Source organism: Equus quagga, chromosome 15, assembly GCF_021613505.1.
Source record: "Equus quagga isolate Etosha38 chromosome 15, UCLA_HA_Equagga_1.0, whole genome shotgun sequence".
NCBI lineage: Eukaryota > Metazoa > Chordata > Mammalia > Perissodactyla > Equidae > Equus > Equus quagga.
This window is the reverse complement of record NC_060281.1, coordinates 78,341,902-78,486,080: the sequence shown is the minus strand read 5'-3', so window position 1 is coordinate 78,486,080 and position 144,179 is coordinate 78,341,902.

The window sequence follows — 144,179 nt, the reverse complement described above, 5'->3', positions numbered from 1 at the left end:
GTGCCCTACGAGACCTGCAGCCTACCTTCCCAGCCTCATCTTACACTTGTCTTTACACCATACTAGAAATGCTGCCCCAGCGTGCAGCTCCTGCCTACTGTCCCTCTGCCTAGAATGCCCTCCCCTGTCCCTTCCCATCCTTTACTCTCACTAGGATGACCCTCGTCCTTCTCTAAGATGCTCCTCAGATGTCCCGTTTGCTGCCTTCCTCCCCCAGGCTGCGGTAGGTGCCGTATTAGCTTCCTGGGGCCAATTACCACAAACTGGTGGCTCAAAACAACACAGATTTATTCTCCCACGGTTCTGGAAGATAGAAGTCTCAAATCAAGGTGTCAGCAGGGCCATCCTCCCTCAAAGCCACTAGGGAAGAATCCTTGCTTGCCTCTTCCAGCTGCTGGTGGCTCCAGGCATTCCTTGGCTGGTGGCAGTGTCACCCCAACCTCCACCTCCATCTTCACGTGACCTTCTTCCCTCTGTGTCTCTTCTCCTCTTCTTATAAGGACCAGTCATTGGATTCTGGGCCCACTCCCACACAGTAGACCTTATCAGCTAATTATATCTGCAAAGACTCTATTTCAAAAAAAGGTCATATTCTGAGGTTTCCAGGTGGAAATGAAATGTACTATGCAACCCAGTACAACCACTTTGCAGATGAGACCAGTACCACAGGCTGAGAGGATCAAGGAAGGCTTCAAAGAGACACTGGGTCTCTGAGGCTATTACTTGCCCAGGCAGATACTCCATTTGGGGAAAATGCTAACCAAACAGCCAAGGTGAGGAGCCCGTGACCCCTTTAAACCTTCCCTGGTGGGTTCAAGCCTGCGCCTGATCACATCTTTCTCAAGGCCCTGATGGCCGCTCCCGTTTTCTTCCTGCTTAAAGTGATCTGGCAGCAGAGGAGAAATGCTCAACACCTTTAAACAGAACCCATCAGCCAATAAAACTGAAAGCAATAATCTGTCACTTTGAAAGTATGAGCCGATGTGGTTCCCAGGAAGCTTTCTATCCTAATAATAACATTGGGCTAGTAAACTGCTTGCTTCTCTCCCTCTCTCATCTGTGTATTTCCAAATAATGAATATCAAGGCATCTTTGGGAGTGTTAAATATCCAGGTGGTCTGTGCAGCAGGAGAGCAGGCACATTATTTATTCCAAAAGGCAAGGGGAAACCAGCATCAAGAAAGAGTGATGGAGTCAAGAGACTTGGGGGACCAAATACCGCCTCCATCACTTACTAACTTATGACTTTGTGACCTCTTGAGCCTCAATTTTCTCATCAGTAAAATGGGATAATAATCACACCTCTCTCCCTGACTTGTTTTGGGGTTAAGTGCCTGGCACACTTAAATGCTACCTGGTGATCTTTCTTAAATAAATTTTTTGGAGCAGTCATATTGTTCATTTGTTATCATAATTCTGAAACATGCTATATTTGTATTATAAAATAAAGCAAATAAGCAGCTAATTTCTCGTCATTGGAAGTCAAGGTTTTCAGTTTAAAAGAGACCCAAATATAAAATCGAAGTAAAAACAATGCATCCTCAGTTTGAATTAGAAATGTCAGTACGAACTCACGACGTAGTTTCTCCTAAAAAACATACACATTTCCTGTCTTCTTAAAATGCCTAGGACCAGTAACTAACCTAGGAGCAATGAGCGCTTCTAGCAGCCAGATTATGGTCTCACACACCATTTTCCACTCAAAGAAATCAGAGCTCCTTGGAGAAGTGGCTGATTTCTGGCCTTGGGCCTAAGATGAGCCTGAAAGTATTACCATATCAGGGGGTGAGAAGCTATGACATACTGGGGTCGTTTCCAAAGGACTCAAGGGCCAACTTTGACAGTGTCCTACCAGCCAAAGATGGGATAATCTGAGCATCAATAAGAATAATAATACAATGGAGTTAAGCACATCAAGTATGTTAACGAGCTATGAATTCATAATGGGATACACAACCAGTTCAGTTGTTTCACTTAATCTTCACTTCAGTGCTGTGAAGGAAGATCTAATTAGCCTCCATGTCACAGATGAAGAAAGGAAGGTTCAGAGAGGTGAGGTCTCTCACACAAAATCACACAGCTTATAAAAGGCAGAGCTGGAATGCCAAACTTGGTCTGTGACACTGCAGAACTGCAGAAAGTATTCAATAAAGTTCACCTTTCCCTCCACCACCTGCCCCGCAGCAGGGCTGTGGGAAGGCGGATAAAAAATGGTGACAATAAGGACTATTAAAGTTTCGTCGCGCTGTCTCTTATTCCCTGGTTACAAGCAACAGATGTTGGCAGTTGAGTGTGTAGCGTGATATATATGTAAAATGATAATGATGAAGCAATTATAACCACTCTTGTGAAAATCCATGAGAGCCATAAAATGGTCTTTGGTTTTAAAGTGGCAACTGGCAAGACATTTCTAAGGTCCTTCCTGATTCATGTCTGTGCCTTCCTGCCCCTTAGACCAAAGTTTCTCAAAGAGTGGTCTGGGGCTCAGCAAACGGTGGTGAATGGATCAAAGCTTCCTTTTCTGGATTCTGTCACACGCAGCTTCAGAACAGACTCGCCCCACCCTCCCGCCCACACGCATCCATCCTGCCCTCCACATCCACGCAGACAGATGACGAAAGCAAAGCCACAGGAGTGTCCTTCTGCAGTCCCATCCGTGTGATGGGAGTGAGCAAGGAGGGGGACATCGATAATGAAGCAGTGGCATGTGGATCTTCAGAGTGTCAGAGAAATTCTTCCTCCAGCTCCTCTCTTTTAACCTGCCGCACACGTGGCTATTTGCAGGGGAAGCAAATGCCTCTCACTTGGCCCTACTAGCTGGGCCCCCAGAGCCCCAGTTAATCCTTTAATGGCATGATGTAAACAGGTGCCAGGATTGTTCCCTAGCAGGATGAGGACCAGCCAACCTGCCATGACCTGGAAGGAGGAGAAAAAAAAAAAAAAAAGAGTGGTCTGGGAACCATTTTTACCCATCTCCTAGGGTACCACTCAAAAGAATGCAGATTCATGGGCCCATCTCAGACCTATTAAATCCATCTCTGGTGGGCGGGGCCCTGCAATGGTATTTTTAGCCACGTTCCCTGGGAGGTATGTTAGAATTTTAAAATTTGAGAGGCACTGCCCAACATCCCCCGACTCTCATCTGAAACACCCTCCTCCGAGACCTCCATCTTCCCCATTCGACCTACTCCGCACTACAGCCAGAGTGATCTTTCTAGAAGGCAAATCTGCAGCAGCATCCCTATTAAAACCTTCCAATGGCTTGAGTCTAAAAATTATAGCTCCTCATGATCTCCAGCCTTGTTTGTCCTTGCTCCCACCACCACCCCACACACTCCCTGCACCCCCAACATGGGAAATCTTAACCTTCTCCGTGTTCGCTCATGCGTCTAGGATTCTTCCAGAATGCCTCTGCCCACCACTCACCTAACCTCGTCTACCTCTCTGAATCCTACTCATCCTTCAAACGCCCCCTTGTGGATTCACCTGCACTTGTCCTTCCTTGGTGCTCATGGCTGAGTTAAGGCACCCCCTCTGATCCCATTATGTCTCTCTGACAGCACATTTCAAGCTATTTAGTAACCGGCAGTTATATGCCTGTCACTCAACCCCCTCTGCATCCTTGGAGAACAGAGGCCATGTCATTCTCACAGTTGTCTCTCCATCACCGGATACACTTCCTGGCACATCGCAGGTTCACGGGGCTTATTAAATGAGTGAGTAAATGAAATAATAAACGAAGGGCATTCCCCTCCTCATACTCACTCCATCATGGTACACACCTTGGCCCACCCATCCTCCGAACTCTTCCTACCTTCCTTTGCTCCCTTATCAATAACAATTTTCTTGCACACTGCCCCATTGGGTCAGGGCGTGATCTTGCCAAAGGAGGTGAGGGGTGGTGTTTTGTCTTGAAGATACCCCCTTTAACCTAAATAACAACTGGCCCTTTTGTGGTGCTTGATAGTTTGCAAACTCCTTCAATAAGTATGAGCTCCTTACAACAGCCCTGGAAAGCAGGCAAGCGTGATCTCGGTATCCCTATGGCGGAAGTGAGAGTGTTTATGTAGATAACTCGGGATGCCTGTCCTGTCTACACCCCCTGTTTTGGCAGCCATTACTGAAGAGTTGGCCACAAGTAATCAGTCACATTTTATGCAAGGAGCCTCTCCCCCCGGCCACAGTTGATTGGACCAGGACTGTACACTTGATTTAGGTGAGCCAATCAGGTTCTCTCTTGAGAATTTGAATTGAAAAAGAAAGAGGACTTCCTTGAAGGTCATTTTTGAATCCTGTGAGCTGAGCCAGTGTGCAGAGAAAAGCAGAGAGGAGCCTCTAGGTGGTCCCAGAAAGAGAGAAAGAAAAAGCACCGTCTTCTGGGCTTCTGATCTCAGTTCAGTGCCCCGATGGAGTCTCTTGTAAGAACCAGCTCTGAGTCCAGGCCTTGGGTCTCAGGAGTCCTTTCATTGTCCTTCCAATACATCCCCCATCTTACTAGAGTTCATTTGCGGAGGTTTCTGTTTCCTGTAAACAAACAAGTCTTGACCCAGATGGGGATATAAGCAGAAGGAAGAACAATGGGCTGGGAATCAGAAGACCTTAGTGACTTTGCCACTAAATGACTATGTGACCTCAGGCAAAGCACTTCATCCCTTGGGACCTTAGTTTCCCCTCCTATAAAGTAAGAGTAGTGACGATATCTACCATACAGGATCAAGTGAGTAACGTATGTGAAAGCATTTTGTAGCTATATAATTATTAAGTGAAGTAAGTGGTCCAAGGTCGCCATAATGGTGGGAGATTCAGGCACCATGGTGGGCAACCAGCGAGCGAACTATTAGGGAGACTGAATGCCATTCAACCAGGAGTCAGTTTGTGCGAACACCCTCCTGGGAGTGGAGCATGGACGCAGCCTGGAGACAGGAGGAAGGGTGCAATGGCCCTCTCCAGAGGTCACCAGCTTCCAAGAGACCCCAGCCTGGAGAGCAAGCCCCCATCACTCCAAGTGGGAAGGGAACATCTCCCTCTGGCTGCATCAAAGCATCAGATCCTGTCTCTGGATCGGTGAGCTCCAAGGGTAGGGATGGTGTCTTGGTAACAGCCCTATCTACAGAGGGTGCAGGGCCTGGCACACAGCAGGTGCTCATGGGTGAATGAACATCTTTGTGTTTCTCTATGTCTGTCTGTCTCTGTGTCTCTGTTGTCTCTTTCTCTGTTTTAACATCTCTTCTTCTCTATGTCCTTTTCTGTGTGTTGTGTCTCTCTCTGCCTCTCCCTTCCCTGTCCAACCTTGTCCCCTTCTTTGTCTCTCCTCTCTGTCTCCCTCTGTCCTCTGTGTCTGCCTGGGTCTCTCCCTCATCCGCTCTCTGTCTCCTCCCCACCTCACCCCACACACACTCACACCTGCCCCAAACCTCTCCCTCTCACCGGCTCCCTTTGTCTTGGTCCCTCTCCCGTTGCCTGGTAACCACACTCCCCACCAGCCCCATGGAAACCATAGCAACAAGCAGCTAGAAGACGCCGGCCATTCATCTCCCTTTTGTTCCTTGCCTTGCATGTGGACTCTCCAATTACAGGTACTCGCCAGCAATGCCTTTGTCTGAGGCCCATTCATAGCTGAGCGGGCTCCCCAGCCCAGAAGCTGTTGGGCGCTGCCCGCACAAAGCGCCTTTGTGCCTCCTCCCGGTGCCCCCCCCCCCCCACCGTGCTCAAGGACAAGGAGATCTACAAACTCAGTTCAGACATCCCGCATGGTGGGGAGAGGAGGGGGGAGCACCCGGTAGATGGACTGACAGACATACTGACCCAACAGCCCCTAGGAGAGAAACCACAGGCCAGGAGGCTGGGGAGGGGAGTGGCCCTGGCTCCCCGACTGCTGGCTGTATGCCCCTCTGGGCTCTGACCTTCTGTTCATTCCTCCAGCACATAGGTCATCCTCAAGCCACAGAAACTTCACATATGCTGTTCCCTCTAGCCCAGATCTTCCATCTCCTCTTTGCACACTTAACTCCTACCCCACCGTGAGAACCCAACTCCAGCACCCCTCCTGAATGAAGCCTTCCCTACCCACCCAGCCCCCTTCACTGGCTCCCACAGCTCCCACATGTGCAATTATATCTATTTCTTGAGTGGCATACTAGTTTCCTAAAGCTGCCGTAGCAAATTACCATAAACTGAACGGCTTAAAACGGCAGACGTTTATTGTCTCACAGTTCTAGAGGCTAGGAGCTTGAAATAAAGGTGTCGGCAGGACCGTGCTCCTTCTGAAGGCTCTAGGGGAGGAGCCTGCCTTGTTTCATCCTAGCTTCTGGTAGCTGCCAGCAATCCTTGGCAGTCCTTGACCCGTCCATGCGTCACTCCACTCTCTGCCTCAGTTGTCACAGGGCATTCTCCTGTATCCTTCTGTCCAAATTTCCCTCATAAGGACAGTGGTCATGGGATTAGGACCCACCCTAATCCAGTATGCCCTCATCACAACTTGATTATGTCTGCAAGAAATCTATTCCAAATAAGGTTACATTCTAAGGCTGGATGAACAGGAATTGGGAGGTGACACTATTGTGTTCAGTAAAGATGGTTATTCCTCCTCTGGACTTATAAACTCTGTGACCTCAGCAAAGGCATCTATCTTGTTCACCACTCTGGCCCCCTGCTGCCCAGTAGAGTGCCTGGTCAGTTAAGAGGCCAGTGAATATTTAGTGAACAAACGAATGAGCAAGAGTTGCTTCACTTCCGTGAGGCTCACTTCTCCTTATGCGTCAAATGGGAATGGCAGCATCACTTCAAAGGATTGTTGAGGAGGAATCCACAGCACGTAGAGAATGCGCAAAAATTGGTAACCATGTGTATTAATTTCCTGTGATTGCTGTAACAAATTACCATGAAGTTCATGGCTTAAAACCACAGAAATTTATTCTTTCACAGTTCTAGAGCCCAGAAATCCAAAATCAAGGTGTCAGCAGGGCCACCTCTGAAGGCTCCAGGGGAGGATCCTTCCTCTCCTCTTTCAGCTTCTGGTGGCAATAGATGTTCCTTGTCCTGTGGCCGTATCACTCTAATCTCTGCCTCCATCTTCACATGGCCTTCTCCCTGTTCTGTGTGTTCTTTTCTTATAAGGACACTTGCTGTTAGATTTAGGACCCACCCAGGAAACCTAGGCGATCTCATCTCGAGATCCTTAATTACACCTGCAAAGACCCCCTTTCCATATAAAGTCACATTCATTGGTTCCCAGGACTTGACGCAGATGGATCTTTTGGGGAGCTACCATTCAACCCACGACACCACGATTATTTTTTCTGTAATTAAGGTCCAAGCTCTGGTTGAGGACGACTTATATTTAATTAATATTTATGAGGACCAAGTAGTTATAGTTCTGAAACTTATTCATTTTTATTTAATTTTCATAATGACTCTGAGAAGGTAGAAGCTGTTATTCCCATTTTAGAGTTCAGGAAGTAAGGCAGGAGAGGTGAAGTGATTTTCCCCCAAGTCACAAACCTGGGAATAGGGCACAGTCCTCAAATGCACTCTGCTGTCCCTCCCGACCAATGTGCACATAAGCCGTTCCTCTGCCGAAGCCCTATCTTCTGACTTCACCGGCTGGGTCCGCTCATCCTCCAGTTTCCTCCTAGCTGGATGTCCCTTTTTTAGGAAGGCTTCTCTGACCCCCCCAAGGCTTTGTTAGAATTCCTCCTTGGGTTTCCAGTGCATCCCTATTTATCACTCAGTGTCTATGTTGTGTCTCCTTTCTCTGAACTGTGAATTCCTTGACAATAAGGACTGAGTCTAGTTCAAGGTTACATCATCACAGTTTACCATGGAGCCAGTCCTTGAGCAAGAGCTCCATAAATATTTAGTGAAGTGAAATTATATGTGTGATGGTATTGTCACAGATTTATGCAACCGAAACATATCAATATCAATTACACTATTATTATTACTTGTTTCATTGAAACCTTGGTCCCACAGAAATCCTGGTTTAGAGAAGGATAGGGGGTACTTATTCCTAAGACTCAAAGAATTGCAAAGTTTTAAGGCTGGGTACTTGGTAAAACGCTGGTGCCATTAATAGAAATGCAGGGAATCAACAGTGCAGACCGATGCTTATCAAACATTAATGTGCACACAGATCACCGGCGACTTGTTGAAAATGCACATCCTGATTCAGCTGATCTGTGGCAGGACCTGAGATTCTGCACCCACGAGCTCTCAAATGATGCCAATGCGGCTGGCCCTAGAGCGAACTTGAGAAGGAAGGATGCAGCTGACTTGAGCACGAGGTCAAAGCTGATGAGTTAGATCTGGAAATGCTGAGTCTGAGTTGCTTAAGTGATTCTCAAATGAGTATTTCAATGGGGCAGTTGTAAACACAGGGCCAGGAGTTGGAAGGAGAGATGGGGGCGACAGTTTCTGACATGGCACATCATACAGGAAGTTGGTGAGCTTGGGTATGGGCAAGGAAACAACAAAGACAATGGGGGATGCCTACACTGGGGGAAGAAAAAAGAGAGGAACAGAAAAGGAGCAGCTGGAGAGAGAGAAACCAGGATAGCGCAGGGCCACAAGACAGCCAACTGCTGTAGAGAATATGGACAATGAGCCAAGAACTTGCCAAAGGAATTTATGACCTTAAAGGTCACTGGTGACTTAAAATAAAGGTTCTACTGGAGTCCAGGGGTGTGTAGCAGACACTATTGATCCCTACCTCACATGCCCTTGGCCGACCTGAATTCACCTGCAGCTGCAGCCAATAATTCCCCATGTACAAGCTTTCCACCTCGAGCGCTGTTTCGGACCCAAGGACTTCCTCCAGCAACAGGGGAGCTGAAGGACTGGGCCTCAAATGGGCTCAACCCAGATGTGTAGGGGAGTTAACACCCAGGGGTGGAGAGGGCAACTCTTAACCAATCCAGTGTCGAAGTGGATAGATAAATACCCCAGATCCTCAGTTCCCTAGGCGGATGGTTCAGAGGTACCATTTCTCAGCAGAATGAAACTCCAGTTGCCCACAGCAGACATCTGCACAATAACACACCTTTTCTTGGCTTTTCTGCCATCCCCATCTCACTTTTCCATTCCCTCACTCATGCTTTCTGAGGTCACCTTCTGAATAAATTATTTGCACCTAAGTCCTTGTCTCACCGTCTGCTTTGGTGGGGAAAGAGCCCACTGTAAGACAGGTTAGTAGCCACATTGCAAGGGATTAAGTTCAGATGGCGAATACAAAGAACGAGTACATTAACTCAAGAAATGGAAGGAGTTTTAAGCCAGATTTGCAAATAGCCCCTCATCCACGAGCCCAGGCAAGTAATGAGCTGAACAGGGCAAGTTATCTAGTGATTAGACTCACTGATTTCTCATGGAGAAGGGAAAGCCTTTGGGGGCAGGTCCACAGGCGCACCCCCTGTCCCCAGCATCACCATCACCACCACTCCACTTTACCACTTGGCCGCACACAAAAGAGCAGACATTGCCCGTGATGGGGTTCAGGGCAGGCTGCCCCAAGATGTGCAACTCTGGTATGCGGATTATTCCGAACTGAAGACAATAAAGGCTCAGAAGACTCAGGAAGAACATTTGACCTTCTCTCAAACTGCCTAAAATAATTTAACATAGAAGGCACTAATGCCGTAAGATAGCTATAGTATAATGTAAAATAGGGGTGGTACAAAGACACCAACAGCCCATTTTTGGCCCAGCAAAACTCATTTAACAAATATTTCCATTTCCATCTCCATGCAAATTGTCTTCCTCCCCATGAAATCCCAAACCACTACCCCCAACATCCTCCTCTGTCTTTAGCTGAAGATGATATTTAAGGTGGCAGCTTTGGCAACATAGCTGAGTTACTCAGTTTTCCTGGGTTTCTCCCATGTGTACATGTGATTTTCTCCTGCTAACCTGCCTTTTTAATTATTTGAGCAGCCATAATAACCTTAGGGAAAAGGGCGGAGGAATTCCCCTTCTCCCTGACACCTGGAAAATGGGCAAAGCTTGCAGAAGAGGGTGAAGTTTGCTTGCTGTGTTCACTTCTCTGGCAAGAGTGTGTGGGAGCAGTTGAGGTTATCACTGTATATAACACACAAGCACAACGAATAAAACTGATTGTAAAGCATTCTGCAGATCCAAAGTGCCACATAAATGCTAAATAAGAAAATTAATCTTCGCTACAAAGAACTCACAGTGCAAGACTACAGTGGTTTTGAAACCATGCCAGGGTAGGGGAGTGTGTGCTGTCTCCCACTCCCACTCTCTGCCTACACGCCCCCTCAACAGCATGCAGGTGCTCCCATGTGTACCTCTGACACATACACACCAGTACATATACCCCACACACATACCACCCCATACACATATGCACACAGAGACAAATAGCCATGCTATACACCCAGATGCACCCTGACACTACACACACACCAATACATATACCTGTCACACATACTACCCCACATATATGCACCCAGAGACACCTTCATGGCCATGCATACACACCTAGATGCACACACACACACATATGTATACCCACAAGCATTCACACACATACAGTCTCGCACACACATTCCATCTTCTAAACGCCCCCCAGATGACTTCTTATGTATGTGGCCACAAAATAATCCCCTCACACATAGAACACCCTCTTAGAACCATATCATCATGCACACACAGTCTCACACATGGCCTTCATACATGTTGCAGTATCCCAAATCATTGCTTGAAATTCTTCACACGGTCCTTTGTCATGTAACTTATTCTCACTGTGGACTCAGTTTACTTCCCCACCCACTGACGGTGGACTTGACTACACGACTTGCTTTGGCCCATGGAATGTTCGTGGATGGGACACAAGGAGGGTTTAAATTTGCTTGTGAGCCTTGGATGGTTCTCTTGATCCCCAGTGATCTGCCAGGAGGAGAGCATGTCCCTTCAGCCTGCCCCAGGATGAGCATGGAGCAGATAACGAACTTCCTGTGCACTGGTAGCTCAACCCAGCTGGACCCAAGCCTAAAGTAACGCTACTCAGCTGAGCTCAGTCTAGATGAGCCGCAGCACGGTTGACCCACAGACCTGAAAATATGAGACTAAAGGTTGGAAAACAGCCCATGGGCCAAATCCAACCTACGCCTGTTTTTGTAAATAAAGGTTTATTAGAACAGAGCCATGCCTACTCATTTAAGTATTGTCTATGCTGCTTTCACCCCACAAGGGTAGAGTTGAATAGTCACAACAAACACTGTATAGTCAACAAAGCCAAAAATGGATACCATCCAGCCTTTTACAGAAAAAGTTTCCCAACCCCTGGAATGGACGCAAGTTATTGTAAGGCATTGAGTTTGGGGGTGGTGTGTTACATAGCATTACTGCAGCAGTGGCTGTTTCAAATGTATGAATACAAACACTTCAGACCCCTTCTCACATCCATATATTTTTCAGGCATCCATCTTTTATCTCATAAACTTACCCATAGACGTCCTCCTCAACAGACACTAATCCAGACACTCTCTCACGATTTGCATATATGCATGTGTCCACACACAGATCCACACACAGACTTACACATAAGTGCACATGCATAAACACACACATGCCTAATACATTCCCACACAAAGGCACACCCACAATATCCCCACAACCACTCACACCTTCATCCACATGCCACTCATGTATTCATACACCCATTGGCTCCCACACGAAAATGAACACATGAGTGCATGTGCATGCTTTTTGGTCCCACTTCAGCTTTCCTGTCTGTTCAAAACAGCTTGAACCATCCAATAAGTCCAGGGTCTTCCATAAATATCCTTTGGGGTGGGGTTGGCCCAGTAGCATAGTGGTTAAGTTCACACGCTCTGCTTTAGCAGCCCAGGAGTCGCAGGTTCGGATTTCAAGCATGGACCTAGTGCCACTCATCAAGCCACACTGTGGCAGCATCCCACATACGAAATAGAGAAAGATTGGCATGGATGTTAGCTCAGCGACAATCTTCCTCAAGCAAAAAGAGGAAGACTGGCAACAGATGTTAGCTCAGGGCCAATCTTCCTCACACCAAAAAGGTCTTTTGGGGTACCAAAATGTTTTCCTGCAAGCCTAGACCTCAAAAGACTAGGGCCTTGACTCTGATGGCCACAAGAACCCTCCCCAGGAAGGAGGAAGTAGGCCGTCTAAGGGTTTGTACACAGTGACTCCAGTTTCTGACGTTGTTGAGAGCAGAAAAAGATGCAAGACCACCAAATGGACAGAGAGGCTATCTATTCAACAGGCTGACTTCACCTCCTGCCCCAGCAGCACCTCTGTCCCCAGGTTTTCTTCCTCTGAGCATGCTTAGCTCACTCGTTATGCCCCTTGTCTGGTCCTCAATGCTGTACTGCCCTGTATAATATAGTAATATAGTCTTACACTGCAAGATAGTTGCCATGGACTAAACTGTGTTCCTCCAAAACTCCTAGGTTGAAATCTTAAACCCCAATGTAGGGGCCGGCCCTGTGGCTGAGTGGTTAAGTTCGTGCCCTCTGCTTTGGTGGCCCAGGGTTTCACCGGTTCAAATCCTGGGTGCGGACATGGCACCACTCATCAAGCCATGCTGAGCCGGTGTCCCACATGCCACAACTAGAAGGACCCACAACTAAAAATACATAACTATGTACCAGGGGGCTTTGGAGAAAAAGGAAAAAAAAACCCAAAAAACAAAAAACCCCCAATGTGATGGTATTTGGAGGAGGGGCCTTTGGGAGGTAATTAGGTTTAGATGAGGACATGAGGGTGGGGCCTCATGATGAGATCAGTGTCCTTATAAGAAGACGTGGTATTTTGTAATGGCAGCCAGAGCTAACCAAGACAATAGTATTTCCCACGGGTTTGTTCCACCAGGAAGGAACGTCCATGCGGGCAGAGATTTTAGTTTGCTTATTCCTGCAGCCCTAGCATGTAGAACGGTGTCTGGCACATAGTACGTGCTAAATTTAAAACTGTTGAATAAATGAATGCGTGAATGAATGAATGAAAGTATTGCTTCCGCAGCAGGACTAAAAACGTCTTGAGGACATGGGCTTTATCTAATACATGCTCATATTTCCCTCTGAACTTTTCCAGTCCACATAAGCACAGGAAGGACGGAAGAATGCGAGAAAGGAAAAGAGGAAAGGGAAAGAGAGAATTGAAGTGAAGAAAATGAGAAGAAGAAAGGAAAGGAGCAAGGAAGGGAAGAAGAAGGAAATGAAGAAGAAAGTGAATTCTTAGCCTCTGTCTGCCAGCTGTGTGACCCTGGACACATTACTTAACCTCTCTGAGGTCCAGTTATTTTCTTCAGCAAAATAGAGGTGATAATATTTGCTCACAGGGGACTTTCTGAGGATAAAATGAGATGATATGGGGCGGGCCCAGCGGTGTAGTAGTTAAGTTGTGTGCTCCACTTCAGCAGCCCAGGGTTCACAGGTTTGGATCCTGGGCACAGACCTATATACCTCTCATCAAGCCATGCTATGGCAGCGTCCCACATACAAAATAGAGGAAGATTGGCACAGATGTTAGCTCAGCGACAATCTTCCTCACCCATACAAAAAAGAGATGATATATTGAAAGCTCCACACAGTGGGTGGGATGTAGTAAGTGCCAAATAAATGGGAGAGCTGCTATGAGTGATCATGAAGACGACTGTGACAGTGACAGCAGTTAACAAAGGAAGGGGAAGAGAAAGGATGAAAAGCTGGCTAATTAAAACTCGCCCCTTCTGAAGACACTATTCCATGGCACCACCCACCTCTTTCCAGCCTCATTTCCCTTCTGTTTGTCTCATTCTCTTAGACTGGTGGGTCTCAACGTTGGGGGCTCGTTAGAATCTCCTGAGGAGTTTTTAAAATTCCTGATGCTCAAGCCACACCTGGACCGCAGTGCCTGGCCCCTGGGAAAGGCTCAATAAATACTAGCTGTTACCTTGCATGATCGCCACACGCACATGTTCTCGTCTCCTTTCCAACAGCTATAGAGGCAGAAGAGGCTTCTACCTGATGGGCCCCTCCACGCCCCACCCCCGCCCCTCAGAAACCCGCTGCTGGCTTCCCAGCATTCACAGGCTTAAATAAAATACAGCGCTCGAGTCTGCCCTATTTGTCGCGCACAAACAGAAAGTCAAACATCAGATTTCCCATGGATGGAGAGCACCCAGCTGAGCCCAGACAGGACCACGGAGGCTTCTCACAAAAGACCCTGAGATTTCACACCCCGCACAGGCAGGATGGCCTAGAGCCCGCAGGAATCAGAGCAGCTGGTGGGACCTCTGCCTGGGCTGGGGAGGGAGCAATTTAGGCTCTTGATCACCTTCAACTCCAATGTCTACTTTATGACAGACGCCGGATGGGAGGCTGGTTTAAGAGACGCACACCTGGAGCTCAGGGGAGCAGCCCGCAGGGCAGGTAAGCACATGGGGTTTCGGAGCCAGCCAGACAGGTTCAAATACCAGCACTGCCAGCTTTTAGCTGCAAGATCTTGGGTAAGTCATTTCGCCTCTCTGAACCTCCAGTTCCCAAGCGGTAAAACTGGCGTAATAAAATACCTCCCTTGTAGGATGGTTTTGAAGATTAAAACTGGCACAGAGGGTTGTTTTGTCAAGTGCTTGTCACTTAAGAAGCATGTGATAACTGGCCCCAATTCCTCACTGCATGAGTGTCAACATTTATGGGTTTTCTTTAAATACCTGGAGGACCTGGACTTTTTCTCTGTCACATGCACTATCCTATTTTCCCCCTGTTCCTTCTCTTTCATTATATAACATTTTTAAAACCACATGTCATTCAGCTGTTTCTCACCACTTCTGCCTTGTTCCTATATAAACACATATAAATAAAACAAATTTAATGAAAAGAGAATTTCTTCTCTTCCCTTTAAGTTTCTTTAGTGATGGAATTCATATAAAGCTCTGAACTATGAAAATGTATCCTATTTAATTTTTGTGCATGGACAATTTTTACACACACACACACACAAATGTGTGAACAACCTATACAGCTGTATTGCCCTCCATTCCTCGTTATAAGAACAATATTTAATACGTCACACCACATTTAACCCCCACAACCTCCTGATGAGACTTTGGGTCCCAGGGTTTTTTTTTTTCTTTTTGGGTAAATTATTTTATTGAAGTATAACATATATTAAGAAAAGTGCAGGTGCTGGCCCGGTGGTGCAGCAGTTAAGTGTGCACTTTCCGCTTTGGCAGCCCGGGGTTCGCTGGTTCGGATTCTGGGTGCGGACATGGCACCGCTTGGCAAGCCATGCTGTGGTAGGTGTCCCACATAGAAAGTAGAGGAAGATGGGCACAGATGTTAGCTCAGGACCAGTCTTCCTCAGCAAAAAGAGGAGGATTGGCGGCAGATGTTAGCTCAGGGATAATCTTCCTCAAAAAAAAAAAAAAGAAAAGAAAAGAAAAGTATACTTATCATTAGTGTACAAGTTGATGAATTATCCCAAAGTAAGCACAGCTGCGTAGCCAGCACCCAGATCAGAGGCCCCAGGTACACCCCTAAGGCCAACCACTATCTTGATTAGATTCTTGTAGCTCATTCTTAACTCTCTATAGATGGAATCATACAGTATTATTACAGGCAGAATAGTGACACCCCAAAGATGCCCACATCTTAATCCTCAGAAACTCTGAACATGTTGCCTTGCATGGCAAAAGGGACTTTGTGGATGTGACTAAGTTAAGGACGTTGAGATGGGGAGACTATCCTGGATTTGGATCCCAGTTTTAAAGACGCAGCCCAGATTGGTAAAATCTGAGGGCAAAAGTCACACATTAAGTGGTGAGGCTGGGATTCGAACCCAGGCAGCATCCGGAATCTATACTTTGAGCCACTACTCCAGGTGGGAGAAGGGGAGGCTCGAGAGATGAAGTGATTGGCCCACAATCATGCAGGTCAACTTGCAGAGCTGGGATCTGAACCGGGCCTCTGACTCCTGGGTCTCAGCACTTCCTCGCTGAGCTGACATGCCATGGACATTTCCAGCCTGGATCCATGATACTGGAAGCTTCTGCTGATAATATGCTCTTCCCAGCCTTGCACCAGCTCCAGGATGACAGCTGCATGAGCCACTCACCAGCCCTGGGATGGCTCCCTTGACTCCTACGTGTCATTTGCTGTCCCCAGCCGCCATGAGAGAAAGGAAATGCCACAGCTCTCTGCTGCTGTCTTAGGAAAGCTGTGGACTCTAGGCCGCCTCAGACTGGCCAGGCGGGAGGAAATGTCAGCTGGATTTTCTGCATGGCACGTAGACTGAGGAGCAGTTCAGCCGAGACAGGGCTGACTTTAGGGCTGCCTGGAAAAGTTCCCTCTGGAGCCAAACGGATATCAGCCAATCTGTCTCTTCCAGGGGAGCAATGAGATTTAAGCTGGCCACAGGACTGCAGGCCAAGCCAGGTCAGACAGGATTCATAGACCGTATACGCTGGAAGGACATTTTACAAATACCTTAATTCTCAAGATGAGGAAGCTTAACCCCTACAGCAATACGAGCTGGTCTTTATTGAGCCCCTGCTCTGCACAGGCCCTGTGCTGGGTGCTTTTGCCCTGTTGTCTCTATAATCCTCACCATAGTCTAGACACGCAGACCACTGTTAGGCCCCCTTTACTGAGAAAGAATGGAGGTCAGGAGGGCTTGCCCTGGGCCACACAGCCAGAATTGGGAACCAGAGCTTTCTGACCCCGGAGATACGGTGCCCACCCATTACAGTTTATACCCTCCAGAGAGGGAAAGCTTCTTGTCCCAGTTATTCTCCAAGTCAGCAACAGGCTGAGACCACAGCTCCAGCATCCTAACACCAGATTTAGCTTCACTGCCATGAAGCCTACTTTGCAACTAATAATGGACACAGAGAGAGGATGAGTGAAAGGCCAGAACTAACAGTGTAGTAGTCACAGCACTACTAGGAGGGAGAGGACAGATGGTTGCCCATCGTGGCCATTTCTCCCTCCCCTCTTGACTCAGAAATGAAGTCTGATTGGTCTAAGGCATTCCCATTCTCTTGCCAAGGATTGCTTTGGGAAGGGGACAGGGGACTTAGTTTTTGGCCAACAGCCTCTGGGAAATGTTTCCTTGCTCTTAAAGAGACATAATCAAGAGAAGGCCTGTCATCTTCCCTGGATGTTGTATCTGAATGTGATACCTGGAACCACAGCAGCCATTTTGTGACTTTGAGAGGAGCCAGACTGAAGGCAATTCCCATGAGCTTAGAGATGGAAAGAATCCAGGTTAGATGACCTTGTTGAAATGCTGACTAACTAACCACAGATGTCCTCCAGACTGCCTGTTAGGGACATTATGAAAGTCTTTCTTGTTTAAGGACATTGCGTCCAGGTTTTCTATTACTTGCAGCCAGAAGCACCCTCACTAATACAAATGAATCTTAAATTCCGGTGTCAAATGCAAGGGTTCGAAACCCCACTCCACCACCAATTAGCCATGTGACCTTGGGCAAATCTCTTGACCCTTCTGAACCTTGGTTTTCCTCTTCGGTACAACATGGTGAGTAATAATAACCCATGGTCATTGTGAGGATACAATGAAAGGATAAAAACCAAAGCATTTTGCAAATAGAAAAGCCTGAGATATTGCTCGATATTATTATTGTTGCTGATATTATAGACTCAGCAGGGCCAGAAGAAGCCTGGGGCATCCTGGGGGGCCCAGGGTCTGCCCTTGTTCCTGGCAATGGCCTCAAGGAAGGGAGCAGCTGCAGACACTCAGATAAGGCCACATTTGCATCCCCCGGCCCCGCCCACCGGGCACTCTGCAGGCTGAGCCAGACAGTAGCCCTTCCCAGGGGCCCAGCGCCAGCAGTGAGAATCTGACGGAGGGACGAAGCGGTGGGGGTTGAGAGAGGGCTGCACTCCAGCCATGGAAGCCCCACCAGGGAGTCAAATGCCGGTAAAGAATAATATTCTAGCTGTCATATCCTGACAGTCTCCTGGGTGGCCAGATCCTCTGCTTTCGTCCTCTCGTTCAACCCTCAAAACAACTCTATGAAGTCAATTTATTCCTGTTTTATGGATGAGGGAACCAAAACTCAGAGAAGTTGGCAAACATGTCCGAGTTTAAACAGCCAGGAGTGGAAGGGCCAGGTCTGTGAGACTCCAAAGCCACGCTCTTAACCACCACACCATAGCCAAGAAAATTAGACACCCCTCAAGCTGCTGGAAGGAAGAACGCAAGCACAGCTCTGGGAAGAGCTGGACTTCTGTGTGTGCTGGCCTTCCGTCATGGAGCCCACTGCCCAGCGTACAACTGAAGCGTTCAGACTGGGTCCTCCTACATTTTGCCTAGGACACCTGGCCTCTCCCAGAACCTTTCATTTCCTTCTGTATCAGCTCTCTCAGTAACGGTCATGGTCCCCAGGAGAGAGTCTTCGAGGGAGACAATGCTACTCTGAAAATGGCTCCAGGAAAGTGGAGATGACACCTTTCACCAATAGTCTGGGGGCCCCCTGGGGCAAGGAGAAGGTGCGTCTGAGAGTGGGCTGGTTATTCTCTGTTTGTGACACTCCCCGAACCAGATCCACTCTCTGCCCTTCTTGGTGCTGCTCTGTGCTTCAGGAGGCTGACCCATATGGATGGCATCAATTGGGTCCCTGTCATTTAGATCCCAGTGGGTTTGGTCAATGGGAGCACAGAAAGAGGTTAGAAAGCTACAAGAAAGAGTTGGAAGTATTTCTCCCATTCCTCCCTCACTCCTTTCCCGCCTCAGGGCTGTGGCCACTTCCTTCTACGACTACAGCTCCTTCTGGCTCTCCTTCCGTGTCTCACGGGGTTCTGATAGCCCTGCTCCTCTCCTTTATATTCAAGTGGAGGGGTGGTAACTGCTCCCAGCTCCTGCTAGTCTCTGGGTGTCTCAACATCCCTCATCAGTCCTCCTAACCTTCCTCGCTCCTCTGTGAGTAGTCCTCTCATTAAATGTTCTTCAAACTCCTAGCTTTTCATTTCCTCTTGGGGCCCTAAGTATAGAGCGGTGTGTGTTGGGGGGAGGCCAGATTGTAGTATGTTCTCAAGGAGTGGGAATGTCTTGGCTCAGCTACTCAAATTGCCAGGGGCGGAGCTTTAAGAAATCGCTGTTGGTGACGCTCCATGTGATGCTGTGAGAGGAGGGTGGAGCTTGGTAGCTAAAGCAGTCTTCTATTTCTGGAGGATTCCAGCTTTGAAAAGCCAAATTCCATCTGGCTAGTCCACCCGGTTCCAGTGAACTTCAGAATGGCAAAGAGGAAACAGCCTATGGCGGTGGGATGGCATCCAGCTCTCACACCCGATAGCTCCCCCGTTTCAGCTACATGGCACTTTTAAATGGACAAAGGATTTTCTCATGAATTCACCCATCTGAGCCTCCCAACCATCCTGTGAGGCAGATAAAGGCCACTTACCCCCATTTCACAGATGAGAAAATTAAAATTTAGAGAAAGAAAGGGACACATCTTAAGTGACACAGCCCCAGCAGGTCTCAACCCCCAGCCACGGTGATCCCAAGTCTGAGGCTCTTTCCAACACACCTCACACTTCTGGTCAATGTTCTCTCTGCCTCAGTGACTGCAGGATTGCTTGGCAAACCTAAGAAGTCTGTCCTTTCCTCAGACTCAAAAAACCAATAAATGAATAAGAGCTAGCATTTATTCATTGAGCATCTATTATATACCAGACACTGGGCAAAATACTTTACATACACTCTGTCCCTTTCAGTCCTCAACAATGCTGTGAGGTAGTTATGAATGTCTTCATTTAAATGTGGAGGAAGCTGAGGTTCAGAGAGGTTGAGTGATTTGCCCAAAGCCACACAGCTGGTAAGTGACAGACCTGAGATTTGAAACTAGACCCTTCTTATGCTGCCTGTGCTTAACCACTGCACTAAACTGTCTCTACTTCAAATGCTCCAAAAAGAGAGCATTGACATGATGGATGAAAGGCCTGCCCTTCCCTTCTGTCAATGCCTAGAGCTACGAGAGCGAGAGGAGTGAACTGCCTATAGAAACCTGATCATTCTGCAGGCAGAGCCCATAGCAAGGCAACCCCCTTCTGGCAACTTGTCTTAAGTTTTCTGATCCCACACAATGTTGCCCTGAACTTGGGGGACAAAGGAGTCAAGTTTCCACTGATGGAATAAATGATACCTCACACAGCTCAGTGTTTCACATCTTAGGATGGGTTTGGACCTTCACTGGGCCATTTCATCTTTCCAGTAAACCTGTTGGGCACACAGGACAAATATTCCCTATTCTCTTTCCTTAGAGAAAACTAAAGATGCAAAGAAGTAAAGAGATTTGCCCAAGGTCACAAAGCTGGTATGAGTGGAGCCAGGATTCCAACCTCCATAGATTGGGCTCCAAAGCTTATGCTTGTTCCGCTATAATGTCCTATTTGGCTTGGGACAAGATCGGAGAGGGTAAATGACTTGCCCACAGTCACACAGCAAGACAGTGTTGCTTGGATTAACCTTAACCAACACACTGTGCTGCATGCTAGCAGCTACCCAGACTTCCTCTTCATCTCCTTGTCCCTGCTGGCATCCTCCCCTCTTGGGGCTTCTCTCCCTCAAGTTCCTCCTCTAGAATCAGCTAGAAATAAGAGATGTCTCCCATCCCATAGCCTCCTTGGGGAGAAATAAAGAAGGAGAAAGGAAGACTAGTGAGAAGGGGGAAAGCTGCCGTGGGTCTTATCTGCACCAGCCAGTTACAGCATCATTTCCTGAACTCTTGGCATGCCCGCCTGCTCTCAGCCTTCAGGAAGGAGGTGGAACAGCTGTGTGCACATCTGCCAGAGGAGTTCTTTAAAGAGCAGAGATGACGCTATTTTTCTACCAACAGTAGCAACAGAAGGGAAGTGCTTGAGGCTCATTTTGGGTTCATTCTCTCTCTGTCTGAGGTTCATGTCTTTAGAACAGCTGTGCACACAGAGCAAAGTAAGACTGTAAGGCAAGGAGGCCTCTGAAGCAAGCTCAGGAACCCCCAGGTCAAGTTCATGTGAACAGACTATTGACAGAGGTTACTTACAAACAGAAAATAATAGCTAAGACTCACTGTGTGCCAGACACTCTTCTAAGCAACATGTACAGCTTATACATTTCACATATATTAATTTAATCCTAAAAATATATATATAACCCAAAAAAGCCTCTATGCCATAGCTACTATTATTGTCATCAGTGGTTCTCAGATTTTAGTGTGTACAAGAACACCAAGGGCAATGCTTAAAAATCGGATTCCTCGACTGCTGCCCCCTGAGATCAAGAGGGCTAGACAGCAAATTTTATAGGGTAAAAACTATATGCCAGCACCTGAGATAGGCACAGGGGAGATGAAGAGAAGTAATTATGATGCTGTAGAACTCCCAGACTAGTAGAAGAGTCATGTGGGGACCTAAGCAGTCACGGCCACACAGTGAAAAAGAACCAGAGCACTTTCGTGTGTTGTGAAGGTTGGTAGGGAAGATAGGTCACCTCCTGTCGAAGGATAACCACAGTAGCTTCCTCAGGGAGGTGATATTTATGTAGGGTCTTTTTTTAAAACGGTAGGATTTGAACACAGTTCAATGATGAGAGTTGGATGGCAGAGAATTCCAGGAAGAGGGAGCATCATAAGCAGAAGCACAGATGTGAGGAAAAAAACAGCAATTTAATGGGAAACATGAGAAATACCACTTCATTGGTGTGAAACCATAGGCAAATCTGAACAACTCACTCTCTCATCTCTCTCAAACATTTGTCATTTATTCAAATGCCTTCATCTCTGCGAGACCTTAGCTGACCGCCTTATTTACAGCTTTATGGAAATTCTGCCTTCTCTGTTCCATTAGCGTGCTTCCTCTCCCTGCCCGCCCCCCACTACCCACCGCCACAGCACTTTTAATCTTCTAATATATAATTTGCCTCTTTTGTTTTTTTTTTTACTTCTTGTCTGACTCCACCCACTAGAACATAAGCCTCAAGATGGCAGAGATTTTTGTCAGTTGTGCTCATTGTTGAATGCTAGGGTCTATAACAGCATCTAGGATGTGATAGGCGCTCAATAAATATTTGTTAAAATTTGAGTGAAGGAAGCAAGAAGGGGCATCAAGGAGAGACTGCTGGGAGTATACAGCACGTTGCACAGAGACTCACTGTTCAGCTCCAGGGAGTTTCATACCTGGCTGCCCAACAGATCGCAATTTGTTAGATGTGGGATAGAGGCCTAAACTAATTCCTTCCCCACTTCCTTCCTTCTTCCTTCCCTTCCTTCATTTCCCCATCCCTTCCTTCCTTCTTTCTGACTCTTCACTGATGAATCTAATGTACATCCAGGATGAGACACCGTGTTACATCCAGCTGTGGCAGCCTATACAAACCACTCCTACTGCAGACATCAGTAGAGTTCCCAGGATCCTGATAATCTGACCAGCCTCGTGACATAAACCATGTCCCAAGTCTGGGGGATGCAGGCAGAGTTCTCCCATTAAGGCAGGCTTAGCCCACTGGGGCAATTCCCAAATCAATCCCCCACCACAGACAACTTTCTGTACGTTCTTCTCCACCAAAACATCTTTGACAAATCCTATTCTCTTCCCTCCTCCTTTCCAATGAGTCCTCAGAGACTCCAACCAGTCTGTTCTGATTGATATTTATCAGCCTGGGGCTGTCTTCCCTTCCACCATAACCCCCAAGTTAATCAGGGCAGACGGATGGATGATGGAGCCCTTTGTAACCTAATTAAGATAAAAGCTTCCACTGATCTCCCTGCCAGGGAGACAAAAGATGTTGCCAGTAATAACTCCTGGTGCCGACACGTCTGATGTCTGCAGCCCCATGGAGGAGCCAAGGGTCTTTGCACCTGCCTTCAGAGCCAAAGGATCCCAGTTACACAAGCCCCCATCACCTAGGCAGCTGTGAAAGGTGGAGCAGATAAATCCTAAACCTCACGTTTGCTGAAACTCTTAGTCTCTGTATCCAAAATCTGGCTACTCCTCAGCACCTCCACCTGGTCCTAGCCCTGATCTTGTCTTCCCTGGATTATTGCAGCAGCCTCCTCACTGGTCTCCCTGATTCCATCCTCACCCCTCTGTAGCCCATTCTCAATACAATAACACTGTCATAGTCTTGTGTTCCTTTTGGAACAAATTGAATCAGGTAACTCCTCTTTTCAAAACCCTCCAATGGTTCCCCAAATCACTCAAAGTAACAGCCAGTCTCCACATGGCCTGATCTGTTTGGCCTCAGCTTTCTCTCTGATCACATCTCTTACTACTCTCCCTTTGCTTGCTCTGTTTCAATCATGCTTGTCTTGCTGCTCCCAGAGCACACTGAGCATGCTCTGGCCATCTGCTTTGTTCCCACTACCTGGAATGCTCTTCCCCCAGGTAGCCACATGGCTCAGCCCCTCACATCCTGAACATTTTATTTAAAAATGCAACACACAATGCCAAATCACCCTTATCCTGAGCTAATTTTTTCTAAAGCTCTTGTCACTTTCTAATATGCTGGGTAACTCATTTGTCCATTATTGGACAACCGGCGTGTGAACACCACAAAGACAGAGATTTTTGTCTGTTTCATTCCCTGCTGCTTCCCCAGCCCCTTAAATGGCACCTGGCACAGAGTAAGCACTCAATAAATATTTATTGAATAAATAAATAAATGAATCAGCAGGAATATAAAAATTTGCATCACTAAAGATGACTAGAAGAAACAAGGTAACTGTGGTAAAGACATGAAAACCAACATAAGATAACATTCTTTGAAGCGTAATTATCAAGTGCTTTGACAGTCTACCGGCGTGCAACCTGACTGTGTCAGTCCTGCATCTTGTAAGTATACCTGAGGTCACATTAACATTCTGGCTCTGCCACTCTCTGGCTGTGGGACCTTGGGCAAGTTACTTAACCACCACGAACTTTGGTTTCCTTATATATAATACGAGGATATTAATAGAAACCTACCTCATGAGGTGTAAATAATTTAATACACCTAAGGGGCTTAAAATAGCGTTATAAGCCTAGTGAGCAACTACTTAGAGCCTTCATGTACTGACATAGGTCCTGAGCCATTGACTGGAGGAGGGGCAGAGAGCAGAAAGTTGGGTCTCGTAGTCACCCAACGCTCTCTCTCCGACTCCTGCCCCCGGCTATATGCACTAGAGGCCACCATGAACCCTCAGGGGCCAGAGGGGCACTGAGGCCTCCAGTAGAGTTGTGGAGATGGAATTTTCCTTAAGTCAGGCTCCTGCTTCATCCTTAAAAATCCCTGGTTGGGTCCAAAATCTCACACATGTCTTGAATCTGACAGCTTTGACTTTTCACCTTAACTGCTAACTTCATTGGAGCTCAAAATTGGGCCATTAGCTATGTGGGTAAGAAGAGGGACAGAAACTCAGCTGCTCTTGTTTCTCTCTTCTTCCTCCCCCAGAGGCCCAAAATCTCCCTTTTTTTGTTTTGTTTGCTTGAGGAAGATTAGCCCTGAGCTAACATCTGTTGCCAATCTTCCTCTTTTTGCTGAGGAAGATTGCCCCTGAGCTAACATCTGTGCCAATCTTTCTCTATTTTATGTGGGATGCCACCACAGCGTGGCTTGACAAGCGGTGCTAGGTCCACGGCCAGGATCTGAACCTGCGAACCCTGGACCATCGAAGCAGAGCATGTGAATTTAACCACTAAATCACTGGGCTGTCCCCACTTCTCTCTTCTTTTTAACTACAAAGCAGCAGCCTCCAAGAATGTCAATGAAAGAAAGCAGACTCTAGCCAAGATTGTAAATTGTTATTTAAGTTGCTAAGTTTCAGGGTTATTTGCTATGCAGCAATCAATAAGTAATAGATCCAGAACGAGAACTGAAAATCTGCATTTCTAACAGCTTCCGGGTGGTGCCCATCCTTCCATGGACTACAATCTGAACAGCCAGAAGACTAGAAGATTTGCTCAAGAAAATCTAGCTAGTCATAAGGGGCAGAACATGACTTTGAACTCAGATCAACATGTCCATATCCCCTTGGCAACTGCTGCTCCAACATGCGCAATGGGGGTTCTCCTGTAAGCACACCCAGTCTCCTCCCGAGGGCCTTCTCCCTGCCCACTCAGGACACGCTGGAAGTTCTGGCAGTTACTGCCTCAACAGCAGCAATTACCCAATGATGGGTGGGAGCTGGAAGACAAATACCCCAGCATTTTTACCTCTTCAGTGGGATAACCCTGAGCTATGTTCTACGACATCTCCCAGAAGTCCCCAATGAGACTGCATTCCAGTTGCTCACAGTGTTAACTTGCTCAATAAAACCTTTTCTTGGCTTTTTCTCCTTTTCTATGTCACTTCCCCACTCTCCTACTAGTAGTTCTTGAGATGAGCTACCAAATAAATTACTTGCACTCAAATCCTTTTGTGGGATACCAGTGTGCCAGCCACTGTGCAAAGAGCTCTAAATATACCATCTCACTTAATCTCTACAACAAGTCATATGCCCAATTTATAGACACTTCAGGCACAGAGAGGGAGAGAGACTTACCAAAGGTTACACAGCTAGGAATTAGCAGAGCAGGATTTGAATAGAAGCGTCTCTGTCCTGGCAGGCTAGGTGCTTATACCTCCATCCACATGCCACCCTTTCCATCTGCCCTCAATCTAAAGCTATCCAGCTCCCAGGTCCTTCCCCTCCTATGAGAGACCTTCTGTGCCTCAGGCCCCATCCCAGTGTAGCCCCTTGCCCTGCAAGGGATGAGGCTAGTTCATTGGTATAAACATTCCCGAAATTATTATGAAGTCACTAAGTAACTGAGCCCTTCTCAAGACATGTCCCCAAAGAGTGATCCAGCAATAGGGAATACCATCAGGTTTTAAGGCACATCTTTGAGGATCCAAGCAGGAGAGAATCCACTGTGACAAGTGGATCCTAAATCAGTCCTCACATGTGACAATTGAATTCAGCAAACTTTGCCCTCGGAGTGGGAGCAGGAGTTTCACTTAGCACTCTCCGTTCCAACTCATTCCCACAAACGCTAAACAAATCTAGCCAGTGTCTGGCACTTGAGTAAATGTTTCTTGAATAAATGAATCGATCAGTGACTGGATTAATGAGCCAGGGAATGTCAGTGTACCACCTAGCTGGTCAGAGTCTCCAGCTCCCAGGATATCTCCTGTCCATTTGAAAAGGAGTTAAACGCTGAGCCATACTCACTAAGAATCATAGCTCGGCTCACATGGAGCACTTCCCCAAATTTTCAGGATTGTTCCCTACGTGATGTCTCATTTTATACGTCCCCTTTAACAAACTTTGTTCGCATGGGAATGGGAGGCAGTTGAGTCCAGATGAAAGAACTTTGGCCCCTAAATCCAAGGTCTAGCCCCATTTTGCCACCATTTGCCACTATCTTGTTATGTGACCTCAGGACAGTCCCTTTCCCATTTTGAGGGCTAATTCCTTGGTCTATAAAATGAAAGGGATTAAGCTGAATTTAAGACCAAAGATTCCCTTCTGGGACTAACATTTATGATTCCGATATCCATCCAGGTTAGGAAGGGAGGACAGAAGAGGGCCCAATTTTACATATCGCAAATTTCCCAATGCTTCCTCAAATCGCATCTGTGGATCTCTGGATACAGTTATTCCTGCTAATAATAAATGCTATTTTATTGTATGCTCAGTATTCTCTTGCCACCATGCAAACAACCCTTCCCTACATTATCTTATTTATTCCTCACAACAACCTGTGAGCCTGGGCTTGATCTATCATTTATACACGTTTTCAGGAATCCTGACTACCAATGGCTTAAGCCATAAGGACATTCTTAACAAATAAATTGGATGTCCCACTATTGGTTCAGCATCTCAATGACATCATCAAGGATCTAGGTACTTTCATCCTTCCTTTCCATCATCCTCAGAATGCTGGTTTTTCATTCAAAATGTGTTGCCTAATGGTCACAATATAGCTACCATGGCTCCAGACATCACAACCCCACACAACAGCATTCAAAGCAGAAAGGAGGAAAGGGAGAAAGAGATCTATCAGGTACTACTCTCTCATGTTTTTGTGTGTGTGTGTGTGAGGAAGATTGGCCCTGAGCTAACATCTGTACCAATCTTCCTCTATCATTTATGTAGGAAGCCACCACAGCATGGCTTGATGAGCAATGCTAGGTCCACACCCAACATATGAACCTGCAAACCCTGGGCCACCAAAGTGGAGCACGTGAACTCAACTACTATGACACCAGGCCAGCCCTTGCTCTCTTTTTTACTGGAGAAAAATCATTACCACAATTCTCTACATCAACTTCCCTTTTATCTCATTAGCCAAAACTCAGTCACATGGTCACCTTCAGCTGCAAGGGAGGCTGGGAAAATATCTGGCTTTTTCAACCTCTAGAGTGGGAAGTAGGCATGAGACAAAGAAATAAGGCACAGTTATTGGCTAGAGAACCAAGAGTGTCTACCACACTAATTATCCCTATTTGAAATTAAGAAAATTGAGACTTAGAGGTTAAATACCTTCTTCAAGGTCACACAGGCAATAAGTGGCAGAATCATAAGCATGGTTATGCCCATCCCCAAAGCTTGTGCTCTTAACTACTGTCAAATTCCATCCTGGGCCTCAATTAGACCTTAAAAAGTCAAAGAGTGGGCAATTTAAAGGGAGATGCATCTTCTAAAATAGAACAAGGATCTCAAGTCAGGCTTAAGGATCCTACGATGAGAGAGATAGAAAGTGGATCTCTTCTAGAAGGCAATAGGATTCTTCCCAGATACATGGCAGGCTGGTGGAAATGAAGCAGCACCATCCTAAGCCCTTGGCCCCTCCCCCAACTGCGAATTTGGCTTCCCAGGGCTTTGCTTTGCCCTCATCAGCATAAGCAGCTGAGTCAGAAGATCATCATCCAGGAGGGAGGCAGGAGCCCTGGGATGGGCTGGTCATTTCTGGGCCATGTGTCAAGGGGCTTTAATAGCATAATCACTCTCTCCCAAGAAGGCTAGTGGTGACAGGACTTTTAATGAAGGATAATGGTATTTTGCATTTAAATATACTCAGCTACTGACTCCTTACTGTAGTAGCCAACAGAAGGACAAGTCAATCAGGAGGGAGGAAGAATTTGTCAGGCTTGGGGAGAAACTAGGGCAAGATGTGCACCACCAGGGACCCTCACGGCTGCTGCAATGAGCACAGGCAGCAACTTGACCTTCTTTGGTGGAGAACGAGACTGTATGGAACATTTCCATCACCACAGAAAGTTCCATCAGACAGCCCTAACACGGAATGAGGGTGGAAGAGAGTTGGTTTCCCAAAGGAAAATCAAGATGCTGGGACCTGGAGAAGGGTGGCTGGATGTTGGGGAAGCAAAGCTGATGCCCACCGTGGGTCATTCTTAATTTGGGAGTTGCAGGCTTTGAGACTGAAGAAAACCATGGACCTTCTCCCCAGGGGGGCAAAACTGCAAACAATTCCATAAACACAGAATTCTGCTTAGAGTTTCAGAAAGATCTAGGCTCCTTGAAGCCAAACAATGAGGAACGACACGGGTTCAGAATGTCAGGTGTTCAGGGAATTTTCGCAAGACAGTGGGGGACGAAGGAAATAACGTCTAAAGGCTCTCCCGCTTGAGTGCCGTCTCCAGAGCCCTCTTTATTCTCCACCCCAATGCCCTTAGTCTGGGAACAAGAAGGATTTGTCTCTACTCCTAATTATCGGGTAAGACACAAACGATGCAAATATTATGCTAAATGAGGCCCCTTAAAATAGCAGAGAGCAAACCAGCGCAGAAGATGCCTTGTCATTGGCAATTTGCAAAGGAGTTTGATGCCTTTCTTCATCCTCTCCCCCCTCCCCACCCCTCTTGTTGATGTTAATCTGAATTCCCGAAGGAGTCACCTTGCCCCCAGATAGGTGTCCCTTGAGGGGAGGTGGGGAGGAAAACGGGGGATGGAAATGCAGCTTGATTGCCTACATCTGATTAGTAATTACATGCCAAGAGCTGCTCTGGAGAGAAACAGTGTCACCCTGTGATGATGGTGGGGTAGGAAGGTGACAAAAAGGGGAGGGAGGTAGCAATAGGCGCGCAGTTGGGGGGCTGCTGCAGGCTGGGCTCGGGGAAGGGCAGGCAGATTATTCCATCCTTTGCCAGCGTTCCGACTGGACTGTGCCCCAGCACAGGTGACCTTGAGCGTCGTGTGGCCTAAACCATGTACCTCAGCTGCCTTATCTGTAAAATGGGAGTCAAGTTGCTACCTGCTTCCGAGAGCTTTTGTGCAGACTGAACACAGCCTTATTACAGGGCAGGCATCCAAATAAGCTTCCATTCAGCCTCCAGTTGACAGGATATTGTGCTTGGGACTCTGTAAGACCTCAGGAAGGCCACCGTGGTCTCTGCCAGCAGAGCTGTAGACCCATCATCCTTTAAAAATGGAACATGACAGTCTATAACCAACTTACAACTGCTTGTGTCACCAGAAAGGATGGTGACTTGGGCAATCCTCGACAAAAGTAATCAAAATTAGCTTATTTGGTTTTAGCTGTGCTTATGAACTTCCTCACCATAGGTGAAGAATGAGAAAAAAGATTCAACTTACCTACCATTCTCAGTTATTCAAAATGCAGACAAGCATCTGGAAGGAAGGACTCCCATCGAGAACCCCCTCCAAGGGGGGCTGAATGGCACAATACCCAGTGAACGTCCCTCCCCATTACTCAAAAAGCAGAACATGTGACTCAGCCTAAAAATTTCTGGGCAACCTTGGGCAACTGACTTAACCTCTCTGGTCTTCCGTTTTTTCATGAGTAAAATGGAGATAATAAAACCAGGCTTCTGCACTGCTTTTTCTTCCCTCTGCATTTCCTTTTCTTCTCCAAATAACTTAGATCAGAACCCCTCTCCTCTCCCTTTCCAGAAAGCATACCCACCTCCCACCAGAGCATACAGGCCCCTTCCATGCCCCAAGATCTACCTGGCCTCACAGCACCCTGTTTTCTGCTGCAGGAAGAAAGAGGTCTAGTTTGGAGTTGGGTGTTCAGTAGACTGGAGTAGTGGTTAGATTTTGCGTTATTATTGATTTATATTGATTACCTCACTCCCTATGATGACCCTTCCCCTTCTGGGAAGAATGAGGCTAAAGCAGTGGTCCTCAGTGTGACTGCCCATTGCACTCATCAGGGGAGATTTTAAAATATTGATGGCCAGGTTCAACTCTCCCCGCCCCCACCAGAGATTATGATTTAATTGGCTTTGGGTGTGGCCTAGGCATTCGGATTTTTTTAAAGCCCAGGTGATCCTAACTTGCAGTGATGTTTGAGGACCACCAGACTAGAGGAACTAGGGTTAGAGAATCATCTACAGTGATAAAGTCTTAAATCCATATTTTTAAACTTTATCATAAGAAAAATAATCATATATTTAACCAGGATTAAGATAAAAACTTAAATCTTTTTGCTGCCCCCCAAATCATAAGCCAAACAATCAACTTCTTAAAAAGAAACTGTAATAAGTATGGAAGACCAAGGGGGAAATTATGCATTCCCCCAATTACCCCCAGACTAGTTTTAAAACTCTGTCATATATAAAGAGCTATTGCAAGTCAATAAGAACTATAAAAGAAAATTAAAATTTCAATAAAGTAAAATGAACAAAAGACATGAAAAACAACTCTCAGTAGAATAAATACATTTGTCTAATAAGCATATGAAATTTTTTTAAAATTCAGTCTTTTCAGTAATCAAAGAAATGTAAGTGGAAACAAGATACTGCCTTTTAAACCCACTAAATTAGAAAAGAGAAAAAGAAAAACCACTATGCTGGCCAGGGTGAAGAAAACACTCTCAAAGCCTGCTGGTGGGATTATAAATTAGTTCAACCTTTCTAGAAAGCAACTTGGCAGGACCACCCCAATTATGTTAAAAAATACATATGTACATTTTGGCATATAAAAAATACTGGAAAGATAGAAAACAAATGTTAATAGCAATTTTCTTTCTGTAATAAGATTAGGGTGATTTTTATTTTCTTCTTTATACTTTTCTCTATTTTCCAAATTTTCACAGTGAACATGAATTGCTTTCATAATGAGGATAAAAGGAAAACAATGAAGAGAAGCACATTTTTTAAAAACCTTATGTTCTTTTGAAACATATTTTTTACTGTTTCATTCCAGGATGCTCGGTTTTGCAACGCTAAGCTGTTTCTGGAGAGTTTTGTACTTCATCCTGAGAGAGTTGTTGAATAAAAGGAACTGGTTATTTTAGTCTGTCTAGCAAAAAAGAAAGCACACCTGCTCTGCCCTCGGCAGATCTGCGTAGCTATTTTGACTTTGCCCCTTCTTGGCTGTGTGACCTTGGGTGAGTTATTCAAACTCTCTGAGGTTGGATTCCATGTCTTTAAAGGAAGACTATAATCATTCCTACCTCATAGGATTGAATGAGGCAGCTTATGCCAAGTGCCTTGGACAATACCAGGTGCATAGTAGGTGCTCAATAAATGGAAATTAGCACAAACCAGATGGTGCAGAAAAAGCATGAAGTCCTCATCAATGGGAAGCAATCATCTGGAAGAAAAAGCCGTCCCACTTGGAGAAAATCAGCCTGACAAATACACCTCATGGCATCATTCCCATCTTACAGAGAGGACTCTGCAGGGTCTCAGAAAGGCAGAACGCTTTGCTCAAGACCCTCCCAGGACCTCAGGATTGGGCACTGCACAAGCAGCAAAGGGCAGCTTCCTTTACTCTTGGTATAATGTCCCCCCTGCTGTTTCTCTAGCCCGGAATAACATGTGGTCCATCTTCCCACATCTCCCCAGACCAACGGCAACATCTCCCACCTTCCACCACATCATCCTCTAGTATCCACGGCAGCACATTAATAACGGGAAACTTTTAAAGCTGCCTAAACGTCTGTGAGCTCCCTGAGGACAAGAACCATGTCCATTGTGCAATCCCCATTTTGTGTCTCTTTTGTTTGAGTCAGAGTTGAGCTAGAATTAGATATGAAAGAGGAGGATTCAAATGGCCCCTGGCCCGGGGCTTACTGGGCATTCCACAAAGGTGATGTACTTTCTCCTCCAGCTGCTATCAAGCAGAACTGAGAGTCAGCTACTGGATAAGCACCAGGAGCGCATGGTGTAGGGTCTTGTAGCTCACAGGGAGGACTTTCGACGAAAATAGCCCATAACCAATCTATAAATGAATATTTGGGTGAGTTTATTCTGAGCCAAAATGTGAGGACCATAGCCCGGGGCCTTTCTTCCCAAAGGAAGAAAGGGCACCAAAGAAGTGGGGTGTACACAGTGGTTATACACCCCCAAAGAGGATGTTTCACATATGGCTGAAATGTCCCTTTTACAACAGTCACGAGACTGCTCTGTCAGCACAGCGATTGATGGACACAGCAGGTAGGTCTGCTGTCTCGGTGGACACAGCAGGGTGGCAGGTCTGTTGTCTCGAGCTGGGTGGTCAAGGTGAGCTGGGTGGTCACAGGTGAACTGGGTGGTCACAGGTGAGCTGGATGGTCACAGGTGAGCACAGCAATCAGTTTCTAGCCTAGGAAGAGATGCTTATCCTTAAGGAAACGCCAATGTTGGGGGAAGTTGCACCTTTATCTTAAGGGCATTTGTTCTTGCCATAGGAAATGTTTGAAGCAGATATACGACGCATGCTCAATGGTCATGTCAGGCCCTTTTGGAAAAATAAAGTCAGGCCGAATTAGGTTTACACCAAACAGCTTCCTCATATACTCCAGTATATCCTATTGCTTGCCATTTCAATTTGTCAGGACTTTGGCTTTTAATTGGAAGCCAGGCATTTTTGCTTTTTCGTTTACTGTTGTATTCTGAACACCTACAACACTGCCTGGCACATAGTAGGCATTCAATAAACAGTTGTAAAAAGAAAGAAACAAATACTATGCAACCAACAAAAATTCTTGCCCTAGAAATATATCTATGATATATCGCTTAGTTGGGTTTTTTAAAGGCAGACTACAAAAGAGTATAACAGTGATCGAAAACTATTCACAGTGGTTGGTTTGCGGTAGTGAATTTGGGCTCCATTTTTTTCTGTTTGTCTAACTGAATATTTCCAAAAAAGAGCTTGTGATATTTGTGTAAGAAAGGAGAAAAATAAATGAATAAATTGGATGAAGGAGTGGGAAGGAAGAAAGGAGGGAGCTAGGAAGAGAAGAGGGTAATGGAGGCTGAGGAAATCCAGTCCATGTGCCCCCACCTCCATCTTCCATCTTCCTCTCCCTCTCTCTGTCTCCCTCTCTCTCTTTCACACACACGCACACACACACACACCTGGAAGCCTGCCCTGCCCTTAGCTGCGTTCCAGGCTCTCTCTGCTCTTGGCAGCTCCCTCGCATCCTCCCAGAGGCTGATGCCCGGCAGCCCCCTGCTGCCCCTGCCACAATGGAGGCCACGTTCAGATCCACAAAGGCAATTAGCAAGAGCCTGTCACCTGGCTCTTGCTAATTGCCCACACTCCTGAAGAGAAATAAACAACTGAAGAAAATAAAAACAACTCAGACATTCCCCCTACATGCATGCAGAGTAGGCCTCCCCTAGGAGGAGGAACACCCAGAATTGCCAGAGATGGGAGTCACATGACCAAAAGGCCACTGCCCCAGGAGGAATGAGCCCAGCTGCCCAGAACGGCCCTTTGACTGGCTCTCTGGGGACAGACCATTAACCCCCAATGTGAAATCAGGTCTCTTGAAAGAACTAGGGTCAAATCTCATCTCTACTATTCACTAGCTGGGTGGCCTTGAGCAAGTCACACTGCCTCTCTGAGCCTTGACTATAAAATGGGAGCCGAGATAGAACTAACCTCAAGGAGTTATTGTCAGGGCGAAGTGAGAAAGTGCCCAATAAGTGCTACTGACTGTTGTTATTTATAAGCATATTTTCCCCTCTGCCTCTGCACCCTTCCCCCACCCCCTTCTGTATCTTGCTAACTCCTATTCATCCTCCGAGATTCAGTTCAGTTGTTACCTCTCCCACTTTGCCTCCCTGACCTCTTCAGGCTGACCTGGGTGCCTTTGCCATGTGCTCTCAGTTTATATACTATCAACCTGTAGACGTCAGGGCTCACTGGTCGTAAGCAACAGAGAAGCCTCCGGCTGTCTTCACCAGCAAGGGAGTTTATTGGGAGGACATCAGAGCTCAAAAAATCGACATGAGGTTGGAGAAAGGAGCTTGGGAATGACCTAAGAATGCTCCAGGGAGCCAAAAAGTTGAATCTGGGCATGACAACACTGCTGGGATGAAAACAGAACCTTGACACTTTCAGAAGCCTCATCCCTCTGCTCAGAACCAAAGTCCAGGGAGGGGATGATGGACTGGTCTTGCTAAGGGCACAGGCCCACCCCTTGGCCAGGGTAGAGCAGAGCCTCCAATTATGGCCCCACCACACTGTCTCCAGTGGGGAGAGGTTATCCCAAAGAGGAAGTGATCTGTGAAATAAAAGTGGGTGTTGGTCAATGCATAAACAACAGAAATCTATCTCAAACACAGGCAGGGATTTTTGTCTCATTCATTCCTGTCTGAGCCTCCAGGACTTTACTCAGTGACTTGCAAAGTTTGTTGAATGAATGAATGAATGATGGGGAAACCATAGCCTTCAAAACAAGTAGTGTTAAAGGCCCAACTGAGGCACAAGGAATGACCGTGGGAGGCAGTGGGGGGTAGTGGTTAGCAACACAGACTTAGGAGTCAGACAGAGCTGAGTTCTCATGTCCTAACTTCGCCTCATTTGACTTCTCTCCAGCTTTGAGCAAAGCGTTTTCTGGGCTTCAGTTTCCTTACCTGTAAGGATATCTTCATAAGGCTGTTGTGAGGATCCAAGAAGATTTATGTACAGAATTTACACAATGGCTGGGACATAATAAGTGCTCAATAAACCATACTGTTCCTAATCCTTTGTTTTTATCATTGTTATTACCGTGAGAGGTGGCAGAGGGTATATCTGCTGACTGAAAATGAGACCCTTATGGAGGAGGAGTCATTGCGACACGTGTGGGCCCTGTGGGGACCCCTCGATGGACAAGGTGGGGACCCTTCATAGGGAAGCTCAGAGCTGAGTGAGGGAGATCAATGAATTCTCACCCGAGATAAAGTGTGAAACATATTTTTTAAAAAAGCACAAAAATGAAACTGACATATGATGAACAACTTACGCAGCCAGTAGAATCAGACGGAGGAAGAAGCAGAACAAAATGCAGTCAAAGAATGACTTATTCAACTCGCTAAATGCTGGGCGTGATGACGAAAAGCCAGGCACTGGGGAACAGAAGAGACTCTGCTCGAGAAGTCTTCCGAAGTCTGAACTGAGCTGAGGTTTAGGGTAAGTTTGGAGAGGTCAAGAAGAAGGAGGGTACTCCAGGCAGCAGATACGACACAGGCAAAGCCATGGAAGCTGGAACGTCCCGCCTTAGGTGACTCTCTCAGTCAGCTCGGGCTGCTATAACAAACACCACAGCCTGGGCGGCTCCAACAACAGACATTTACTTTGCATAGGTCTGAAGGCTGGAAGTCCAAGAGCGAGGTGCTGGCAGATTCAGTTCCCAGGGAGGACTCTGCCTGGCTTCCAGATGGCTGCCTTCTCACTGAGTCCTCACAAGGAGGGGAGAGAATGCGTCCTGTCTCCTCCTCTTCTTACAAGGACGCTAATCCCATCATGGGGGCCCCACCCTCACGACCTCATCGAAACCCAATTACCTCGCAAGGGCCCCTCCTCCAAATACCATCACATTCGGGGTATGGCTTCAACACATGAATTTGGGCGGGAAAGGAGCACAAACATTCAGTCCCTAACAGAGACCTAGGTGGTGGGCAGAGGGGGCAAAAGGGAGACAGACGATGGTTTTGCAGGTAGCTTACATTTTCGGCAGATCTTCCCTCTGGATCTTTATGGCTTTAATTCCAGCTTAAAGTCTAGAGTAATTCTTTAGTCTTGCATAAGGAGTAGCTGCTGAGGTTTCCTTTGACACTTCAGCATCCTGAGCTCTGCCGCAGACATGCTAAAGCGGGATCTCCCAGGACAGAACCAGGAAATCCCGGATTTTTCATTTTCTCAAGTGATTGTTTTCTACTGAGGTAAAAGTCACATAACATAAAATTAAGCATTTTCAAGTACACAACTCAGTGGCACTTAGTACATTCACAATGTTATGCAATCACTGCCTCTATCTAGTTTCAAAGCTTATTGATCATCCCAAAAGGAAACTCCTTACCCATTAAAGAAGCCCAGATCCCATTCCTGCTCTTTCTAGCCACCGGCAACCCCTAATCTGCTTTCTACAGATTTGCTTACCCTCAATGTTTCGCATCAATGGGATCATACAATATGTGTCCTTTTGTGTCTGGCTTCTTTCACTGAGCATAGTGTTTTCAAGGTTCATCCATGTTGCAGCGTCTATCAGAGCTTTATCTCCTTTTATGACTGAATAATATTGCATTGTGTGGGCAGACTATATTTTGCTTGCCCATCTTTTGTCAATTGTGAATAGTGCTGTCCCCAAGCCATTTCAACTTCACCTGATTTGAGAGTTGCCCTTCGGAAACCATACGGAAGTTACAATCACTTAAAAAACCAGAGGTTTCAGACTTCAGTCACCTCATTCAGAATCACCTTGAGAGCGTGCCAAAGATATGATGCCAGAGCCCCACCTCCAAATATGCTGATTCAGTAGACCCAGGGGGCACTTAGAAACCATTTTTAATAAGGCCCCTGACTCTCAGCCCAAGAATCCTGATGCAAATGATCTACGCACCATACTGTAAGAAACGGTGATTTAAAAGAAGGTGTTCAGCCACGATCATGCTTGAATTATGGGTAACAAAAATTTTTTCTATTTTGTAACACTTGCCAATATTTGTCAAATGTTCACTAGTGAGCATGCTTGACTTTTCTATTCACAATTATTATTTTAAGTCTTAATGAAGAAAGAAGAAAGGAAAAGCCCGGAATGCCTGCCTGATTCCTAGCCTCTCCAGCCCCCACTCCCCCCAGCTGAGACTTTATGAGCGGCCTCCTGCGCTGCCCGAAGCTCAGGCTGTTTCTGAAACACACACACACATTAAGAAATCCAGCGGGTGATTTCTATGCACGGGACACTTTCGCCCACGGCGTGTCATACGATTTGCTTACTTCCTGTGCGCTTTTTGGAGCATCTGAGGAAATCTAAACTGGGGCCTGGATCTCTGTTCTCCTACAGATAACGATACTCTCCCACCACCTAAGGGAATAGACGGAGGCTCGCAGGCACTTATGAGTGGTGTCTTTAATATGGTTGTGGAATATTTGCCCTATAAATTCTTAAGAACAGACTTATAGATTGCCTATTACCAGCATTATGGGCTATTAATAAATCGGTTACAGCCACGTAGTTTTCAAAAATTGCGTTTTCCCCATCGCGTTTGCATTCTAAGCAGCTAAAAATTGGTGAGAGACAGAACACCCGTGCTGGGTGAGGGCTGAGATTTCCTGCAGAGAGATGGCAGAGGAGGGGAGGGGACAGCTATGGCTGGAGAGGCAAACAGTTTGGAGCAAGGAAGCAAGACAAGGAAAAGACGTCAGCAGCTGGGTGTTGTTGCAAAGTTTCAGAGCCACAGGCCAGCTCCCGGTGTCTCCAGGCAGCAAGGCGTAGACGGCTGGGGTCCCTGTGACTCCTTTGCCATAAAACCACCTCCCCTTCCCCCCCCCCCCCCGCCCCCAATTTCTCAGCTCAGGCTGCTCTGTATTAACTTTGTTTTAAAGATATGCTGCTGGGTGTGGTCGGTCACCTGAGCGTTGCCAGACTCTCCATCTGGTGTGCACAAACACAGTCACGTGAGAGGGCAGACCTCAGGTTCTCCAGCTCTGCAGCCCTTCCTCTGGCAGGGGGAACACCTGGCCCCCTTCAAGGCTCCTGTCCCAATCTAGAACCTGGGGAGTCCCCAGGGGATGACATCTCATTCGTATTTGGCACTCCAGGCACCTGCTGTTTTTCTATCACCGCTGACCACAAAGTGTGCTTCCAGCTGTGGGACTCAGAGCTCCCGTGACCGGCACTGACCTCCCTGCTGCTGTGCACGAGGCACCGGCACCCTGGCCCACAGGAGGACCCCACAGTGCTGCAGCCCTGCACATCTTTGCACATACAGCTCTTTTCTCTCAATGGTGCCAAGTCCAGGACGATGAAAGTAAGAGATGCACTTTTTTTTCTTCAGAACTACTCTTTTCCTCTAGGACTCAGTCCTCCCAGAACTTCTTGCCAGGATGGAGTCACTGTGCCCACTGAATTTTTTCCCCACCATCAGATTCCTCTGAACAGACCCCTTCATCACTTTACAATCTCTTCACTGAGCTTCCTCTTCTCCCACCTCACTATTGTGAGCACATGCTTGTCGTGTCTGAACAGGTCACTGAGGCTGGTGGAATTTTTTTTCCAGAAGCCTCCAGTGAAAATCAGCAAGTTCACACAGAAAGAGGGAAGACCAGTTTTGGGCATCATACATCTTGTGTGATGTAAGAAGGCATTGCTGGCTGCTAGAAGAAACCCACTCCAGATCTCAGTGGCCTAAGACAATCAAGGTTTGTTTCCCACGGACCTCACAGTTGATGCTGTGGTTTTCCTCCAAGTGATGGCTCAGGGGTCCAGGCTCCTTCATCACCAGCCCCTGTAATCTTTAATATGATCTCCACTGTCTCTGCAGAAGTGAGAGGAGAGAGAGAGCATGCAGGAACCTTCAAAGAGACACACATTTCATTGGCTAAAACCCAGTCCTGTGGTTCCAACTTAATGGCAAGGAAGCTGGGAAATTTGGTTTTGCTGCGCGCTTAGGAAGAGGAAATGGATGGCTGAGCATCTAGCCAGTCTCTGCCATAAACCCAGTCTCCGCTTTGGCTCAGCCAGGAATCCAGACACACAAGGATTCTCAAAGATTTTGTTCTCCTAATGAGTTATAAACTCCCTGAGGGTAGGAATTATTATTCTCTTGAGTCTCCTCAAGCCCATGAGCAGTGTCTAGCATACAACTGACGTTCTTCAAGGGCCACAGAATTCTAGAAGTAAAGGAAATCTCCAGAGGTCATTTGGGCCAATCCCCTGCCTCCAATTCCTAAAAATATCTGGAGCCACAGGTCACTTTAAAAGATACCAAGCACCTTCATAAACAGCGTCTCGTTTACACCCCGTAACATCTCTGTGGGGTAGAGAGGATCAGAATTCTCATCCCCCTGATAGAGACCAGGAAACTGAAGGGCAGGCTAAAAAATAAAAATTGCAATATTGATTAACGGTTTTTGAACACTGTGATGGTTAATTTTATGTGTCAACTTGAGGGGCCACGGGGAGCCCTGACATTTGGTCAAACGACATTGTGGGTGTGTCTGTGAGGGGGTGTCGGTCTGAGATTAACACGTGAGTTGGTAAACTGGGTGAAGCACGTCACCCTCCCTGGTGTGGGTGCGCCCATCCGATCCACTGAGGCATGAAGAGAACTTAAAGGCTGACTCTCCCACGAGTAGGAGAGGATGTCCTCCTGCCTGGCGGCCTTCTGGCTGGGACACTGGGTTTTTCCCGCCTTCAGTCTAAAACACTGGCTTTTCCTGCACCTTAAGACTACCAGCCTTTGGACTGGAACTACGCCATCAGTTCTCCGGGGTCTCCAGCTTGATGACTGCCGATCTTGGGACTCCATCATAGGGTGGGACAATTCCTTGTAATAAATACACACACACTCACACACACACACACACACACACATGCACATCTCTCTCTCTCTCTCTCTGAAGAACCCTGACTAATACAACACCTAGCATGTGCTAAGTGCTAAAAGATATAATCTCACTGAAAACTCACAACAGGCATATGAGATTATTTTTATAATTGTCCCCAAGGCCACATAGTAAACGGTGTAAATGGGGTTAGAGCCAAGGCAGGCGATTCTAAAGGCCTTGCTGGTAACTGCTACACTAAGGAATACACAGGAAAAGTTGTCTTTCTTTAAAGATCCTGCTCCACCAAGTGTCCCCAATCCTCCTAACAGGACTCCCACTACAAGTGTCAGAGCCACCCGGGGTGGGCAGGTAACAAGCCTCCTATGTGCCAGCGGCAGGGGCACATTAAGGAAAGACTTCCTCTCATCCTGGGGTGCACATCCTCGTCAGTCCACACCTCAACCCCTCAACCCATCTGGGTGCTCAGTCTGGCCGCCTGCCTTCATCAGTGTCTCCCGGCTTCTTACCCACGGTTGTCATCATCTCTCCTTGGTTCCACACAGCCCTGGAGACTGTTCGAGGCAATATCTCTAGCTCAATCTTATCCCCAAGACCCCTGTTCAGATGGGGTGCCCCTCGGGGGCAGCCCCAACACATTCTCTCCCAACCCCCCAGCCAGAATAGGGCAACAAGTTGCCAGTTAACCGGCAGATGGGAGAGTCTGAGAACCCTTGGAAGCTTCCCGAAATATCCCCCACCCAGGCACCCGTGACTGGATCAGAACCTTCCCTGATGGGGTCTCACCTCAGATGAAGGGATTGTCTCCAGAAGGCCCCTGCGAAAATGCTCCTTCAGAGCAGAGGCCCTCGTACGGATTCGCAAAGTTTGCTCATCAAATGAGCTGCTTCATTGAGTCCCCGCTGGGGGACACCTTGTGACAAGAACGTCCCCTTGGAGAGCAGAAGGCAGAGTTTCACGGGATGAGGACACAGGATGAGAATGGATGACACCTGCTCTGCCCACGGGGCCCTAGCGTGGGGGGGTGGGGAGACAGTCTGAGGCATTAAGGAGGCACCACGGGCTCTGGGCATGAAAAACAGGAAGCTAGAGAGGGTTATTTAATGATTTTGCTCGAGGCCCGCACTGCCCCTGACATGACTTTGTCCTCCAGCCTCTGTCACATCCTCTGGCCTATTTCTTTGAAGATAAGGTCTGGGGTTTAAAACCAGAGGCTTTCAATTTATGTAAACATGAAATCCTCATTGGCAAGATTGCCCGACACAATGGAAAGGCCGGACTGGAAGTCAGAAAACTGGCTCTAGCTGTAACGTGTGATCCAGTGACAATGGGCCTGTCACCTCTCCTCTCGGGCCTCGGGTTCCCCATGTGCAACTGGGGCATACCAGAGACAATAAGAGGAGTGATGGGGTTGTGGTAGAGCCTGAAGCTTTGGCCTTAGTCAGAGCTGGGTTCAGATCCCAACTCAGACATATATTTAGCCCATGTGGCTAACACTATGGATTCACCCCTCAACAGCCATTCATGGCTCGTCCTCTCGCCTTCCTCCTCAACAGAGGCAAGAAAGCTAAATCCCCACCTTTCCAGAACCTCCTGCAGCTCAAGGTACCTATGGCCAGTGAAGAGGCACGAGTCTCTAGGGAAAGAGTCTCTTCCAGAATTAAGAGACAAAGTTTCAAGAGGAGAAAGGGCTTGCCACGTCCCCTTTCTATTGCCTGGATCATGGACAAGATGCTTGAAGGGGCAGCAGCAGCCATCATGCAACCATGAGGAAGAAAGCCACACTATGAGAAAGGAGAATGGTAGAGCAGGAAGATTAGAGGCAGCTGGGTCCCCGAGGATGTTCTTGTAGATGAAATCTTGAGCATCTGACAGCAAGCCCCTTGGTTCACGGACCAAATAAAACCCCTGACAAGTTTGTCAGGTCTTTAGTTACTTGCAGACACACACACTTCGAACTGACCTTGAGCCAGTCATTTCTTTTTAAAATTAATATTTATTGAGCACTCACCCTGTGACAAGCATGTACTAAGTACATTATATCTATTCTCTCCAGTTCCTCACAGCAACCCATTCTATAAATGTAAAAATTGAGGTTCAGAGAGGGTAAGTCATTTACTCAAGGTAAAACAGCACAAATTTGACCTCTAGAACCTGGGCTCTTAACTACAACTCATGCTTCACTTTCCTGAGCCTCAGTTTCCCTATCTGTAAAATGAGACAGCAGAGGACCGCGTTGTACAAGAGCTACGGCCACAGGCTTTGAATAATTCAGACTGACTTCAGTTCAAATCCTGCCTCCACCATTGGTGCTGTGTGACTTGAGCAAGTAACTAAACCTCTCTGAGCCCCAATTTCTTCTTCAGTAGCTAGTGACAGTAAAAGGACCTACCTCGTAGGATTGTCATAAGGATGAAACATCAGGGTAAGCTGTTATCAGGGAGCCCAGCACACAGCTGTGGCTGAGATGATCTCATCTGTCCCTTCCAGCACAGGATTCCCATGACACTGGTGACTGGCTGTATACCAGTGCTGAACCATCTAACGTCTTTCCCTCGGGAAGAAGTGCCACTATGGCTTTCTAGGTACAGAAGATAAACTGAACACAGACATTTTTCATCTGAAACCAAAGATTTTTTAAAACAACTGTTTACAACTTTGTTTACTGCGGGCAAGGGTTCGACCAGACACGCAGCCTCTCCCTGCCGTGGGCAGTGGAGGAGAGAGGGGGACGGTCTCCACCGGCCTCGCAGGACGCTATCGCGAAGCTAAAAACCTAAAACCCTGAAGATGGGAGGGAAAGGCAGAGATGCGAGAATAAGAAGCAGGTTCCAAGGAGGTTATAAAAAAAACAATGAAATCGTAATGTTTTCCACGCCAGCTTTCATCAGTGCCACCTGAGTGCATTCTATTAAACCTCATTTATTAAATTTTGAGGAACATAATTTAGGTATAAGATCCCGGACAAACAGGTTGCGAAATAGCTGATTCCCGACGCATCGACGGCCCCCCATGCGTGGAAAACAGGCCTGCGTTTTTCATTTTGATGGTCCCCCGGGTCTCCCTCCGCAGCTCCTGTCGGGGAAGGAGACGGCGAGATGGAGGGTTATTTGCAGTCTTTCTCCCCCGTCAGCAGCAGCTTGGAGGTGTTGCGCTTCGTGCCCTGTAGCATCCCCACCTCTGAGGTTGACCGGGCGTGCTCAGCTGTGTGCTGGAATTCACGGGCACAGAGGAAACAGGCGAGCAGGCACCACGAAGCAACACACACCCAGCGCAAGAGCTTATCCGTTTATCTCAGCGTCTCCCCGGAGCCTCCCAAGATGTCTCCCCACCCCAGAGACGCTCATCTCCTGGTGTTTACAGGTGTTGACCGGGGTCTTCCCGGTGGGTAACACAGACGATATTTTTATTCCGGGGTTTGCAGGCCATTGGGAAGTCTCCCCACCCCCATCAAACTCTCAGCCCCAAAACATTCCTCGGCACTGCTTCCTGATGCCTGAAATGGCCCTTTCTGAAAATGAGAGGCCGTTAACCCATGCCAGAGACGCTGTCTACATTTCATTTACTCCTCCCCTGGTCCACTCAAGGCATGGATTACTGACCCTGCTCCAGGGATGAAAACACCAAGACTCAGAGAGGGGAAGCAATTTTCCCAGGATCACTCAGTGATTAAGTGGCAGAACCAGAGGATGTTCTATGAGAGGTAAACATTCTTTTGATGGCAGGACATAACGTACTGACACTCAGCGAGATGACAGGAGGAAGCGTTTGTTACTTACAGCTCCAAGTGAAAGAAGGCCACCATGCAGGGCCACATAAGGGGCTCTACCCCGGGACAGGGGAACAGCTGTCACAGAGGCAGCTCACATAGGGCAAGCAGACTGGGCTTATCTAGGTCTCTCGGCTCCCTGTGGATTGGCTAATTTGAATAATTTGTGGTGGGCTCTGGGGCATAGCGGCTGTCCCTGGTTGTCTGGTCCCTGGCCCTGGCATGATTAGGGCAGGTGCATAGTGACCCTGGAGTGTGACAGCCTGATAAGGGATGTGGTTGGAGTGTGAACATAATTAGCTGCTCAAGAAGAGGAACTGACCAGGTCTAGTCAGGGCCTCAAAACTGGGTCAAGACAGCATTAAAAAAACAAACAGAACCCACTAATGTTACAGGTGGGTCTAATCCCACATCCTTTTCCCCTTTCTGTGCTGAAAATGCCTGTAGACCTTGGGGTCCCCATCCTGAGACCACATTTAGTTGGTCACCACGTCTTGTTGGCTCCATCTCTGAAAAGTCTGCTAAATCAGCCCCCTGCTCTAAAAAGTTATGTTCAGATCTCTCTAATGAACTCCAAGGCCCTTCAAGGGAACATGATTTCAGTTAAGAGTGAAAAAGTGGGCTCACGGGTCAGCCGATCTGGGTTCAAATTGTGGCAGTGCCACTTGTTAGCTGCAGGACCTCAGAAATCACAGCCTCCCACTGAGCCTCCCCTTCGGCATCTGCAGCGTGGGAATTAAAGGACAAGCTGCAGATGGGGATTACCCGAGGGATTAAGTGAGCTTGTTGGAAATCCTGGCGCCGCGTAAGTCCTCAGTCAATGTACTCAGTGCTTCCGCTGCTGCTCTTCTGTCCACACTGGCGCTAACCTGCGTTTCAACCTCACCTCTCTGTTCTTCCCAACTCCAGCCGTGCCCTGCTCCCCAAACACTGCCGTGCTCCTTCATAACTCTGCTGCTGTAAGACCGAACTCTACACCTTTCCCACCTCCCAGTCCGTCCTGCTCATCGTTCAGGGCCCAGCCCCATGGGCACCTCCTCAGAGCAGCGTCCTGGAGCCCCTACCCTGACCCCAGCAGAAGCCGACTCTTCCTGCCCAGTGCTCCCTCCCCCTCCATCAAAGTCTGAACACAACCATCTTGTAAGAAGGAGGTCGGGTTCCTTCCTCACTCTCCCACAATGAGCTCCTTGAGGGCACTGCAGGGTCTTATCACACAGCAGAGTGGTAGCCGGCTTGATGTATCCGTCGGGGTTTTCCAGAAAAACAGAACCAGGAGGATAGATATGGATGTAAATCAATCTATACTATATATATAATACATATACTGCATTGATGTGCATCTATATGAGGATATTTATTATAGGAATGGGTCCATGTGATTATGGAGGCTAAGTCCCTAGGTCTGCCACCTACAAGCTAAAGACCCAGGAAAGCCAGCGGTGTACTTCAGTCTGAGTCCAAACGTCAGAGACCCAGGAGCGCCCCTGTCTGCGAGCAGAAGTGGAGTGTGGCCCCTCAGGCAGAGAGAGAGCAAATCCACGCTTCCTCCACCCTTTTGTTCTCTTCAGGCTCTCAAGGGACTGGATGATGCCCACCCACATTGGTGGGCACATCTTTACTCAGTCTATGGATTCAAATGTTGATCTCTCTGGGAACGCCCTCATAGACACACCTAGAAATAATGTTTTACTCACATTCTGGGCATGCCTTAGCCTAGCCAAGTTGACACATAAAATTAACAACGATGCTTGGTAATGCACCTCTGCCTAGCTGCCTTCCCTTTCTGTCTCACTCCCCCACTCCCTCACCTTCCCTCCCCTATTTGCACTCAAATCCTTGTCTCAGGGGCTGCTTCCAGGGGAGTCCAAATTGACAGCTAACCCCTGCTAGCTGTGAGACCTGGAGCATGTTACTTAAGCTCTCTGTGCCTCGATTTCCTCCTCTGTAAATGGGAATAATTTTTCTTATGGAATTGCATTATGAGGATGAGATGAGCTAAGTTGAGCTTGGAAAAGTGTCTGATCTATAGAAAACACTATAAATATTAGGTCTTATTATTCTCAAGGTCTGGCAAAGGACTTGGCATATGCTAGGGCTTCAAAAAGGTGTTTGCTGGTTGAAGCGTATTGAATCTCTGGGGATGGAGGAAGTCTGTATGTTAAGCCTTTTTACTCCATGGGAGTTAGGTTCTGCCTGTTGCCAAGGGCTCACTGGAGCTAACACAAGCAAGGAAGCTTGTTTCAAGGATGTGCCTGCAGGAATAGAGACAGTCCTCTCTAGGGAACCGTACAACAACCAGCCAGGCAGACCACACCAAGGCAGGAGCATAACTGGGGAATACGAAGCCGGCTCAGACTCCGAGATCAGCCCCTGTGATTGGACTATCTTGTCACCTCCCCTGAGCTGCAGAGTGTTCTTGTATCTTCCCTCCAGAGATCTATCATCAGTATAACTCCTCCATTCTCTCTGTCTTGCCTCTCTTTGTACAACTTTCTGGTTCCATTGAGGTCTCTGAGTTTCCAGTCACATCTCTTCCCCCCGTGAGTTCTGCTCCAATTGAGAAATGGTCATAGGAGTCAAGCTGGATGAAGATATCAGCTTCAGAGGTGGTAAAGCTGAGCTGGAGAGCACAGTGTAGGCTTGCGATAAGAGGCAAGAATTCCCTTCCTTCTCCCCGTGTCTAGACCTTGGAATTTCCCTGAGCCAAGAGTATGGACTCCCCAGCCAGCCTGCCTGCCACCTGCTGAGCAAGAAGAGACCTGAGGAGGGATGGAGAACAGGTCATCTCACTACATAAAGCAGGGGCTGAGAATAGATGGTTCTCACAGCAGGGCAACTGTGAAACCAGAACTTGAAGAGGAGACTGAGCTGGCCACATTCAGACCAGTTCCAGCTCCACCAATAGATCGTCTGTTCACTCTCACTGGGTAGAGTGACAAAGGGAAGAGGAAGGATGGACTGGCACCCTCTCCAGCACTTCCAAAAGGGTGGAAGTTGTTATTTTAGTGGACCATAGTAGACTGGACAAAAGAGGGATGGAATGTTTTCTCCTACAGCAACTAACTGACCAACTTTCCTGTGTCTCTAGTTCAAATTCCCAAGAGAAGAGAACCCATTGGCCCAGAGACTCATCTTCATCTCTGTTTGAAGAGTCTCCATAAAAGGCCAGGTCATAGGTCATTGGCCAGCCCAACCGTTAGGGAAACCTGAAAGTACTCTGTTCATTTATTTGTTTATTGCTTGCCCCCCTCCTCCCTAGAATGTTCCTGAGGGACCAGAACCTTTTCTGTTATGGTCATAGTTTTATCCCCAACATCTAGAATGGTACATGGCTCAAGGTAGGAGCCAGATAGGGACTTAGTGAACACATGATTGAATGGTTGATTAGTACAATGAATCAATGAGTGGATGAACAAACCTAGCAGGCTTATAATAAGCCCCATCTAAATCACTGCAGCCTCTCACCCATTGTCCAGAGAACTCAGCTCTGGTCTCTAGCTTGCTTAGCCTACTGGGCAGAGTCCAGCAGGTAAGGAGACTTCACTTACTAGAAGGCAATTGAGTGAGTTTCTATTGTTATGGCAGCATGCCCCATCCCCATCAAAGCAACTTAGCCAAGAATTCCTTCCAAACACATACTGAAATCTTTCTGAGAGATGTTCTGGTCACCACAATTTTCTCCATCTTTTTTTTATTTCCAGTGATGTTTTAGCCCCTCTTGAAACTGGCCCACTGCCCTGATTACCTGCTTCTTAATCCAACTCTGTCTGCTCTAGCACCCTTGATTAACGCATTTTCCCGTAGGCAATAAAGTCTCCCTCCAACTTGCTCACCAGGGCATTATTTAACAGAAAACTAAACCCAGCATGCTAATGAAAAGAGCTCTTGCAAATAATCCTTTAAGGGGATTCTAAGTACCCAGTTCCTAATAAACTGATGCAAATTAATGACCTTTAGGAGGCTTCTAAAAACTCACAATGTCCCTGGCCTCGCTATTTTTTTCCCAGAATGGATTAAGGATGAGGTCTCGGATAATAGGAAGCACCAAGATGAATTGGTCCCAAGTTTCATCAGTGCGGAGCCCAACACAGTGTTAGAAGGGCCCAGTGCCCTGGAGAGCTCTGAAGAAGAAGGACTTCAGTGCAGCCAAGAGAGGTAGATGAAGATGCCCCAAATGAAGGGGCTTTGCCCCATTTTCTTCAGCATTGGTCAGAGATCTAAAAGGTGAACTGCATTATGAATAAATAAGACCCACAGGGCTGTTGTGCAGATCAGAGATAATATGTGAAGTGTGCCAGCGCGTAGTAGGTGCTCAATAAATGGTAAATGCTGTGATGACGCAAGTCACACATTGGCGCCTGTGGAGAAAGAGGCTTCTCAGCCCAGGACCGGGAATGTCTTGGCACCAAAGGGCTTTCTGCATTCAGCCAAAGTGGAGGCTTTGGAGCTATGAGCTTTGCAGCTCTTGAATTTGCTTTTAAGGGCCTCTAAGACCAATTGAGGTCTCAGCATCAATGTCACTTGATGGTGCAGAGCAGAGGCCTCCTCTCAAGGGAATGATGAGAGGGTGAGCCTCTCCAAGCCTGTGAGTCTATACTGGACCAGAAGGGTCTTCCCTTATATTCCTCTTCAAACTCAGCGTCCTCCCCACCTCTTTCCACCACCCCTGTCCTCTGATTTTCAGATTCAGGCTCACCTCCTCCAAGAAGCTTTCCCTCCTGTGCTTTTGCAAGCTACATACTCTTTTTCCCATCTCTGCATCCCTGTGAGAGTCTGCAACAATCCAGCCCCCTTTTCTTTACATTGCACTTTACTGGTTTCAGGTGGGTGAGATCTTGGAGCCCCTTTGAGGGTTGAGACTCTGGCTCATACGCCTCACGTATCCCCCACAGATATACCTCCTAGTCCAGCACATCTCACACTGTAATATGTCCATGAGTCCCCTGGAGATCTTGGGAGTTAGAGATTCTGATCCTGTAGGTCATGGGGAGGGTCTGAGACTCTGCATTTCCAACAAGCTCCCAAGTGACACTGACGCTACTTTGAGTAGCAAGGACCTAGAGTGTCTTACACAATCCTGTTTCTTCAAGCATTTGATGTGTTACATATCTAAAAAGATAGAGAAACAAGTTAACTCCAGGACTTCTCAGAGTCTTTAATGGACATCGTGAATCTCCAAGAGGGGTCTATGGTTGGCAGCACCCCCCAACAGAAACCTTTGTTCAAGAGACTATTCTATAGCATTTATCTCATTATCAGACACACAGCAGTTGTTAATAGGAGCAAATATTCATTGCATCCTTACTACGGGCCAAGGGTTTACATGCACCATCTCGTTTAATTATTCCACTCAACTCTATGAGGTAAGCACCAATGGGATCCTCATTTTAGAGAAGGAAACAGAAGCTAAGAGGAGTCAAGCCCAAATGCGTGTGGTAGACTCAGGACTTGAACCCCATTGTCTGATCCAGGGTTCCCCTTTTTAACCATCTCCCTTGACTGAGAGGCCAGGCTTGGCGAGGACACATCCCTGTCTCAACTGCAATCAGTTTTCGTCCAGGCGCTCTTTTTCACAGCTGTGGATTGCATTGTTGTTTTGTTTTTTTTTTTAATTTTTCTATGATGAGCATCTGTTAATCATATATAAGAATGAAAAAGAGGACACTTCTGTTTCAGTTCAGAATGTGTCCGGCTGCAAGTAACAGTGGATAAATAAGTGTTTGTTCTTATTGCATTACAAGAAGTCCAGAGGTAGACAGTGACTTTAGTTTAGCCATCAGGAACCCAGGCTCGTTCTTTCTTTCCAGGTGTTGTAGACAATAACAGAGAAAGTGTAGTCTTGGTTCTGGGAGAAGTTGGTGTAAGCACCTTTTTTATCCAACCTTTGATTTGAAAGATGTGTTAAGATTCTTCCATGTGCCTGACAGTGGGCTTTGAACAAAGATGTAAAAGACATGACCCAGTCTATGGGTCAGATAAGATTATATAGATAAGTAATCTCCCCATTATGAGACCCTACAATGACTATTATTCACTTCAATTTTAGCTTTCTACAGAAAGGATATGAGGTGCCAATGGACTGTGGTAGGTGTTATAAGAGAAGTGAGCGCAGGAGCTGTGGGAGGCTAGACAGAGGGCCTCTTGCCTCCCTGGGGGTGAAGAAGGTCAAGAGGGGTCATTAAAGGGATGGATATGAGTCTTGTATGGAAAACAGAAATTAGCTGGGCAAGAGAAGTTCAGGTAGGCAGGGCATGCCAAGCCAAAAATAAATAAATAAAAAGAGAAAGTGTGAATAGTCAGGATGCTTTCAGCTGCATCCTGTTTTGGCATAAAAAACAGGGTGGTGGTGGTTGTCTTTTTCTCAAAAAAAGTGGTGCAGGGGTAGATGGCTCGAGGGTTGGTTCAGTGGATCAGCCACATAAGGGCCCTGGATCAGGTTCTCTGCAACCATCTTGGCCCTCCTCTCATAATTGTAAGATGGCTGCAGTTGCTCTGGACATCACAAAAGGACAGAATAAGGGTCTCACCTCCTCTGTGTCTTCTTCCCTGACACCTTTGCCTTTCCAGGCAAAGTTTCTCGCTTTGTGGGGTAGCACAGTAGTTTGTGCACTTGGGCTAGGGGGTTAAACTAGGTAAGATTCACTGGAGACATATGAAGTTTTTAAGAGAATTATATTTGAAGAAACACTGTGACCTTGAAATGAAAGGGATAGAGAGAGTACTAAGTGAAAAGAAACATTCAGATCACGAAATTTCTACAAGCAGAAGCCAGACTGAGAAAACTATTCAGGGCAAATGCATACCACTTTTTATGTAAAAGGAAAGATGACTCAGGGTGAAACCAAGAGCCAAAAGATAGGAGCCAAGAGCCATGAAAAATTATTCCCAGGCCCTGAGTCTGAATCAAGGAACTGACAATTTGCGTCCCGCTAAATTTCAGATTTCTACAGTGACTCCAGTGTGCCTCACACTTTGCCCTTTATGAAAAAGAATGCCTATAGTAATTATCCTACACCTATCCCACCATTGTATCTAAAGATAGTTTGTCATTAAATACAGGCTCTGCTACTTGGTACCTTGGGTACCTCCAAACATAAGCCTCAATTTCATCATCTGTGGAATGGGGACACAATAGTGCCTGCCTGTCTTGTAGGCTGTTATGAATACTCAATAAGCTAATGCATATAATCCTTCCGCACAGTGCCTGGCACATAGTAAGCAGTGTTCAGTAAATGGCTACCATTATTATTTTCCATTATTCTCCCCTTCGTACCTTGAACATACCCTTACTATAGCTCCTGCCACTGCCATTGTGCACTGGAATTATGTTCATGCCTGTCTGTCCTGTTCAGCTCTGAGTGCTTGGAGGGAGGGGGTAGAGAAGATATCCTATATTTGTTTGTATCTTCAACAAACATAAACACCCAGGCATACGATGGATGCTCAGGAAGTGTTTGTTTAATTAACTAATGAATGAATAAATAGAATAGAATAAATGTACACCATGATTCTGCAATCTTCTCTGCTGGCTTTTGGTACTTGAATACCAGGGTTTTCTCTCCTGCCTGTTGCTATGGGAGATGATTTGAGGAAACCAGATGTCCTTCTTGTTAGTCATCATGACTGCACAATTCTGATCATTTGTGATGGTTAAGGACTTTAGAGGCAGTCCCTCCAGAAGGAAATCCCTACACAAAGAAAGCCCTGGAGAATGAAAAGCTCCTCCTAATTTGGAGGCGTCAGAGCTCCAAAAACACACAGGAAACCCAGCTCTCCTCAAGCCACTTCCCTTGCCCAAAGCACTCTGCGGACCACCCTTCTCCCAGCTCTGTGCTATGAGAGGATGAAGTTGAGTGACTTGGGATTTCTCTTGTGGCCCCAGACAGTTGAAGGCAAAATGAAATGCAAACACAAGCATGGATTTATTGACTATCCTCCAGTGCTCCAGGGAACACATTTGGCTAATGTAGGAAGAATATCAAAATAAGAGATACCCATCTCCATGGGCTCACTTAGGAACACAACTCTGAGAGAGTAAGGGGCTACGGTGACTAAGGGGACCTATGACCTCCTTCAGGGCTAGGATCCTTAACAAGCATCGACAACAGTCCTAGCGTAAATGCCAACAACTTCCTAGCATAAATGATGCACCTCGCTCATAGCGTACACCACTAATCAATTACAGCACCCTTTCAGCCCGGACATAGCTTCAGATGTTTCTCATCCCATTGATTGAAGAGTCACTCACTACTAAATGACTGGGGATGCCATGCAAGATTAAACCCACTTTCCAACTCTGCCCCAGATGTTCACACTACCTGTATAGTCTTCATGATCATAATAATCTCATCATCTAGTTCCTCTTTATGTCCCTAACAACATGATCTTAATAGCGTACTATGTCATCATGGAGCAGTCTTGCATCTTATCATGTTCATTACTTTACAGAGGGTCTTCTCTCTGAGGCTCCAGGAGAAAAAAAAACACCTTCCTGATCTTAGAATCAATAATCGGTGTGTCTCTCCAGAGCCACCAGATTCTTTTTGCCTTATGAACCGTAGGCATCCTGTAAGTGACAAATTTCCCTCTTTGCATTGGCTGCAGGCAGCTTACAGAACAGGAGAGCATGACTTGCCTGTAATTCAAGCATTAATCTCTTTCCTGAATCCATCTTATTTTTCTGGGCTGTTTCCCTCCTTTGTCTTACTTTCTATCTTAATATCTTAATTTTCATTTATTTTATTCTGCTGCTTTTTGTGCATCCTTGTAAGCCTCCTTGAATATTTTTGGGAGTAAGCTTGGTATAAATAAACAGATAGCTAGCTAATATCCTGATGAATGTGAAACAGTATTCAAGCTCTTTAATATCTAATTCATGTACAAATATTGGGGGTGCGGTGCACCAGACTAGGTTTATTGGGGGAGGGGAGTGCATAAGACCATGTTTCTCTTTAAGCATCTAGCCTGTTCTTCTTACTCTGAGGGACCTAAGAAAGGGGTATGGGTGTGTGTGTGCATGCGTGTGTGGGGGTGTGTGTGTGTGTGTGTGTCCTTGCTTCCCTGCCTTATATATGCTCTTATAGACCTAAGATCACCTTATAGCAAGCTAAATAAACTTGCCAAGAGGCACATGGTTAATCTTAAGTCCTCAGTGGTACCTAAAGCCTCGAGATGAAGGAACAGGTACGGTCATCATGCCCCACAGTCACAGCTCTCTATTGCCTAAACACCTTGTCCAAGCCACTTATGACTTGAAGTTAAACACATGGACTTTGAAGCTGTACACACTTGTATTTAAATCCCCATTCTGTCATTCAAAAATGTATTGATTTAACCTTTTTTCCTAAACCTCAGTTTCCTCTTCTGTAAAATGCCTCCTTTCTGGAGTCGATGAATGGCTTAAGTGAGATAATACATAAAAAGCATTTAGCACAATGCTTGGCACATGGTGAGTGCTTAATAAACGTTAGCCATTACTTTATAGCTTTTATTATCCTTGTCTCCTTTAACCTGATAAACTGTAGGCTCTGCTTTACTATACCTGGTAGAAGTAGAGAATAATTTGGTTTATTACATCCTTCCTAGCATCTAGCCCAGGGTGTTTAATACCTGGTTGCTGAATATCTGGAAGAATGTGCCCATGGAGACATTAACTGTCAATATATTTACCATGCAGTGCCATATTTCGTTATACTGTACTATTTCCTCCTTCCTAGAATGGTCACTCTTCAATTTGCACCAATTGCATTCATAGCGCCCTCTGCCAGCTGGCAGTAGCAACAAATAACCTCCCAAACTCAGCATGAAATTTGCTCGGAAGGAAAGGACAGGAAGAAAATGGACAGGCACTGAGTTGCCGCTGTGTGCCAGCCAATGTCCCGGACACGTCCATCATCTGAGCATGAAACCGTGTGGTCGCTGAGTGACCTCAGCCCCGATCAGGTCAATTCTCTCTGTGTGTAAATTCTATAGCCCGAGCACCTAACAATCTATATTCTTTTCCGGGTCAAATGAAATGACAAGAGGATTAAAAATGTGTCTCAGAAACCCGTAGACAGAGCCCAAGAAGCCAGCAACAGGGAGAGTCCTGGTTAATTTGAAGATGCCAAACAGCCAGCTTTCCATCAATTTCCAGGACCTCATTTCCCCCCTTTCATTCTCAGAATTGATGTTTATGTTTCCACCAGGATAGAGACCAATTCTCCTTGGCATCCTCCGTCAGAGAGAATCAGAAATTTTCCACCTGGGATGCTACAAATTGCATTTCTCAACACAGTTCTGGAAAACGGGATACGACCAGCATAGCTAATGCTGAGCGATCAAAACTCAGGTGCTCTAACTTTATAACAATCATCATCAAGCAGTCAGAGTTTCAGCAAGGGATGGAGCCTCTTGTCCTCCAAGATTCAAAGAGCAAGAGTACATCAATCTGGAAGCAGCCCCCAGGAAAACTGCTGCGGGATGAAGGCTCTGCTGGTTCCACCTATATGACTTTGGGTGCATTACTGCATTGCTCTGAGCCTCAGTTTCCCCATTTGTGAAATGAGGACAAAAGGAGGACCAAATTCAGGGGCTAGTGGGACAATTAAATAATAACACATGTGAAGTATAGTGCCCGGCTCATGGGAAGTGTGCAATAAATCTTAGCCAAGCTGTACTAGGCAACTTGTCTAGTTTTTGTCCTCTTTCTCTAAAAATATCCCTCACTCCACACCCCAGTTTAAACATTGGAAGCCATATTTATACTATCTGGAAGCCCAGCAACGTTTCCAGCCAATACTGGATGGACCATGGAGGAAAACTCGCCCAACCTGGACCAATCAGATTCTCCCTCCCAGGAACCTGGGATGGAACTAAAAGAACTAGTCAGACTCTGCTTGCTGTTTCAACTGAGGACATGTAAATTCAGGACCCCCGAGGATACCATCTTCCACTGTCTGACCAAGGAAGCAGAGTAGAGTGTGGAGGGAGAGGTCTCTCCAGGTCTGTGTCTACAAGGGGAAAGGGTGAGAGAGAATTTGCCTTGGTTCCGGATCTTCTCGGGCTCGTGGTTGCAGAGCCGTGGAAGGCCAGGCTGCATCTGTTCTTCCAGGGGCTTCCTGAGTCAGTGCTGTGGGCTTTTAACAAACCCCACTTTTTCCTTAAACCACTCTGAGGAGATTTCTCTTAGTTGGAGAAGAGAGTTTTGAGGCCAAATGAAAGAGATTTCAGGGTCCAAACTCTTTTCTTGGGCATATGCTATTCCCTAGGATTTAATGAGGGGTTCTATGAGGAAGGAAAAGAAAGGACAAAAAGAATACCATCTAATGAGCATCTGTTGGGTACAGCCCCTCTACTTGGGGCCCACTCACATCAACATCTGGATTGAGACCACCCTACGAGGTAGGGACAATCATCAAAATTTGATAGAGGGAGGACCTACAGCTCAGAGAGGTTAAGAGCCTGGCCCAAGGTCACACAGCTGAAGACTTGGTGGAGCTCATATTTGAAGCCAGGTCTGTCTGAACCCATGTAAGGGTTCTTCTCAAATCTGGTATTAAGTTGGGACTTAACTCAGTGTGTTTGCTGTATCATCATAATCATATCCACTGCCATTATCATCATCATATATCACCATCATTATCACCGACATCACTGTCACCATCACCACATCATCACCATCATCATCACTATCACCATCATTGTCACCATCATCATGGTCACCGTCACTATCACCATCACCATCATCACAGTCACTGTCACCATCATCACCATCCTTCTCAGCATCATCACCACCATCATTACCATCACAATCATCACCATCACTCTCATCATCACCATCATCACAGTCAACATCATCACCCTCCTTATCATCATCATCATCATCATCACCATTATTGCCATCACTATCATCCCCATCATCATCATCCTAGTGGCTAACACTGATTTCGCAATTCCATTCAATCAATCTTGTATTGAGCACGTATACACTTTAGCACATGCCAAGCCTCTGAAGAAGGTGTTGTTACTATTATTTTACACATGAGGAAATTGAGGTTTTGTAGGGTTATGTCACTCATCTGAAGTCACTAACTGTCAAAAATGGAGCTGGGACTCATACCAGGTCTATCTGAATCCGAAGCCCACACTGTAAGACTATACTCTCCTGGAGGGCAGGGGCTGCATCTCCCATTTCTTTTGCATTCTCCAGCATGCGTAGCATTGTGCTGCACATGCAGTAGCTGCCGAATAATTGCCTGCTGAGATAATTAAAAATGTGGGAAGGATGGCAGCAGTGCCAAAAGGAAAACTACTAAATTCCCTGCCCTAGGTCACCCATGGAGACAGTTGGAAAGCCGGGCTTTGAGCACCAAAGGGCCTCCTTCACGTTGGTAATAAAGATGTTTGTCAAAATGCCTTTTGATGCGGGGCCGAGAGGCTGACAGGAGCATGCCAAGCATCTCAAAGGTTGAGGTTCACTCCTCAGGCCTTTACTTTATCTCCTGGATGGAGCTAAGCCATGAATAAATGCAAAAAGGGAAGTCCTCTCTGATCCCCAGTTCAAGCCAAGGGGACAGTGAGAAGGAAGACCCCATTTAGTGAGTGATCATATGTGCCAGGCGGTGTTAAGTGATTTACTGGACAAGATGGGACATGCTGAGGTCACCTGAGAGTACAGCACGGGCTCAGGGTCACACTGCCTTATACACTGTACCTACCACTCACTGCCTGTGTGACCTTGGGCCTCAGTTTCCTCATCTGTAAAATGAGGACGATGTGATTAATAGTGCCCTCTTCATAGGGTCCCTCTAAGGGTGAGATGAGCACGTGGTTGTGCTCCATAAACGTCAGGCTGCGCTAATCCTCCCAATGACCCTGTGGAGCAGGTATCATCAGCCCATTCTACAGATGAGGACACTGAGGCTCACGGGCAGGAAATGACTTGCCCAACCCACACAGCTAACAAGTGCAGAGACTGGATTGGAATGCAGGCTGTTCACATCCCAGTGCTGGGCACTTCACCTTTCATACCGTCATATCATCATGGGGGACCTGGGCACTGTGCCCTCAGACTTGAGGAAAGGGGAAAGGTCAAGCTCTTTGTCCTCTGCAGACCTCCTGTCACTCTTCAAATGGCTTAATTTTGACACACACACACACATATGTGTGGGCCGCAGGCACAGAGAAGTCAAGAGTTGGGGTTTCTACCACTCATCTCTTCGTTCAGCACATGTTTATTGTGCCGTGCACTGAGGGGTGCTGGGAACAAAGTGGTGGACAAGACAGATTCGGCTTCTGACTTCACAGAGCTCAGTTTAGCAGAGGATGCAGATATTAATCTGAGTCATGCAAATGCATAACCGTGCCTGTACCATGTGCTTAGAAAGAGAGATGTTCGTGCTCAGAGGGCCTATAGCAGGAGGAAATAACCCAGGAAGGAGATCAGGGAAGGCTTCTCCGAGGAGGTGATGACTAGCTGGATATGTAGTAGTCATTATCCACATGAAGAAGGGAGGGAAAGCCATTTCAGGTACAGGGAACTACATGTGTAAAGGCCCTGTGGCAGGAGGGAGCATGGAAGTAGGAGAGACTGAAAGGAGACGTGGCTGGAGCAGAGAGAGCAAGGAAGAGCATGTTACGGGGTGCAGTTAGAGAGAGCAAGGAGGGGCATGTTACGGGGTGCAGTTAGAAATGTCCTCAGGAGTCAAGCTGAGAAGAGACTTGAGTGAGAGCAGGCGGCTTAGACCAGAGTAACAAATAGAGTTAGAGATGCCTCTGTTTATCTTCTAGTTCGTTTTGTGAGCTCCACGAGGGCAGGGATGTTGTCTGTTTGGTTTACTGCTGCATCCTGTGTCTAGAATGGTTCCTGGAACGCAGTAAATGTTAAATAAATATTTTTAAATGAATGTGTTTATTTATTCATTCCACAAATATTACACTGCTGTATGCCAGGCCCTGGCCTTGGTCCTGAATAAATGATGGGTGCTGCCCTTGAGTAGTTCACAATTAGTGAGAAAGGCTGACAGTCTACCAGACTGTGAACACCCCAAGGACGGGGCCCACATCCTTGGTCAACTCTGCACACTCTGCAAGAGCAAGTTTTCATCTTTATTGTGCCGATCCCCGGACCCTGGGCCCAGACTGTCTGACCTGGCAGTTCCAGTGTGGGCTCTGGGACTCCACATTTTAACAAGTGCTTGTTGATTGTGAGGCAGGCAGTTCTCCAAAAACACTCCTGAGAACGCTGTTCTAGAACCCTGGCTGCCACATCACAGGTGTTCAATAGAAAGCTGATAAATGAATAAACGAATGGACTGAGTCACTGACTGAAAACAACCTACAATGTAATGAGATTAACTGCCGTCACAACAAAGGCACGGAGAAAGGACCACAGAAGTGCTCACAGCAATGCACTCTCAGGCCTGGGAAGACTTCCAGGAGGAGGTGGCTTTGGAGCTGAGGCTTGGAGCCCACAAAGGCATTTTCCAGGTGGACAGGGGAAGGGGAAGCCCCCCCAGGCAGAATACACAGCACTGAGTATGAAGGAGTGAGGGACCAGGGCAAGTCAGGGGGAGCTGCTGGAAATGAAGCAGCAGGGGAGGCCTTCACGGTCCGGATGACCTGACCCACAGCAGAGGCCCAGGGGGTCCAGCTGGGTTCCATCAGGTCCCTGATCCTTACCCTTGGGATCCCTTTCCCTTGAATCTGTGCCAGAGCCCCCCGTGAGGGGCGCCAAGCTCCGTCCTACCTGCCTGCCACTGGACTGACTGAAAGGGAAGTGCCCTGATCAACTGCCTTCTGATTCGATGGGTATTAAATGACGACTGCTGAGCAGAACATCGCTGAACAAGACAAACCCCCTGGGAGGAAAGAGAGGGAGCGTTTCACCTGCAGGCAGATGTGAAGCCAAGTCTGTCACCTGGCCAAGGTCTGATGCCCCAGATGGATTGGACTCTACACATGATGAGGAGGTCCTAGGTGGACCTGAGAGACTGGAAAAATGACAAAAAAGGCAAAGTGGGCAGTCTCGTCTCCTGCTACGATGCCCACCACCACCATCACCAAGCCTTGCTGTGTTGCGTTAGTGCTCTGACAAAGTTGCATTTGAGCCAAGCTATCAATGACAAGGAAAGAGCCTTCCAGGCAGGGGAGCAGCAAGTGCGAAGGTCCTGTGGCAGAAACGTCTGGAGGTCCTAGTGGCAGAGGCCAAATGGACTAATGTGTAGTGAGGGAGGCAGAAAGCAGTGAGGCCAGGGACGGGGGCAGGGCGCAGGACATGCAGTGCTGTGCAGGGCAGGTAAGGAGGCTGGATTTTGATCTAAGGCTGATGGGAAGATAATGAAGCATTTTAAACATTGGAGTAACGTGATCTGATTTACATAAGGGATGACTCCGGCTGGCATGTACTGGATGATTCCCAGGCAAGCAGTAGAAGCAGAGACCAGTCAAGGAAGCTACCGAAATAGTCCCGGAAAGAAATGTTCATAGCTTGGACTGGAGTGATTGAGGTGAAGACAGAGAGAGGGAGCAGATTTGAGAGGTATTCTGGCACACTTTGAAGGCAGAACAGTCAAGCTCTCACCTTGTATTTGATGTCGAGCTGAGGGAGAGGCAGGAGTAATGTGGCTCCTGAGTTCATGATCGTATCATGTGTAATGGGTCAGTCTCTTGGTTTTGTTTTATTTTTACAGGTGTGGAAATAGGCCTAGAGGTCACATGTCATGCAGAGGGCATTACCACACAGCAAGCACCAGTCTGACCCAGGATTTGACCCCAGTGCCCATGTCCTGAACCACCCCAACAAGCTGCCACAATTAAACGAGGACGACGTGGGAGGCTGGAGACCAGGCTCAGCCACTGTGATTCGGGCAGACTCCTTTATACATCTGAGCCTCAGTTTCCCCAACTACACAGTGGGCATAATAACAGTTGCACCAAGAGGGCGATGTGAGAATTACATGAAATTTACTCATTCATCCCATAAATATTTATGGCTCATCTACCACGTGCCAGGCACCATTCCAGGCATGTGGGACATATCAACAAGCAAAGCAGTGAAAGAATCCTGTCCCTGAGTTGCTATCACACCAGGAAGGAGTCACACAAAAATCCTCATAAATGAGTACACGATCTAGGCGAGAAATGCTATCAAAAACCAATATGGTAGACCTGAGTTAGGGAGACACAGATAAATGTATCAAATCAACACACTGTGCACCTGAAACTTACACAATGTTACATTCAATTATACCTCAATAAAAATTCAAAAAGAAAGACAGCCATTGCCGCTATCATGATTCAATATTTCCTTAAGTAGATAATCACTCTTTTTAACAGATTTTTCTTTTTTGTTTGTTTGTTTGAGGAAGATTAGCCCCGAGCTAACTGCTGCCAATCCTCCTCTTTTTGCTGAGGAAGACTGGCCCTGAGCTAACATCTGTGCCCATCTTCCTCTACTGTCTATGTGGGACGCCTACCACAGCATGGAGTGCCAAGCGGTGCCATGTCTGCACCGGGATCGGAACTGGTGAACCCTGGGCCGCCGAAGCGGAACGTGAGCACTTAACCGCTGCACCACCGGCCGGCCTGCAGATCTTTCATTTTTATGGCTTTCCTTCTTTGAGATAATAAATCCCTGCTCCCTCAGTTGACTCCATGAGGACAAAAGAAGTTCTTCTCACCCAGAGAAATGCCTTTCACAGTTAAAAACAAAAGCAAAGACAAAAAGCGAAGAAACCCTACGGCAAGCACTTGCTAACTGGAAATGAAAGGTCTGGTGAAACAGTTCCCCGCTATGAAGTTCCCCCAAAGGACCCGAGCCCTCAGGCCCCCTTTGTCCTGAAGCGAAGTTCTCAGCAGGGGTGGTGCTGCCCCCTAGGGAGAGATCTGGAAATGGGGGGGAGGTCAGATTATCACCAGGCTCAGGCCGGTGCCGCACATTCACATAAATGTCCTGCCAGACACTTACATCCGTGAAAAATAAATTTATCGTAACCACCTGAGCCCAACCCTAACTCCTTTGTGCATCTAAACAAAAAATTCTTTCCTGCGGTTTAAGTATCCATGGAATTCTAAAGGAATATAACTACTGGGTCAACTGAGCAACAGCTGTTCTTTCATTTGTTCAGAACGTTGCCAAAAGTCGTGAACCCAGAAACCAGGTCGTTGCCGGCAGCGCTGAGCGTAGTATGTTTTGTAGGTGACACATCACATCTGTCCAAGTTTGCCTTCGCAGCTACGGTAGTCCCCGCGATTATATATAGAAGCAATTATCTGGCTCTATCATTATGTTTTATAGTAGAGTCATATCCAAGCATTTACATATTGAAATATATACTATCTTATTATAGACTACGTTCACTTTATTCTCTGTGATAATACTGTTAGGACATTTTATTGATTTTTTGAAGTTATGTGTATATATAGATTCTATTATCTGTGAAATTCATTTCTGGATAGTAAAGAGGGTGTTATAAATTTTTTTTTTCATTTATGAAAAGGGGCATTGAGTCTGACTGAGGACTGATGTCGTCTAAATGCCACTATTGAGTTGTAGAAAGGATGCCCTGTGGATTTTGGCACAATGATTTTGCCCGATCTCTCCATATTTCAGTAGAAACTGGGCATCCAGACATTTACCTGTAAGCTCCTGATTTTCAAAGAACTGGCAACTAATTTTAAAATGATATAAACACAGTGAAAAGATCAGAGGCTCTCAGGGGTCTAGGGGAGCGAGGAATGGCTAGGCGGAGCATAGGATTTTCTAGGGCAGTGAAACTATGTATGTACTGTAATGGTGGCTACGTGTTATGATACATTTGTCAATACCCATAGCACGTACACCACCAAGAGTGAACCCTAAGGTGAACTATGCTCTTGTCTTTGGGTGATAATGGTGTAGATTCATCGATTGTAGCAAATGTACCCTCTGGCGCAGGAGGATATCGATGGAGGGGTAGGCTGTGCCGGCAGGGAGTATATGAGAATTCTCTGTACTTTCCACTCAATCTTGTTGCAAACCCAAAACTCCTCTAAAAATAAAGTCTGCTAAATATATAGATTTCTAGAAACACTATTCAGGCCAAATAATCACATTTTTTGGTCAAATGTAGCCAGACTGGGATCTCAGCTTTAAAACTAGATGTATTTGATGGAGAAATCAGGAGAGAAGTGTGACCCTCTGCGGTGTGTGTGTGTGTAAGCATTCAAGTTCTCATTTATTAGACAGACACACTATGCGGTTTTATAGACCTTATCACACTTCATTTCACAAGAAGCCTCTAACATAAGCAGCGTCCATGTCACAGATAGGAAAACTGAGGCTCAGAGAGGTGAATGGATTTGGCTCGAGAGGGGAAGCCAGGATTCCCACCCAACTTGGGGGTCTTGTTATCAGTTACAGCAATTACTGCCGAAAGCATTTTAGTGCCCACCGTTTGCCTACCCCTGTGCACAGCGCATTTCAAATATTCTTCTGTCTAATCACTGCAATCACCGTGTTTTGAGGGACGTATTTTTATCCCCACTTTGTGGACCACGCAGTTGAGACTGAGACCAGCACACGCCCAGACCTCGCAGCCAGAAACTGCCAGAGGAATCTCAGAGGGTTCCCAGCCGGGTCCGGTTGATTCCAAAGATCATACAAACAACTGAAATTGCTGTATTTCCTCTCAAAAGAGATAAGTAATACTAACAGAGAGAGTCATTCACTGAACCCCTTCTATGACAAGCGCTTTATTCGTGTCTACACCAGAGACTGTCAACTCTGATTACACGTTAGAATCCCCTGGCACTTTGGAAACAATTATTCCTGCCTGGGCCTTGCTTCCTCGGTCTGAGATATGGCCTGGGCATCAGGATTTGTAAAGTTCTCCAGGTGATTTCAAAAATCGGCAGTAATTACTGCAATTAATAACAAGACCCCAGAGTTGGGTGGGATCCCGGCTTCACCGCTTGAGCCAAGTCAGTTCACCTCGCCAAACCTCGGTTTTCTCATCTGTGACATGGACACTGCTTATCTTAGAGGCTGCTTGTGAGATTAAGTATGACCAGGTGGCCCGCACACCTGGGCCAGGTCAACGGCTCTCAACTCTAACTGTGCAGTAGATTCATCTGGGGGATTTTCTTTCCTGGTTACAGATGCCCAGGCCTCATCCCCAAAGATTTTCTTTTTTCAGCTGGTCCATTCACTGGGTGCAGACCAAAGGCCCTCCCGGCGATTCTAACATGCTGCCAATGTTGAGAACCACGGAACCAGGTGTAACTAATGCCCTATTTTGTTTATGCAGAAACTGAGGCTCACAGAGGTGAAGTGACTTACATACCTGGTAAGCTGTGCTTTTAATCACTATTCTAGAACATCTTAAAAACTAAAAAACCTCTTTCCTTGCCACTAAATCCAGATTGTTGCTAGAACCTTCCTGTCGAGCCAGAGAATCATACGATCTCAGGGTGAGTGTGTCCATTAAAGGCCAGCATAGTCGGGGCTGGCATCAGATGCTAACCTCCCTCTCAGGCAGTTCCCTTGTTTCTCCTTGGTTCCTCCAGGAATGGGGAGATCAGTGGCTCGTAAGCAGCCGTCTCCGCCTTTGAGCAGTTCTGACTCTGAGGAAGAGCTGCCTTACTCACTACACAGCTGTTGAGAATTTTGAGATAGATCTGTTTGAACTGACACAGAAAAATCTCCAAGATGAATTATTAAAGGCAAAAAGCAAGTTGAAGGACTATATGCCTAGTATGATCTCCTTATTATGCAAAATACAAAACTTTCTGAGAGCGTATGTAATTGCACAGGAAGAAATCCAGAATCATAAGAACAAATCAGTAATGGTGGGTACCTTTAATAGGGAGAGGGAAATTTAGAGGGATAAGTGTGTATTTTTTTCTGAATTGTAATGACACATGCCTCCTAAGTTGTTGTGAGAATAAAATGAAATAAAGGAAGTAAAACTTAGCACAAGCTTGTCATAAAAACTCAGTAAATGTTAACTAAATGTTTCGTCATAGAAAAGTTTCAAAAAGAAGTCAATGATTATTTATGGATCTTTTTTTTTGCTTGCCTGTTTTTAAAATTTTTTTCTAGAATGAGCATTTATTAGTTGTCAACAAGAAAGAAAAAAAAGTCAGTTCATGTCAGCTCAGAATGCATTTGGTTGCAAGTAACGGAAAAATCTTAACAGTGACTTAGACAATAAAGGAGGGGGTTGTTTTTAACAAGACTTCCACAAGTAGGTGGCTGCTGTTAGTTCAGTTTTCAGGGACTTGGGGCCATGAGCCATTCCCAGCACACCAGTGTTTAGCCCTGTGCTTCTCACTTCATTGTTCCAAGGTGGCTATTGCATCTGTGGACGCCACACCCACTTTCCAAGCAGAAAAAGGGAAGAGAAATGGTGCCAGCTGTGTATTTCCCCTCTTATTAGGAGATACCCTTTTTCCCAGAAGCACTCACAGTACACCTCCATTTATGTCCCATTGACCTAATTTGTGTCACTTCTACCTGCAAGAGAGACTGGCAAAATAAGGAACAAGATTGTCATAATTGGCTTCAACTCATCATGACTCATAGCCTAGGACTGGGTATACTACCACCAGGAAAAAAAAAAAAGAAAAATGTTCTGCTATCAAGGAAGAAAGGGGTTTAGATAATGGGCACACAAGTGTCTGCCACAGCTTCCATTTAGAAGCCTAAATCTCTCCCCCAAATATCCACCATTGATCCTAGTTGTTATTTACAAAAATACATGCATTATTAATAAGTCCACTTGTAGGCCTCTTACAGCGTGACATAGAACTTATTAAACTCTCCTGGGGAGCCCAGCAGGGTCTGAGCAGGGGTTTACAGACTGCCACCTGTGGAGATGAGTAATGCTCCTTCCCCCAGGTATTTATTTATACCCAACTGAAATAAAAGACAGAGACAAAAAACTTGAATCCTATCCATAGTTGGGATTTACACATGTTCAAACATCATCTGAAAGAGAAATAGACAAGAGGGAGAAGCCAATGGAAGCCCAGGCATAGGGAGGGGTGGTTCAGGTCCCAAGAGAACTTTATCACAAAAGGATAAGGAGACGGGCACGGGGAAGACTGAACAGCAAAGTCTGCAGGGCAGAGGGAGGAAGGGGTCCAGGTAAAACACAACAGCTAGAACTTGCCATGACCCAAATGGAGGGATATATGTGTGTGAGTGTGTGTGCCCTGGGGAGAAAAAAGGCTCTGAGAAATAGTGCTGTGAAACCTCTACTTAAGTGTGGGAAGGACAGGGGATTTATCTTCTCACTTCACAACAGAATACTGAGCCACCATGGCACCATGAGAATCAAAGGTCCGGACAGCTGCTTAGAAGGGAGGTTGAGAACTCTGGGGCTAGAATCACACTTCTTAGGTGCACACCCCACTTCTACCATCTACCCATCTCTGTGACCTTGGGGAAGTTGCTTCACCTCTCTTTTATCAGTTTCTTCATCTTTAAAATGGAAATAATAATAATACCTACCTTGCAATATTGTCATGAACATTAACTAAGCCTAGAAAGTACCTGGCACTCAGTGAGCTCTTGCGATTTGTTAGCTATTGGTATTGTTGTGCAAAAGGGTCAAGACTACCAACAATTACAGGGAGATTTCAGAATGGTCAAGGCCAACAGTTATTAGAAGCCAGAAATGATCTGAGAGTACACATGTAACCCTAATTAAACTCAGGTGACCACGTGGCCACATCACATCTGGAGAACTGCAGAATTTAAAGAAACAGCCCAGCAACCAAAAGCCTGCCAGTCCGGTCTTTTTTGCATCTTTTGGTCAGCATTAAGGAGGGATAAAATTCATGATCTACAGTAACACTTCTTTAAAGGACCCTTTGTCTCACACACCAACTCTCCCCCATACCTGGTCAGTGCATTCCTCCCTCCCAACTCTGCCCCAAAACCTCCAAACCCCCCTACCTATGAGTGTCTCACATGGCCTCTCCCTCTCGTATAACACTGTTCTCTTTTCTCAGTGACAAGCCCATCTATGTCTTTTCAGAAGAAATTCCACTTTCTCTTCTCTGGTTCTTCATCCACTGAATAGCACATTCTGCATTTGAGCCTTGATACTAAATGGGCAATACCAGAAATCATCCCAAAAGAATGAGGGATGGGGAAAATGTTGTGGATAGTCATACATTCATAAATGTCGTCTCTGCTTTTCATGTAAGGCACCTTATCTTTGCTCATTTGGTCATTCAACAGATATTTGTTCACGCTGGCACAATTCTTGGCACAGAGATATGGGGATGGTAATACATGGTCCCTGCTCTTAGGAGCTCACCCCCATCTCCTCCTATCTTAGCCCCTTCCCAGGAGAGAGGATGCCCTGGATCACCCAGGACAGGAGAGGAGGCTCAGCTCACCAGAAAGTTCTCCTAAAGACCCCCGGTGGAGGATACGATTCCGGCCTGATGATTATTTCCAGCCTCTCCATAACGATCTGGGGAAATGAAGACACTGAGTTGACAGTGGCCTTGGCAGAGCCAAAGACAGATCTCAACACATTTATCACCAGCTGGGGAGCTGCTGTTCAGCCTCACTGACCTGTAAAATCCACACGAAGCTCAGGGCTGGCTCTTCAGCTTCTGAATTTGATTTAGACCCAGTAAAGGCCCCCAAGGCCTGAAACTGACAAATTGCCATTTCTCAGGACTGTTCTCTGTAATGTGGGTGTTTGAAGAGGGCTACAAGCCACTGGGGAGAGCCAGACTTGCCTCGCCTACTAGGCACAGGGGGCCACAAGTTTCCCTACCCCTCAAATGCCCCCGCAGTTTGGCACTTCTCCCCCATATGCTCATCACATTTGGAATATTAGACCAAAATCTGTCTCCACTGTTGGAATATAAGCTCCAGGAGGGCGGGGACCATATCCGACTTATTCCCGGCTGTACCCCCAGCATCAAGCCTTATGTGTGGTCCATAGTAGGTATTCAATAAGTATCTATTGATTTCATCATACATGATACCACTTTCATAACATACCTTGAAAAAAATCCCAAAAGAGTGATAATAATAATATACTCTATTATACATATATAATAATAATAATAACAACCTTGACTCAGCACCAAGTAGGGTGCTAAGGGATTTACATGCATTATCTTAAACAAAAAGTCAGAGACAGGATTTATACCTTGACTTAGCCATTTCCCAAATGCATAACTTTGGACAAGTGATTTTACCTCTCTGAGCCTCAGTTTCCTAATCTATAAAAGGAATAAACAATAATAAAACCAATATGTATGTGACGTGCATAGCATAGGAGCACCTTTTTTTTGAAGAGCCCAGCACCCTCCCGTTATCAAAATTTTAATCCCCAAATAATTCCCATAATTCCATTTCTGGGAGTTTCTCCAACAGAAGAGTTGGTGCTGCTGTAAAAGGACAAGGAGCAAGAATGTTCACGGCAACACTGTTTCGTGTAGAGAAAACTTGACCATAACCTAAATGTCCATCAACTGGGGATGGTCACATAAATTACCGTAAAGTGCACTAGTTTGCCAGGGCTACTGTAACAAATTACCGCCAACCCAGTGCCTAAAAACAACAGAAATTGATTCTCTCTCAGTTCTGGAAGTGAAGGCTGAAGTCAAGGTGTCAGGAGGGCCCTCTTCCTCCACAGAGTCTGGGGAAGAATCCATTCCTTGCCTCTTCCAGCTTCTGTGGCTGTTAGCATTTCCTTGGCTTGTGGACGTGTCTCTCTGCTTCATCTTCACATGCGCCTTCTCCTCTGTGCGTCTATCTGTGTTTAAAAGCTTCCCTGCCTCCTTCTTATAAGGATATGTATAATTTCTTTTAGGGTCCACAGGATAACTCAGGATGATCTCATTTCAAGATGCTTAATTTAATCACATCTGCAAAGACCAATTTTCCAAATAAGGTGACATTCACAGATTTGTTATGGACTGAATGTTTGCTCCCACAAAATTTCTATGTTGAAGCCCTAATCCTGAAATGTAACGATATTTGGGGGTCAGGCCTTTGGGAAGTAATTAGGTTTAGATGAGTGTAGTGCCCTCATGATGGAACAGTGCCCTTATATAAAGAGACACCAGACAGCACACTCACTCTCCCATGTGCTCACTAAGAAGAGGTCATGTGAGCACACAGCAAGATGGCAGCCGCCAACAAGCCAAGAGAAGAGGCCTCAGAATGAAACCTCCCTTGCTGGCACCTTGATCTTGAACTCCCCAGCCTTGAGAACTGTGAGAAACAAATTTATGTTATTTAAGCCACCAGTCTGTGGGGTTTTGTTATGGCACCCAGAACAGACTGAGACAAGATTCCAGGGATTGGGATATGGGCATATCTTTGGGGCCACCATTCTGCTCTCCATATATAGTACATGATGGAATACCATATGGTCATCAGAAAGTACAAAGCTATTTCATTGTCCAGGTGACAGATGACAATGACTTGCACTGAAGGGAAGTGAAGATCAAGCAAAGGGAACAAATTCTAGATGTTTCTGACAGTAGAGCTGACAAGACTTACTTATATTTTGAATGAGAGCATGAAGGAAAGAGAAGAACCTTGCTCCAAGTCACCACAGCAGGAAAACAGACCTGGAAGACCACCCCGCATGATTTAAGGGCTAAGCCTAGATTCTGAATACACACATTTACAGTAAAATAAACAAAGCTTCAGCGAACAGCTCAATAAATGTTTACCTTTGTATTCACCCATATAACAACCATGCAGAGTACCTTATATATCACTTTCAGCATCTCAGAATGTGCCCTCGCATCCCTCCCAAGTCAATGCCCAAACAAAGGTATAAGTTTTTGACTTCTATAAGTTTAGATGTTCTTACATCTTTATAGATGTTTTCATGTTTTGACTTCTATAAATTTTAGATGTTTTTGAACCTCCTTATAGATGGAACTCTTTCACATCTGACCTCTTTTACTCTTCATTATATCTCTGAGATCCACCTATGTTGTTGCATGTATTCAAAGCTTGTTCTTTTTCACTGCTGTGTGGTATTCCATTCTATCAAGATGGAAGCTATAGGATTTGCTGATGGGGTGTGAAAGAAAGAGAGGAGTCAGGGCTTCTGTTCCAAGCCACTGTAAGGGTGGAGTTGCCATTAACTGAGATGGATTACAGTGTGGCAGGAGTAGCTATGAAGTGGGTGGAGGATACAGATCAGGAGCTCATTTGGGACATGGTAAATTTGAACTGCTCATTAGACATCCAAGTGTTGATGGTGAGTAGGCCATTAAATCATCAATGGGGGGGAATGACAGAGGCAAAGGTGACTACAACAAGGTGGGGTAGTGGGGGATGGAGAGGTGACAGGAGATTAGAAGCTGGGAGGGGAAAGAAGGACTGGGAACTGGTAAGCATGAGCAAGGAGGACGCCTACCTCCCGTCCAGGAGTACTCCAAGAGCATGAGGCACGTGCAAGAAAACCAGCCACCACTTGAGAGAGGTCTAGGGAAGTGCGTCCTCAGGGGAAAGCCAAGTAAAAGCAACAAGGGAAAAAAGATATCTGCAAAAGAGGTGGTACTGTGCCAGACACCGAGATTTCCCAGGAGCCTCTCCTCCATTCTCATCCGAGCAGGCATCCTAACGCCCACCTGCTAAAGTGCATTAGCAGCACCAATTTTTTGGTTTAAGGCTGCTGCCCAGCATTAGCCATCCAATCAGTTTTCATTGTTGTTTATCCTCCTGTTATTCTTAACGTCTACAAAGTAATAAATGGAATTATGACGGCATGCACCATGGCCGCTCCCCACGCTTGCCAAGCAAATTAGCTCCTTGGTCTCCTGCACGACTCGGAGTGTAGCCTTGACTGAATAGCAGGACATCTGAGTCCCCAAACCACCTCTGCTGCTGAAGCAATGTGTGACTTTCAGAAAGGCCCTGCTCTTCTCTGACCTCAGCACTACCTCTATAAAAGGGACGAGAAGAGTGTAGATAAAGAAAGTGTGGGCTTTGGGATCAAACAGATCTCATACAATACATGACGCTTGGCTTCATTGTGGTCTGGCCTGCCCAGCATCCAGACTCTCTTCCAATAACACTACCCTGATTTTCTTTAAGGAAGCCCCCATGCATTCTCAGCCCTTGAGGTTCAGATGGAGCTGACGACCAAGCCCCCAGATCCAAGCCTGGCCAATCAGAATCACAATAATTTGTTTTGGGATGTGCACAAGACCTAATTAATGTCAACGGACATCAACCCTGGGACGTCTGTTGAAACCACTGGGAAATGATGTTCCCTTTCACTGTAGGGCTCGGCTAGTTGACTATAATCGTGAAGAGCTTTTACACTATGCTATGAAGTATGAAGGCTTCACTCTGAAGTCGAGGGCAGCTCCAATTTTTTCACCAAAGTGTCTATAAACAGCAGAGAAAGAATTTGGTAGCTGTCCATTCTGAGGTGCTGAACCATGACCTCAACTGCAATGTTTCCCCCAAAATTCTTGTCTTAGCTTGTATACACGTATATGTATTTTAATTATTTGTCCTAATGCTTAATAAACTCTACTCTCAAAAAAATCTTAAAGTTGTTAGTTCCAGGAAGTTCTTCCTGTTTATACTGTGGCTTTCTGTCTCTCCTGGCCCATTGTCATCCGTCTTCAGGGCTACAGGTGCCCCAGTTTGAGAAATATGGCTTTGAATAAGAGGCAGCCACCAAAGGGTTTTGTGGAATGGTGTGACCTGATCTTAAGTGTACATTTAGAAGATGGCTCTGGATCATGACACTCCTTGTCCATAATTTCCAGGGTCAAGTTTGCAGCAAATGTCCCTGAAGTCCCACACGAATCTTGACATGAGGTCAAGCCGGTGGTCTCATTCCAGAACATTCCAGTCACCCCACTCACTTGATTATCCTGCTGGCTCTTTCATGTATCAAAGTGAACTTTCCCAAGGACACCAGAGTCCTCGCTGCTCCCATCAAAATTTTATTCCCCGTGGGGCTGCCAGCTGCTGGGAGTTAGCTATGTCCGCTGCTAAATTACTTTGATAAAGTTGATCGTGGGCTTTAGATAGCTGAGCTTTTCTGGAAGTTACGTTAAGGCTTTGACCTGAAATCTGTCTTAGCACTGACCTACTCCTCAGGAGGACCGACTTCTACTTCTTCAGGGTCCCCCTGAAATATCTGGTAACAGGAACCCATTGAAGTTAGAATATTCCAGAGGAGTGATCCATAGCTGTTTGAAGGGAGTAGGCACAGATCCTTTTAAGAATCTGATGAAAAGACTGGACTCCTCTAGCCATGAGAAAACACTTCTGCACAAAATGTTAGATAAAATTTCAGGAGCAGAGGAGACATTCGAAAAACCCCATTCTGAGATGAGGTTAAAAGCCAGGATGAGAATGTTAGAACCAGAAGAAATCTTAGAAATTATCTGGCTCAGCTGTTCCACTGAATAATAAAGATAATAACAATAATTATGATTATAAAAACAACCATCTATTAAGTACTTGCTATGTACTAGGCACTCGGCCGAGAATTATGTACATCATCATAAATCCTTACAATAACCCACCCTATTTGGTACTATTTCATCCTCACTTTACAGATGAGGGAACTGAGGATCTTGGAGTCCAAGTCACTTGCCTGTGGATGGGGAACAATTGAGTGGCAAAAGCTGGCTGACTCCAAGATTCATGCTCATAACCACTGTGCACTGGCTCCCGTCATTCATAGTTCTCATTGTCACCCTTGGGAGAAAGTAAGAGGAACCCACTGAAGCTAGCTTAAGCACAAAGGGTGTTTGTTATAAGGAAGTATAGCAGAGTGTTTTACAGAATCCGTAGGCAAAGAATTAGCTGGACCACCGGAATCACCTGGAACTAGACATCGGTTTACTATAGGAACCAAAAAAAACAATCCATCTGTTATGGACTGAATGTTTGTGTTCCACCAAAATTCATATGATGAAGCCCTAAACTCCAGTATGACTGTATTTGAAGGTAGGGCCTGTGAGAAGATGATAAAGGTTAAATGGGGTCGCAAGGGTTGGGCCCTAATCTGATAGGGCCCTTAGAAGAAGAAGAAGAGAAAGAACAAGAAGGCAGCTGTCTGCTGGCCAAGAAGAGAGCTCTCACCGGGAACCAAACCCTGCCAGAGCCCTGATCTTGGACCTACCAGCCTCCAGAAATGTGAGAAAATAAATTTCTGTTGCTTAAGCCCCCCATTCTACAGTATTTTGTTATGGCAGCCCTAACAGACTGAGACACCATCTCCCTCCCTCTCACTCCTCCCAAGGAGAGAAAGAAAGAAAATCAGCAAAGGGAAAACTGAGGAGCGGAGTTTCCCGAGCATGAGGGCTAGGTCACCAGCCGGAGATGGCCTCTAAGAACAGGACACACCCAAAATGAGTGAAACACTGACACTGCAAAGGTTTCTAACTCCAATGCACAGAAGGGCCAGGAAAGAAACAAAAGTGAGTGAAGTGAGCTGATGAGCAAGAAGGGAGAGGTAGGGATCGAAAGTGCCATGTTTGAGACGCAAACACTTCTGAGCATCAGCCAGCTTTGCCGTGGATGCACAAGTCAAATGCTGGCAGATTGTGCCCTTTCATTTTCAAAAGAGAAACTCATCTGCATTTTCATGGAAAATCTCCAGATTTGTAAACGTGGCATACTTGTACAGTCCTAACTAAACACACGTACAGGCTATTTCTAGACGGAGGGCAGCCAGTTTGTGGGCTGGGTGTACAAAGACCAGATAGAAGGGAGGGAGGGAGGGGAGCAGAAAGACGACATGCTATGGAGTCAAGGACCTGATTTCAAACCCTGGGCCCGACACTCACTTGCTGTGCTACTTAACGGGTCACTTAACCTCTCTGATCACTCTGAGCTAATCTTTTAATCTTGTTGCTTCCAACATTTTGCCAATGCAAACAACACTGTTGTGAATCATGTTGTACATATGTCATTTCATATTGTGCAAGTACAGCTGGAGGATAAATTCCTAAAGGGAGGCTGCCAAATGTCACAGGTTGGATTCTCTGGAACAGACACTGAGATGCAGTTTGGGTTGCAAAATGTTTCTTAGGAACATATGTCCACGAAAAACTTGTACATGAATGTTCATAGCAGCATTATTCATAATAGCCAAAAAAGTGGAAACAACCCAAATGTCCATCAGCTGATGAACGGATGGATAAAATGTGGCATATCCACACTAAAATATCTGATAATAAAAAGGGATGAACTGATACACGCTATAACATGGATTAACATTGAGAACATTATGCTGAGTAAAATAAGCCAGACACAAGAGACCACATACTGTATAATTTTATTCCTCTAAAATGTCCAGAATCAGCAAATCTTTAGAGATGAAAAGTATATTCGTGCTTGCCTAGGGCTGGAAGTTCGGGGGGAAAAAAAGGAGGAGTGAATGCTGCTGGGTATGGGGTTTCTTTTTGGAGTGAAAATATCCTAAAATTCATTGTGATTCACAACTCTGCAAATATACTAAAAACTAATTGTACACTTTAAATAGGTGAATTATACGGTATGTGAATTACGTTTCAATAAAGCTGTGCAAAAGATGTTGAAGGAAAGGAGGAAGAAGCAGAATTGGGCAGACGAAAAGTCAAACTGCAATGCAGGTTCCACAAAGCCAGCCAATCAGGCAGAGAAGGGCTGAGTCCAAACAGCCACACCTTTGTACGCCTGTCTCGCTCAGTTACTGGATGTTGCTGCTCTGGAAGGTCATGGCCTTGGGTGAGGGAGCTCTCTGCAGCTGCTGAAGGAGCTGACGACCGGAAGCCATCTGCCGACCACACTTCCACAGCAAACCCTCCCTTGAAAAGAGGACCTGAGATGTGCGTCTCCTTGTCTACCTCACTGGGTCAAAACGCAAGGACCACTATGTGATCATCACTGTTATCGTGGTTATCCCAGAATTCCCCAACCAAACATTTTTATATCTGGCAGGTGGGATCCTATTGAACAACAGAAGGGGATAAATTTTAGAAGACTGCACTAAGCAATACCTGAAATGCCACGTGAAAGACTTTTTTCATTTTCTCCTGTTGGGATCGGAAGCCCCAGCACGGTTCTGCTGTTTTCCAAAAAGAGCTGACGTTATGTAAAGCTATGTTGTAGAATACTTACTCTAGTCCAGCATGCACTGGAAAGGGGAGACCTAGAGGACAGGGAGACTAATTAGTAGATTATTGAGACCCCCCAGCCATGGGTGGGGAGGGTAGGTGGTTGCCATAGAAAGGAAAGGAAGAAAAGTTTTAGTGCACCTGGAGACTGATGGGACCAGGTTGTAAGGGAGAAGGGAACCCCTTTAGTTCAAGCCCAGGGGCATTGGATGGATGCCCGGGCCCTGTCCTACCATGATATTGACCTTCTGAAAGTTTTCCCCATCCACCATACCCCTCCATCTCCATCGTCACCACTGCCATCTCTTGCTTGGCCAACTCCACAGGCTTCTTACTGATCTCAGAACATCCATTCAGGCTTCCTGCAATCTATATTCTTCTTAGAGAAGCCAGAGGGACCTTCTTAAAACTTAAGTTAGGCCCTGTCACTCCCAGACTCAAACTCCTTCAACGGCTCCTCACTGTCCTCAGGATAAAGCACTAGTCTACAAGGCCCTGCCTGCCTCCCTGGCCTCACTTCTTGCTACTCCCACTCCTTTCCTTGCTGAACTTCCTTTAATTCTCAGAAAGCTCCATGTTCCCTTTTGCCTCTGAGCCTTCACACATGCTGTTCCTCTGTTCAATATTCCATGGCCTCCAGCCTACTCCTATTTAAACTGTAGATGTCAGGTAGATGTTGCCTATTCCAGGAAGCCTTCCCCGGGCAAGTTGCTTAACATTTCCACACATCATTTCCCTTCTTCATCTGTAAAATGGGCGTAATGATGTTCTGAAAGCTAACATTTATGGAATACTTACTATATCCAGCACAGGTCCAAACCCATTATCTCATTTAATCCTCGTAGCCTACAAAGTGGCTACTATTAGCTACCCACATTTTATTCATCTATTCTTGTTGCCTATTTTTATGCCCAAAACTCACCCTAATTTTGTTTTGTTCTGAGCTTTGCAATTTAACCAGATTTCACAGCTGAGGAAACTAAAGTACAAAGTGATCAGTAACTTGCCCAAGATCACACAGTTTGTAAGTGGTTGAGTCAGGATTCGACCCAGGACTCTGCTAGCACATAGGGTGGTTATGAGCACTAAATGGGATGATGGACGTAAGGTGTCCAGCACAGGGCTCAGTATGTGTGGGTTGTTATTAGGAGTGAGGGATGGAAGGAAAACAGAGACAATATCAGATCTAGTCTCTCTAGTTTCTTTCTCGTGTCCTGTGTTTTGTACCTGTCTCCCCAGCTACATAGAATCAGACTCATTATTAGCTAATGATTAGCCCTTTTATTTTGTGTATTATTTTTTAAATAATATAACTAACACCATGAACTCACTGCTCAAATCAAGACCCTAAATATTAGCAATAATTTTATCCACCCACGTGCTCTTCCCATCTCATCTCTTGCCTTTCTCTTAAAGGTAACTACAATCCTAAATGTTGGATTAATCATTCCATTGATTTTTACTTTAGTTTATTCACATACATATCTAACAATAAATTTTTCTGGCTTTGTTTTTAACTTTGTAATTTCTAGGTCTTTCAGTTACAGGCTCTCGTTTCTTTGGTTGTGGTTGAATTTTACAAGTTCACTCAGGCCGCCATGTTTGGTTGTGTGGACTCTTTGGGGCACAGGATTCCCAGCCAAGGGTGTATGTGGGGGCTGAAATCCAACCTGCAGCTCCTCTGGACTTTTCCTAATCAATACAAAGGGGCCATTCTCCTGGCAAGCCATCCCCCGTGGGCTGCAGCCACTTGGGGAGGGCGCTTTTTTCTAATTTGCACAAAGGCACTGCAGGGGCTAACAGGGGCTCTGAATTCACCTCCCCTGGGTCTCCAGCAATCCCTCTCAGCCTCTCCACATTCAAGGTCAAGATCCAGCCCATTGGGGTTATGGACAGGAAATGACCAACAGTGACAACCTCAGCAGACGCTGTGTCATGAGGTTCACCATTCCTGCTAGAAGCTCATTGGCCTCGCTCCATCTGTCCATCCCTAACCCATCAGGAGGGATTTCCTAATCAGGTTGCAGGGGCTGTAAGATTTATGTCAAGGGGCCTCAATTTATTGAATTAACGCTGTGGAGCAGAAATGCAGCTGTTAAACAGTGTGGTGATCCGGATTTTACAGCAATGCAGCTAATAAGACTGTTAACACGAACTGGGCCTGCCGCTGGCATTTATAACGCCATAAATCTCTCTTTCCACTGGAAGTATTTATGAGATGGCATGCACTCACAGTCTACTGCCCTGTCTGTGCCCTGCTTTCCAGACTTGGCAGGGAGAAGGTGTCGCCCAACAAGGGGACTAGTCAGGAGGAAGGAGGGAGAGGCCCGAGCCTGGCTAATTCTCAGCTCCCATCCCTTCCAACAACTGGAAACACTGGCCGTTGCCATGAGCAGATGTAGGTTTTTTTAATGATTATTTAAGTATTTATTTTGCATTTGTGGAGCACTTACCATGTGCCAAGCCCTTTGCAAATGCAGTGATTACCAATTTCCCAGCACCTTCTCAGGAGTGAAAACACGTTAGCTTCTGTGTGTGTGTGTGTGTGTGTGTGTGTGTTCTCCCACTGAACTTAAATTCTATCTTGAGCCCCCCAAACTCTCTGAAGCAGAACATTTAATCTTGTCACTTCCAGAAGAACCCAATCATTTTAGTGATTTCTATTTTTCTCTTTGATTTCAGGGCAAGTCAGGTTTTGGATTTTTCTCTCCTTTCCTCTCAGTGGGAAAGATGCCAAGCTCCAGGGGGTGTACAAATGTCCCCATGCCATCAGTGGGCAGGGGTGGCCAGGTCTGTATTTCATCTGTCCATGTCCTCTACTGGGCATCCACTGAGATGTAACCCATGCCAGGGTCACCTTCCACATTGGCTGACTCCTGGGACGGGACACACCTCATCTGTTTCTCACACCCTTTGCTGTGGTACTGGCTTCCGGGCCAGGAGAAGCCTTGCAGAGCTGCCGTTTCACTCTCTCCCTCCTCCTTCCTAATCTCCAAGTCCCACTTGGGGGCTAGGACCCATGACACTCCAGGGACACTGGAAAGACACCCCCTGGACTTCACATGTCTTGTAATACCACCCACCATTGCTATGGTCTCTCCAGCTAGTACACTACAATGCCATGAGGGCATTGGGGACATCTCCAAGAGGCCTGCCATCTTCCTTGGCTTTCTTTCTTTCTTTTCTTTCTGTCTTTTCTTTCTTTCTTTCTTTCTTTCTTTCTTTCTCTCTTTCTCTCTCCCTCCCTCCCTCCCGCCCTTCCTTCCTTCCTTCCGTCCTTTCTTTCTTTCTCACCACATTAGCCTTTCTCAGGCACCATTCTCAGCTTCACAGGATGTTCACTTACTCCTGCCAACAGCTCTACAAGGTAAGATCCATTATTATCTCCCATCACAGAGGTAGAAACTGAGGTCCAAAAGCTTAAGTCCCCTGAGTAAGGTCACACGGCCATGAAAAGATGGGGCTGGATTTGAACCCAGACATTGCCGGGCTTTACCAGGGCAATGAGACACCTATGGAATGCAAAACTAAAAGCGGGGTCCTGCTCCCCACACCCCTCCAGAGCTTTGCTCCGAGAGAGGCACTGTTCAGAGGCCTACCTGCATTTAAGTGTTTAGCTCTCCTCCCTTCCACCTTCTGGAGTTTAGGGAGTTTGGGGGATAAACGGCTCCAAAGGAAATCTTCTAAACGCTTGTTCCTGCCAAGACCTCAGTGTTTGGACTTCCAAAGCTACGTATGTCACTGAAGTCCATTTTTCCCTTTGGGCAGTGGAGGCTAAGGCCTGATCTGAGTCTAGGATGACAGGTGAACTCGAATGTTTCAGGGACCAAAGAACCCCACAAAGGCGGAAGCGTCAGGCTTCCCCACGTCCATGTTATCACATTCAACCTCGCGGCAGCCCCGTTGAGGAAGGTAGAGTCCTCCCTTTTGTGCAAGGGAACAAGGCTCTAGAAACTCAATGGCTTCTCCGGAGAAGCAAAACTGACAAGTCGGGGGATGAGAATTTGGGCTTAGTTCTGTCTGAGTTTCTGGGGGATCGCTAGCCTCTTCTCTGGGGGCAGAAACTAGTCTTGATTGGTTTTTCTGTCGAGCCAAATGGTGGAGAAACCAGTCTGAGTACAGAACTGGCCGGAGTTTGAGACTGTCCACTGGGAGCTAGGCCACGCATGAGGAAGCGTGCCACAGAAAATGCTCAGCTGTGGATCCTGGCCAGGCACCTTCTGTTGAAGTAGGATTTGGAAGATCCACCTTACTGATGCTTTTTAGCTTTTATCCTTTTCCCCTTCCTCCTTCTTTGGCCCCCGTTGTTTTATTAAAAATATTTGTGAGCCCCTACTATGTGCTAGGCTCTGTTCCAGAAACTGGGAAGGGAGCAGGGAGCAAACCTGACCCCCTCTTTCCCTCAAGATCTTAAAACCTCAGAGGTACCAAGGTGAAGACTCTTAGTTCCCAGAGAGCAGGGCCTGTGTTTGTACCCCAGGACCCCACACAGGTCCTCGCAGAGCAGGTTCTTGGTAAATTATCAAGGGTTTTCAGTTCCCATCAACTACACAACTGAGAGATACAGGGTGAAGACCGCAGAGTGTCTCAAAGATTCAGACAGTTCTGTGCTCCCCAGATTCCCAGCAATACAGGGACATCCAAGAGGGGTCATTCACGAGCTTCAAGGATGGCTGATTTAAAGGACACAAAGTAGATGAGGATGTACCCAGACCAGGACAGGGACTCAGACACGAGTCACTGTGAGGGGAGGACAAGGGGCCTCACATTTTCTGAAAACCTACTCTGTGCCAGACCTGGCCTCACTGCTTAACCTACATCATCTTATTTAATCTCACAACAGACTACGAGGTGGGCACTCTCGCCAACCCTTCAACCATCCCTCATGTATAAAGCAGGGCTCTGCTATTGCTTGATTGACTGTGGATGATGGCCGTCCACCTCCCATGGGTGCTGAATTAATCTTCATGAATGAAACAAGGGCAGAATCCTACACCAAACCGAACCCAGGCAGTGTGACCCCGAGTGCAGCAATGATGTGATTGGCTGGTTTGCTTCATTTTATCAAACACATATTCCATTGAAATAATAACTTATATTGTTTTATGCCTTTTTAGTCAACACGTGTACATGGTGTGAAACTGAAAGAAATGCAAATTAGCAAAACACACAAAAGAAAAGCCACTCTTAATCTCATCATTAAGAAATATTTACCCTCACTATTCCAGCATTTACTTCCCAGGTGCTACACATATATGTATAATATACATATATCATATATATATCATATGCTATCGTAAGTATATGCATATCATGTGCATATATATACATATCCTATACATATGCATATCATATGCTATCATATACACATTTCTCATATACACATACATATATCATACATATATACATATCATATACTTTTTTAATAGGTAACTTTTTACATTATGATCTTGCTGTTTTAAAATTTTCTCATTTAACTTAAAAACATATCATAAATATATTCTCCCAACATTAAATGTTCTTCCATGACATCATTTTGAAGGTTCCAACAAAAGCCATTGTAAGTGTATGCCACATTTTGTTTACCCAGTCCTGATTGTTAAACACTTAGCTAGCTCAGTATTATAAAAAAATGCTGCCATGAACATCTTCATAGCTATATCTTTGAGCACATTTGTGATTATTTCCTCAGGATAGATTCCTAGAAGTGAAATTGTAGTGTTGGGGGCTATGCACATGTATACGGCTGTTGATGCATTTTATTTAATCCCTTTCTATAAAGCTTGTGTGCATTCGCCCTCCCACAATGCCTACTTCTTCACATTGGCACTCTCACTGGGTACTATCATTTTTTACATACCTTTCAATTTGAGAGATGAGAAATTATGTTTCAAGGATAGTTTAATTTGCAATTTTTATTACAAGTGAGATTAAATCAATCATCTCTTGAGTAACTACTCTGAGTTCAGCAAAGAGAAGGCGAGTTGGGAGGAGTAGTGAGTAACACACAAAGTTATTTATCCACACAATGACCGTGTCATAGAAGACAGCAACCCAGGAGGCAGCAGGAGTTGATAGAGAACTAGGTGCTGGAGGAAATCAAGGTTGAGTTCAGGGAAAGGGCTTATCAGAGGTCTAAGCCCCAGATCCATGAGCCCCTCCTCCCAGCTTCTAGGCCTTGACGAATGCATGCTTTTCCCTTTGTCCCTCCAGCTCCAGGGGCAGTAGCTACCTCCTCCAGTTGTTACATCTGGGCTATCTCTTTGTTCTGCTTTCACTTTTCTATGCTCCACAAGCTGTCTATCTAATTCCCTATATTAAACTCTCTCTGTTAAAATACCTAGTGTGGTTTCTGTCTTCCTCACTGGACCCTGATGATACAGTAGACATTCAATTAAAATGTCCTTGAAGCCATGTACCATTCTGTGGTTACAAAACGACACGAACAACTCAAATCAATGCTAAACGACTGAGCATCTACTAGGTGCCTGGCATCATGTGGGGTCCTGGAGGCCCAGAGATGAAACAGAAACAGAATGAGCCAGAAGTGCCCCAAACGCCTACAGACAAAGAGTAGAAGCCTCTTTCTCCCACCTCCAAACCTAGATTGGAAGCCTCTGAAAGGGAAGCAATTGAAGCTGAAGATCCCTCCCACTCTCTGCATTTTCCAGTGTTTTTCAGTGGGCCTCTATTGGCATATTGGGCAGAACAATTCTTCATTGTGCAGGACGGACTTTGCAAGAAGTTTTGCATTTTTGGCCCTCTCAGGTAGATGCTAACGCCCCTCCTCCAGTCATTTTGTCAGCCAAAATGCCCCCACACATTGACAAATGTCCCTTTGGCAGTGTCCACCCTCTCTGACCACTACGAGGTCACTCATGGAGGAGACAGCCCCAGGGGATGAAGAATTTGCTAATTATTTCTGATATTATCGGCCCCCGCAGAGAAACCTTTAATAAATGTAGAAGATGGTATAGTTCTGTGTGAGATCTGCAAATTAACCAAGACAACCAGCGGAATGAAATCCAACAGAGGGCATGACAGGGTGGCAGACTGGTAGGGTGTTGGGTAGAGGAAGAAGGAAGCCGGGAACCTAATTAGCCAGGACTGCTCATATCTGAGCTGCTCTGCTCCCAGCTGCCTCCTGACTCATGACATGTTGAAAATGAAATCGTCAGGAAGCGCTCGCACACAGCCCCTTGTTAGAAATGGGTCCCGAATAGGCTTAATTGGAAGAAGAGAAAGGAGGAGGACATGGGGCATGAAAGAAGAGAGAGATGGTGGGTGGCGGTTGCCTGCAAGTCCCCCACACATGTGGTACCATCCAAGATAAAGTATTTTTGAGGGAATTGAGGTTTTCCTACTTCTCCTCACTCCCTTCCTTCTACTCCACCCTCTGGGGACTTGCAGAGCACCAGTTCTCAACAAGGTAGGTTGGCACACTCTAATGTATGGAAATTGATAATGAAATGTGGTAAAAGGAACCCAGTGGTGGTTAAAAATTATTAACAACAGTTTAAAAAGATGCCAAAGGCTGACAATGATTTTCTCCCTTTCTTCCTTCTTATGCCTTTCTTCAATCCTTTAAAAAATTAATTAAAATAGATTTGAGTTGTCTCTCTAACATCATTCTCTGATAATTATATTCCAATATCCTGTGTTACATAGGAGAGGGGAAAATACAGAGTTCCGAGTGTGGCTCACAACCCCGACCAACCTCATCTTCTCAGTCCAATTATAAGTGATGTTTGCCCTTTACTTCCTAGACCCTTCACTTCCCACCAAAGAAAAAGGTTTTGACTTCTGAGATTAGTATAGTATAGCATGATAAAGGACACTGGTGTCAGAAAGAATGGAGTTCTAATCTTTTCTTGGACATTTAGTAGCTATGGGATCAATATCAAGTTACTAACTACTCAGAGCCCATTTTCCTCCCCACTGGATGCAGTCATTGACACCTCAGCCTCTGGACCCCGAATGCTGCTGAGAAATGTGGACCCTAATACCTGTTCTGCCAATGTCACAGGGTTGTTGTAGGGATCTAGGGAGACAAAGGGTAGGAGGGTTCTTTGTAACATTAAATCATATGCACAGATACTGTGGGACCTTATGCATTCCATCGATTATCTATGTCTGCCTCTCAGCTAATCCCAGATGGGAGATCTGGCCAGAGTGGGCTAGTGTAGCCCTCTTGACTGGCTCCCCAACAACCATTAACCCTCTCCTCCTTCCCAATAGAACTCCGATTTTAGTCACTGTTCTAACAAGCAAGTGCTTGAGATGGGGCTGTACCCCCCTTAGTCCCAACGGAGGGGTGATTCTTGACTGGTCAAAACCAATCATAGCAATGCTATTGCCTTTGCCAGTGATTGGTTGAAGCACAGACATGTGATGCAATTCTGACCAATGGATATGAAAGGAAGTCTGCCGGGGGCTTGGGAAATGCAATCCCTGCTCTTACAAAGTTGATGCCTTTGATGATCTTGGTATCTTAATGCTTGGAGCTATTGTAGCCATCTCTGAGCTCAAAGGGAAAAGTATAAGGACTAAAGCTAGCCACTGAGGCTTTGAGAGCCTCAATGTCTTTGATCTTTGGAATTAACTCTAGAGCTGCCCTGCCTGGAGATATCTTGATAGGTAGGATAAATCTGGTGATCACACATCTTTGTCTTACTCAGCTCGGGCTGATATAACAAATTGCCAAAGACTGAGTGGCTTAAACAATAAAATTTTATTTCTCACAGTTCTGGAGGCTGGAAGTCTGAAATCAGAGTGCCAGCATGGTCAGGTTCTGGTGAGGACCCTCTTTCAGGTTGCAGAAGGTCAACTTCTCCTTGTATCCTCACGTGGAAGAAAGAGAGGGCTGGCTAGCTCTCTGGCCTCTTCTTATAAGGGCACTAATTCCATTCATGAGGGCCCCACCCTCATGACTTAATTACCTCCCAAAAGCCCCACCTCCAAATACCATCACATTGAGGATTAGATTTCAACATATGGTTGTTGTCAGGACACATTCAGGCCATAACAGTCCTGGTTTTCTCAGAAATGTACCAGTTCACATTTGTGCCAGTGTACTGTTAGATTAGCATTTGTCCTGAACACAAGTTTCCTGGTTTAAATGATAGATTATATGGTCTCCCTACCAATAATGAATGTCCCTATTATTCAAGTCACTATGAGTCAGGTTTATTCTACGCAGCCAACACATTCTAATTAACAAAGGGCTAGAGAGAGGTACAAAGCATGTGTGTGCACGTATGTGTGCCTATTTTTGCACACACTCAAGCACATGCATGACCCTACTAAAGCTTGGAAAGAATGTTTTATAGTACTGCTACTTAAAATTTTCCATGCTTTCTCTTCCCTCCTTAGTAAACATCATTATTGTGGAAACAGAAAGAATGTGAGAGAGAAACAAATAATGACATCATAATCGGAGAATTCGTCTTCTCCCAAATGTCTCATGAATCTTTAAGGCAGAGCTGTGTGCCTCCCTTCTCCCCACACACTCTATTCTCACTATTGTCTCAAGCCACAAAACCCTGATCCCTTTCAATGGATGTAGCTTTCCCGAAAGTTATATATCCATTGTCAGAAAACGCATCTCCAAGTCCTTGCTGTCACTCTCTCCTTCATCTGTCCTTCCCCAGTCACTCTATTAATAGCTTCAGTTTGCCGGCTGCCCTCTCCTTTTACACTGAGATCAGCAGGGTGGGGCTGACTTGGCCACTACCACAAAGAAAACTGAGCAGTCCGCTGAAGGAGCACGTCAAACAAGTGCCCCATTAGTTTTTCTGTCATCTGGTGAGCTTCATCCATTAGCTTGGCTGAGTTGAGTCAATGGATTCAAGGTAAACCTGGCAGTCAGACACTCTAAATTAAGAGAAAAGCAAGTTTGAACACTCAATGCCTGCCCAGCCTGGAATGGCCTTTGCAGATAAATTCTCTCTACTTTTTATTCCTCACCTGATGCAAATCCAAGTGTCTGAACTCAACCTCTAGCCACCCAAGGTCAGGAGCATTCGGACTTGGAGACTGGAATTAAGGAACTTGGAAGACAGCCACAACCGCTACTTTCACTCTTTCCAAATCAATGAAACAGGCACTCTTCTATTCTGATGGTAGGAGTATAAATAGGTACAACATTTTAGAGGGCAATATAATAGCATGTATCAAAAACCTTAAGAGTATTCATATACTTTGATTCAGCAACCTGATTTCTACTCATTTATCCTAAAGAAATAAGGGGACAAATATATGTGTGTACAACAACATCGCTGTAACAGAAAAAATTAGAAGTACCCACTGGCAGGGGATTGATGGAATAACTTATGGTACACCCATGCAGTGAAGTATGGCAGAGTTATTAAAACAAGTCCTGGTCAGTTTAACAGGTGAGTGGGTAAACCAGCACAGCCATTCTGGAAGATAATCTGGCAATACACCCCAGAAGCCTTAAAAATGTTGACCCCACTAATACTGTTCCCAACGTTTCTGGCTCTCCACCTTCCAGACACATGGTAGAACTGAACTTCATGGCCTCTTAATTATTATCCCCCTAATTATTATCCAGGTGCCTGGTTCTGGCTAATGAGTTGTAAGAGGAAGTGATGAGTACCACTCCTAGGCCAGGGCATCAAATTGTCAATGTAACACCCAGAGAACTCTTTCCTTCTTCCATGGTGACTATCAATGTTTGAAATGGTGGCAGTTCCATCAGCCTTGATCCCACAGTGAGATATATAGATCCCAGCTGGGTATGTACAACAGGTGGGAAATAAGCCTTTGTTGTTTTAAGAATTTTAGGGTTGTTTGTTACTGCAGTATATCCTACCTATGCTGACTGACACATCCTTTGACCTCGTATGCCCATCTCTAGAGTTACATCATAAGGAAACACTTGGACACATAGATAAACATGTTAGAGGATATTTTGTATAGGTAGATACATGTTGAAGGATATTAATCGCAAAATTGCTCTTAACACACACATACAACAACACACAGAGATAAGTCCTGCAGAATACCCAGAGTGCCGAGACAGCTGGGTCAGAAGTCATGTCAACATCATCCATACACTACGACATTTCCTAAGAAGCCCTGGGCCCTGATGTAGAACCAAGTCATCATTCCAGCTTCCTCCCCACCCCACGCCCATCAAGAGTTCCCCTCAGAGTCCCAAGAGCCCAATCAGCTAACTTTAGTCCATTTTTCCCTAGTCCCTCAAAGATATTCTAAGAATATTAAACTCCAAAAGGTAGGGGATGGAACCTCAATCTCTTTTTCTCCCAAGAATCTTTGAGGTTCCTATGCAAATTTGTCCAACTCTTTCCCATAAATCATCAAGGTGCATATAAAAGGAATATGTAGAGAAAAAGCCTTTATCTATCCCAAAACACACATGCTATGTTCTTCCCCTGGAACAGTGGGTACATACTTGCTTTGCATCTACATAAGCCACTCAAGCAAAGCCTCTACCTCTAGAAATAAAAGCAGCTGGAAGTGTAGCAATTTCTCTCAACATTGTGGAAAATATTTTTTAGGTTTACCCATTCGTCACACTATTATTATGAAGAACTGTATTGACCATAAGGACAATGATGAAAAATAAAATGATAAGGATGGAGAGAGAAGTGACACATCTTTCACCATCCAGATTAGAATTTGCCTTGGGATCTCAAGACGCCTCTTTCAGCAACAGATCTTTAAAATTTAATGGCCCTACAGGGCCAATCCACCTTTTGAGCCCTAGAAACTAGTTGGCAAAGAGAATAAATAGAATGAAAAGTCCCTGAGGCTCCCAAATGGATGGTTTCTCAATCACTAGAAGATCTTATAAAGTTGCTGGTGGCAGCAATTTGTGGCAGTGGTAGCAGGAAGGGTGGTGGGGATGACGGCAGTGGTAGTAATGGGTAAATGAGATAGCCCCACTCATCAACCCAATCCTGACTTCTCAATTCACAGGGCTGAATTAATGTGACATTGATGGGGCATTAATATTTACTAGGATTTAATATTTTATAGCCAGTTGTTCACTCTAGAAATGGATTGAAAACAGAGAGGCCAGCTGTCATCAGGGAAAATAAGCAACTCAAAGCAAAAAGAGAGGTGAAGGGAAGCCGTAGGGGAGGGACCAGAGCAACGAGTAGAGGGGAGAACAGCCAATCCCACGAGGAGAGTCGAGGATCTTGGGGCACCTGCCTTCATAGGTTCTAAGCCTGTGAGACAGAAGTATCACCAGAACATCTGGTCAACCATTCTTCCCTTCCTATTTCTCTTCTTTCTAGAACATTCTGCCTCTGTTGACTCACCTATCTCTCCTTCCATGTGGGGCAGGAAGAGGAGAGAATGTCCCCTCTTATACTTGGAAAGCCAACAGGCAGACTTCAGGTAGCAAATCAAGCTGGGCTAAGGCTACCGTGCAAGGCCAGGACTAGAGTCTGGTCATCACTACCCTCGGGATGCATCCTCTCTAGGAACAGGTGAGCCCACCTAAGTATCAGAGTTTTCCTCAAAGAGCATTTGGAGAAGTCATCTGTAAGCTGGACTGCTGGCTCTTTGAGGACAAGGACCAGGTCTATCTTGATCAACGACGTTTCCTAAGAGCTGGAAAAATGCCTGCAACATGGTTGGAGCTCAACAATTTCTGTGAGATGAACAAATGAATGTAGAGTCCTATTGGATGCTGTATTTGAAAAGGTCTACAGTCAAATAATTGTGGGAAGCATGCAGATCCTAACCCTCTCTTGGGGAATGACAGTGTAATATCAGAGAAGCCTTTATTTGAACATGTTATCCCCCACATTTTTTTGGAATGCCTTAACTCTATTTCCAAGGGACATGTTTTGAAAACTGCTGATATCCATTACACATTACAGCATAATGGAAAGAGCAAGAAATCTAGAGTCAGACAAACCAAGATTCAAGTCCCAACTTTACCACTTTCCAGCTGGGTAACCTTAGACAGGATGCTTAATCTCTCTGACCCTCAGTTTCCCCATGTGTGATATGCCAACTATAACAATGCCTCCTTTATGTACCTCCTGGGAGTTGTTGTAAGAATCAAATGAGATAATACACATGGAAAGTAAACTGCTTGCACACTGCAGTTGTTGCCATTTCTAAAAGCCAGAATCATGTCAAGTTGACATTGCCCAAAGCAGTTTCCATTTCACTTTCAGATCCTGCTAAAGATGTGCCAAGGTCTGATCTCTGGGAGCTTCCCAGGCCTTGAAGATAAATTTCCAGGTACAGGCGAGTCTTACCATCATCAAAAGTTAATACCAGTTTTTATTAAAGGCCACATGAAACATTGTGGTAGACGCCGGTCATTCATGATACCTTTAGCCCTTGCCACCTCTCACTACTTAAAGGCTGGAAAGCCAAATCTTCAATTTCCAGACTCCCTTGAAGCCAGGAGAGTTATGACCTATGAAATATATATACAGACATCTTCAATGAGGCTTCTGGGGAAGGTTTTCATTTTCTGATTTCTAAAGAGTCAGACAAGACTAGCACAGCTTTCTCCCCACTCACTTCTTGAATTAAGCACAGATGAGAAAGCTGGAACAGCAACAGCCATCTTGCAACCTTGAGGGAAAATACAAGAGAATTACAGAGGCATCATTCTGGAATGATTGAGTCAGTGCACAAGAGTTAGAAACCCACCTTCCCTGAACTTCACGTTATTAAAAAAAAAATTAGATCACTATAGTCAGGTTTATGCTAATTACAGATGAATAAAATCCTGCCTGATAAAAATAGTGGGGAAAAGGGTTTGATTGGGATTTTATCTTTAAAATGAAACAAAATTATGAAAATATGATATCTCATTTAAAACAAATTTAAGTTGTAATTAAGTTGCTCTATAATTCCATGTTCTAATTCTTAAAGCTAAGAATGTATTATTGGTTTATTTGGCACAGGGCATAATTCTTCTAATCAAATTACATCCGAACATCTTGTGGAGATGCCTCACCTCAGATGTGACTTTCACAGCAAGTTCAATAAGATGAACTTCATCAATTTGCCTCTAGTCTCTTAATCTTCTGCTATTGTCATCCCTCCCCTTTGCGGCTCCCATTGTGGGGTCCCTCTTGTGGATTTTTCTCTTCTTTAATTGCCTAACTGTGCCAGGTACTCAGTTGCCAAGGGCTTTGCATGAGATTTGAGCAGTTCACCAAGCATCTTGTCATCAGCTTCATGAAATCCTGCATCTTATGCAAGATGTGCAGTCCCACTTTGCGGGCAGATTGCATTCTTTTTCCTTAACACTCTTGGTGTTTATAACCTCTGATAATTGAGGAAGAGGCTGACTGAGACACTGACTAGAGGGTGGGGAAAGACTAGTATTGTGTGAAAAGAAATATCTGTATGGGCATTGATTTTTTTAAGTGGATGGCTCATTAGTGAATATTTTCATGCATTGATGGCATTCAAACGTCTACAGTTGATGTCCACCTTGATAGAGCCATAAAGGCAATAGATTGGGAGTCAGAAAACCTGTGCTCCAGTTCCACCTCTGTCTCTGATTGGCTGCATAACATTGGGCAAGTCATTTCTCTTTCCTGGGAATCAGCTTCCTCAACCGCAAAATGACTGGACTGTGTACATTCTAAGATCCTTCAACTTCTAAAAATTCTATTATCCTTCAAACAATTGACAAGGACTAGGAGGTGGCAAGCTGGAGTCCAAAAGCTAAGAACCTTTGAAAAGGGTGACAGAAAACCCTGGAGAAGGAACTCTGCTAAATCTGACTCAGGCTACATATTTTCCTTTTCAGGATGCCCTCCATCTCTTAGCAGCAGAGAAACTAATTAGATTTAATAAGAGACAAGGCTGCTAAATGAAAGTACAAGAGAAATATCACATTGCTGAAGATTAACACATGTTCTGGTCTGTCCTCATAATAAAGCCAGGGCCCCCATTTATCCTGGAATCTGTGACCTGGACAGAGTTAACTTATTCATCAAGCATAAGCAAGGATTTCATACCAAAGGAAGAACAAGGAATACAAATGCCATTTAGAAGCAGAAAATATATAAGTGGGAACAGGTCAATCTTACTGCAGCACGTACTCTACTTGTTAATGCTCATGAAGTCCCGAGTGTTTAAAATTATTCAGTGGTTCCCCACTGAACCAACATATCCATCCAGCATGGTGTTCAAAGCCCTCCATGATCTGGCCCCTGCAAGTGTCTCCGTCCTTGTCACTCATTGTTTCACTGCTTTTACTTTGTTCTTCAGTATCAAGAAATTTAATATTTTAAATATTGGGGAACATTCCACTTACACTGAGCTCTTTCTCACTTCCATAGTTGTATTTCTTCTGCACTTCTCAGAATTCTCTTTCCTACCTTCCACTCTATCCTGCAGCCAAACTATTTAAGGTTCCCTGAGCATATTCGCTCCAGCCTCCTTATATGTTTGCAAATGCTGTGCCCTCTTCCAGGGACACTTTATCAATTACAATGTATTTGACTACAATTAGCAGGACATCCAACTGAAAACAGCTTAAACAATAAGGAATTAACAAGAGTTTGTTCAGTGGCTCAACATTCTCAGGCTTGACACTCCTCTTCGTCCCTCCCCCTCAAGATGGCAAAATGGCTGCCACAGCTCCAGGCATCACAACTCATAACATCATCCAAAGGCATTCAAAAGAGATCTTTATCTTCTCAACTCTCTTTTTATGAATGATAAAAACCTTTCCCAGAAACTCCTGCCCCCAGCAGAATTTCCCCAAAATTTCACTGGCCAGAAAATGTCTTAAACTTCCCAGGAGTAAAACTTAACAAGTATTTACCCTCAGCTCCATTTCTAGGTGTCACCAGATTTTCCCCTAGCCTCACTTCTGATTTTGTTGTTCATTTTAGCAGCATTTATGAATATTACTAAGTGCTAGGCATGCTGCTCAGCACTCTACAAACATCTTATTCATCCCGTAGAACAACTCTGCTAGGTAAGCATTGTTATCCCCATTTTAGAGTTGAGAAAACTGAGACCCAGAAAGGTTAAGCAATTTGCCTAAGGATGCACAGCTAGAAAGAGGTAGAGCCAGGATTAAAATCCAAGTACATCCAACTCCAAAGCACAAGCTCTCAGCCACTCTCGGTCCTTCTCACTCCCGTGTCCTCTTGACATTCTTTGCCCCTCAAATGGCTCCTTCTCCTACACAGTGGAAGTCTCTCTGTCTAATGGATCCTTTCCCTCTGCTTGGCAACACTATCAGATCGTCCCTATAATTAAAGAAAAATGAGGGCCATTTCCTTCCACCCTGTTCTCTCCTCAATCTATCAAACTTCTCAGAAGCACCTCTTCACACTTACTGATTCCACAGCCTCAGCACACATTTGCTCTTCGCTGCGTCTAGCAGCCTCCCCCACATCCCCACCGACAGCGCTCTGCCCAAGGTTATCAACAATAGCTAATCGAATGGTTCTCCCCATGCTCCCTCTTCCTGGACCTGATTAATTGGCAGGACGGCCAGGCAGCTGCCCAGGAATCCAGTCTATACGAGGCTCTAAGACATCGCTGGAAATGTAACAAATGAAGGAAACTGTGTTTACCAGAACTCCTCTCAGAGCAGGAGGGTACTGTGTGCAGTTGGAAAGCAAACTTTCATAAGTTACTTGGGGAAGAGCTGTAGATCTCCCCAAGAGCCATGCCTAAGTAACAGTAAATGCTTTCCCCTGCCCTCCTATGAGGGCTGGTCTTTTTAACCACAGGGCTTTTGTTTTGCTGAATATGGAACAAACCTGGAGCCAGAGCTAACTGCTTGGGTCAACAGAGAAGAGGGCTTTGCCCCAAGCAGTCTTCAGACTCTCCTCCAAATTAATGCCAAGAAAATATGTAAAAAACATCATTTTGAAGAGTGAAAAATTGTTAGCCTACCCTATGGACCCACATTTCTCAGTCCAGATCTATCTGCTGTATGTAATATGGCTGATCCACCACTTCCTCCACTCCTTGATGGTCTGGTCTGATTTCTTCTGGGCTCCAGCATCCCACTATTCATCCTGTCTCTCTCTTTCTCCCTCTCTCTCTCTCTTGCTCTCTCTTTCCTCTCTGTTTTATTGGTTCCTTTGCCTCTTCCTACCCTTACAATGGGGACATTTCCCCAGGCTCTGACTTCAGACTCCTCTATCTACTTCTCCCTCCTGATCTCAACCATTCCCGGTGTATTAGTTATCTACCGCTATATTACAAAGTACCCCAAAACTTAGCAGCTGAAAACAACAAATGTGTTATCTCACAGTTTCTTCCAGTCAAGAATCCAGGAGTGGCTTTAGCAGGTGATTCTGGCTCAAGGTCCCTCACGAGGCTATAATCAAGGTGTCGGCCAGGACCGAGTCATCTCAAGGCATGACTGGGGGAGAATCCACTTTGAAGCTCGCTGATGTGGCTGTTGGCAGACCTCCATTCCTTGCCACGTGTGCTTCTCATAGGGCTGCACCACAACATAGCACTTGGCTTCTGCAAGAGTGAGTGATCCAAGAGAAAGCCCCAAAGATGGAAGCCACAGTCTTTCTATAACCGAATCTCAGAAGTGCCATCCCATCACTTTTGCCCTATTCTATGCGTTAGAATCCAGCCAAAGTCCCATCCACACTCAGAAGGAAGGGATTACTCAAGGGCACGCACACCAGGAGGTGGGGATCACTGGGGCCATCTTGGGGGCTGCATAGCACGCAGGGCTCTCCCATCAACTCCAAGGAGCGTCACCATTTCTGTCGTGACCCTTTCATCTCTCCATGCCCACCTGCCTGCGAAGTCATTCCATGTGGACATGTGAGGTGGCTGATACCTCCTGTTCTACCTACATCAAACCAACATTTTTGTGTTCCCTTACAGCAGCCCAATTTTCCTTCTTCATGCTACGGATGGCATTGCTGTTCTCCCATTCCCTGAAGATTTATGTCTCCAAGTCATCCTTTTTTCTCTAATTCAACAAAAATCCTGAAGTTACCATTTATTGGTCCCTGCTATGTTCCAGGCTCTTTGAAAGACATTATCCTATTTAATTTTTGTAGCACTGTAAGGTGGATATTATCATCCCCATTTTGCAGGTGAATGAACTCATGTTTCTTTCAAAGGGAAGCAGATTTCCTAGAGTTTGGTCCTGTTCTATGTGCTGAGAAACAGCAATGAACAGGACAGCTTCAGTCCCTCGGGGAGCTTATAACCCAGCAGAGGAGAATTTTCCTGAACTAAGTAGCCATGGTTGAGATCATATGTTGTATATAGTTAACAACTGGAGCTTGGAATGAAACAAACCGAGGTTCAAGTCCCCGTTTAGCCATTTACCAGATAGGTGACAATTTATTGAACATTTCCAGGTCTCAATCACCTTCTGTATCAAAAGAATCATGCCTACCTCATGCAGCTGCTTTGAGTATTAAATGAGATAATTCAAGTAATCCACTTGGCATAGGGCCTAGCACACCAGGGGTCAACAAGAGGGAGATTTTGACGACGACAAATGACGACAACTATGGTGATATTTATCCAACTCACAGCAACAATAATCGCTCACATTGATGGACAGCCTCTGTGCACCAGACATTTTTCTAAGCACCATACATGCAATAACTCAATCCTCACAGCAACTCTATGAATTAGACATATTATTATGTCCATTTTATAAATGAGGAAACTGAGGCACAGAGAGGTTCAGTAAATTGACCAAGGATACAAAGCTAGCAAGGGGCAGAAACAGAATTTGAACTCAGGCAGACTAGCCTCAGGTCCAGGAACTCAATAGAATTTTAGAAGTAGAGATGCCTAAAAAACCTAATGCTCAAGGAATCACAGTGGTGTGTGTTTCTGTGTCTGTGTGTGTCTGTGCATGACTATGTGTAAGTGTCTGTGTGTAAGTGTGTGTGACTATGCACGTGGGATTATGTGTGTGGCTACACACATGTGTTAGATTATGTGAGTGTGTGTGTGTGTATCCATGCTCACACTGTATTGGGTATAGAGAAAGAAATTTATACTCTGGGTCACATTTTATATTCTCTTTGCATTGGGGCATGTAGCTTTTAAGTTGAGAAAATTCTGGCTTGTTTGTTTTTCTTAGAACTCCTCTCTTTTTCCTAAAGTATGATTCCCACTTGTGGTTCAAGGGAATGATGAAAAAGCCCTCATTGGCAAAGTGCAACCTGCCTCTTAAGGGCACATAAAAAGAACTACAAAACTCACTTAAACCTTTCCTACTGATAAATTATAGGGAGATTTCCTCAGTAAAGAAGACAAATGAATTATACAGTATTTCATTCCAACGCACTCTCCTCTTTCACTCTATATATTTCTAAGACATTATTGGAAGAAGACTAGTTCTATGGGAGACAGGCTCTACAGCTGGCCCGCCAGCGTCCCCCATCCCCCATCCCCATACTTGGTGTCTTCATCACAATGGCTGGACGATTTGCATCCTCCTCTCCCACTGAGAAGGTCTCCATTTGTAAATGACCAGTCCTGGCATCCAGAACACACCTGCCATGTCTCTCCTTCTTTCTTCCCTCTATATCTCACCTTCAGTTTTTCTCCTTTCCTCCCATGTCCACCCCTCCCCTGGTTCTTCTTTCTATTTCCTATCTCTACTCATAAAATTAGAAAGCAAGAGAGGTTAGCAGGTAGGAAATCAGTGTCAGACTCAGGTCTGCCATTTACTACCTATGTGACCTTGAGCGAGTGGTTTAACCTTTCAGGGCCTCAGGTCCCTCAGTGAAAAATGAAGGTTATGTGAGGATTAAGGGAAATGTGTAAGAAAGGTGCTTAGAATAATGCCTGACACGTGCTAAGCACTAGATATGTGTTAGAAGTAACTATTAAATTCATAATGAATCACAATGGGACTCAAAAGTTTCCTGGCTGAATGTTTATACATCTGTTAAGAATAGGCCTCTGGTCAAGAACGAATGGCATCTGGCATCGTGCAGCGGTCAAGAAGATAGAGCTGGGTTCAAATACAAGCTCTACGACATACCGGCTTTGTGACCTTAAGTGAAAGACAAGCTCTGTAGGCATCAGTTTCCTCAGCTGTCAAATGGAGACAATAACAGTCCCCACCTCCCAGGGAGGTCAAAGGGATTAGACTGAAGCCCTTAGCTCAGAGTCTGGTGCACAGCAAGTGCTCAGTAAGTGGCATCACTAGCATTGGGGTAAATCCTTCCCTTTGTAGCCCAGGAACCCCCCTCATCCCTTTTCAGCTGTCCTCGCTCTCTACTTGACCTTTTACCCTCCTCACTCTCCATTAACAAGCAAAACTAGGAAAGTTCTTGAGAGTGTTTATTCAACGCTGTATTTGCTGTCTGACAAAACACCCCAAAATTAGTGGCCTAAAACAACCACAATAATTTATTTTGCTCCTGAACCTGCGATCTGGGCAGGGCTTCGCAGAGATGCCTGATTTCTGCTCCAAGCAGCATCGGATGAGGCAGCTCAGCTGGGAGCTGCAGGACTCACTTTCAAGATGGCTCCTTTACATGGCCAGCAAGTTGGTGCCAGTTTTAGCCTGGGAACCCAGCCAGAGCTATGGGCTGGGGAGCTTGGTTGCTCTCTTCACGCTGCTTGGGCTTCCTCACAGCATGGTGTCTGTGTCCCAAAAGTGAGTGTCCTAAGAGAGCAAGAAGGAAGTGCATAGCATTTTTATGAACTAGACTGGGACATCACATGGCACCATTTCCATGATATTCTCCTGCTGAAGGCAACCACACAAGTCCACCCAGGTTCACAGGGAAATGACCTAGACTCTTGATGGCTAGAAAAGCATGTGGGAGTGGAGATATTGCTGTGGCCATCTTTGGAAAATACAATCTTCCATGCTTAGACTTAGACCCTTTCTCTGCCCCCAGCCTCCACCCTTCAAGGAAAACATTCCACCTAAATTAGTTGCCTCTTCCAAACAGCCTTATCAGATTAGAGCTAAGAATGCTAAGCCAGGAGCCTCATAAGACATTGAACTGACTTCATGTCCATTTCTTAATTGATTTGGACTTCCTGTGTGAACCTGCTGGTTTGGGCAGCTTTGGCTACATTTTCTTCATCTGGTCATTTGCAGGAGGTGGCTCTGGGAATGGTGGGTGGGGACAACACAGAGAAAATCATAATACTGCAGCCAAGTTCAACCCCTCATTTTGGAATGTAAAAATGGAGGCCCAGGAAAGTGAACTGAAGATCAGGTTCAAATGGACTGGAGCCAGGACTTGTAACCAGCTCCTCAGCCCAAGGTCAGTGCTCCCACCCTGCTTCTGCACTGCCCTTGGGCCTAACAATTTTTGATAAAATATTTATTCACTAAAAAGAGCTAGCATATGCACCTCAGGTCCCGTGTAGGCAGCCACGCTCTGCACCAGTCCCTTCTGAGCCAGCTTCCAAGCTAGGAGGTGTGAGTCCACCCTTCTGTGGACAGCTGATTGGCTTAGATTCAATCACCTGACCTAAAGGCAGCCAATCCAGAGGCGTAGTGCATAAAGATGAGCTGAGCCAATCAGACTCCCTCTCTCAGAATGTGAACTAAGAAACACAAGGTGGCATCTGTTCATGGGAATGAAAGCCGAAAGCTCATGAGGCAGAGTAGGGATGGAGCACCTGCAAAGTCTGGTGCAAGCTGATATTTTGATCTGCAGAAACTATGAGTTATAGATGAGGTGGTCTGTGCAGAGAAGAGTGCAGCTGTCCCCAAACAAAGATAAAGACAATGAGTTACAAAAAGAGAGAGAAGATAGTCATTAGAGCTATTTCAGATTCTGAAAACTTTCCATTCCAGTTCCAGGGACTTTATGATTAAGCCCCTTTTATACCCAGAAGTGGAATTGCTGAGTCATATGGTGGTTCTAATTTTAATTTTTTGATGGGCCTCCATACTGTTTTCCATAGTGGTTGCACCAGTTTACATTCCCAGCAATAGTGGACAAGGGATCCCTTTTTTCTACATCCTCCTCAACACTTGTTATCTTTTGTCTTTTTTGATAATAGCCAACCTAACACACGTGAGGTGAGATCTGATTGTGGTTTTGATTTGCATTTCCCTGACAATTAGTGATGTTGAGCACCTTTTCATATACTTGTTGGCCATTTGTATATCTTCTTTGGAGAAATGTTTGTTCAAGCCCTTTGCCCATTTTCTAATCAGGTTATTTATTTTTTTCAATGCATAAAGAAAATGTAGTATATACACACGATGGAATACTAGTCAGCTTTTTAGAAGACCACATGCAACAACATGGATGAACCTGGGGGACATCACGCTAAGTGAAATAAGCCAGTCTCAGAAGGACAAATACTGCCTGATTCCACTTACAGGAGGAATTAAAATAATCAAACTTATAGAAACAGAGGGGAGAATGGTGGTTGCCTGGGGTTAGGGGGAGGGCAAAACAGGGAGTTGCTGTTCAAAGGGTATACAGTTTCAGTTATGCAAGATGAATAAGTTCTAGAAACCTGCTTTAAAACATTGTGCCTATAGTTAACAATACTGTAGTGTGCACTTAAAAACTTGTTATGAGATTAGCTCTCATGTTGTGCTCCTACCACAATTTTTAAATGCCCCTTTTATTTATACTGGCCTATGTTCCTTGACAGTACCTCCTTGCCTTATCTCACTAAAACATGTAGAGTATTTGCCCGTTTCATAGGAAACTGAGGCTCAGAGAGGTTAACCGACTTACCCAAGATGACACAGCCATTGAGTGTCAGCTGGAGTGCAGAGCATCCTGGGTGCCTGAGCCTTTTCTTCCACACCTTTTTGAAAGGTCATCCCCCTCCTACCTGTCCCCTCCAGGTAACACCACTCCCTCCAGGGACTTGCTCCTTGGAGGCTGCCATAGAGCTATTTTAGCAATAACCCTGTCCTTGAAAGATGACTTTGCCTTAGGATTCCATCTTCCTGATAGAATTCTTGATTCCACCCCCTTCCTCGAGCTGAGTTAATTGCCAAGACTGTGGGGAAATCTCACCACCTCCTCAGCTCACCCAGCAGGACCTCAATCCTTAACAAGGCAACTTTCTGACAAAGTGTGTTAGATGGCCTCAGACAAAACTTGCCTAGCAGGGGATTGGAGGAGAACAAAAACTAAAAGCAGAATGGAGAGGAGGGCAGAGGTTTCTTTCCATTGATTTCTTTGCCAATGAGAAGTCTTTAAAAATCACTTTTTAGCTGCAGCCCTCAGATGCATGAACTGTGATGCTGAAGGAGGGAGAAAAGAACCAAACTCTGGGTCAGATCAAACTGTGATCTTTCATTCATCTGAACAGGCAGCCATCTTGGCAAACAGAAAATTAGAAGTTCAAACAAGAGGAAGAGGGGATGTCTGAGGTAGGATTGGCCTTGGGCAAAATTGTGAGGTTGGCAAAGTCTGACTTAAAACCCCCACAGTGTCCTGTTCTCTCCTACCCTCACCCCAGGCAGAATCTGCCTTGAGCTCAGGGAGGAAAAGAGGAACGTGACTTTCCCTCCCTCTCAGCTTCTCCTTCTGCTTCATGGTAGACCTCTTGTCACTTGTCCCATCCAGTCTTGATGTCGTCTGTCCCATTAGTGTTCTCTGATTCTAGCAAAAGACCCCAGGAGGGGCTGATAGTTAAACCAGCTGCTAATTAACTGATAATGAAATCTAAGCTGTAGATAGCCCTCCCCACCAATCCAGGCATATTTGAGACTTGAAAAAGGGAGCTCTCGCGGAGCCCAAAGTCTTCGAGACACAGACTCTATGACGAGGAAGAGCAGGCAGTGCAGTGCATTGATCGAGGGTACGGTGGATGCTGGGAGGTGCTGCCAAGATCCCCCTGAGAAAGGAGGGATGATGTATTATCTCAACCTTTGAAGGACTTTTAAAAGAGAGCCCTTTGCAGTTAGGCCCTTTCAGGGATTGCTTCAGCTGAAGAGAGATACCTCATCCAAGGTCATTCCCAAGGTCATGCCTCATTGCCTGGGCAGCCTGCACCCAATTGGTGATTAACAGAGGGTGTGCAGGCCCAGCTTTCTGGTTGAAGAACTTCAGAGACAAGTTTGGAAGATCATCCCACCTTTGGACTCCCCCTAAGGTTGGCTGAGCTTTCTGTTGAGACTATATTACAGCTCAGTTTCCTCCTCTTTTCAATCCTGCTTCCTTCCCTTCCCCCCATAGGTATTGATCCCAAGAGCTCTCCCTAATAAACCTCCTGGATGCCAACTCCCATCTCAATGTCTCTTCCCCAAGGAATCCAACCTGCAACAGGGCAGGAGGAGAAGAGTCTTCTGGGCAGAGCCAACATGGTGCATGACCCCAGGGGGCATCACTCCCATGGTACTGTTTGGAAGTGGTACTCCCTAGAGTCGTGAAACCCTAAAGCCCCACTTCCTGTCACTACCTCAGATCACACCATCCATTCCATAAGCACAAATGAGCACCCAGCTATCCACTCTACCAACCTCTGAGATTGGCTCTTCCAGGTCCCTGATTCTTTCACCGTGGCATGTTTTTGCCACTCAGCACTTTGCAATGTGCTTTCTCTGCCTCCCTGTCTGGCCTGTCAAGCTATTGCCCCACATACTGACACTTCTCTCACATCTATTCCTCTTCAAAATGTGCTTGTTCCATATTTGCCATGAACTATGTGGCATTGGGCAAATATTTACCCCCTGAGTCTCCATGTCCTCACCTGTGATGTGGCAGAGACTGCTGACAGCTCCCAAGATCCATTACTCCCTCCTTCCTTTCCCAGAGCTTATGGCCACCCCATAGACATTTCCCAGCCTGCCTTGCAGCTTAGGTGCCATGTGACCATATTCTGACCAATGAAATTGAAGTAGGAGAAACTGCGTGGTATATGTAAAGCAGGCTGTTTTCCCTCCACATTGCCTTTCTCCTGGCTAAGAAATTACAAGAAGTAGAACAGCTGCCTTGAATCCACAAATGGAAGCCAGCCTCAGACCACCAAACTGCCAGTTACACAAAAGAGAAATAAGCTTCCATCTTGTTTAAGTCACTGCATTTGGGGGCCTCTTGGTTACAGCACTTTAGTATGTATGATAACCAATGTATATAAAAAGAGGACAATGACCCTTACCTCACGGATTTCCTAACATGTAATCACCCTCACTGAGCTTTTCTTCATCCTATTCCTGTTGAATCTCGTCTCTAAAATGAGGAGTTTAAAAAGAACTGATCTCAAGAGATACAGAATGACTTAAGGAAAGACCCCGAGTTCAGAGCCCTGGTAAGCCTGAGTTCACCCTACACAAGCTCTGCAATCCAGGGCCAAGTCACTTAACCTCTCTGTGCTTTTGTTTCTTTAACTGTAAAAGGAGGATAAGAATTGTAATTACCTCATAAAGTTGTTGTGAGAAATGAGAAAGTGTATATAATATGCTTATGTAAACTATGTAAACACATGATAGGTGCTAGTTTTGCATAAATAGACTCTCAATCAAGGATAGCCACTATTATTAAAGAGGCCACTTCGCCCATGAGTATGTGCTCTGGAAATCCAGGCGGTCTGGATTTGAATCCAAGTTCCCTCACTTCCAATATGCCTTAGGTGGGCTATTACATCTGTCTGGGTCTTAATTTGCACCTCTGTGAAATTGGGATTATAGTTATATCTAACTCCTGGGTTCATCATAAGGATTGAATGAGTTGGTAATTTTAAAGTCCTAGTAGAGTGCCTAGCAGATGGCAAGTGTTCAAAAAATTCTACCTATCGATTATCATTATTGAAGACTCCTTCCAGGGTGATGTGTTAGGTCTGTCTTCACAAAATGGAAAAGCAATGAAAGTCTTAACCAAGGGATACTGGACTCTCCAATGCTCTGTGAAAAATTAGATGTGCCCTTGCTGACCTGTTGTTAGCTGAAATCCTCATTATTAGAACCACACCTTCAAATTAAGGTGGGTTTTCATAAAAATCCTAGCCCCAAACCAAAATATATTAACAGAAAATGAGACTACTTGGTCTATTTGATAATTTGGCAGAAATCCACTCAGTCATCTATTCATTTAAACATTTTCTGAGCAGCTATAAGCACAATTCAAGGCCCTTAAGGTATAAAAAAAATAGAAATCAGTTGCCCAAGAATACAACCTCAGATTGTAAAGAAAAAGACATTGAAAGACACTATTAATTGCCTCAGCAATATCTATTCCCCCTCTTTCTTGCTAACAGAACCAAATTGTATTTGGAAAGGTAAAGTGCCAATTCCAGGCAATGGATTATGATCAGTCTAAGTTGGTCATGACAATCTTGTTCCCTCTTCTCGGCCTCTCTTGCAGCTAGGGATGGTCATGTGACCCAGGTACAGCCAACAGATGTAAACAAAATCTACTCGGGTCAGTCCTGCAAACACATTTGCTTTTCTGGTAAGAGGAATCAGAAGCAGCTGGTATGGTGCCTTTGCCTTTCCCTGTCCTTTTTCCGTCTGTCTTGAACATATAAGAGATATCTGAAATGAAGCAGCTATGCTGTGATCTTAAGATAACAAGCATGAAGGGAAGACTGAGGAAAGAACAGATACATGGCCCTGACATTCCCAAGCCACTCACTGAACCAACACCAGTAACTATTTACCTTCTGACCTCTCATTATAAGCTACTATAGGTGAGTTTTACTTGCACCTAAATGTATTTCTAACTATACAGGTCCTTTCACAGAATATGGAGCTATAGCAGGCAGGTCCAACATATGGGGATATGTTCTTGTATCCAAGTTGTGGGGATGACATAGAGGATGTGAACAGGGCACTAAAACTAAACCATTCCTATTTTATCATTTTGCCTGCGACCGTCATGCAACTCAACCTGGTCTTGTGAATTCCCTCATCATGGATCCAAGTGACCTACTGTTAATCCTAAGGGGTATGGTTCACCTAACAGCAAAGAGAATATGTGGTCTCTGCCCTCAAGTAATAGCCTGCTCGATTTGGGCAGCCATTCTTCCTGGGCCACAGCTTTTTTCCCGTCCTATCATTTCTGTTCTACCAAATAGCAATCCTGTCCCAAACGCTTCCTCTGCCTTTTCAACTCTGCAATCACCCAGCAGTTGGTAAGACCTATTAATATTTCAGCTCATTTTTCAATTGCAGGGCCGTGATACTCACTGAACACAAACCATCTATTTGTCTCCCACAAAATGCACCCAGGTGTCTCGAAATGTCCTCTGGTTACAAAATGGGACAGTACTTCAGGACCTTGGAGAGCACCGTCCCAGCACCCTTCCAGATCAACACAAGGTCAGTTTCTCCAGGACCTCTTTCACAGCCAAGGGCACGGCATTGCCTCTTCTTGATGTTATTAACCAGAAAAACAAATTTAGAAAAAGCACTGGGTGCAGTGAGACAACCAGTTCTCTCACCTGAAATCCTCCTCAGAAGGAGCTTGGGGAAAAAATGCTTATATTTAGCAAGACTAAGCTAATAATCATAACCATTCACTGAGCATCTGATATATGCCAGAAATGTAAGATATTATTGTTGCCATTTTACAGATGAAAAAATAGAGAAGTAAAAAGCTACTATGTTATAGAACACTCACTAAGTGCCAGGCAGTCTACTAAGCTATATGCATAGCTTATATGTATTTACACACACACACATACACACACACACAATCCTATGAATTTCTACTGATGTATTTTGCTATATTGATCTCTTCGTTAGATAGTGAGAGATATTCCTATTACTAGCCTCGTTTTATGGGAAGAAATTGAGGCAGGTAGTACATAGCTCTCAATAGCAGTACCAGAATTTAATCCAGGCAGTATAACCATACGTAAGCTGACTATATAATTTACTGTGCAAAATATGATTCTTTTGAGGGTGAAATGGGTGCTATTAATGAGAAGGCCAGAACAGCATGTGTGAATCAGGACAGCCCCAGGTAAACCAGGACATATGGTCCCTCTAGTTATATGGACCCCAATGAAATAATGCATTGAAAGCATTTATCCCCATGTCTGAAATATGGTATGTGCTTGATATATTTTAGCTGTTTCTATGATTACCCTCCTCTCAGGGTCATTGTGAGGCCCTCATGAGATGGGATGTGTAAAGTGGCCCAGAGATACACAGAACCATCAAGGGTTCCCTTAACATGCCTCCCCAATTCTGTCCTCTTGCTTTTGAAGGAAGCATCAATTCTGGCACATGACATCTGTCTGACGTGAGCAATGCAGAGCCAGAAGGGGAGATGACTCAAGGAGCCTGCCTCAGGTTGATGGATGGTAAACCAGTGAACTGCTGAGACTGGCTCAAACACCCATCTGCCGTATGCCAGAAAAGAAGCCAGGGCTTCTGGGGCAGCCATTGATATCTGTCTGGGCATCTCATATCTCAGCTAAATTCAGACTGGCAATCAATAGAGGCTCCTCCGGAGACCTCACTTCACAGGTTCTCCTGGCTCACAGGCATGTCATTTTGCAGTGGTGAGACCTTCATTCGGGGCTGCTGCTCCTCTTTCTAAGCACTTGTCAAGTTTCCCAGTTTTATCTCCACTCTCCCCCATGTCTTAAATCACTTCATCTTGCAGCAAGGAAAATATTTTATCAATAGCCACCTTCCTCAGGGGGGGTTAACAGATATCGAATCATGAAATCATGGAAAATCTAGATAGAGCCAGACTGCTTTCAAAGTCTCTCTAGTATGATGCTCTCAATTTACAGATCAAGAAACGGAGATTCAAAAAAAGAATAGACTTGCCTAATTTAATATGCAAATTATTTCAGCATTAGAATAGAGGTTGGAGTCTGAAGTCAGACTGCATAGATTCAGATTCTACCTCCACCACATTCAAGTTACTTTCTCTCTCTCTGTGCCTCAGTTTTCTCACCTATGAAATGGGACTGATTGTAGCACCCATCTCCTTATATTGTGGTGAGGATTAAGTGAGTCAGTGAACATAAACTTCTTAGCAGAGTTTCCCAGGGCTTAGAGTAAGCATTAGATAAAGGTTGCTTTTTATGATTTTCAATATTGATGGAGCTGGTACAAGATGCCACCCATGTCTCTTACTAGGAAAAACTGTGAACTTATCAAATTCTCAGTGCATCCTTAAGAAAAGGGGCATTTTTTTTGTAAGGTTTTCGATTTGTAAGTACTTTTCCTTTATAGCATTTAATGCTGTCAAGGTTAGTTAACTTGACCAGCATTTTTCAGATTGTATTCCTCAAAATTCCCAGTTTCCTTCAAAGCTAGGAGTTCCCTGAAATCCCTAGTTTGGTGCTCATACCAGTTTGAGAAAGACTGGACGTACTATTTCCTCCTGCCCTGGAGATTCATAATGCACACGAACCTATTAAAGATTCGAGAAATCCTGCAGGAAGGAAGTCTGCATGATGTTATTGAAGCTGACATTTCCCAAGCATACCGGACTACAAAATCCTTTTTTTAAAAAAAAAAAAAATTGGCACCTGAGCTAACAACCGTGGCCAATCTTTTCTTTTTCTTTTTTTTTTCTGCTTTTATCTCCCCAAATCCCCCCTGGTACATAGTTGTATATCTTGGTTGCAGGTCCTTCCAGTTGTGGCACGTGGGACGCGGCCTCAACGTGGCCTGACGAGCGATGCCATGTCCGCACCAGGATCCGAACCCTGGGCTGCCGCAGCAGAGCGCGCGAACTTATCCACTCGGCCACGGAGCCGACCCCCTACAAAATCCTTTCGAAAATCCCCACTGACGTTAGTATCCACAAACATGGTCTGAGAAATTCTGAATTAAATCAAAGCTTCTTGAAATCTCCCACTCAAAATCAGAAGCCAATCCATATCACCTGACATGCCACAGCTTCCAAACCTGAAAAAAAGAATCCTTCTAGCAAATAACCTATATGTGACATCTTCTGCCCAGCCCAAGACTCCCACACATCACTGAGCCTTGACAATCAGTTTGTAGAACCTTACTCTGCCACTCGACCCCTTAGCCACAGTTAAGTGGGCCGGAGGTGGACACCTGGCCGAGGATGAAGCAATCAGATTCTCTCCAGAGAGGACCTGGTGCGGGAAGTATCCTAGCTCTGACGTCAAAGTCCCCAAACTCCTACTGCTGGAGGCTCAGAAACTATTCTGCTTACAGGCTTGTTTCTCAACCCCCACGTAGTGGCAAAGATGGAGACCAGCATCTCTGGCCTACATTCTATTCCTCACGGCCCACAGTTCGAAGAAAAGTCCCAGAAGTGGGTCTCGTTGGCCCTGATTGGCCCGACTTGGGTCACTGACTCATGGTGAGCCAATCACAGAGGGCAAGGGATGTGGGCTTCTGATTGGCTGGGCCTGAGTCACATGAGCATTCTTGGATTCCAGGATTGACAAAAACCCATCCGAATCTCACAGGACTGAGAATATAGGAGTGGTCCCCTGAAGGAACACTGAGGTTCTGAGTTCCCAGAAGAAGAGGAAATACGTGGTGGGCAGACAAAAATAAGGATGCCTACTGTACCCAGGGCCACATTATGACTTTCAGGAGTCTCAGGCACTTTTGTCTTCATGGGTCCCTTCCTCCAAAGAATATATATACATGAAAAATTATATTTTATGACTGTATTGGTATAAAGACAAATATAACCCTGGATGAATTATATTCATGTCTTTCTTCTGATTTTAAAAGAAATTAAAACATCTTTACAGGCCCTATGTGCTGCACCTACCCTGCCAGTGGGTCAATCAGCCCTGATCACACCTGCTCTCAGAAAGAAACTTTTTCAGCAGAAACCTGTGCCCACTGAGCAGCAAGTATTCTCCTGTGCCTGCCCTCCACCCCACCCCCCCCAGCTCATCCTGAGAGCTCACGAGGATGGGCAGCCAATTTTCCTGAAGAACCAACCTGGAAAAAGGGGGACTGAGTAAATTATGGGCTTCTAAATAAGCATAATTTGCCTGCTAAGGGATTTATCTGCCAGAGCGCCTTAATCTGCTTCCTAAATTCACTTTCATTAACTGCTCAGTCTCTGAACGGCGCTGACAGCCCCCTTTACCAATCTCTCGCTTGCCATAACCCAAATTATATTCACGGCTGTTACTTTTAGGATTACGTGAAGTCCACAACCTTTTACTTCCTTCCCCCACAGTTTGAAGAGAGATGAACCAAGGGGGTGTTTTCATGGAGAGGAAAACCAGAGAAACAAGCTGAAAGTCCTAAAGGGATGTTCTAAGGTGAACTGGGAAATCTCTGGTTCCCAGTAATTTACTCTAAACTTCTCTGAGCAGAGGGTCACCCGTCAGCTTGGTGCAGTGCACACAATCCCATCTGTCAGCCATTTGCTTAACATGTTGGTGGGCTTTGTTATATTTGTATACCAACTGTAGTATTATTTAGGAAGCTTTGGTTGACTTTAAAGCAACTCACTTTTTTCCACATAACCTCATTCTAAGCAATACCATCCATGAGATCAAACATTTGATGAACCACTTATATTTTTCCTGATACATTTAATTAAACCTTAACTAGTCAAATAGAAAGTATTTGTAGATGCACATCCTAAAACCTTCCTGATTACCAACCCCATTTACACTCCTGATAGGATACCTGCCACTAATTAGCTGTGCAACTCTAGCCAATTACTTGCCCTCTCTGAGCTTCAGTTTCCTGGCTCAGTTGACCTCTAGAGGTCTACGATTCTGCAATTCCAGAGAGGTATTTAGGCAGTTAAATTTTGTGAGATTGTGTTCTACTTTTTCCTCCACTTTTCTAGCTTTTAATTTTCTGAGAGTTAATTTTAAAATGAGAAAAAAAAACCTATATAAACTTTGAAAATAAAATATATCTTGAGCTGTTCTTTCTCCCTTATTCTCTATATTCCAAATCTACTGGATTTTTTTTTCTCAGATTTCGGTCCACCCAAACTCCTTCAAAATTTCAGAGGTTTTGTACATGCTGTTCTCTCTGGATGCAATGCTCTTCCCGCAAGAGTTAGCATTTACTCATCCTTCATGTCTCAGCTCAAATGTTCTGTGCTCGGAGGAGCCTTCCCAACCTCCTACGACCACTTCTGCTATGTCAGGTCTTCCTATTAAATGCTTCCCTATCATTCTCTTTCTCCAGATGTATTTTTTTTTAATTTGGTGGAACATTTCATTAATATCTGACCTCCTGACTAGACTATAAGTTTCACGAGAGCAAGAATAGCATTTGATTTCCTTGTCACTGTGTTTCCAGAAATTTCTATAGTGCCCGGCACACAGTAGGCACCCAATTTGTTGAATGAATGAAATTTCCAGGAGGAGGTGGTTTTGAAATTTTATAGAAACTCATATTTCTTTTGGTGGCCGGTTCTAGCATGTCTCAACCTTCTCAGTCACAAAATCATCCTTAATGTCTAGCCTAAATTCCTCCTTTCTCTTGGCAGAGAAAACATTTTACGACTAGAGTTACACCTGAATGCTGTAGTCTTTGAGAGCCAAGGAGAAATTACAAGCTGCTTCTCTGAGCCCTGGGAATTCCCTCCCACTCCCCACACAAGGCAAAATCCAAATGCTCTTGATACGTGTTAATTGCGAATTAAGCCTACTGTTACCTGGTTCAATGCAATTATCTAGAAAGCTGGTCAAAAATGCTCAGATGGAGGTGGTTTGAGAACAAAGAGGAAGGCAGAACATTATTTGAGCAGTAAATAGGCAAGCAAAATCCATCATGGTTAATTATTTGCTCTTAATTGTCAGGAAATGAAGGATGGATGGAAGAGGGTTTAAACGGAATAATACTAAAAGAGTTCTTCTACCCAAATGCTGTGGCCAGATTTGCAAGTGAGACTTTTCATAATCCACGGTTGTTAATTATCTAAACACAGCTCCCTTGGAGCTGCCTGAGTGAAGATTAATTAGTTTTTGGAATAATAGCTAAATTGATGCGGGGAAGGACTTCAGACTCCAAAATAATGGCTGAAAATTAGCCATCCTATTTCTTCATTTCTCTTTGCTGGGTTCCTAGAGGACATTTATCTCTGTTGCTTTTGCAGAGAGGGCTCATTAATCAAACAGGCAGATGGGCCTTCCCAAATTGGTGACGTGGAATGGAAAAGCAGCCCTGCAAAGTGCACAGGAAGAGGAAAGCTGGGGACTGTCTGCACAGACTTCCTCCCAAACTCAGTCACGGCCAGATGCTTCTTTGTCAATCCAAGTACGACAAGGCATAAACTCCAAAACTCTGTTCTTTTCTCCGGGACTGGAAATGGGCCCGTGGGTGGAAGCAGGTTCTCATGGGCCCAACTGTGCAGTCCAAAGGCCGGACTTCTTACTCAGAGAAAGATTTCGTTTCATGGATAGAGTCTTTTTTTTCTCTATAAATAAAATTAAGGGTTTTTTTCTGTTTGCATGCCACATCATACCAAAAAAAAAGTAGAGCAGGTTTTCACTAAGTTTGGAAGGTATGTTTGGGATGATCTACCAAAAAGTAGAGGCTATGCGAGGTTGATGAATTTCAATTTAGAGATAGGCAGTTGTCTTACTTTGGGTTTCTCCAAAATCAGGTGCTGGACTCGGGTGCAGGTAGCTTATTTGAGAGGTGACCCCAGGAAGCACAAGTGAAGAAATGGAGAAAGTGAGCCAGAGAAGGGTAAGCATCAACGAAGCGTGTGCCAATGAGCTGATCACCACCGTGCACAACAAAGGCTCAGTCCTGTTAGAAGTCTTCTGAGAAATCATGTGAAACACACTTCTGAATGTTCTCATTGGACATTGAGGAGGCTAGGGCATTTATTCAATGATTCCCATCCCCAGGAGTTGAGGGTTTCCTTCTGGGCATTAACTCCTGATATCCTTCTCCCTGGTGCCAGAGAAAGTCCTTGGACAGAGAAGATAGATGCTGGTGGAGACCGTGCATGGCTGCAGGTGAATTCACATGGACTGAGGGGGCTATGTGTGGGGCATCAACAATATCTGCTACAGCAGCCATCCCCCAGAGGAGGTGAAACTTGGCACAAGAATTTGGTGACCATCCAGACATGCTATGTGATATGTTACAAAATTGTGGACAGAGAAAACACACACTGGTGTCAAAAACGAGCTCCGAAAGAAAGTCGTAAGGGTAGACACTCCAATATACAGCATTCACTTGAGATTCAGCTGCTTCTCACATGGGCAGCTCTAGGTAGTGTACTTTAGAGGCGATGCAGAGAGATTTATTTATGTATGAATGGTTAGAGAGTCCAACAATCAACTAGGGGGAAGCAGGTGATAGTGAATTTGTGGCTCTATGCAAAGAAATATCCCCTGTCCTTAATCATTTCCTTCCAAAACCACTGGGCTTTCATGGCTTTTCCCTTCTGCCCTGGAAGTCAGGCTGAGCCAACTTTCTTCACCCAGCTTATTAGCAAGATCTAGTACTGGCTTGGGCTTGGTTCTCCCAGAAAAGGCTGAAGAGACAATAATTCAGGTAGTTTATTTAAGAGATGATCCCAGGAAAGTAGGTGTCACGGGTTGGGTTTCCCCAGAATGCAGACTCTGAGATGGAGTTAGCATGCAGGATGCTTATTAAAGAATTCCCTTGGAATCAACACCCACAAAGGGAAGGGAAAGGAAGCCAGGATGGGCAGAAGTAGAGGGTGAACCACAATGCAGGCCCAGCAACAACCTGAGCCAACCCTACAAGAGCTCTGGAGCTAGGACAACACTTCTGAGTCGTCTTAAACTTGGCTGGGGATAGCCAAGCCTTTACAACCCCACATTAGTCAGTCATTGGATGTGGGCTTCCCCAGAAAGATGTGTGTCCTTGAGCAAGGCAGCTCTCTGCAGCTGAGGTGATCCCTAAAGGAACTGACAACTGAAGTTCATCTGCCAACAGCACTGCCAGCAGTGAGGGCAACAAGTCCTTCAGTGAAGTGGCTTCTGGATGGTGCATCACAGTGTGCAACACAGTAGAGGGTGGGGTAAGTGAGACAATGAAAGAAAATAAGCCAACAAATAGTGTGTTATTGAGCAGGTTACCACTGCAGGCAATCAGATTATCCCACCTGGGATAGCAAGGGAGCTGGGGTATTTATTCATCAACTTGCATCAGTCATTGGTTGAGAGCTAATCCCGAGGAGCACTGACTCTTTGGAACTTCCTGGGCACAGGCTCACTGGGCTCCAGTTACCAGAGAAAGCCATCGGGCAGAGTGACAATGCCGCTCTTGGGAGCCCTGGGCTGAGCATTCATGGAATGATGAGTGCCAAGGGCAAATCGGTGGAGCAGCCAGAGTATCTCCTAAACCAACAAATTGTTAACCACAAACAATCCTAAAAGAATTTTTCTGCCATAGAAGACAGCTCCCACTCCTCTTCCCAACTGCCCAATTATCACAGCATTCAGAGAACCAGCCTTTTGCCAAATTGCAATTAGAGTTTTCTCCCTAAAGTACAAAACTGAATATGTCACTCCCTCTGTTTAAAATTCCATCCTGCCTCCCTCTCTGATATACGAAGAAATCCCAATTTCTTACCCTGGCTTGAAAGGCCCGCCTGGCCCCTGCCCACCTCTGAAGCCTGATCTCTCCTCACCTCACCTTGTACGCCCCACCCAGTTATACTGCATTATTTATGTCCCTCAAATTCATCATGTTCTCTTTCCTCCAGGCCTTTGCATATGCTGTTCCCCTTGCTTGTAATACTTTTCCTCACTTTCCTACACTCCTATAGCTCCCTCAGGTCTCGGTTTAGTGGTTCTTCTTCCAGGAAGCCTTCCTCCTACCACAGGGATAGGGGGTGAATGCCCCCTCTCTACAAGCCCCTAGCACGTTGAACTTCTGCGTTGGTAGTATTTATATGCCGCACTGAATTTTGTTGTTGTTGTTTACACGTCTGTTTCCCCCACTAGACTGAGCTTTGTAAGGGCAGGGACCATGACTTGCTTACCAATATGTTATCAGTGCCCAGCGCAAATGCCTGGCACAAGGTAGTTACTCAATAAATTACGGGGCAATAAATGAGGAGCAAAGTTTGCCCCACATCCACATTACATAATGCCCTAAACCCTTCCTAATTTGGTCCAGTTCCAGTTACAACAATCACTTTGAAGCAATATAGACAACTTCTTCCTTGTGGGCTATAAAGGAAGTCTTTGCTGTCTGGTCTACCCTTATGCCAATGGGATGATTACTTTTCATGGCTGGGTATTATTAGAAAACTGACATTTGGCATCTCAAGAGGAAAGACAGAATGATTCAAATAAGAAAAGGCTTCTACAACTTCCAATCATGGAAGTGAGGTGTGAGGAGGGATAGAAGTTCCTGAAAAAGAAAATGGTTCAGTTAATCAACAGGGAGAAGTGTGAATTTAATGAGGGCTCTGCAGTGGCTGAGGTGCAGACTTCATCTTTTACAGCTGCCTTCAGCAAGAGAAATGGAGATGACAAATCAGAAATCCGGAATCATAACCAAGCTGCAAAGATCCAGTCCACACACTAATTGACCTCCAGGAGTGACACTGGAGTTTTGGAATCTAAATGATTCCAGATGTCCAAGAAATCAACAATCCCCAGAGAAGCCAGTTGAATTAGCCAGAGCCCAGCAGACTGTGGCCTGAAAGAAATTGGACAGGGCCTAAAGGAAATCTATTTGCAGGCCAGAACTGGGATGGAAATCAGCAAAGAGCTTGGCACTGGCACTGCAGTTCTGACAATGGAGGATTCTTTTCCCAACAGACTGTAAACTCTATGAGGACAGGAAGTCTGTCCATCCCTTTACAGATGCATCCCCAGAGCCTAGCACAACACCAGATATATAGCAAATCCTCATCAAATATTTGTTGAAAGCATGAATGAATAAATAAATAAACGCTGTAGCACCCTTTCTGAAAATCTTGCAATATCTTGTTGCTGTCAATTTCTCCAGTTTTGTCTCTCCATTCCCCACCATGCAACTGAACCTCTAGCCAAGGCAAAAATTTGGAGGAAGTGAAGGTCTCATCTATTGATGGTGGAAATGTAAATTTGTACAAGTACTTTGAAAAATTATTTGTCAGTCTCTACTAAAGCTGGATATATGCATACACGATGACCCAGAAATCCCATTCCTAGGTAAATGCTCAGTAGAAATGTGCATGTCTGTTCACTAACAGACATGTATAAGGATGTTCATAACATCACTCTTCACAATGGCCCCAGACTGGAAACCACTAAAACACACATCAATGGTAGAATGGACAGAATGAACAAATATGTTGTGGTATAATCACACAATGGACCATAGTAATGAGAATTAACAAACAATAACTACAGGCAACAATGTGGATGAATATGACAAATACAATGTTGAGTGAAATAACCAGATACAAGGATACTAATGTATGGTTTGATTTATATAAAGTCCAAAAAAAAAAAAGCAAGATAATCTATTCTGTCAGAAGACAGAGAGTGGATACCCGCGGGGATGGGAGTGACAAAAAGGGGTTATGGCGGAAATTGAGGAATGCTAGCAATTATCCATTTCTTGATCTGGGTGCTGGTTACATGCATACGTTCAGATTGCAAACATTCATTGCAGCACATGTGCTTACAATTTTTGCTTTTTACTATTTTTAGGTTATAATTTATTTTTTTCTTTTAAATTAAAAAAATAATTTGAGCCAATGACTTGCAAACCCAAATGGCTTCAGAAGCCACTATGAGTTCTTAATGTATGTGAAAGAAATGGCCCAGTGGGCCAGGCATGAGGGAAAAGAAAGTGGTAGGGGCTGCAGTGAATAGGGAGGCACATGACTCTAAGTACGTTTGAATTCAGATTTTTAAAAATCTGTGCTCACGCAACGAAACATGACTGTGAGCCAAATTCAGCCCATATGCAACCAATTAGCAACCTCTCCAGGTGCAGTCCACACCCAAACACCCACAGTCTCTAGATACACCAGAAGCATGCCCCTGCGTCTGCCCTCACACTAGCTTCTGCCTCCTTCTTCTGTGGCAGTGGCTTCCTCATCCTCCAAGGTCTAGCTCAAATGCTTACTCATTGGAAGACCTTGCCGACGTCTCCTCTTTCAGGCACTAACAATCACTTTCTTCTTTGTGCTCCCATAAGACTATGTCTCCCTGACAGCATATAAGCTCCAAGAGGGCAGGGATTTCTGTTTTGTTCACAGCTGAATCTTCAGCACCCAGGACAGCGCCTTGCACACAGTAAATATTTGCTATATATGTTGAAATAGATAGAGAGAAAAAAATTTACTGTAGCTTTATAACTATGCTCTTTATCTAGAAGGATGTGGTTATAAAGCCCATAAACAAATATGCATAGCTGGTCAATCTCCCCTGCCAAATTCAGAAGACTCTACAAACAGTCGTTTACTTGGGATTTGCATGATATATTCCAATCCCTATAGACTGCAAAGAGGATAAAGATTTTGGAATTGTTTCTTTATCCGAACACTATGCCAATGCCTACAAGCTACTCCAGTGGGCACTGGGATTTTCTTCTTGATTCTCAGGAATGATATCCCCTGAGGCATTATCCAACTTGTAAGCCTCTACTTGAACCCTCATTCTCTACTTCTCCTCCCCCCTGGACCCTTAGCTTATTTAAGCCATTGCTCATTTTTCTTGTGATCAGTTTCCAGTGCAATTTTTCAGTCATTTGGATCCTCCTTTTGTTCCACCGTTGGGTTGGAGGTTGGGGCATGAGGATGTGGCCCAGATCCTTTGAGGAGGAGAGGAGAGTTACTCACCCTGGCCTCCCTCACAGTGATTATCAAAAAAGCAATCAGATCTATCACACTGCCAAGATTCACCTCCCCCCACGGGGCACTATCTCATCCCCTATGCATTATTATGCTGAAAGAATATCTATATCCTACTGTTAAACCAGCCTTCATATATGCCACAGGAAGGTGGGAGTGAAGAGAGAAAAATATGTCCCCGCACTCCTCTATCATAATCATCATCACACTATATTTTGATTAGTTGTATACAATCTGCTTCCTCGAGGACACTGTGAGCTCCCTGAGGACGCAGACTATGTTTTATTTTTCTGTACATCTAAGTGTCCTCGAGGCACTCACAGAGGGACAGGGTGGGCACCATATGGTGATGTGCTCTGCTGGGAAGTGGTTGAAAGAAAAGCTGCTGCCACTGGCAAAAAAGGGAGCATTTTAAACCAAATTCGTGTTTGCCTCCAACAGATTGCATCTGTCCGAAGTTCTGTACGGTCATACTAGTAATACAGAAGACAAAAGGCACCAAGTGAGAGTGAGGGCAACTGAAAGCTCGGACCGTTCAGAATGAGGGGTCTGCATATAGCGCTCTCAGTGGGAAGCTTTGGGTGCCCACCCTGCCTTTAGTGTTCAGAATACTGCATCCGGGTTAGAAGATTTAAGATGCTATAAATACAGTCCCTGGACGGTAAGAGCATCCACAGGCACCAGTAGGCACCAGTACCATACACAACCTAACATGGGGTGGAATTCAAGCCTATATTTTTTAATTAAAAATAGCTTTTCTTAATATAAGCACCATATATGTTAATTGCAGAAGATTTCGAAAAATACAAGGAAGCATAAATAATTTTTTTAAACACACGTGATACTAGTACCTAGAAGTAAACACTGTAACTCCTTCCAGAATTTTATATACCAATCCTGGCCCTGGTTTCAGAAAGTGGTTGGCTGTATCTTCATGTTAATTCAACCCTGTTCTACATGGTTTCTGCCAGGTGTGGTCCTCTCCTCCGTGTCTCTTCCATGCCCATCACCGTCTCCACTTCCCTCCAGCCATGGTGACTCTCATCTCTGGTGGACGTAGGCAGCATTTGCTGCTCCCTCTCCATTCTATGTCATACACACGGTTGTGGCGTAAACTCCATGCTGTGCTCCTCTCAAGCTCTTCCCTTTGGATTGTCAAGAGCCTATTTTGTAAACCAAAAAATTTGTTACTGTGTTCCTGCCACATCCACCCTAACTCTCCTGAAGGCAAGATAGAAGCCTCTGACTAGCCAAGGAAGAACACATCCTAGGAAAGAGAGAAAGCAACATACTCCACACATACACGCACACAAACATTTCTGCATTTCATCAAATCTAAGATGCTAGTAACTACAAGACAAATCATTTTTTAAAAATTTTACTGAGGGCCGGCCCAGTTGCATAGTGGTTAAGTTCATGCACTCCACTTCGGTAGCCTGGGGTCCACCAGTTACGATCCTGGGTGCGGACCTACACACCACTCGTCAAGCCATGCTATGGCAGTGTCCCACATACAAAATAGAGGAAGATTGTCACAGATGTTAGCTCAGGGCCAATCTTCCTCAAGAAAAAAAAATTATTGAAGCATAGCACACATAGAGAAAAGAGTATAAAACATAAATGTATAATTCAATGTGAACAATCACAAAACAAACATCTGCATGACCACCAGCCAGGTCAAGAAATAGAACGATACCAGCCTTTCAGAAGTCCCCTGTCATGTTCCCTCTGTCCTCTCAGAAAATAACAACAGCCTTGACTTATAACACTATATCTTGGTTTTGCCTGGTTTTTTGAACTTCATGTAAGTAGAATCATACATTATATATTCTTTTGTTTATGACTTCTATCATTCAACATTATATTTGTGAGATTCATCCTTGACTCACCACTATTTTATGTAGCCCTAAGAAAGAAAAAATACTACCAATTAAACTATGGCATAGAGCTTTCTTATCACTCATAATTTTTATTTTATGCCTATTTAAAGGGCTCTTTTAGACTTATTTGTTCAGAGTTTTATCATGTATTATTCTTAGAAACATAAAAAAGGGAAATATAAGCAAAAGAAATTGGTAGGGTGTTCTTAAAACTCCTTTATGTTCAAATCCAATTCTTCATTGTTTATCTGAAACTCAAATTTAACTGTATATTATCTGGCAACCATATTTTAGCCTTTTTACACCTGGAGCAATTTGCCCTCAGTTCCATCCCCTGCCTTTTTCTGCTCACCTCTGTATCACAGGGGTCTGACATCTGTGGACTACATTTCCCAGAATCCTTTGCCAGTGGGCTTCTGATTGGATTTGGCCAGTGGGAAGCCCAGGTGGGAGAGTGGTGGGTAACAGTAAGAGAGAAGTCAGTCTTTCTCTTCTTCTCTGTCTCAGGCAGCATCTCTAGAAGCAGCCCTGTTGCTTCTGTAAGTCCAGCTCCTGCTAGAAGGCTCTGTATGTTTCCAGTTTCCAAAGGGTGACTCCAGCTCCTGGGCACACCGCCTCCTCTCTGTTTCTCTGGTCTAGGAATAGTAGCAGCTTTCTGCTGTGGCCAATCTCTGAGTGTCCTCTCACTTCACTTTGGCTCTTCTGTTCTTTGCTCATCTGTATAACCTATTCTCTGCATTAAATTCCTTTTGTATTAAGAGCTCAGAAAGTTTCTATTTTCCTAACTTGAACCCTGGCTCATACACCCCAAGTCTCTGACTCCTTGCCAGCCTCCTGACCTGGTTGCTAGGCACAACTTTTCCTCCAAAATTGTGAGTCAAGTGTAACATCCCCAATGCCATCCTCATTTTCAAATCCGTTCACCCAGATTGTCATTACAGCTTGCTTCTCCTGGCCTAATGTTTGGAAATGGCTTCATTATTATTTTTATGAGTAATAATAATAGGGCTAATATTTATTGAGCAGCTACTATATGCAAAGCACTATACATGCTTCACCTCATTTACCTTCCAAAGTAACTTTATGACTTGGTACTATTGTCTCCATTTGGCAGATGAGGAACTTGAGGCTCAGAGACCAAGGTGATGTATTTAGGAAGGGCAAACGCAAGCACACATGACTCTATGCTCTTAATCGTCCCACTCTACTACATAGGAATCCAGTTCTGTCTTCCTCTCACACTGTCTCCTGGCCATGTTCTTAGAACCGATGCCAGTTCTCTCAGAAGATTTGGGTATTTTTAGAAGCTGGTGTGTACACTTTCTCTGGCAGGGTCTTTGAGTTTTTCTGCCAACAGGCTGTATCTTGAGGCCACTTCTAATGAACCAGTCTCGGTGGTATATGTGTGTATGGGGTGGGTGCTAGGGGTAACAAAGAGGGAGTGACCTTGAAATTTGCAATGAAATCGCTCTGTGTCAGCTGTCATCGTGGTGAGAAGCCAGCTAGGCAGCTCCGCAGGGGATCCAGGGAGACATAAAAGGCACAGAGTCAGGTTGAAGGAGATGTCATTAATCAGGCAGAGGGACCGTGGCACCAAGGGAGTGTCTGCTAGACAAAATATGAAGTGTCACCCAAGCAGCACTGTGGGAAGGCCTCCTGATACATGTTACCTTAGAAACGCCCACTTTAGAGCAAAAATAAATAATGAGATGAGGTTGACACCCTCCCTCCGTCACTCTTCTGCGTTTCTGGGGAAATTGCAGTTAACAGAGCGCTGCCTGACTCTGAGCTTCACAATCAGATGCACAGAGAGGTGCCCCCACAAGGATTCAAATCCCACGGGGCAGCTCAAATGCTACCGACCTCAGCCCTGTTAGCCAGCAGCAGCTGGCCTGAGGCAAATCCAGCTGTTTAAAATTTGCAAACCAATATCTATTTTAAACATGGCACAGGTGTCAGGGAGTGGGCAGAAAGCCAGGCAGGGATGAAGTTAGCACATTTTGAATTGGCCAAGTTCCCTGATCTTGCGAGTGGTGAAGGAGAAGAGGCAGTGTGAATTCTCCTCAAATTGGGAAGCAGGCGGGGTATACGTCTGGCGGTTCCCTTTTGGGGACTCCCCACATCAAACACCCAATGCTCACAGGTCACTGCTGTGGTGCCCCAGGGAAGCCCACCTCCAAAGTCCTATTCATTCATTCAATGTTTAGCAAGTATTTACTAAGCATCTGCTATGTCCTAGGCATTGTGTGGGGGTAATCGCAGACTCCCTCCATTATGGAAGACTTCCCCCATCTTCTGTCCCATTCCTTCAAGGTCTTGCTTTCTGGTCATTCATTTCATTCTGTTCAAGCAGTATTAACTGAGCGCCTACTCTGTTCCGGGCACTATAGTTGAATACACAGCAGCAAACAAGACAGATCCAGCCAGTGACATATGGTGGGAAGAGTAACAGATTTGGAGGCAAAAGATTGACTTTGGACAAGTTGCTTAACTCCTCAGAACGTCAGTTTCCTCCTCAGTAAAATGACAATGATCCCACACACTTCCTAAAGACATTGTGAATCTCAGAGATGAAAGATGGAAAAATGCTTTGGAAATTTCAGAATGCTTATCAGTCAAGAGCCTGGCTGACATAGTTAAAGAGTTATTTGAAGAATGTTTAATGAAAGGACTATTTATAGAGGTCTGGGAATGGTTAACAGAACTGGTAAGAGATGGAGAGGCTGTAATAAAACCCAGGGACCAGCAGTAGCAGGAAGCTGTTACCACCATGAAGGCCTTGAGGGGGGAGTGGTGAGACCAGAGCCTGGTGAGAACTGTGACATGTAGAGAAGCCCCCCAACAGGAGCTGTGGCCCCTATCAAACCCCAGCTCCAGAGGGTGTTTTAAAATGTAGGTTTTATTATCATTCAAGTATAGTGAGGCCAACAGATCAGAAGATGACTGCCACTGAAAAGATAGTCTGCTACTCACAGTACCCAAGAGGAGGGGGCACACCATGCCACGCAGGGCCACATGAGGAAACACCAGGGTCAGTCAGGAGGCAGAGGGATCAAGGAGAAAACATGGACAAGAGCCTTTATTGTGGTTTCCATGGGAAGGAAGAGGGAAGGCAGAGTGAGCAGGCTTAGCATGGGCTAGTTTGAATAATTTCAGCAAGCTCTGGGGCAGAGGGGCTGTCCCTAGTTTCTGGCACCTGGCCCTTGGATGGTGAGGGCAGATGGACAGTGACCCAGAGTATAAGAGGACCACTGAGGAGGTGGCTGGAGGGTATGGGCTTTGGACTGTTGGCTTGCATATGAAAGGCACACTCCCAGGCGAGCTGCTTGCTCTCTGTAGGAATTAGCCACGTCTGGGAGGGGCAGTCCCTTCTAGTGTCAGCAAGGCCACAAGATGTCAAAGCATCAGAATAAAAATACATACTTAACCAGAAATCAACCCACACATCCATGGACAGCTAAACTTCAACAAAGGAGCCAAGAACATTCAATGGAGAAAGGAAAGTCTCTTCAATAAAGGGTGTTGGGAAACAGGACAGCCACATGCAAAAGAATGAAAGTAGACCATTATCTTACACCATACACAAAAATTAACTCAAAATGGATTAAAGACTTGAATGTAAGAACTGAAACCAAAAAACTCTTAGAAGAAAATATAGGCAGTACACTCTTTGACACTGGTCTTAGCAAATACGATGTCTACTCGGGCAAAGGAAATAAAGAAAAAATAAGCAAATGGGACTACATCAGACTAAAAAGCTTCTGCAAGACAAAGGAAACCATCAACAAAACGAAAAGACAACTCACCAACTGGAAGAAAATATTTCCAATCATATATCCGACAAGGGGTTGAGCTCCAAAACATATAAAGAACTCACACAACTCAACAACAAAAAAACAAACAACTCAGTCAAAAAAATGAGCAGAGGATATGAACAGACATTTTTCCAAGGAAGATATACAGATGGTCAACACATGAAAAGATGTTCAACATCACTAATTATTAGGGAAACGCAAAACAAAACTACAATGACATATCACCTTACACCTGTCAGAATGGCTATAATTAAGAAAAGAAATAACAAATGTTGGAAAGGGTGTGGAGAAAAAGGAATGTTCATATACTGCTGGTGGGAATGCAAACTGGTGCTGCCACTATGGAAAACAGTATGGAAATTTCTCAAAAAATTAAAAATAGAAATACCACATGATCCAGCTATCCTGGATACTACTGGGTATTTATCCAAAGAACATGAAATCAACAATTCAAAGAGACTTATGTACCCCTATGTTCATCGCAGCATTATTCACAATAACCAAGACTGGAAACAACCCAAGTGCTCATCAACTGATGAATGGATAAAGAAGACGTAGTATACACACACAATGGAATACTACTCAGCCATAAAAAAGACAAAATTGTCCCATTTGTAACAACGTGGATGGACCTTGAGGGTATTATGCTAAGCAAAACAAGCCAACAGAGAGAGACAAACACCATATGACTTCACTCGTATGTGGAAGATAAACAAACATAGGGATAAAGAGAACTGATTAGTGGTTACCAGAGGGGAAAGGAGCTGGAAGAGGGCAAAAACGGGTCAAGAGACACATATGTACGGTGACTGATAAAACTAAACTATTGCTGGTGAACATGATGCAGTGTATACAGAAACTGATATGTAATAATGTACACCTGAAATTACACAATGTTATAAGCCAATATGACCTCAATAAAATAATTTTTTTTTAAGATTTTTTATTTTATTCCTTTTTCTCCCCAAAGTCTCCCGGTACATAGTTGTATATTCTTCGTTGTGGGTCCTTCTAGTTGTGGCATGTGGGACGCTGCCTCAGCGTGGCTCGATGAGCGGTGCCATGTCCGCACCCAGGATTCGAACCAATGAAACACTGGGCTGCCTGCAGCAGAGCGTGCAAACTTAACCACTCAGCCACAGGGCCAGCCCCCCAATAAAATAATTTTTAAAAAATACATACTTAATACACAGGGATGGAGTGAGCAAGAAGCAGGTGGGAGGAATACTCAGTCTCTCCCTCCACCCTCCCTCTTAATCTCCTGCCCCTTACCTCCCATTGGCTGAACCCAGTGGGAAGTCAGAGGCCAAGGAAGCCTGGTTGATGATGTACATAGAGTCTGCTTCCCAGGGAACAAAGTAAAGAGGAGAAAGAAAAAGCGAATCTAAGGGGCAAATGGAGACTCCAGTACAAATGCTATGGCAATGTGAAGTACCACTGTGACATGCTTTATGGTATATTTGTACTCTGACAGGGGCCTGTCATTCACACTTGCTTTCAAAATAGTCATAATAATATTATCCCACTTACTGAGCATGCATTAATTGCCAGCCACTGTATTAAGTGCCTTACGTACAATATTTTATTTCATCCTCATCACAAACATGCATGGTAAGTATTATTATTCCCATTCTAAAGATGAGAAGAAGGAGCGTTAGAGGGCTTCAGTGACTTGCCTAAGATCACACAGCTGGGTCGGTGCCTAGACCCGTGTGACTGCACCACTCACAATCACGACCACTTGGAGTCCTGCCTGACTGCCTCCTCCTTCCCCCACCCCTGTCCTACTGGTTTTTGAAGACTCCGTTCAAATCTCTTCTCTTCCATGAAGACATTAAGCATCACCTCAACCACCTCCTTTTTTCTATCTCATTTTATGTATGTATATGACATGTTATATTTTTATATCATTGGTATACTAGTTTCCTAATGCCCTGCCACAGCCGATGAACACAGCCTTGGCAGGACACCAGTCATTTGATTTAGGGCCCACCCTAATCCACTGTGATTTCCTCTTAACTAATTACATCTGCAAAGACCTTATTTCTAAATAAGGTCACATTCTGAGGCTCTGAGTAGATATAAATTTTGAGGGGACACTACTTAACCCACAACAATTGGACTATGTTATCAATTAATTAGTATTTTTTAAGGTTTGACTCCATGTATCTTATTACTCAACAATCTATAAACTTCTTGAAATCAGGAAACACAGGTAATATTTTTTTGGATTCACAGTTTTGGCAACATTTAAATATCTGTTGAATGAATGAATGATTGAACGAGTAAATAGACCAAGGGATCATAATAGGGGATTGCAAACTCAAGGGCCAGGCTGGTAACACAAATGAGGGCAGGAGTGGGCCTGATGGGGTGAACTGGAGGGCACAGGTCCTAAATGAGGCACTGGTACTCAACTCCAGCCAACCCTTGCCTTGTCAGAATCAAGCCCAGAGTTGCCAGATCTATTTTTTTTTCCATTTTTCAACAGAAACAGAAAATGTGAAATCTCCAAAGTTTTAAATGTCGGCAGTAAATTAAACTTTTTAAAACACAGTACAGAATAAATAAAATGTATTGATGAACTGAATTTGGCACACAGACCACCAGTTTATCCCCTCTACTTAAGACCAAGGCGTGACTCTGATGGTGTCATTTCAGGCAGGCCAATGAGAAGACATCTTTGACATGGCTGGCCTTGCAGTGTCTCTCCTCTGCCTACCTCTGGGTTCAGTGTTTGTGGAGCCCTGCAAAGATTTACATGTGGAGCATTCACGTCCTCATCGATTCATGCTTTGGAGAAGTAGTTATCGAACCTCCTCTCCGTGTGAGGCTGTATGCCAGGCTGGGCAGACACATGAGTCCAAAACAGACACAATGCCTGCCCTCAAGGAGCCTGAAAAGGGAGAGAGATTAAACTCATCATTGTTCAAATAACTATTTAGTCACAACTGTGGTGAACTGAAAAGGAGACAGGGACAAATTTGTCCTCTCTGTTTTTTTTGGTATTTTTGTTTAGTTTATTTGAGGATGGAGATAGAACCTGCAGAACCAAACAAGGAAAATAGAATTCTTTTAAAAGTGACTGGAAAAGTCAACAACGATGAGGATTTTTAGGTTGGTTAATTTTAAAACTGCAGATGAGAAGCAGGCTCCAAGGAGTGGAATTTGCTTGCCCCTTTGTTGGGAAATATTTACATTTGTAAGGGAAACCTCTATCTGTAAAGATGCCTCCCTCTCTGTGCCAGGAAGAAGGGGGATGGCCTTATCTCTAGAAACTCTTAATCAATGCCAGAGGCAAGAACTTAAGTTGTTTACTGTCTGGCAACCTCATGTAACTGACTACCACCCCCCCCCAAATCCTCCTTTGTCTTTAGCTGAGGATAATATTTAAGCGGTGACTTCTGCCATTTACTCAATCCGATTTGATTCTTATCTAAAAGTTGTGGGACGGGCACTGATACCATTTTAACTTTTTTACGTATTCTTTCCTTTGTCTTGTAAAGAGATAACTCACATATCTATGCCTTAAATTTAGCTCTAACCCTCAACTTGGAGCAGCAGAAGCTCTGACTGCCCATGGGTCCTGTCCCCATGCTATTCTATACTATTCTCTAAATAAAAGAGCACTACTGCCAGATCTTAAGAGTCTAAGAAATCTTTCTTTTGACTCCTTGGCTCACCGACCCCACATCAAACAACAACAGCTACCATTTAGTGAGCACCTATATGCCCATTGTTGTGCCAGACATGTTAAACGCGTTTTCTTTAACTTTTAAAACAAGCCTGCAGGGTAAACATGATTTCCATTTTCTAAAGGAAAAACATGAAGGTTGAGGGAGATTAAGTAAGCTGCCCATGATCAGAGAGTCAAGGGAATGGCAGAGCCAAGACTTTATCCCACGTCTGTCTCACTCTGCAGCTCATGACCTTTTAACTACAAAAGGCTTTCTCAGCAAGCACTCTGGCCAGCCACCACCAGGTGCAAACTCCCTGTGCAGACTTTCAGCCATGAGAGCAAACAATCCTCGAGAGGCGTAATAGCTCAAACGTATTAGTAGTTGATGCCTCACTCGTGTAATACTCCAAAGCAGTGTTCCTGAGTGGTACGGCAGCCTCGGGCAGAACAGTGACTCAAGAACCCAGGACCTTTCTATATCCTGGCTTCATCATCCTCAAAAACCAAATGGCTTCCAAGTTTGCCAGGGTGGGAAAAGAACAAGAAAGATTGTGGGTGGGAGGTTTTTATGGGCCACACAGGAGGCAGCCCACATCATTTCTGTTTACATTCCACTGGCTACAACGCAGTCACACGGTGACACCTGCTGCAAGGGAGGCTGGGAAATGTAGTCTGTGTGCCTAAGAAGAAGGGATGCTAATTTGCTGATCAGCTAGTATTCCTGCCTCACTGCTTCCCAATAATCATTTATTCTGGTTGTATCTTTTGAGAACTTGCAAAAGTTCACTCAACCTTCTCTTCCCTTCTGGAGTGTTCAGGAAGCTTTTATTCATGTGCCTTACGGTTTTATATTCACATTGGTAGCTATTTAAAGTCTGTATAACGGCTTTACACTATCATGAGCTTGCCTGCTTTGCGGGGTTGGAGTCTCAGGGAGAGCCAGGCTTTCTTCTCCGTGGATTAGAAATGAATACAGCCCCCTAAGCAGTCTTGCCAAGGACTAAGAAAACGATGTAAAGAATGGAAAGCTTTCAAAAGGAAGATATTACTCACATAGTCGTCCAGGGCTTGGTCTGCAAAGGAGAAAATACCATAAGCCAATTTCAAGCAAATGTCATCCAAGACTCTTAAGAGGTTCCCTCTTGTCAAGTTCCCCTTTATGACACGTTGAACATTTTAGGGTACATCAATAAATCATGATTTGCCATTTCCCTCCAAAACCCTCCCTACTGTGAAATTCCAAGTAAATTCCTAGAACAATATCTAGGGGATGCACAGTGAAATGGGTTGTTTTTTTCCCCCATTTGGGGAATAAATTATACACAGCCTTAAATGCCTCCCCCACAAGGGGAATTACTCAAACTGTGTTTCATGGACCACTCTTCCTGTAGACACTAATACATGATCTGAAAGAACAAGGGAAGCAAAGAAGGGATTCTGGAGGAAAAATAGGGTAGACAAACTGGGTTAAAGAAAGATAAAGAGGTTTCTTCATAGCAGAACTTTCAGGACCCCTTGTATGCTAATTCTGGACTGAGTATTGAAGGGAGAGCACAGGTTGCCTCTGGGGACAGAAACAGCTGCTGCTCTTTCAAATGGACAGAAGATGCCTCCAGGGAGGGAGCGTGCTTTGCGTTTACCTATATTCTTCTGAGTTTGAAAAACAAAGGTCTCTGCTCTGCTCACAATATTCCTAGATGGGATATTGGATACATTCCTCCATCACCCCACTGTAAGTCAAGGGTCTGAAAAACACTCTTAATTCAAGAACAGAAGCTTTGGGGGTCAAATACATGGGTCCTAATCCTTGTTCTTCCACTCATTTGCCATGCAACCTTGGGTAAGTTAACTAATCTCTCTGAGCACCATCTCTTGATGTTCCATTTCCTCACAAGCGAAATGGGGATAATAATGGCACCTATCTCATTGGGACATTGAGGGAATTAAGTGGGACAAACTCTGAAAATACTTAGTAGGCTTCCTGACATGCAGTGGTCACCTCCCCTCCAAAACTATTAGTCATTATGATAGTTACTATAGTTTGCTGTATTTCCCAGATTTATATGGCAGGGGAACCTTCCACCATAGACCATCCCTTAGTATCTCAAGGAGCATTACAGAACCCAGTTTGGGAAACGCTAAGTAAAAGGGCATCCTATGAGACCACAGACCCCAGGGGAGATACAGGACCTAGGGGGAGTGCACCCAAGAGCTCAACATCATACACATGTCCTCTCTACCCATCTCTCAAAATCCAAAATGGTACGTCTGGAGACGGTGCCAACTTCCCAGGTCCACCTGCAAAGTCCTGGGATCTGGGCCTTCTGCTTGCCAAGTCCTAACCCCAGCCAGGACTTAGAGAGTTTGGGGCTGACCTTTCTCTGTTCAAAACGAAGATCTGCTCACTGAACACCACATGGGACTCTCAGACCCACAAACTACCGTTACATCCACCTCTGAGGTCAACGCTTCCCTGTCTCCCCCTGGGGGTTATTCTGCTCCTGTGGGAGTGTCCTCTGCCTCTCTGAGTCTATTCCAGCTTGTCTACTTCAGGCTCTATCAGAGATGATCTGCCACCAAATGCAGTTATAGCTACCTGAGTTTCAATGCATGTCAGCAGTAAAATAATTACAGTCACCTCGCTCCTCAGCATTTCCAACATGCCAGGCAGGGTGCTAAGCATGTGGAATGCACCACCTCTATCCAATCCTTATGAGAACCCTATGAGGTATTGTGCCCACGTCACAGATGAATAGACGGAGGTTCCAAGAGATAAAATGACTTGCCCAAGGTCTCCCAGTAAGTTGTGATCTGAACCTGGGCTGGGTCTCCTCAATTTGGTTCCCCTACGTCACACATCTCTTTTTTCCCATCATTCCCCTCCCTCTCCTGCCCGTTCTCTGCAGTGATCTCCAAGAAAGAACTGGACGGATTTTGTTCTGGATAGATTTAGTTCTTAGATCCATCTAGTTCTGGATGGAGAATGCCACTTGGACACACTGATTTTCAGAAAAATAGCTTTCCACTCACTGATGTTTAGCAAAGTGGCCTGCTTCCAATGCCAGAACTAGGAGCTGGTGGGTTATTCAACAAAGCCCAATGAAGACTCGTACAACATAATGCAGTCGTGCTTTAAACATTCTAGTGTAACCTAAAACAAAGCAATGTCATTTGTCTGCCAGTCTTTTGAGGGAGGGAAAAGGTCTTGTCTTGGAGCACAGGAGCCCTAATGGAATTCCCTTTTCTCTTTCTTCCATAAATCACAACCATAATATATTGCCTTTGATATCCAATTCCCCTTTCTTTAGAGTGGCGTACTTTAAAGAAGGCACATGTGAAGTAACCTGAGTGCCACACTCTTCCAGATTTTTGTGATTTTTTTTTTTTTGCCAATCTCTTAGTTTTTGTCCCCTAATTTGACAGCATTTCTTTGCAACTCACCTTTTCAAGTCCTTTCAAAGCATTTATCTTAGTATTCACAGAAACAACTCCTCTCTTTTAAGTCTTGTATTTCATCTGTGATTTGTAATATTTAATTAAACTATACACTTATAATAGAACCAAATGTAGGAGCCATGATCTTCCCCCCAGATGTCTGCCTGGCTCGCCCCCTCACCTCCTTCAGATCTTTGCTCAAATGTTATCATCTCAGTCAGATGAAATGGCAACACTCCCTACACCCCTTCCTGCTCACTTTGCCTACAGCACCTATAATCATCCGAGACACTGCACATTTTATTCCTTGTGTTTCTTGCTGTCTCACCCCATTAGAATGGAAGAGCCATGAAGACAAAGATTTCAGTCCCTTTCGTTTGCTGATATATCCCAAGTGCCCGGCACATAGTAGGTCCTTGACATATAGATGTTGAATAAACGCACAAATGCTCCAAAATGGTGATTAGAACTTAAAGCTAATACCAACGAGATCTTAAGAACCTACTCGTTTTAAAATGAGCCTCCTGGGGCCGGCCCCATGGCTGAGTGGTTAAGTTCGGGCACTCCTCTGCGGAGGCCCGGTGTTTCATCAGTTCAAATCCTGGGCGCGGACATGGCACTGCTCATCAAGCCACGCTGAGGCGGCGTCCCACATGCCACAACTAGAAGGACCCACAACTAAGAATATACAACTATGCACCGGGGGGCTTTGGGGAGAAAAAGGAAAAAAATAAAAAATAAAATAAAATGAGCCTCCTAACTCTGAGGTCAGACATCTACCTCAAAGGCTCACCAAGAGAAGTACGACCTGACCCTACCACCCCCTACTCTCACCCGCTACCTCTGTCTCTTCCCAGACTGTAAAAGAAGGCAGCCACAGCAGGCTGGGTAAAGTTTTGTGGTGACAAGTGATTCCCAACCCTCCCTATACGGTAAAGTGGTAGGAAGATATTTTGCTCACCCTGAGGCCAAGTAAAGAGAGACTTTTCCCTTTGTTTTAATTTCCTAAAATTTTTTGAGAACGTACCCAGGTATTGATTTCTTTATATTTATCCTGCTTAGGGTTTGTAGGGCATCTTAAGATGGCTCGATGCCTTTCACCAGTTTTGGAAAAGTTTTAGCCACTCTCTCCTTCTGCCACATTCCCTCCGTCTCTTCTCCTTCTGGGAGTCCAGTCAGACCTTCTCACCATGTGCTCCAACTCTCTTTCTTCTCCTCTGAACTTACCATCCTTTTATCTCTCCATTCTTGATTCTGAATATTTTCTTTTGACTCATCTTCCAATGCACTGAGTCTCTCTTCAAACTAGGTCTAGTTCGCTGAGTTCTTAATTTGTCATTTGTCTTCATTTCTAGAACTTCCAATTGCTTCTTTTTATTATTTCTAGTTTTCCACCAAAATTCTGTTTTGCCTTTTACCTCCTTGTACACGGTAAGCAGAGTTATTTTAAAGTCTGCCTGATAACATCAATAGTTGGAGGTTCTGTGGATCTGTTTCACGTGGCTGTTGTTTCTGCTGGTTGTTATTGGCACAACTCCTCACATGCCTGATGACTGTTTTATTGCACACCAGACATTGCATTTGCAAACCTGTTTGTGGAAATCATTTGAGACCTTTGATGATGTTACTTTTCTCCAGGAAGAATTTATATTTGCTTCTTCTGGGTCCCACAGGAACGAGCAATCTGAGGCCACCTCAATACAAACACAGAGATTGAGATGAGTCATTGCTGAGCTGTAGTCCCTGCAAGAGTCTGTTGACTTCCATTTCACCTTTGCCCCCAGGGTGTAGCCCTTCAGGATTCCAACCACACGTAAGGAGGGTTCACTTAGGGCAGGCCCTGAGTTCCAAACCTGTGCCCCCAGCCCAGTGAGGGTGCTAAAATGACCACTCAGCCTCTTTACCTCTCATCATGCTTATAATTGCCAGATACTGGTCTCATCTCCCTGGACCATCAGCCTCCCCAGATCCTGGTGAATTTCACTACTTGTTAGCTCTCTGATGCCTTGAAGTAGCATGTGTTTGTGTGCATGCGTGTGTGTATACATATATATGTGTGTTGTATGTGTGTGTGTGTGTGTGAATATATATATATATATATTCCAGCCTGTCTAGTGGGAGGATTAGTCCAAGTTACCTTGTCTGTCGTTATCAGAAGCAGAAGTCTCACATTACCTGGGTCAGGGCCCGGCTGGGGTGAGGCAAGCGAGGCACCCAGGGTTCAAAATGTGAGGATGCGCTCGCTCTCAGGTGCACGCAAATGAAGGGTTGGTGCCTGAGAGTGAGCGCATCCTTAAAGTGCGTGCTCTCGGCACCTCGCCCGCCTCACCCTCACCCCAGCCCTGATCTGGATATGTTTGTGGAGGTTTAAAACCTGGGCAGACACTGCCTGGGGAACTTACATCTGGAAAATGGGCTGCGGATAGAGAGTTTCCTTCTTTATTCACTTCTAAATTGTTTGACCGTTCTTCCAAAAGCAGCTATTATTGTTTACTGCATGCTAAGTGCTAACACGCACGGCCTCATGTACCCCTCATAGAAATCCTACTCAGTAGATGCCATCTTTATCCCCAGTGTGCCTCCGAGGAAACGAGAGCACACAGAGATTAAGCCACTTGTCCGTGATCCCAAAACTGAGATGGGATGCAGCCAGATTGTGAACCCAGGCAGCCAGGTCCCCAAGCCTCCACATCTAACCCCTCTACACATCGCCACCCATTATGACTCGTGATAAAAGCACGGAATTACTATTGCAATTTAAAAACATGGCGCAATATAAAATCTAAAATAATAGTCTAATCAATAATATGCATGTAAATGTATTTTATATGTCAAAAATCTATATTAAAAGGCATTCTCAAGCCCAAAAACGTAGGGCACTACCACTATCAGCCAAAGCTGCTTCCAGCCCATCCCGCAGTGGGGAGAAGCAGGCCTCCACAGGCCCCCTCCCCACAGGCCCTCCCTGGCCTTTTCACACTCCCGGGCACAGAGGAAAAATGACCCAGGGCCTGGTCTCAGATGTGTCCAGGGGCCAGACTACTGCCCAGGCCACATCGGTCTGCCTGTTGTTACCATGTCAACTGGAGCCTCTGTCCGCGACGCGGTGCCTGACTCCCATTACTCACTCTGTCCTTTCCTGTCCAGCTGGGCCAATAAAGTGATTTATCAGCAGGAGCTGGGGACGGGATGCCAGGTTCCGAGCAGAGGAACGAGGCATGGGAACTGTTGTACCAAATAAAGGCCTGGCCCCCAAAGGGCACACTTCACAATCTCAAATGCCTTTCCCACAAGCTCTGTGGGTTGCCTTCATTTATTCATTCATTCATTCAACAAATATTTACTGAGACCTAGAGCTGAGCTGGGCTGTGGGATATGGCGGTAAACAAAGGAGGCAAGGTGTCTGCCCTCTCGGAGTTCACAGACCTGGGGGAAGGCAGACAAGAAACAAGTTATTTACAGGTGCATTCAAGTAAGTAGGTGGTGTTATTAAGGCAAGAAGCAGAGGCATCAACCAGCCCAGGACGGCAAAGAAGGCCTTGCTGTGGAGGTGATTCGTGAGCTGGGAGTCAAAGGCAGAACAGGAGTCAACTCCACCAAGATGGAGGGAAAGGCTGCCAGGCAGAGGATATAGCCCAGGCAAAGGCCCTGGGGTCAGAGGAGCTTGGTGTTTGTGAGGATCTGTAAAAGGAAGTGTGGCCGAGGAGCAGAAAGGGATCGGGGAGAGAGCAGAGGGGAGGAGGCCGGGGATGCAAGCAAGGACCGGATGACACAGAGCCTCGCACACCCTTGTAAAGAGGTTGGTCTTTCTGCAAGTCCTATTTGCACTCTAGGAAGACCAGGAAGGGAGACAGATTAGGAGGGGACCTGCATGGAATGAGAGAAGCCACTGAGGGACCCAGAATAGTGCTCTTCAGACGATCTGTAGTAAAGGACCATTTTCTCCCCACTCCATCAGGAACCTATGCTTTTGTAAAATACAACAAAAATTCCCTTGGATGTCACCACAACGTCAAGTTGCCATACAGTTTCCAAACACCCTCGGTTTCTTTACTTACTCGTTGTGGACCAGTTAGTTTACTGATGGTCCCTAGCGTGTAGAGGACAGTTTGAGTAGCAGTGAGGCAGCACGAATGAGTTCCCAAGACGGACTCGGTGTCCAAAGAGAAAACAACTTTATTTTCTTGAACCTGGTTGAGTTTCTGACGCCTGGCCTCTGTTCAGCCTGATGCAGGAAACACATTCTCAGCCCTCCAGATAAACCGGCAGGTCACTCCTCACATCCAGGCGGGTGTTTATTCTCCTCCACAGCCCGGGGGACTCACGCACACCCCAGCCAGCAGGGTCTGGGTAGGAAGGGGCTGCTCCTTTTTGTCTTTATCTGCCTCTGCCCCGTGCCAGTTCCTGCCCTAGATGTACTTGTCTCTTCCGGTCCTTGTCTCATCTTCTGTCCTGCACTGACCTCCGCTGAGATGGAACCGCATCCTCTTTTGGTCCTCACCTGTTCAGCTCATCAATGCATCCTCTGCTGCACAAGTCCCCTCATCCTGGGACCAGCCTTCCCTCTGGCCCTCCTTCCTCCCCCCCCCCCCAGCTGGCTCCTTTCCCATCCCCTCCGAGGCCACACACAACTCCCCTGCTGCTTTCAGCCAGCCTTCCCTCTACCCAACACTCCTCTCAGCCACCCCTGACCTTGCCAGAAGAGAGCCAGAAGAGAGCAAGGCTGCTGATTATCAGAGTATCTGAGGGAGCCAAAAGATGCAGGTGCCCCTTGAGACTTGGCTCTCTGTCCCCAAGGTGGTGCCCCAGTAGTCAACTCAAGAAGGAGGAGCAAACACACTTATATGAATTTCTCTCTCCACCTTCTCTCTCTGTCTCTCTCTCCCTCCCTCCCTTCTTTCCTGTCTGTCCTTCTGTTTCTCTCTCTTCCATCCTCCCTCTTTCTCTCTCTCAAGTATCTCTCTCCATCTGTCTGTCTCTCTCTCTCTCTGTCTTTCCCTCTCTTCCTTCCTCCCTCCCTCTCTGTCTCAGTCTCTCTCTCCATCTGTCTGTCTCACTCCTTCCTTCTCTCTCTCTTTCTCTCCCTCCTTCCCTTCCTCTCCTCTCTCTTCTCCTTCTTTTCCTCCTCTTCCTCATCTTCAAACTCCCCCCAGCTTGGCCTCTAGTGAGAGGCGTGAGGAGGGGAACTGGGTCTGGCGGATGTTGATTTCCTGAATCTTTCTGTCTTGCAGTCAGATCAATATTTTGAACTAAGGAGGTGATAAATCACCACCCTTATTATCAGCTCCCGTTCCGCCACCCTTTCCCTGGGGGATGTGATTAGATACGAAGTGGTGCTGCTCACGGAAATTTCCAATTCTTCTTCTTCCGATTGCTCCTCTGCTTTCTTGACTTGGACATGGTCATACTACCTTCGGTGGCCAATAAAATGTGAGCAAGAGTGACTCGTGTCCCTTCTGGGTGGAAGCATTTCAGAGCTGCCGCGTAATTCTCTTTCTCCTGCTCCTCCTCCTGTGGCAATCATGGAATCATGCTTGCTTCCATTGACAGAGAAGATCCATGAGATCAAAGCAGCCTGGACTGATGAACTAGTCATGGAAACAGCTGCCCCGGAGCATCACCAGGCCTATAGCCAACTTTGCACGAGTCGCAAAATAAGCTTTTATTTCAAACTGACTGGCTTTCTGTTACAACAGCATAGCATTGCCTGTCCTGACTAATATATCATGTTTCTGGCCCAAACAGCAGACGGTGAAAGTGAAAAGAAAAAGCACTCACTAGCTAATATCTCAGCAGGCCATCCAGCCACAGAGGTGTGGCCATTCTCCATGCTACAGATAACAGCAGCGTGGTTTGTAAAAGTGGTGGCAGCAGAGATGACAGAAGTGGATAGATTAGATACGCAGTGAAAAGAGACAAGTCTTGGTGACAGATTAGACTGAGAAGATGAGGAGGGGGATATGTCAGGCTATGCCCTGGGTTCTGGCTTAGGGAACTGGGGAAGTGGCGAGCCATTAGATGAGAAACAGAGCACTGAAGAACGAGCTGACAGCATCTCCTGACCTAAGAGTTATGGACATGGCAGTTTACAACAGGTGGGACAAACAGCCTGTATTTGGCGCACTCTCCTGACTCCAGTTTGCAAGCCTGAGGATGAGCTTTCTGTTACGTGGCAGATGCTCAGCGGAACAGCGAACAAGACTCTGCTGTAATCACTCCCATTTATAATCATCAGGAAAATACCAGACTACAAGGAGGAATGCTGTACTCCAGACACCGTTGGTATTTGAGTGCCTGACAGAGCTGCCAGTGTTGAGGGTTTGATGGATGGAGAAGGCTGAGAAGAGTGTCCGATTTAATTGTTCATTGTATCAGGCAATTACATGGTGTTCATTCATCAACACAGGATGCCGAAGGAAGAAAGTCCCGAACTTGAGATCCAGAGACCCGGGTCTCGGTTCCAGTTCCGTCACTCATGACCCTAGACAAGGCGTTTCCGTTTCTGGATTTTCCTGGCCCTACAGTGCAGAGTTCCTTCACCGGGGCCCTGTACACTCCTTGGAGATCCATGAATGGGCCATGGGGATCCCCAGAAATTATGGGGATGTCTATATACTGGAGAAGAGGGTCCCTGGCTTTCATCAGCTCCCCAAAGAATTCTGTGACTTAGGAAAAAATAAAATCTACTGAAAGCGGAGATGGACACACCACAGGGTTGTGGGGAATGAGGCAGAAAAAGTTGGCAGGAGCCAGATCGTGAAGAACGCCACGAGCCAAGCTAAGGAACTTGGTATCCATCCGAAATGAATACAGGACTCCCGTCTAGTTCTCTTTTCCAATTGTAGCCAGGCAAGCCAAAGCAACAAACACCAAAATATTCAGGGACGGGGCAAGGAGAGAGGAACTGAATCATTCGTGCACTTATTCATCCAAGAGGCATTTGTCAGACATTTTCCATGTGCTGGGACCTGACTCTAGGGCCTTGGATATTGTGATAAAGGAATAATGAAGGGGACAAACGGGCAGAGGAGTGTGTGCCTGTGTGTGTGTGTACCAACGTGTGTGTGTGCCTGCATGTGTGTCTGTGTTCATATGTGTGTGTATCTGTGTCTCTCCGTGTGTGTCTGTATATGTGTGTCTCTGTGTCTGTCTGTACGTGTCTGTGTGTGCCTTTGTGTGTGTCTGTGAATGTGTGTATGCCTGTATGTGTGTCTTTGTGTATGTCTGTGAATGTGTGTCTCCGTGCATCTGCGTCTCTGTGTGGCTCTATGTGTGCGTATGTGTATATGTGTGTCTTTGTGTGTGTCTCTGTGTCTCTGAATGTGTCTAGTGTCTGTATGTGTGTCTTCATGTGTGTGTGTGAATGTATGTCTCTGTGTATGTCCATGTAGGTATCCGTGCGTGTGTCTGTGAATGTGTATCTCGAGGTACGTCTGTGTGTGTGTATCTACGTGTGTGTTGGCTCCTGGAGCAGCTGTGGGCTGGGAGCCCCACTGTAGGCTCTTCTCCACCACAGCCTGACTCTGAAAAGCTCCTGGGGACAGTGCGCACTGGGGCCAGGGAGATTAACGCTGAAGCTGCAAGGCAGAGCGGGAAGATGCCAGGGCGCGCGGTCTAGAAACTAAAAAGTCGCATTCCTAAGATGCAAAACTGGCTTCGCAGGGACTGGCTGTCCCAGGCCCTCCTCGGGGGCTCCTCTCTCCACCACTGGGGAGCTGGTGTGCCACTGTTGCATTGCCAAGACCCAAAACCTTGCTGGAAGTGGAATTTCTGGATTTTTCCACTCCTGGCTAGAAAACCTACATCATCACCCAAAATTTGAGCTGCAAAAATTCAGAGTTCTTGGTCCATCCATTTACTGCAAACTGAAAAGGCTTTGAATATTAGGCGCCTTTCCCCAGTAAAAACCCGTGGGACGTTGTCTTCTATTTGAGAGCTGCGAGGCTGGAGCAGTATCGCATGGGCTTGGCAGAAGGAGTCACGAGCCTTGAAGTCACAATGGACAGGTTTGACCAACGTGTGCCTCAGTCTTCTTATCTGTCAAACGGGAATAATGACAGTACCTGCCTCCCAGGGTTGGGTGAGAATTAAGCGAGTTCAAATGTAAAAGGGCTTGTCATGGTGACTGGCACATAGTAAGAACCAAATAAATATCATCTATTATTATTACTATTATTACTCATGAAAATGGTGTCCTCATAGTCGTTTGAAACTGTACATTGCTAGAAGAGAGAGAGACAAAGAGAAGTCAAGAAAATAAGATGTTACATATCTACCCATTAATGATACCAGGCGAGGGAAGAGCAAATCAATTTTTATGGTACATTAATATAAATATTTTATCATATTAGAACTAGCTTGGGCTATAATATATCTTTTTCTCAACCATAGGCATTTCTTTTTCTTTTCTAAATCATGCCACGTTTCACTTAGAAGAAAAGAAGGAAGGCAGGCAGGAAGGAGAGAGGAAAGATGGGAGAAAAGGGAGGGAGGGAGGAGCTTTGCAGAAAGCTGTTCCCCGCCTGGTGACCGCGCCCGTGCATCGTGTGTAGGGTTTTATAGGTTCCTGAGCTTCTGCAGTTTACCAGCAGCTGCTGGCTGCTCGCAAACAGCCCTGAGGAGCACGTACTCTCAGTTCCATTTTACAGATGAGGAGGCTGAGGCCAGAGAGGTTAAGCAGCCCATCCATGGTTACCCAGCCAAGCCCCAGCTCCTCTGCTCCCCTGCCTGGGAGCACTGGGCCCTCCTCCCACTGCCTCTCGAAATTCTTCATTTATTCATTCAACAAGCAATACTCCAGTCCTGCTCTATGCCTGGCCTTGTGATGGGTGTTGCAGACGCAGAAATGAATAAGCTCCTGCAGTTTCTTTGAGGCGGGTTATCGTCCGGGTAGAGGAAGTACTTACTTCAAAGGGCTTCTCCTAGGGGCTGGCACTGTGGCACCGTAGTTAGTGCGCACGTTCCACTTTGGCGGCCTGGGGTTGGCCGGTTCGGGTCCCGGGTGCGGACATGGCATCGCTTGGCAAGCCATGCTGTGGCAGGCGTCCCACATATAAAGTAGAGGAAGATGGGCACGGATGCTGGCTCAGGGCCAGCCTTCCTCAGCAAACAGAGGAGGATTGGCAGCAGTTAGCTCAGGGCTAATCTTCCTCAAAAAAAAAAAAGGGGGGGGGGGCTTCTCCTAGAGTGACAGTCTGGATGTAAAGAATTCCAGAACCATGGAGTCACATAGTCCTTTGAGCAAGTCCTGACTCCACCTACACTGCTGTGTGATCTTGGTCACCCAAATGACCTCTCTGAGAGCCACTTTCCTCAGATGTCAAATGATAACGATGATGATAGTACCCACTTGCTAGGGCTTCCGTGAGTCTTACATACTTAGCCTGTTCTGGGAGAGACGCCTTCCTTCCGACAGGCAAACTTGATAGATTTCCTCCCGGTTGGGTCTGAGTACTTGGAAAGGCGATTTAGACAATTAGCAAAGCGTTGAGAGGGTTGAGCTGGTGGGAAGCACAGAGACAACACAGCCCAGGGAAAACAAGGCAATTACTAACTTCAAAGAGAACAAAAGGAGAGGCAGGAGGGGAAGTCATGGGAGGAGACGGCGCATGAGCAGCACACCCCGTTTCCAGTTAGCGTTGTATCAACACTGAATATTGATCCCACAGAAGTTACAACAGCTCTGGGGGCGGGGCCGGGTTTGAGAGCTAAGTCCTCACCTTCCACAGTGGGAAGCCAGGGGGCAAAGTCTCGAATGGAGTCATCAGTCATCGAGAAGTCAGGACACAAGCAGGCTCTTTAGAGACCTGAAGGTAAATAAAGCAACCCACAGAAAGGGCAAAGGTGGTTGCTTCTGGGGAGGGGGAGGGAGCAAGGGGCGGAGGCCTGCCCTTTCCTACGACGTGCTCCGCAGGCCTACTGGAATCTAAGCCAGGACTTCTCAGCCTCAGCACCACGGACATTCGGGGCCAGACAGTGCGCTGTGCTGGGAGAGGTTCTGCGCATGTAGGAGGTTGAGCCGCATCCCTGGCCCTTACCCCCTGATGCCAGTAGCAAAGAACGCCCCCGCACCCAGTTGTGACAACAGAAATGTCTGCAGACATTTCCAAATGTCTCCTGGAGGGAAGATCACCACACACATACGCACACACACACACTGAAAAGCTCTGATCTCAAGTATGTGTATAACTTTAATTTTTAAAATTCTTTCATAAAGTGCTTAGTGCGGTGCCCAGCGCGTGGTTAGAGCTTCATCAACGGAAGCAAGGATTGTCGTTTCCCTGACCTTGCTGGGGCTGCCTTCCCCATCCATCTATAGAAATTTCCTGCGTTGCCACACGAGACGTGCCATGCCCCATCGAGCTCCTGATCCTTCATATTTGAAGACAGTATCATGCTACTAATCATTGATATTGATAACAATAATATGCCGTCTCTGGGCCTGGCACAGTGTGGTTCACACAGGAGGGGGAGTCCATTCACCTTCAGCAATACATTGTTGCCAGGTTGTTACACCTGATCAGTGTTAAATTCATAACAGCTGGGAGAGGGAGGCAGGAGGATCATTCTTCTCACATTACAATGAAGACACTGAGGATCAGAGAAGCTAAGCAACTTGCCTAAGGTCACACAGCTCGTAAGTAGAAAGGCCTTAGCTTCCAACTTAATTCTCTCCAACTCCAGAGCAAGTCAGCCCCCACCACACCTGGGATGCGCACCTTGCTACGCATCCCAGTCACCAGGGGAGATTTCAAAAAATAACGATGCCCGGAACCTACCCCAGACCAATGCATCAAAATCTGAGGGGGTGGGGCCCAGGCATCTGAATTTTTTAAAACTCCCCGTGGTGACCTGCTGCACAGGGAAAGTTGAGAGTTGCTCTAGCTCAGTGCTTCTCGAATCCTACGGTGCACGTGAAGCCCTGGGGATCTTGTTAGAATGCAGGTCTGACTCAGCAGGTCTGGGGAAGGCCTGTGACTCTGCGTTTCTAACAAGCTCCCAGCGACACTGCTGCCGGCACACAGACCACACTTCGAGCAACAAAAAATGAACCTGCTGCGTGTCCTCTCTCGTTAACCCCTTCTCAGAATTTACCTTAGGAGTTCCCTAGAGTAGGAGGTACACTGAACTTCTTCTCCAGCAAATAACAAGAATAATAACAGCACCATTTATTGACTGTCTACTTTGGGCCACCACTGTGCTTTAAATATTTCAGCTCATTTAAACTTCGTAATAACTCTGTGCTACAGTAGCTAGTGCGATTATCATTCCCATTTTACAGGTGATGAAACAGAGGCACCGAAGAATTCAATGGCTTGTTCAAGAGCAATACAGTCGGCAAAGTAGCCAAAATTCATACCTAAGTCTCTCTTGGGAATTTTTATCCCCAGTTTCCCTGCCTACCTTAATTCAAGGCTGTTCTTCACCTATGCTGAGCTACCTTAAGCAAGTCACTTGACCTCTCTGAGCTTCATATTTCCCAGTTGAAACCTGAGCACAGTGATCATCCCTGGATACCTCACATCAGAAGAATACCTTCTGAGGTCAAATAAGACCACATCCTTGAATGGGGCATTGAGTCTTCAAAGACATCACATGTGACACATACCCATTCTGAGACTGCGGGGTCCTGTTTTGTTTTTAATCTTGAGCAGGTGGGCAGGCGTCCGGCCCCTGGAAACATAACCACGTGAGGGGCTGGAGGCAGGAAGGCCCATCTGCTGAAGGAGACAGGGCTGTCGCCATCTCCAATGACTGGGAGCTTAGTAAAGAGGGACGGCCGGAGAGATGCCATCTCCCCGACTGAGATGTCAGCCGTTCATCTCCAGCAGTGACTCGGCAGGCAGGGAGCAAAGGCAACAGGGCGCTCAGTTACGACACTTCGGCCCTCCAAGGATGCTGGGGGACGCCCCCAGCCCACGCCCGGTGGGGCTGAGCTCCAGCTCGGCTGTGGAGGAGCGGTCCAGCCCTTCAGGGAAGTCAGAGTTGCAGGTTCAAACTCTCCCCGAGGGCAGAATCTGTATCCAATGTGGAAAGTGACAGAGGCTCGAGATGGTGCCCGAGGGCCCTGCCCCAGCCCCTCTGGCTGTGTGAGCGTGGGCGGGTCACTGCACCCCTCGGAGCCTCAGTTTCTTCCTCAGTAAAAGGAGGCAGTCTCTCCTGATCTGCCTTCCTCTTGGAGTAGTTTGAAGGTTTTCCAAGTGGCAGTATGCATTTTGCCCAGATCTGGTGATATACAGCAAATCCAGATGGTACAGGAATGGACATTTTTATTTGAACAGTTATCTACTGATTTTATATGCATCAGGAAATATACATATATACGTAGTTATTGATTACCGTGTTGGTCTCTGTCGCCCCCATCTGCTTTATTTTACCTCAGATCAGTATCACCACCTGACACTGCATAAATTTATTAATTCATTCATCGCGTATCTCCCTCACTATGAGATCAGGGGTTATCCCTAGGTTCGCTCACGTACTCCCAGTGCCCAAAACAGCACCTGCTCCATAGGAGGTGCTCAATAAATGTTTGTTGAATGAATATCAAACCATGAGTTCACTGATACTATTACTTAGGGTTGGATCATTATTTTGTTTCAGTTTTGGTTTTTAAGTGAGCAGATTTAAAGAATGGTAAAGGGGTTATGCAAAAGCCCAAAGTCTGGGAGATACCAGGTGATAGATGTGGAAATGCTTAAACCATTGATAGCACCACCAGAGTGCCGGGGGGTATTGGCAGCAGCGATAGCAGTGGATCTGGGGGCCAGAGAGCGACTCAGGGCAAGTGCCAGAGCCCCAGGTCACTCCCTGTAACATAAAGGAACCCTCCTGGTGCCACGTGCTTCACAGGTCTCCCGTGAGAACCACGTGAATCCACCGAGTGGAACTGGTCTGTACACCTTCAGGAGCTGCTGATGTGTTAGTGGAATCTATCGTTATAGAAACACGCTGGTGCCACCCAGCCTGGCCAGAGGAAGGCCCTCAATTCATTCCCATGGTAGCTGCTTCCCACAGGGGTCTGCGTGGGCTCTGGAGTGGAGCCAGACCCGGAGTCAAGTCCCAGCCCTGCCACCTTGTACCCGTGTGATCTGAGCAGTCTCTGGACCTCACTGTCCACACTCAACCAACATTTTTTGCTCTTCGTGTGTCGAAAAGGGAGAGCACAGCTGCCCTGCAAAACAGCTGTTCCATAAACAGCAATAGAAGGTCCCAGGTCTCTGCAACAACCTATTATCCCCACTGTACAGATGGGGAAACTGAGGCACGGGGAGGTGAGATGATTATGACCACATCACCAGTAAGAGGTGAAGCTTTGCCTCAAACTCATGCATCTGATTATCAAACTCCAAGGTCGCCCCTAAGTCCCGCTAAGCCACACTGCCCCACCTTTAAAAGGACCTGGGTATCTATGGCTGGTGTCTTCATTCAGCCCCTGACAGACATTCACAAGCATCGACTGTGTGCCGGGCAGCAGGCGAGTCACTGGGGACGCAGACGTCAATAAGTGGGACAAGTTCCCTGCTCTCAAGGAGATAGGAAGTCAAGAGACTTAGAGAGTGGAAAATGTGACAAAGGACAAATGGATACGGGGGCTCCCTCTGAGGTCAGGAAGATCTCTTTGAAGATGAGATGTGAGTGACCAAAAGGGATCAATCTTAGGGGAAGGTTTTGGAAAGAAGTTCCAGAAAGGGGGAGCAACTAGTGCCAAGGTCCATGCAGGGGGCAGGTTTAGCATAGTAAGGACAGAGAGAAGGCCGGGGTGGCCGAAGCACGGGGAGAGGGAGAGTGTTTCAAGAACACCAGGCATGGCAGGGAGGAGCCAGGTCATGTGGGTTTTAGAGGCCAGAGTCTGGGGTTTGCTCTGAGTGCAACAGGAAGCCTCTGGAGGCCTCGGCAGTTGAGTCGCACAATCTTATTTCAGACCACACTGAGAGCTGTGTAAAGAGTGGGTTACAGGCGGGAAGAGTAGAAGCTGGGACATTAGTGAAGACAACACTGTAGTTGTTGGTGCAAGGAATCGCGGTAGACATAAAGCTTTACGTCCACCATAAGACACGTACAGGAATGTCCACAGCGGCATTACTCATAATAGCCACCAACCGGAGACAAGCCACACACTCATCAACAGCAGCCTGTCTAAAGAAGCTGCGGGACAGTCACACGGCGGGAGCCCACACAGCAATGAAAAGGAAAACCTGCTCCCATGAGGACGCGGACGAGTCTCCCAGACACAATATTGAGAAGCCAAAAACAGTACATTGTGTGATTCCACTCATAGGAAGTTCGAAACAGGCAGGATTAATCCGTGGTGATGGCGGCTGGGGCGTGGTTACGGTTGGGGTGACACTGACCCGGAGGGAGCGTGAGAGAGCCAGGTGGGGCCTGAGAAATGCTTTCTTGATGTAGGCGGTGGTTATACGAGTGTGCTGGCGTGTAAAATTCATTGGCTGTGCACTTAAGATCTATGCGCTTTACTGTATGTTTTATACCTCAGTTTTAAAAGAAGACAAACATTTAAAAAGAAAACATGGATAGAGGGGGTCAGGCTGAGGAGAGGGGATGGACTCAGCAGGTCTGTCCCTCCCTTAGTCTGGAAGAGAAATGAGCCTCCAGGCCAGCAGCTCACAGCTCCGTCCCAGGGCTGGTGAGCAGCGCCCTCTCTCCAAGCTGTGGCTGTCACTCAGACCAGAGATGCCTCCGTGGCACACACAGCCCCAAGAGACAGGATTCCCCAACAGCATCACAAATCTCTGGCAAGACGTCTAGAATGAGCTCCAGCCCCCAGCCTGCCCGCTGACCCGGGAAGGCTCGGGCTACGGGGTGAAAAGCCTGGTTCCATCCAACAGAGCTGCTGCCAGGAGCCCGGCCTGGTTTTAGACACCTTTGGGTCTCTGTCAGCCAAGGAGCCCCTTCAGAACTGGGGGAACTGGAGCAGCCGCGGACTCCGCTCCTTCCCTCTGCTCTCAGATCGCGCAGCCGGCACCACGCTCCAAGTCGCCTCAAAGCGACTGCAGGTGGGAGCCCAGCTGCTGGAGGAAGCCTCCAGAAAGGATCCCTGGGCCAGTGGAAGATGCGCCCAGAGCTGCCTGTGTTCTTGCAGTGAGAGGTGTGTCTTCAGTGTCTCCTTTTTTAAAGAAAATTTTAGGAAATTTTTTTTAAAGCACCAACAAGAAAAAATAAATCTTATATATATATACATATATACATACATAATATACATATATAACACACACAGACGCAGAAACGAGGTCCCTTCTCAAAGGCCTTTTTTCACCTAGTAACTGATCTCGACTACCCTCCAGTTTCATTTAACAGACTTGAAGCGCACCTGTTTTACCAGCGCCACAGTAAAATCACCATCGAGCTGGAACTCACTGGCCCTTCTCAGGTCTTGGCGCCTTTGATCCTCACCTCAACCCTGTGGAGTAAGTTCTATTATTGTCGGCCCATTTGACACCCGAGGAAACTGTGGAAACTCTCCAGAGGTTTGCCCAAGGTCAGGACACAGTCCTGTCTTCAACGCAGGTGCGTCTCACATCCAGGTATACCCTTAACCGACGCACTTGACCGCCTCCGGATCCCATTTGATGAAGGTGCTGTAGTGTCTTGAGTCGACGGGCCCCTCACCATGTACCCAGAGTGATTCCGTGTCGTTCGTTATGCGGATGTGCTGTGAACAGAGACCTGGGGCTCAGCGTGACTATTTCTTTAGGATAAATGCCTAGTTGGGGACAGCCGCATGGAAAGGCAAGCTCCTTGCCAAATTACCTGCCCTCTGGAAAAGCTGTCATTTACTCTGTCACTAGCGGTGTGGAAGTTGTCTGCCTCCACAGCCCCTCCTGCTTTGGAAAACCTCAGCCAAGCATAACTCTCCATCCTCCCACGCCCTTTCCTTTCCTTGAACACACCGATGCCCGTTTGTTGAAGCGGACCCAGAAAGGGTGTACACGCTTTATCCTCACGACTAGAACACGAGCTCCTGGAAGCAGAGACCACAATTTACTCATCCTTATGTCCCTCCAAACCCCAGGAGTGGGGGGCAGGCATTTGCATTGGGAAAACGTCATTTCCTTAAAGTAAAGGTCAGAGTCTCACCTCCCAGCCATTGCACGTGCTGGTGCCTCTGCCTGGACCACCCTCTCCCCACTCTCACAGCTCCAGCTTTGACATCTCTACCACTACCACCACCTCCAAGAAGCCTGCCTGCTCCCCGCGGTGAGCCTGCCTGCCTTCTCAGCACCTCCTCAGCCCCATCTTTACCCCAGACATAACACTGACACATTACATTATCCTGAATTCAACAAATCTAAGGCACCATCATTATTGCGTGTAACCCTAAGACAGACTGACGCAGTGCTTTCTTTTTTTAACAGCTTTGTTAAGATATAATTCGTATACCACATAATTCACCCTTTGAAAGCATACAATTCAATGGGTTTTAGTATATTCACATATATACGCAACCATCACCATCTCAAAAAGAAACCCTGTACCCATTAGCTGTCACCTCCCTACCCTTTTACCCCCGCCCCTACCCCGTCATAAGCAACCACTAACCTACTTTCTACGTCTATGGATCTCCTTATTCTGGATTTTTATATGAAGAATCGTATAATACATGGACTTACATGCCTGGCATTTTCAAGGTTCACACACATTGTAGCCTGTATCAGTACTCCCTTCCTTTCTATGCTAGAAGAATATCCCATTGTGTGGACAGAGTACATTTTGTCCATCTGTTCATCAGTTGATGGACATCTGGCTTGTTTCTGCCATTTGCCTATCGTGAATAGTGCTGCTGTGAACGTGTGTGCACACGCTTTTATGCAGACGTATGTTTTCATTTCTCTTGGGTCTACCCCTAGGAGTCACAATGCTTTCTTATCACTTAGAATGTTTATTTCTACTTATATAAAAAGCGCTTTTAGACTTATTTAGACATCAATTTTTTATAATGTATCACTCTGGTACACTTAAAAAAAAGAAAACAGAAGCAAAATATACTGGCTAAGATATTCCAAAAATGTCTTCAATACAAAATCTGGGTCTTCTAAATCATTTTTTAAACCACAGTTGCCAGTGTCCATGTTTTCCTATAACACATTGTCCTCTGTGACATTATCTGCATTAGAGACGCAAGAGTTTTTGAAAGATAGCTCCACCGTTATCTCCAGGCAGGCTGCCCGCATCCTGACCACTGCTGGTCAACAGTGACTTTACAGCATCAACTTTAAGATGCATTCCAATCTCAGAGAGGCTCAATGTGAATAAAAGTGTATCTCAGAATTCAAGAAATACAGTCTTTTCCTATCTGCTTGCTGTATCCCACACGAAAGATCACACATCTTGAGGACAGGAACCAATCGTATGCACCCTTGTATTCATTCACACACTTAGTCACCAAAAATATATGCAACACCTAGCCCACACACAATATATTCTTAATGAAAAGATATCAAATGAATGATGAATGTTGAACTCACTCACCTCCTACCTGGGGGACCACCGTCAATTTATTTCACCTCTCTGAGCTGTTTCCCCATCTGAGTTGAGGATAGCGGTGAGGATGAAAATGAGCTCATGTGTGCAATGCACCTATGAGAGTTCCTGGCACATAGTAGGATGCTTAAAAATATTTGTGGAATGAAAGAATGAATAAGTGAATGATAAAATAATTATTATTGCAGTTAAAATTTGTTGCACACTTTCGTGTGTGCCAGACACTGTTCTTCACGCTTTTTGTGTGTTAACTCATTTTTCTAACCCCTCATTTAACCTCACCACAACCCCACGAGGTGGGTACTAATATTATCCCCAGTTGACAGATGAGGAAACTGAGGCAGGAGAGGTGAATGAATGAATAAATGAATACAGGAATGAATGAATGTTGACCTATGCTAAAATCCCAGGCGTTCAACTTCTAGAGGGGGAAACCTGGTCACTGTCTTCCCCTCTGAGCCTCATGTCCCTGTCTGTCAACTGGGGAAGTAAATCACCTGTACCTGACAGGTGCGTGCCAAAGAGGAAGTGAGTCCAGATGTGTGTTAAGCACCTGGCTCAGGTGCAAATGGGCAAAATGAAGGCTGACCCATCCGATATGAAAATCCCTTCACCACTTGGCCAGGTGACCTTGGCCAAACCATGAAGGGACCTAACTTCTCTGAATCTCATCATAACTTCTTCGAACCTCATCCATCCATAAAATGGGATTATGAGTACCCTACATCCCCAGGGGGTGGTGAGAAAGCTTGAAAGCACACCTGCAAAGGCCCTAGCGTGGCCAGTGACTGCCTTAGAGCAAGCCTCATCCTGACAAGCCGCCCTCCTCTTTCCCAGGTCTGCTTTCCAGGAATGCGGAGCTGCCCAACCCGGCTCCTCCCTCCAAGGCGGATCCCACACGCTCAGCAGCACCCACCCTCTGAGCTGTCAGACAAGCTAGGCAGAACCCAGTGGTGCACTCTCCTTCCCCCGATGAATAAATCATTACAGGAGAGCGTTCCGCATCCCACCAGCATCCATAAGGACCTGAATTATATATAACAAGGCAGCAAAAGCAATTTATCCCAGGCACGTGCAAGTCATAAAATGGGAGTTCTCAGGCGCCCGAGACAATTTTCAGATATTGCAGTTTTTATCAAAGCAATAAGGCCCACCAAAGGAGCACCCTGCCCCGCGGGTATGGGGATGCCTTAATCGGATTTATTTATTATCAGAGGAGAGAAGTCTAACTCTCCCTGCTCTGCCACCTCCTCCACCCACCGCCCTGGCGTGGCTGCTTCTCAGCTCAGGGGCTCCAGGAGACGCAGCTGAGCTGCCAAGAGCAGCCACCTTCCTAGTGGAGACATCTGCTGAGAGGCTGGGGGTGGGGCCAGGCGTGCTCCCCATCCCTGGAGGGAGAAGGGAGAGGGAAAAAGGGACTGCAAGAAGAAAAACTGGTATGGTGGCAAGAGCTCTAAAGCAGAGCTCAAGAGTCCCACCTTTGCCACTGATCACAGGTGGGGAAACTGAGGCACTGAAAGGTTACGTAGCTACCTGTCTATGATCACATGGGGAGAGAGAAGAGGAACTGGAAGGACAACCCAGTTAGGTGCGACAGACATTTATGGAGTGCCTACTATGTGCTGGCACTAGGAATACCCGGTAGGGAGGTCCTTACATATGTGACTTCTGGCTGCCTCTCCATCTGCATTTCCAGCAGTCGCCCTCCACCACTGGGC